Here is a 144,179-nt window from a genome sequence, read left to right on the forward strand (position 1 = left end):
AAAACAAAAGTCACGTGAAAAAGTCATGAAGTAAGAAAGGTGGTAGGTGACTTCAGTCTGGTGGGGGTGTTTGAAGTGTTCACCTTCAGGGGATCTCTGGCGGGCGGTGACATAGAACAATGCAAGAACATTTACTGATGACATTATACGGGTATAGGTTTTAGGTAGTGTTAGCATGAAGTGTTTCTCATCATAAGGGAAACGAGACCTGCATCTTGGTTTAAAGTTATTTTATTTAAATGATGCACCACCCGCCGGGCTTGTTCAGCGACTCAAATCGAGCACACCCACAGAGCAACAGGTGGACGCTGGATCTGGCAAAAATGCTAAACGTATAAAAACGCTTCACCTACAATGCTCATGTTGGATCCTCCAGATGTGACTTCCACATGTGCACAGGAACTTCCACTTTCAGTCAGGTGTGTGACGATTTTGTGCTGATCTGAAACTAATACTGGATAATAAAGCAGCAGAGCCTCATTCAGCTTTAAATGTTTGACAAGTTTGAGGAACACAGTGGCCCAAGAGAGCCTGAGTGCTCTGCTATTCTGCGACAGAGAGGCTAAGACTATTCAGTGATTTCAGAATGAATGAAACCATGAACAAATCACGGAGGACTTCGCCATGTATGAGACTCCAGCCTGGTGAGTAGGCCGACAACACACATGGATGTTACTCAAAAGCTGTTTTTGCTTTATTGTGTAGTTTTGTCGATATATATCTGTGTTATGTGTTGGCTGCCATTGTGAGGCTTTATTCTGCTGGGAAAGTGTCAGGTTGATGTTACTCAAATTTGTACTTATCCATTTGCTGTGTCTTTGGTTGATTGCTAGACATTTCTGTGTATTTTACTGCGTTTTTCACTTATTTTTGGTCAATTCCTTAAAACTGGAGATGCTTCTTGTTTTGTTCTAAGCATAGGCTGGAAATGTCCTTCGCACTTTTTATATTTGTGTGTGAACTGCTGTTGTTTTGCAGGCCCCTATCTACCAGTGGTTGAAAGTACTTAATCACATTGTTGAGTTACGTAGCCTACTTTACGTGTTTCCATTGAGTCATCCTTCTACTCTACTAAATTTAAAAGGGAAATAATGTATTATACTCCAGGACATTTATTTGAAAGCTTTTCAGATTAATATTTAGCTTTTTAAAAAATGATATACTTTAGACATATTGCATCTCTTAAGATAGGTCCAAGTGGAATAATTGCTTGAGGTGAAAAAAGGTAAAGTTATCAAATATGAATATTTACGTTAAAATATCTTTACAGTAATATACAGCTTAATCCAACAAAATAAAAGATAATGTCATTTATTGAAATTGAATGTGAGACTTTTACTTGTCATGGAGTATTTTGACATAATGTCCTCCTGGTACTTTTACTCAAGTACGGGATGTGAATACTCTTTCCACCACTGCTGTCTACAGTCTAACTGTATAGTCCCTACATTTTTTATTGCTCCATACTAAAAATGACCAACAGAGGGCGTCCCAGCCCAGCACTGCTCTGTAGTTGATATTCAGGTATAGGACACAGTGTTTCCTTCCTCCTGTCATTGCCGGATGGAGTTAAGTAAGTCCTCCATCACTCACACCAGTCCAGTGATATGGCGGCAGCATAGCAATCAGTCTGAGAGAAACAGAGACACACTTCAGGGTTCCACAAGGTCACCGAGTGGAGAGGCATGTTTGTCCCACTTCTTTGCTTCATCCAAGTTGCATTAAATATGATTCTGATGAGGCATGCCTTGATTGAATATCTAACTGGGTCTGTTTTATTTAGATGAAAATCTGATATCCAAAAGGCAATATTAATCTGATTGTCGCTATCAGAGATTTGAGATCATTGCAATTTGCCTGGAGTGCCTGCAATTTCTCACTCCGGCAGTGTTTCACAACAGTATAACTCTACCTTACCTTTCAAAATCCAACGTGGGCTGCATATTTATGTTTTTTTATTCAACCAGCTGCACTGAGTTCGATAGGAAAAACCAAAATATTACAAAGTATCTGCTGACAAAACAAGAGTTGCAGCCAGAAGTTTTGCAGTGATGGCACATGTATCTTTACACATGCTCAATATTTCCTCCAGCTGCGTCTATGCCTTGCACTGAAGATGAGCAATTATGGCTACTCTAGTGCGGATTTGTTTTTGGGAGATAATGAATCCAGCATGGCTTCGTTATCTTTTAAAAGACAAGTTATTCTAAATCAAAATTGTACTTTTTATGACACAAGATGAGTTATATTCATGTCAGCTGCATACATGGAGAGCTGCAGGCACTTACTGGAGTTTAGGCAATTAGAAAGCTCTTCCAGCCGATCTACAAGCCCCCGACACGGCTCCGGTCAGACCCTCTGGCCCTCACACCAGCCGCCTGACACCCGGCATGGGGGATCATTAGCTGTCTTTCTGTTGTCATTGCAAATGGCTGCTTGTACTCATGGTCTACTGGTTATTCATGTAGGCATGTGTGCTTTGTTAACTGTCTAAGTAACCAAATGTAACCAAAATGCAAATACTGTGACTGCATCCCATCTAGGGTAAAAGTGATAAGATACAAACGCATTTTAGATCATTGGGGTAAGTGGTTTGAGCCTTTCAGCCATGTAAACAGACGGTGTTACACTTCATCTCTCTCGCTTTACTCTGCATCTCCTTCACATATCTCTCTCTTTCCCTGCAACCTTTCTCACTCACACCTCTAATAGAGTCGTCTGCACAGACACATTTGAGAAGACATAAATACAGAGAGTGAGTGAATGAATCTGCATGAGGGTGGTAAAGCGGAATGAATCGTGAGAAAGTCATAAGACGGAATATGACCATGAGCAGGGCATCTCCCAGTATGATTCCCCAAGCAGTTTGTCTGATACTGTAGGAGTGTGGCGGCAAGGGAATGGGAATATTATGCTAATGGAGTGAGGATTGCAACAGCGGTGCTGACATAGAGGGATGATGGGATTTTAGGCCTCCTGGGGAGGGAAAGAGGGGGCTGCGGTGTTGGCTGTGTGTTTGAGGGTGGATTGGGCCCTGAACGCAGCAGAAAGTTTAACACCTTGTGGCGAGGGAAAAGGAAGAAGCACGTCACAGTAACTCCTCTCCTACCCTTCATGCTGTCAGAGCTGTCAGTCAGGCAATTGAAAGAAATGGCGAACAATGACACACTCTTTGTCTCCGCAAAGCAAAACCAGTGGTCCGGTTCAGAGGTGGGGTCTGCAGGAGTCGAAGAGAATGAGTTATGAGCGGGGAGGCGGAGAGGAGCAATGATTAAGTGATCGCAGGGAAAAATGGAACTTCTTTTAGGCTGGCCCACTGTGATGGAGTGGCAGCCATACTGGATGAGTCATCTCGGTCGAGTGCAATGATGGGCTCTTTTTCAAATAGTTGTCAAGTCACATTCTGTGATTAACAGCAGGCAGAGCAGAGGAGAGGAGCATCAGTTTAATTTATGCCACAGTGCTACATGACGTGGCTCCAGCTGATGAAGTTTCTGTCAAAATGATGCACGCTTGATCTGCTCAGAAAAAACAATATATTCATCATATCATTCTAAAATACACTTTGGGCTGGGCGATTAAGCAGATTGATAATTTATGATCTTTCAAAGGTATCATATCTTGATGAAAACCTAAATTGAGATATCAAGATACACAATTACGTGGTTTAAATTGATCAAAAACAAGCGCATATATTACTAAATTATCCAACTCATTCAACCTTATCTGATATAGGTATTAGTATGCATGCAGTTTAACATAACATAATTACAAAAACCAAACACCTGTTGTCTCAACTCTCAAAACATGAGCGATTGATTGTTTCTCATACATTTAAATAGATTCAAATCCTCCTGCAGGTTTTCATTATCTCCTTTCATAATAGTTGTCTCTGTTGAGATTTAAAGTGTGTCTGGTGGGCATTTAACAGCATTTAGTTGACAATAAAGTGAAATTAAATCATTTCTGTTCAAGTTCGGCCGAGTAAAACGCTAGTTTGCGTATTAGAGGAATTCTGGCATAGTTTTTGCTGACATTTCTTTATTAGACAGTGAGGCATTGTCACACATTCAAATACAGGTCTAAGTGACTCTCAATGAAATCCTCTCTTAGCTCACAGCCTCCACCAAATTTAAGTTGCTATTCAGTGGAAATGAATTTATATCCCTAGCCTTATGTCTGGTGTTAACATGCATCTCTTGTCTGGATTTTTGCTAAGGCACGATTAGGATGGATTACATCTTCTTCTCTCCTGCAATATGCATATGAATCGTTCACCTCCTGTTATAATGTTGCTCTACGATCCGCCTGCCACCTGTTTGGCCTCCATAATGTACTTTTGGGGTGATTTATCTGTGTCAACTTTTGCACAGGGAAGAGGAAACTGTTGATACACCCTGCAAGATTTTGTTTTTTTACTTCCTAAAGGGGTTCCAGCTCAGTGAATTACTTTAAAACAGAGCCTAACTAAAGATAACTTAATTGGAAAGTCATCACTTTAAGCATTTAGGTTGTCAAACTGTGGATGTCACAATTTGGAGCAAGAGCCTCCAGTCAAGCTCACAGCTAAGTAGAGGCCCAAGAGCTGCTTTATGGTCCCACACACATCTCTTTTGTTTCAGACAGCTCTTAGATGACGGAGCAGACGGAGCGTGTTGCTGCAGTGGAAGCAGAGTCGCAACTTGATTTGTGTCTAATCCTCCAGTGTGTCTGCAGTGTAGCGGCCATCACTCATTGCTAACTGTGTTAGCCATTAGTATCAATTAATCTCAACAAACGCAGTTGGCCATTACCCTCAATACATCACCACAGGATCTGCTAACTATATGCCGCACAGAACAGTCGCAGAGCCCCGCTGCTCTGTGGGAGAAGATGAGAGATACATGTGTCTGTCCCCATATGGCTAAGTGAGAGAAAGGGCGTTACAAGTGGAAACAGGAAAGCAGACAGGGACGCAAAGCAGGGCGAGAAGAGAGGAAAAGGTGACCCATAACTCACTGTGGCCCCCGCGGGCTGAGCAGCGTAGCCTCTGTCAACACAGTAAATATACTCTCAGTATTTGTCTTAATAGTTCATTAGTGCTGGGGAGAGATTTACGCAGGTAGCAAGGGTGAGGAGAGTGGATTAGAAACGAGGCATTTTGTTTTCCAAAATACATGTGCTGAAACACGTTTTTCTCCAACAAACATATTTTAAAGCACCGACAGTTGGCACCTTACCACATAAACTTAATTTCCATTAAGCCTCCACTCTCCCTCTCTTTCACTCTCTCGCTCTAGCATTTCCAAACTGCTTAAATTAGCCTCCTCATCATTCTGCTCTTTATAATCCTCCTTCCCTCCCCCTTTCTCCTCTGTTGTCACCAGGAGTAGAATAATCTATTGCTCTTTACATGGTGGGCTGTGCATTACCTAATATAGGAGATGTGTTGGGCAGTGAGACAGAAAAGAGAGAGAGAGATGGAGAGATTCAGAGAGAGGGAGATGTGTCACGACAGAGGTCTATATATCATCTGGGTGAGAGGCTCTGCAGCACTGCACTGAGTTGAAGTTGGGCCATGTGTGAAAGATGGTGGGCTATGCGTGGATAGTTCAACATTTCAGGAAATACCCTGTTCGCTTTCTTTCCAAGAGTGATATCAAAAGATTGATATCAACCCCAGACTGTTTGTTAAATATGGAGTTGAGTTATTGCCTATACTTGAGCCAAGGCAAATGCATTGCTGCAGAAAATAAAGATTTGACTTTGCCATACATGTACATAAATAGAATAGTAATCCTACCAATGTACATGTTATGTTGATTCTATATTGATGAGGGTGCTCTTCTCTTATTCCACATGTTATGTACTCTATATAATAGTACATTTAATCATTAGTGTACACAGTGTGTTGTACAACGAGCAGTGTGCAATTAGTTAGTTATTGGCAGTCTGTGCTTTTTCTGTCAGTATTCGTTATATTAGTTTGTATTTCCTTCAGCGTAATAACATGTGTCTCGGCTTAAAAACACAACCCTTTTTGGCCGACTTTAGTAAGTTTGTCCTTTTGTGTGCCATTCCTGGCTCTAGCGCTCGTTGCCAGATTTGGTGAACACAAGTTTCTGTCTCTGTAAAAGCATGATAATACCAAACCTGGCAACATGAGTGTGACCAAAAAACTTTGAGAGGCTGTGCAGTCGGGAAAACATCTGTGATTCGCCAAGAAATCGAACCAGAACATCATTTGTTCCTCAATTTATGTGTCTACAGTATTGTCTGTAAGGATGCTAAATAAAGTGCATTAAACACTTGCATTTGTCTGTTTTAAAAGGCAGTTAAGCGAGCTGCTCCCTTTTCATTTTATAACGCTAAGCCAGACTTCACACGCTCCAGCTTCTTAGTTAATGTATACATCTCAGAAAGCAAATAAGCATTTGACTCTCGCCTTAAATGTTTGAACTCCTAATAGTCATACTAATGAATATTTCATATTACACAGGGTCAAGTGAGTATGTCATGTGAAAACTGATGATGAGGAGAATAATCATTCAGCTCTGCAGTTTCCATCAGCCATACGGAGTGTTTCAGCGTCTTTCGGCTCATTGCTTTGGTTTTATGGGCCGCAACTTTACTGTTTGGTTCTCTCTCACCGCCCTCATCAATCCTATTTTCAGTCACAGCGAGATTAAGCCTCTGTACACTACTCTCCCAGCACCAAACAACTGGCACGCTTGAGGCTTTAACACAATTTATTATCTAAGAACCCAGTTATTTCCCTCAGTATTTAAAAGAGACCAAAACGGAGCTTAAAGTAGTCAAATATCAGACTTTAATCAATAACCAAACATCTGCCAACGTCACTGCGTCTCTGCTACATGTGTCAATAGGTCATGTTTGATGAAAAGATCCCCAATCAACTTTGTAAGATGATAATGTCTTTGTTTATTTGATCGTTTATTCTTTAGGCCCAAAGCGGCAATACAAAAAAATCAATACTACTTTGAAGACAGACTGTTAAGCTGACGGACAGATTCGTGCTCATTGAGGCTCTGACAGCAGCTGTGGCCGGTCTGTGCGAATTATCTGCCGTTTCCTGCCTTTCAGACACTTCTTAGAATGAGTGCTGACACATTGGCACGAATGCTGATCCGCTCTGGGATCGCCTCACAGGTGAATTTCATTATTTATTTCTCAGATTAGATTAACTATAATGGACGGGGGTCAATGACCCAAGAAGATCATTACTTATCCACTGACTCAGGCTCCGGCCTATACCTTGCTATTCCTCAATTACCAGCTGACAGACAGACGCGTTGGAAACCGGGTCATGCCAAAGCCCCTGCCTCCCCACGTATATTAGGCTAAATCTCCTTCCTCTCACCCCGCTACCCCTCTCTGGGACTCTCCAGGGAACGCTGGGGAGATTGAGTGCTCCATTGTTTCTGCTTATGCGGTTTAGCTGCCTGTCAAAGAGGCAGTTGGGAAGTGCTCTAGTCTTAACCACAGGCTTGTCTCTCACTGGTACTTTGTTTGTGTACTTGTGTGTACATGATACTGTAATAATGAGTGTGTAGCATACAGTATCTATACACATGGATCCTATACATTTGGATACATGCAGCTTTTGTGTAAAATTACTAATTTCATTGCCAATTTTCTTATCATCGCTTCCTCATGGTGCTTTTCTATTTGTTCGTCTCCCTCTGTTATCCTGCTTCTATGCTTAAAAACTTGCGTTCAGTGGTTGCTCCCCCCCCCCAACCCATTCCTTATGTAAGCTTAAACATACAATTGCATTTAAATGTATTTACCCCCTATCTGCCTTTGCTCCCTGACTGCCAACCCCGCGTTCCCCCTCTTAAATAAACCAATTTAATCATGGAGGCTTCTTCGCCCTTGTTCATTTGTGTGTGTTCCCTAGTTTGTGCCTAAAGTGACTGTGTGTGTGTGTTGGGGAGAGAGAGGGAGAGAACCCGACAGCCTTGTGTGTGTGTGTGTGTGTGTGTGGGTTCAGTGATGCCCAGCATACTCATCCAAAATCTGTGTGACCTTGCCAGTCAGCTAGTCAGTCAGGCATGGCGGGGCATCTAGTACACCTGCCCTCTTATGCTGTTTGTGTCGAGTGCGGGTGTGTGTGTGTGTGTGTGTGTGTGTGTGTGTGTGTGTGTGTGTGTGTGTGTGTGCGTACAGTATGTGCATTTTTGGATCAATTTTCCTTCTCCTTCCTGTCTTATTTGTCTAGCTCCAACTGTGAGAGGCAAACAAGCCTCCATTCTGTCCCACAAGATCAGCTGATTAGCATCTGATTGGGCCTTTAATCCTAATGACTTTTTCCATCACACGCTTTAAAATCAGGCTGGCTTTGTCAACCAGTTCCAGCCAATAACACATTACAGGCTTCAGGCCGGTCCCAGAGTGACAGTAATGTCACATTTTGAAAGCATTTGCATTTTGGAAAGTTGCCGCTTGAGATTGCAATAAAAACTGTGATACCCAGGTGGCACACATGGAAAAGTACAATGCTCTTTTTTTCCCCCATAGCAACTAACTTCAACATTTTTGGAAAAATTGATCAGGTGTGTTTTCCCTTAACAGTTTATAGTCGAAACAGTTTATGACTTTAATTGTTCTTAAAAACCGCCTCAGTAACCGGTTTTGGAGATGAGAAGAAGTGTTACCGCAAGAGGAGCCGCAAGTGCTGAGCAAACCTTCCCCACGCACGCACGCACGCACGCACGCACGCACGCACGCACGCACGCACGCACGCACGCACGCACGCACGCACGCACGCACACACACACACAGTTACCAGCTAGGCCTTCGGTGAAATAGGCCGAGCTCAAAGGCAAATACCTATAAAATTGCAAAGAGCTGCTATACTGTAATTTCAGGAGTAATTCAACCAAAGAAAATCCTGATCCAGCATCTCATCAATCACTTCTGTGCGAACAGCAGCACCTGTGTGTGTTTTGTTCACATTCTGTTCAGTTATGTTACCTTCCTGTCTCCTGTGGAGGAATATTGAGCTCAATTCATTTCTCTAAAGAAGCAATCTGGCTCCGGGCACTTCAGTGGAAAGACGAAACCGCGTCTCCATCATCTTAATATCAAAATGGGCCGAGTCCCTCCCTCTGCCCCTCATCTGCTCCGGCTGGCACACCCCTGGGCCATTTGTCAGGCAAACAGCGTCTCATATGAGAGTGGGGTTGACATCAGTCCCCCAGGAAAGACAGATGACACATCACTACACCTTTATATAATTGCTGAGGCTTGTCCATCAAACTACAGCAGAGGAAGAAGAACAAGTGTAAACCCAGCGGGTCAAAGCAGGAAGGAAGAAAGTATTGGTTCTGAGTCTTAATTGTCCTTCTTTCTGTGTTTTTGACTCAGTTGCCACCTTCCTTCCCCTCTTGTCTCTGTAATGGATTATTTAGACCAAGCACCACTAGTTCACTTTTGGCTCAAACCCCATTACATATAGAGGATGTGTTCTGGGATGAGAAATCAGAGCTTGTATTGATTCTTGTGCTGGAAAATGAACTCCTGAAATAATTTGCGTCAAAGTAAAACATCAGTGACTTGTAAACTGATCACCACTGATGTCTCTATCAATGAACATACTTGGATCCATGCTTTGGAGGCCCTGCACCAACTTGATTGCCTCCACTTGTTTTAGAGGTGTCAATGCACTTCTGTAAAAACGGTAGCTTCTCTTATACATTCAAAAGAGTTTTACTTCAAATTCCTGAAATTGATAATAAAGGGGCCTTATTATTCCCATTTTCAGGTTCCTCTTAGTATTGTGTGTCTCTTCTGTGACATGTCTCCATGCTTTAATGTTCAAAAAGCTCTTTATTTTTCCAATACTGCCCGCCCGCTCTGTTGTGATTTGTCAAGAGATGTCCCGCACCTTAGCCTATAACTAACGCACAATGTGTTGGAGCGCTAGCCAATAGAAGAGTGAGTGTAACATAGTGATGATACCAGGGGCGGACTGGCCATTGGGAATACCGGGAGTTTTTGGGCCCCCCCCCCCCCCCCAGTCCCAGTCCACCCCTGGATATTACTATGTCGCGGAAGTAAACAAAGGAGTCCAAACAAGGCATTTTAGGCAGGGGGGTGGGGGGGGTGGGAGAGATCTTTGGGATTGTTTGCCTTTGCAGACCATTTACATGCACAAAAAACCTATAAAACACACTACAGGGAAGGGGAAGACCCAAAACGGCATAAGACGGACCCTTTAATTATCAGTTGTATCATGTACATGCAAGTTTACTCTTTCTATCTAATGTGAATGAGATGCTGCTCATTTGGTAGAGTTCAAAGTTAGTTTCATTGTCTTGCAGAAAACTTTTTATTTCTATATATGGTGGAGGACCAAAAGCAACAAATGTGCAGACCTGAAGAATTTGATATAGGCTTTCCTGTCCCTGGTGTGCAGCTGGCATAATTTTTTAGGTTTTGTTGAAATTCCTTTTCCCTTCTTTTATCACCTCCCTGCCCTATGCATGCCCAGATAACTGTTGGAGGTGATTTAGTATCACGAGAGCTGGTGACGAGGAAAAGGAGACGGAGGGGGAGATGTCTGAAGGGGGAGTAATAGATGGACGGGCAGAGATCACCAGGGGCACGGGTGGGCCGCGGAACTGACACCGAATCGTCTGAATCAGGGTTTCTCAAGGACTTTTGTAATTCACAGTTTTATCTCTGCCTGGGGGATCGTGAGGAGACTGATGGAGGAAAGGTGGAGGGAGGAAGAGAAGGAAGGGGCTTTGTCTCGGGGAGCGGAAGAAATTGAGAGAACAAGTTGGTATTTTAGGAAGGGGGAGATGGATTGGTATCTGATACAGTGCAACTCCAATGACAAATGGCCTCTGTTGTTTTTCAGAAGCACAGAAAGCAGCCCGGGTGACGCTCGCTGCTCCTCTGTTATAAAAGTGTGTGGATAGGTGGCCTTTACTGACAATTAATGAGACTGGGGGGGATGTCCAACACAGGAGATTAATGTTGGATATTCAAGCTAGCTGTGGATAAATCAAGCCTCATGCTGTCAGTGTGAAGCTCATAAATTACAGCATTTCAGGGCAATACACGATTGAGTTAAAACACCTCAATTGTTTTACTTGGCAAACCTGTAACAAAAGCACTTGTTTAAGTGGCCGATGTGACCCATCATCATACTAATTCAATAGTGTTCTCTGTTTTAACTGTGCTGCAGCAAGTTTATTGATTGTAAAACAACAGAGCACTAATTGTCTCTTCAATTTGCAATGCATTTAAGTCTTGAGAGGATCGTGTCCTTATCAGCTCTGAACCAGGCACCAGGAAATGGCACTGCATTCTCACACAGAGGCACACTCCCATTGATGCATATACAAATATCCAGATTCGAGCGTGCACACATTTTCGCATACAAATGCCTAGATGGACACGCACGAGAAAACACATGTATACACACAGCTCTACCTGTGAGCTGACCATCCCCCAGAGGCCGTTTCATCTGTCCACTCTGGATGTGTGTGTGTGTTTGAATACCTCAAAGACTCAGCCGTGGCACGCCACTCCGCTCGCTCTGCAGCCCCTAAGCTGCGGGAGGCAGAAGAGAAAAGGATTTGCGAGTTCACCACTGGCTGCTGAAATGACTGCGATGCTTTGGCGACTTCTGCCTATGTGGGGTTTAAGTGGCTGAGAAACTCGAAGACAGTTTTTACCCCTCTGATTGAATCCACTGACTGATCTGTCTTTGGCAAACTTAATACACGTCTGTGAGATTTAATACCTCGGGGGCGAAAGAGGCTCTTGACTACTTCCTTTTCAGTGGGTTGTAATAAAAAAGTGTCATTGTGAGGGAAAATGCTCCTCACAGCTCTGCTGGGTGCAGTTTACACTATATTTGAATATCGGTGCATACAGCACAGCGAAACCAGAGTCTAATCACAAATGTTTAACACTATGTGTTTACGAGGCAAATGAGAAATAGCAGAGTTAATCATTTATGGTTTGCAGAAATTCTACATTACATTTCTTTCCTAAATCTATCCAAAGTGTCAGTTCCAGTAGTTTCCTTTTGCTTATCCTTAAGCCAGGACCGGCTTAGACTGATAAGAGCAGCTAGCCGAGGGTCATCAGCTGCTTAGCCTCCATAGGCCTGTGTGTGTGTGTGTCCATATATGGACGTGTGCATTCTTGCATTTCAGTATGATGCAGTATGAGCATGTTTGGTTGTGTGTGTGTGTGTGTGTGTGTGTGTGTCGATGTTCATTATATGCCAGCATATGCACAAGCATTGTGTGTTTTGCCAGCAGTGCTGATGTGCAGCGTATATATGCAGAGAGGTCGAGGATCTGCTTTATCTCGGCTCTCCGTTGCTGTATTAGAAATCCTTCCCTGACCACATTTAGGGGCCAATCCTATATGCCGCACCGGCGCTGAGATATGGTCATACAGCGAAATGTGATATTTTGGCTGATTTAAATATGCTGAAATGTACTGCTGTGTGCATTCCTCCATATTTCTGCAATTGTGATTTAAGACCCTGCTAAACCTCAACTTTAATTCTGTTTACTCTGTCCTTATTCAGTGTTATATTACTATAATCATTTCTCTGTTGTCTGTTCTGAGTTCTTATTCTCTGCTGTAATGTTTTTACTTCACTCTGCTCTTTTTCTGTATTTGATCTTCCTCAATGTTTCACAGCCTAACAATATTCAATCAGGAGGCAAACAGAAGTTTCTAGATGACATGAAAACTGAACTAATTAGTTAAAAAATATGTATAATAAGGGGTGCTGGCCAGCATGGCACTGTTGCAATCAGAAATGCATGCCTTTGATTTTTGGTCTTTTCTTTGCTTGGAGACACCAAATTGGATTAGAAGTGGGTGAAAAGCTAAGCATAAAAGTTAGGTAGAAAAGGGCAGAGACACAGTTGGTTGTCTTAATTCTGCACCAATAACATCATGTGAGGATGAATGTGTTTCTACCCTATCACAAACTCGGCACAATCAGCCATTAGTGCTGTTTGCAGCGATGGAGTGGCCTATTAACTGAAAGCGAAGCAAATGGCAGCACTCGGTCTCATTATCCCCTTTGTTTACGTTACATCTCACTTTTTGACGCCCAATATGTGCTTCAATATAATCCTTAAGTGATAATCATTAAGAGGTTTTTTTCTGACTTAATTCTTTACAAGCCTCATTCCCATTCCTGTGATTGATGTAAAGAAACAACTGTAAAAGGGAAAAAAGGATTAAAGGGCTGAGATGTTTACTAATCTGCACAACCAGCCTGTGACAGGGGCTTAAAGTGCTGTAGATGTGTCTTTGAAGAGGTACAGACGTACAGCTGTACTCTCCTCTGTTCTGCTTTACTGGGATCTGCTCCATTGCACTCCATTTTGCTTTCAATTCCTCTGGTCATTTTTGTAAAAAGAATCTTAAAGGGGCGCTCTTAAGCTCATTTTCAGGTTCATATTTTGTCCCTCTACTGTGACACGTCTCCATGCTTTAATGTTCAAAAAGCTCTTTATTTTTCTCATACTGCCTGTGCTGCAGCACCTCTTTTCACCCTCTGTCTGAAACCAGAGCCCAGTCTGTTCTGATTGGTTAGCTGGCCGGCTCTGTTGTGATTGGTCAACTACTAAGAGATGCCCCGCCTCTTAGCCAATCACGTACAATGTGTTGGAGCGCAACCAATAGAAGTGTGAGTGTTACATAGTGACGTCATTATATTAGCGAAGTAAACAAAGGAGTCCAATGGAGGCTTTCTGGCAGGTGTGTTGGAGAGAAACTCCCTCTGGAAGGAACTTTGGGATTTTAGCCTTTGCAGACCATTTACATCAGGGGTGTCAAACTCAAATACACAGTGGGCCAAAATTAAAAAAATGGGTACTAGTCGAGGCCCGGACTGGTTCAATGTTTATTGCAAAACGTATTGAAATGAACTTATTGAACATATTAAACCTGGGACGATTAAATTCCAGGTTTAAATGATTGCCTATAAAAACAACATTAAACATGAAATAATCAGTTGCATTCATTTCTTATGGCTCTATCTGCAGCTTCTCCTCAGTCATTTCTTATGATTACATTTTTCCACAGGCCAACAACAGCTTCAAAAAAACAATTTCCCTCAAAGAAAAAAACAAACATGCCCTGTTGTCGTGAGAAAGAAAGTGCAGAAGGAAACATGTAAACTCAGTGTGCTGCTCTGTGATGCTAGTTCAAGCCAGATACTTGGCATCTCATCTTGGGTGCAAGTTCATCAATGTTTGGGGTCAGGCTCTGAGCTGAGGAAACCCTCAGGATTGAGTGAAGGTGTGCGTGCAATATACCGGCGGGCCAGATCTAATAATTAGAAATTAAATTAAATCCACCAAGGGCCTGATTTGGCCCCCGGGCCTTGAGTTTGACACATGTGATTTGCATGCACGAAAACCAATAAAACACACTACAGGAAAAGGAAAACCCAAAAATTACAAGAGAAAAAGTACTTTTAGTTATACTGAAGACAACTTGGCTTCACATTGCAATTTCCTATTCTCTGTATACTGTATAAATAAGTATTTTAAAACCCGCCACAAGGCAGATCAGTGCAGCAAGATTAATAGTGATTCATGATGTTCAATGTATTGTAAATTGTTGGTTAATGTTACCTTTGGAAAAAGCCTTTCTATTTTCATGCAAAGCCGTAACTGCAGCTATATTTTCCGTACAGAAATAGTAGCATCAATCTTCTAATCCAACTGTCTGCAAGAAAGCCTTTAGTGATTTCAGAAGAACATTTAGTTCTGTTTGTACTTTGAGGAGTGGAGAGGAGAGTACTTCATAATCTAATGGAGAGAGTGGACTGCAGGAGGACGAGCGGCAGCCATGGCTGTAAGGACATTATATGGCTTTTAGATGATTTAGAGTTTGTCTTTTATGGTATTTCAGGACAATCGGATCTTGTGTAAAAATTGTTTACAGCGCAATCGTAAATGATCTTCTTTTTATTTTTTGATTATTTACTGTGCAAAATCATCCAAGATTCAAATGTCATTACTCTAGAAGGTTTCATATCCAAGGTGGTTTAAAGTTTGGTTTATATTCCATGTTTGCTGACTAAATCTTTCCTATACTGCAGGGGTGTCAAACTCAAATACACAGTGGGCCAAAATTTAAAAAATGGGTACTAGTCGAGGGCCGGACTGGTTCAATGTTTATTGCAAAACTTATTGAAATGAACTTATTGCACATATTAAACCTGGAACTAACAAAGCTTAAAGGTGGGGTAGGTCATTTTGGAGAAACCAGCTCGAGATCGCTAGAATTTGAAAAAATCTGCCACTTCCTTACAGAGCCCCTCCTCCAACACACACGAACGCGCACATGACCAATGAGGGCACGAGATAAGTTTGTGCACAGATGGAAGGCTGACAGGCAGGTAGGCCATCCAGTTACTTTAGCCGGGCCGGCTCAGATGATTGGTCGTGCTTTTTACAGTACTACGGCTTCCACAGATGAATTTTTTTAATGTATTTATTGTCAAAGCATTTAATATATTCATTGATATCGGGATGTTAAGAGCATTCCATGGAATATAACAAAAAGTGTTTCTGAAATAAATTACATACCCCACCTTTAAATGGTTGCCTATAAAAACATTAAACATTAAATAATCAGTTGCATTCATTTCTTATGGCTCTATCTGCAGCTTTTCCTCAGTCATTTCTTATGATTACATTTTTCCACAGGCCAACAACAGCTTCAAAAAAACAATTTCCCTCAAAGAAAAAAACAAACATGCCCTGTTGTCGCAAGAAAGAAAGTGCAGAAGGAAACATCCATGTAAACTCAGTGTGCTGCTCTGTGATGCTAGTTCAAGCCAGATACTTGGTATCTCACCTTGGGTGCAAGTTCATCAATGTTTGGGCTCAGGCTCTGAGCTGAGGAGATCACTCAGGATTGAGTGAAGGTGTGCGTGCAATATACCGGCGGGCTAGATCTAATAGTAATTAGAAATTATCCTGCAGGCCGAAATTAAATCCACCAAGGGCCTGATTTGGCCCCCGGGCCTTGAGTTTGACACATGTGCTCTAGAAGGTTTCATATCCAAGGTGATTTAAAGTTTGGTTTATATTCCATATTTGCTGACTAAATCTTTCCTATACGGCATGCTGTATTCGAACACTGGACATAAATCACATCTAGTGTCCTCGAACAAAGCATGGCAGCATTAAGCGATATGGCGCCAAGAGTATTATTACATATGAGGGTTTTAAAGTGAAATATATGCCTGTGGTTCATGAGCAAAGTCAAATAGGCTGTAACCATTTCTGAACTGCAGGAATTAATTGAATCGCTGCAAAATAGTTAAAGTAGACGTCAGCCAGATATCTACTTTATAGTCTTTACAGTTAGAGACATTTCTGTCTTTGATGTAAGAATTTCCTTGGTGAGAATTATTGATTCTCTTTAGCTCCAACTGTGAATCAGGTCCAGAATGGCGGGGGAGACTCATGAATAAAATACAAAGAACTTTTCAATGCATACAACTCAATCTCCTCATTGCTTTTATTATATAAACCGCTACATGTTTATCTCATGCCTCTCAATTCTGCACAGATGACAAACACATTTTCAAGCGAGTAGGATTTCCAAATTAGATTTACCAGGATTCAATCACGTTTCTCATTAAAAAACAACTTGCACCCATTGGGATCAGTATTTCCTGTCTGTTTTGACTGAGTGAGTTCACACAAGCAGATCAATAAAGGACTCTGTTTTGTATTTGAAACAAACACACACTCACACAGCAGGCCATTATTCTGTCCCTCAGTGTAATAGTAGAAATACATCATACACTTCCAACTGGCCTGGAAATTGATTATGGATTCATTGATCCCCTGTAGCATGCAATAGCGACAGTAATTATTATATGAGGAATATTATAACCACTGACAACACAATGTGGCATCTTTTTCCATGAGCTTGACCTTGACTTGCATGAAGACATGAGGTCACGGTTAAAATGAGCCATGCTATCGATCTCAGAAATAAGCATGATGTATTTCAGCCGGTTATGTTTGGAGAGTATTTACTATTTTTCCTCCTTTGGCATCAATATTCATTACTTGTCAGGTTAGAGCTTAATTATGAAAGCTTATAATTAATGCTTTGCTTGTTTGATGAATTGTTATCATTGTGCGCGGTGGCATCTCGTGCCGGCGGCGGCGACAACAGTTTACAGTCTCATTTCTCCTCCGAGCCCTCGGCTGTGTTGCACCCTGTGACCCGGTGCTCCTCGGCAGTTTCTGCCTGCACACTTCCAATCAATGATCCAAATGGTCCTTTACATAAGGAATGATGCAGCAGTGCCCGAAGGAGATGCATCATGAATTTATATTGTCATTGGACACTGATGTATCTTTGTTTTCCAAACTCCACATACACAGACATTCTTGGCATAACAGTCATTTCAGGCATGCAGAACACCAACCCTTTCATGCATGAATTATGAAAGCCTCACTCAGGATTTTTTTACCAAGTGTTTTTATTGCTCTTGGGGCATTAAAAACAAGATTTTAACTTTATTTATTTTTTATCTAGTTTTTTCAAATTTAGGAAAAAAATGTTTTATATGTCCACTCAGGTATGCGTTAAAGTCTAAACTGAAAACTTGTAAATTTGGAAAAAATGATAAATAAAGATGTGCAAACTTTAAATTACATTATAATAACTTAAGTATATATATTTAAGGCCCAAAAAGATATTGCAAATTAAGTATTTTCAAGAAGAACAGTAGCAGTATGAAGTTTAGTTGAAATATAGCCAGTGATGCATGACGTCCAGTGGACAGGCGAATAATCATGATTTCCTGCAAACATACAATCAATACTTTGACAATTTATGAATTATATGATTCCTTAGTTGTTACTTGATGTCACCAAATGTTTTATCGGCAGGTGACTTGGTCCATCTGGCTTTCTGTCGTTCATCTTGGTTTAGAGACATTTATCATGCACTTGCACTGACTTTCCACTGAGTAGCAGTGTATGGGATGATGCAATAGGGTCCTACTGTATGTAGTGGCTGATGGTGCAACTATGCAAAAAAAAAAACATGCATATACAAGAAAACACCTTTTGAATAGCTGTCCACTGTAGTGACCTCTATGCGTGAAAGGGTTAAATATGAACAAATCAGTCTTTCAGTTTAATACAGAAGTACAAAATATAAAAAATTGTCTTTAAATAAAATTGTATTTGTTGGATAATTACAAGATCCCATTCCTACTTACTTCCAGTAACGCGATGCAATTTGTAAAACTATGCAAATATACACCACAAATGTGCCAAAACGCATGCAAATGAAGAAACATCTTCAACAACTTGTCAAAACATGCGCAGCGTTTACTAAAATCGCAGCGTAAACAAAACAAATATAGAACACAAGAAGATCAAAACTCTATGGAAACAGGTATACCCAGGGCCGTCCCTCCCTACAGGCCGCTCATGCAGACTGCGTGGGGCCTCATATGTGGCGCAATTAGTGTGGCGCGGCACGGGTTCGCTGCTGCGAGGCTCCACTAGCACCTAGCACCCCCCCCCCCCCCCGTAGACGCTCGCACAACAGAGGGCCTCATCATATAACTTTGCGTGGGGCCTCATGTTGGCCAGGGACGGCCCTGGGTATACACTAAAACGTGATGCAGCTGGGAGGAGGGCTTGTTAACGTTTTTACGGGGTTTATAAAATTGGCAAACTGTCCCTGTTGGCAGTGAGTCTGTTTCATTGTAAGCGTTTTGTCCGTATATTTGAAAAAACGAGGCAAGCTACGTTAGCTGGCTAGCTTACAGCAGATCTGCAATCATTTTAGAAGGAACCATGTGATCACATTGTTAAAATAAGCCAATAAAACTTCCATTTCAGTAAATATTCCGGTGACAGTTGGCCAACTTTATAACCCCCGAACGTCATCAAGCGCCCCAGCTGTGTGCATCACTTTTTAGTGTCCCCGTTCCCGTTGTGTTTGGAGCTTTTTGCAGCGTTTTTTTTCTTTGCATTGTTTTGTATTTTCAGCGTTTCATGTATGCAGCACTTTTATTAAACATGCGCATATTTTGTGAGGTTGATTAATGTTTTTTCTAACTGCTGCACATGTGTCGGTGAAGATCTTTCTTCATTTGCATGTGTTTTGGGACATTTGTGTTTTTTTTAAATATATGGTTTTCTAACTGCAGCGCATTTCTCCTAATGGAAATGTTTTAGGCCTTTGTACTGTACGTGTTTGCGTGTGAGCCACCCTATTTCTCAAATTCTAGCATTTATTGTATTTTACCAAGGAGCAGGAGAAAGGCAGTACCAAGTTCACCTTTAATATCTGTTTATTTATCGCAATATGGTTATCAACAAAGTATTGTGCAGCCCTATTTTTAGTTATCTCCCAATATCCTGAAATCCCATATCTATTTACTCCTTTGTGTCTACATGTGCACAGTGATGAATGTTCCCAACAGGGAGCGTCGTTTAAGACTGTCCCAGGAGATTTCTGAACTTCTTTGGGTTTAATGGAAGCACTGATCTTCAAATGAACACTGACAGTTTGCTTTATTCCTCCGACCCAGTGAGTTATCAGTCCCCATCAGCTGCCCCCAGAGCACTGTGGGGTAGAGAGGTTTTATTGGATGTGTGTGCGTGTGGGAGTGTGTTTGTGTGTATGTGTTATTGACACTAGCAGAGGGACGGAAACACCCCCAGGTTAAAAGAGGATGTAGCATTCTGTGATTTTCATTTCTAGACCATATACCTCATAGGAGTACCTTAGAAACTCTCACATTCATTTACAAAGACCGCCACACACACACACACACACACACACACACACACACACGCGCACGCGCACAAACACATATGCACAGCCTCTCTCAAATCCGAGGATTAAAAGTCTTGTGTTTGGTCGCAAATGAAACGTGTATGCCTTCCTGCGTGTGTGTGTTAGTGTGTGTATATGATGAGAGAGGAGGAGAGGGAGACTTTTTTTTGGCAGTGTGCTGAGCAGAGAGAAGGTTCAAAGCTGTGGGTTTTTTTTTTTTTTTTTTTGCCATCTCCCTTCTTCAGCATGTGCACCACCAATGACCTCAATTAGCGCTGCGTCTGATAGACACACACACAGAGCATCCGTAGATCACACACACATGAACACACTGGGATATAGTGTAAAGAGAGAGGGGACGGCAGTGGTGATGGGATTAGTGGAAGCGAAGCGTTTGCTGCTCAAACATGTTTGTGCGCTTCTCTGTTTCATCATTGAAGGTACACTTTCACGTTCCCTGGTCTTCAGCCTATTGGCTCGAACCAGAAGGATTGTGACACAGAGTTAGAGAAAGAAAGGAGAATCACAGACCCTACCGAGAAGGAGAGGGGCGAGAAAGTGAGAAGAAGTTGGGTATGATCAAAGACAGGCTTTATAAAAAAAGAGAGGAGACAGAGGACAGAGCCCCAAAGTAGAAAAAAGCAAAGGGAGTTTCAGTTCAAAGAAACCAAAAACTGCACAGAAGAAGAAGATGGAGGAGAGAAGAGAGGGAACGGGAGCAAATGGGGAGATGAGTAAATGAAAGAAAAGGACACTGGATGAAAACCAGAAGCAAGAAATGGAAAATATGAAGGAGAAGCAGAAGATGAACAGGAAGTAGCGAGCTGTGCACAGATGTAGGTGGAGGAAGCCGGGGATCTGTCAAACGGCAGGCTCGCTGAGAAACAGTGCTCTGACCTTCACGAGACAAGCTGCTACCACCGGCAACAATTTATGCATGCTCTCACTTTGTATTATTGGCTTAGAACAGAAAGAGTGTATATGCGTGCACGGCCATGCATGCATGCGTGGCCGTATGTGTGTGACAGGAACTTAGCGTGTGAATGAACGCATTGGAAGGAGTGTGAGCGCCGTGTGGGCCCACGCTCCACAGCGTGAATAAGGTAAAGATTGAGGGTTTACCTCCATCACACAGATTCTCCGCCTGTCTCTCCTGTAGTTCTGCTCTCCGCCTCCCTCCCTCTCACCCTGCAGCCCCATCTCTCTCCGCTGGAACTCCATTAGACCTTGCTCTATGTTATCTTATCCTGGAAAAATAGCCAAACCGCCTGCGGTTCAGAGCAATTATTGTACACCGTATCTCAGGAGGTGTTACAAATTAAACATGGCTTGGGTCATGCACGTTTTAGCTTTGAGCAAGGCATACAAGCAAATGTTAATACATTAACATCTTCCTGTAGATCCCACGTAATAATAATAATAAGCATCTGATCCCAACGGCTGAGCACACTCCTCTCTTAGCAATTTATTTTGTCATTCAGGTTTGTAAGTACCTGAGGCGTAGAAAAAAGGAAAAGGTCATCCTGTACTGTTACAAAAACCCAATAATGATTCATCATGAACAAGGGATATTGTTAAATTCAAACTACATATTGCTGTGTGAGGTCGTGGTGGCCTCGGGACATTTCAGTTAGTAAGGAAATCATTTTCTCCTTACTTCAAAACCGTCAGTCATTAGAGAAATGATTTCATTTTTGTCCAAGATGTTGGTCTGAAGAATGAATATAGCTCTGAGTTAAAGGTGGGGTAGGTAAGTTTGAGAAACCGGCTCGAGATACACTTTTTGTTATATTCCATGGAATGCTCTTAACATCCCGATAGCAATGAATATCTGAAGTGCTTTGACAAAAAATCCATAAAAAAATGTCATCTGTGGAAGCCGTAGTACTGTAAAAAGCACGACCAATCATTTTAGCCGGCCCGGCTAAAGTAACTAGATGGCCTACCTGCCTGTCAGCCTTCCATCTGTGCACAAACTTATCTCGTGCCCTCATTGGTCATGTGCGCGTTTGTGTGTGTTGGAGGAGGGGCTCTGTAAGGAAGTAGCAGATTTCTTCCGGTTGTGTATTTTCAAATTCTTGCACACTCGAGCTGGTTTCTCCAAAATGACATACCCCACCTTTAATTGTGATATAAAAGCTGCCTTATTTTCCTCACAGTGGTCCGGACTTTGATTTTAACCCCCCGGGAATTACAATCAATTAAAAAACATCACGTGATTTCATATAAATAATTTTCTAGTAAGATTAAGGCTGACTTGTTAAGAAAAATATATATTTTTTACAGTAAGATCTCAAGTGAAACCATCGGTCTGATCCTCTAAGATAATTAGGAACTGAGCAGGCACAACTGATCATGTGATGTGAACACTTATCTCGTTCTGTGTATTAAACCCGCCACTATCTTCTTATTTTATGTCCCTAATTTGTGGTGTGAAATTATGAGAATTCTTTCTAGCTTATTCAGCTTATTCGCTGAATATTTCAATGAGTTTTGAGGTTTATGGACAGTGACTTTTACAGTTTAGCATTACATAACTGAATTAAATGCAGCCCATGGGGATGAATACAGATGAAGTGGGGGAGACATATTTGAGATGCTATCCGCACCACTGCTGTACTTACGGGGGGGAAATACTGTAACCAAAACAAATTGCTTCCTTGTAGCTATCTTGCAGTACTAATGCGGGATAGCTGCTCGATTTTCTACAATAGTCCCTACTGCAGGTTCATTTTCAGAGAAGTGAATAAATATCTGCTGTGCAGCTCAAAATGTCAGGGAAGTTAAATAAATGTACACCAAGGGAGGGGGAAACAAAGTTTGCAGACTCTGCTTTTTTTATTGTTTATTCCCTCTCTGGTATCTTTTCTGATCTGAACACGTGTGAGGGTATGAATCATGCTTCACTTCTTGCATGTATGTGTGTGTGTGTGTGTGTGTGTGTGTTATGCAGATTGCAGGAATCTCGCGCAGGCAATCTGTCCGCTTTAGAAGCGTCTGCATCTAAGAAGGCAGTCGTCCACCTGTTGTTCGAGCCAACAGTACAGAAGGCTTTCTAAGAGCGCCGAGCTAACGGGGAGAATTATCAGGAAAGCAGACTGATAGCTTCTGATGTCTGGCCGTGAAGACAGTCGGAGACTTGTTGCCCCTCCCCAACATGAGGCTGGAAAAGCTAGGACAACACTTTTGGCTTCTTTTAACTTCTCCTCAACCACATGGCACCACACACGGAGACACCTGCTGAGCTCACGTGATACCTGCAGACACTCAGCAAGTTTTAAGAATCACAACAACTACAGAATCACACACACACACACACACACACACACACACACACATACACATACACATACACATACACATACACATACACATACACATACACATACACATACACACACACACACACAAATACACATCACACACATGGACCAGAGGCTGTTTTCTGACGTGTGATTAACAATGACTCCTAAAACTTAAACTGGCCTGTGGTCACACACACACACACATACACACACACACACACACACACACACACACACACACACACACACACACACACACACACACGCACACACACACGCGCGCTCAGACACTCAGATCAGTTAAAGAGGTTTTCTGCCCTGTGGTTGTCCTTGGGCAATATCATCACAGAGAGAATCAATAGAGCCATCGCTCAGTGAATGGGAAGAAGAAGAGAGAACATATAGGGGGAGAGAGGGGGTTGTACAGAAAGATTAGGGGGAGAGGGAGAATAATAGATGTGGAAGGGAGGGAGGAAGAACTGGATCAAGGAAGGGGAAAGAAAAATCAAGAAAAGTGAGTAAAATAGTGAAATTGAAAGGGAGGGAGAGTGGGAGAGTGGGAGAGTGGGAGAGTATCACAGTGGGATAATAGGAGGAGTGGAGTGAGCAGCTGGCAACAGTGTTTGAGCCAGAGGAGTAGAAAAAGGAAGCTGAAGACAAAGTGACAAGGATGGATGAAGGAAGCGAGTGAAAGTAGAACAGATGGAGAACGAGGGAAGAAAACGGGGAGGGAGAGAAGGGATGAGTGAGTAAGCAGAGCATGTGAGGAAGTAGGAGCGGAGTGAAGAAGGGATGTAAGAGCAGAACATCAGACTATGATTCAGTGAAAATGAGGGAAGGGAGGAAGGGAGTGAGAAGGAGGGAAGAAATTATTGAGATAAAGGTGCACTTAGTGAGTCTGAGTGAATAAATGAAGAAGGGGAAATGAGGACGAGAGGGGATGAAGAAAAGAGAGCAATTTGTGGGCGCCAGTGATTAAGTAAGACGGAGTTACCAGCAATCTAGTTAGGTCAGATTCTTGCACATGAATGAAGCTTTATTATCTCTGAACTAATAAATGATGTAATTGCCCTTGGAGGTAAAAACACAGTGATCCACAAGATGAGGGCATTCACTGAGCAGAGGGCATTAAACATTCCTTGTGTAATACATAATTAAAAAATACTTTTATATTGGCAAAGGATCAAATACTGTGACGTGAAGTTGCTCGTAGAGAAAAACCCACATAGAATTACCCCTCAAACCTCCACAGAGCGTTTTGGTTTTATGACCCGCAGCTGTACTGTTTTGATCGCTCTCACCGCGCTCATCAACCCATTTCCAGCTGCACCAGAGGGAGGTGTTTACAGCACCAGAAGATGATCGGCCCACAAGCAAACGGCTGACAAACCAAGTTAGCAACGTGCCATGTGTGTTTCTCAGGAGGTGGCAAAGATATGAACAGAGTCAACATGTGAGTAGAAAGCAATATTTCACCGAGTTCTCTGTTTGAAAGTTTCACCTCTGTGTGTTTATGTCTCTGGTTCCTGGAGTACATCTGTACATCACTGCTGAAAGGTGAGAAGTTAAATCACTGGAGGGCAGAAAAAAAACAGGTTTTCAGAGGATGTTATAAATCCCTTCCTCTCAAAAATGTGTTTTTCTTATGTGTATGTCTCCTCAAAGATCTGACCTTCACTATTCAGCCTTCAGAGGTGTTTTCACATTCCTCTGCTAAAGGGGAGAAGTCCATGCACTTTCCCAAAATGTGAGATGAAAAACGTACCCCAGGCAAACTTAATTAGGTCAAAAACTCAAAACAGTCTAACACTGAGACATATTGACAGGGAAACATTCTTTGACACAACAACGACCAAGACACCTACAGGTCAAGAGAGATTGTGGACTTTCACCCTGCCATGTTTCTCATCGCTGAACATAGCAACAACAGCAGTTGGTAGTGCACACTTTTTTAATGAGAAAGAGTAGATTTTTCAGATATTCTTTTTACTCTTTATGTGGGAAACCCATTTTCAAAGTATTTATAAAAATGTGTCAGGAGGCATTTCACATTTTCATTTTCAGGGTCATATTTGTATTTTCTCCCTCTCCTGTGACATGTCTCCTTGCTTCAATGTTCAAAAAGCTCTTTATTTTTCTCATACTGCCTGTGCTGCAGCACCTCTTTCCCTCTGTCTGAAACCAGAGCCCAGTCTGCTCTGATTGGTTAGCTGGCCGGCTCTGTCGTGATTGGTCAACCGCTTAGAGATGTCCCGCCCCGTAGCCTATTAGGTACAATGTGTTGCACTAGCCAACTGAAGCGAAGAGTGTGACATAGTGATGTCACTATGTTACAGAAGTAAACAAAGGAGTCCAATGGAAGCGTTTCAGGCATAGGGGTGAGTGTGTGTGGGAGAAAACTTCATCTAGAGCAGGGGTCTCAAACTCAAGGCCCGGGGGCCAAATCCGGCCCGCGACTTCATTTCATGTGGCCCCGCAAGAGCTTGCAAAGAATATAATACGTTTATTATACGCTTACGTGCCACTTTACAGAAGCAGGTTGCCCATAAACTACATGTCCCAGAATGCATCTCGTTTTGTGACATGCTCACTGAAGAGACTTGCAATTATTTGCCCTAGACTTCTGCTTTCAGACGTAGTTAATTACTAAGTTATTATCCTATCCGATAATAATCCAATTCAGAGGCAATAATGTAATATAATACATTATTTTATATTTATAAAACGGACAAGCCAAATCAAGCAATCTGATTGGTTCTTAGCCGTGATATACTGAGCGTATACCACGGGTAGAATTGTAAGTTACTTTTCACAACAAGTCAGTATCCCTCCGCGTCTGAGAAAAACTGTATACAGTTGGGCTGAAAAGCAAACTGCCTGCAGTTTGCTTTTCAAACTGGAACAAGAAAGCAGCGGAGAAGTAACGGGGCAGAAACCCTCCTTTTTACGCAGCGGTCCAGACATAGACATCAAACGGCAAAAACATATTCAGTGTGCAGCTCCTTTGGCATTAGGGCAGGGATATTTAGATACTTTCCAAGGTTTGACATAATGAATTGTGCTACTTTTAAAGCAAGCAACGGGACGCTTCGCGTCGGGCCGAACCACGCCCCTTAACTGTGATATAATGGCCATATACCACGGCCTGTCGTGAGCTATTGCTTAAATATATTATATATTTATATAGTTACAACCGGCCCTTTGAGTGCAACCTTTATGCGAATGTGGCCCGCGATGAAATTGAGTTTGACACCCCTGATCTAGAGGGAACTACTCTTTTAGCACAAGAACCTAAGGGACAGTTTCATCCCACAGGCCATAAGACTGTTAAACACTTGAACTTTTGAAAGAACATCAACTTATATCAATATTCCAATTACTTGTATATAGACTATTCTGCACTATTTCTATTATATTCTATTTTATTTGTATTTACTTGCACTATTTTATCTGTTCTATTGTCTTGCACTGTTGGAGGAGCCTGTGACCTAAGATTTCCATTGTCATAACTACACTGTGTACAAATGACAATAAAAGCCTTGAATCTTGAATCTGAATCTTGATTATAACACACTACAGGTAAAGGGAAGACCCCCAAAGCAGAATAGGGCCTCTTTAAATGTCTCTTTTAGCCTAATACCTGTACCCTAATATGACTGAACAAAACCGTGGTCTGGAAAAAGGTTAAGAGGAGTAGCAGCTGGGAGTGGACAGAGTGGACAGAGTGGACAGAGTGGACAGAGTGGACAGAGTGGACAGAGTGGACAGAGTGGACGGCCCTCAGTGAAGGAGTAATTGCTCTGGAGGGTCCCCGGCCAGGAAGGCAGCTTGTCCATCTTCAACTTCATTAGCAAGTCCCATGTTAATGCAATGACAAATGGCCGACACGGGGAAAGAGGCTGATTAGATTGGAATAGATCATAGGAGAGACAGATTAGCTCATATTACCCTCATACTGGACCTCTTATTATTACCCAGCTGGCCTGTGCTCCTGCTCTGAGGTGAGCTTCAGCTGTCCACCCACCCCCTCCCCTCCTCCTCTTCCCCTCACTCGACACATTGCAAAGTGCTGTGAACGCTGGAGGACAGGCATATTGGCCTATATTAATGTAATCCCTGCACCTAGCACTGCCAGCTCAGCACTGTGCAGCGCTCCTACAACAATGGGAGTAATGGGCAGGGGCTCTCACGTATTATCACCGCTGCCTGTTAGCCAGGGAGACATTAACCTGTGGAACTCAACATGTACATCTTTTTAACCATGACAGTCTGCTGCAGCCTGTTTTTTTTTTTTCTTATCCCCAGCTCATCATAAAGTAACTGATCCAGGCATGTTTAACGTAGGCTGAAGCGTTACTGCTGGCCCAGGGGATTCTCTATCCAGGAGAGAAAGTATTAAGAACATTTATTTCTCTGCAGCTTAGAGAGTTGCAGTCGAAAAACAGTCGCTAGGTAGAGCTAATCATTTGACTCTGTTAGAAATGTAATTAAACCACATCCCTCAGGCATGAAATGAGAAAATAACCCACACACTTAGTGTACACATTTAAGATTGATAAAGGGAAATGTGCTCTGATCTTAAAGATACAATTGCTCCACTGAAACCGTCATAAAGCCTCATTTTAACTCGCACAATCAATCTACCAATGTTTTTTTATCAAAGGCTTTGATATGATGATGAAATGAAGAGCATAATAGTGAAATGAAGAAATTAAACTTCTTGAGAAATATGGGGCAAGTCAGACAAACTTTTTTTTTAAATGAAACTTGAGGAGTTTTACACCCTCAAAATAATTTAGAGCAGTGTTTTGATAACTTTTCCCGACTTCCATTCTTCATATTTTACAAATGCTGCATGAGGAACACACACTTGTACATCATTGTGGAATAAACTCTGAGGCTGTGCCGTATTTCCCCACAAATGAAACCATGGTGAGCGAGTTGGTAGGATCTCCTGCTGCTAGTCTTGTTACTTTAGTGCGTGTGCTTTTTTAAACAACATCATTTTCCCCGTAAACCTAATTTCTTACTCCAGTAAAGCAGCAGTGTGACTTAGCGTCGGTCCATGCACATTTTTTGTTTTCGTTAAGAGGATAAATACGTTGGAAGTGATTTGTAAGCTTTTCATCCATTCTGCCATCTGCTATCTCATGACATTTTGAAGGCTTTAATTACGTTTCAACGTCTTCCAGTTATGTGCTGTAAAAATAAGTTTTCCGTCAACCTGACACAATGACATACTTTAAAATGCATACATTTCTCTTCCAGATGTTTTCTTTCATTTAAGATAGTGAGCGTCATTTGAACATGTCTTGTCTCACACAGCAGCTTTTAAGGGTTACAGGATATTTCAATCAACACCTTAAAGAAGCGTTCATTTCTTTTTTTCTTTTACCAAATTTGAGACAGTTAGAAGGCTGTGCAAACACGCCATTGACAACACCTTATTAAGTTGTTATGGCAAACACTTTAGCAAACTATTGCCTGTCAAACAGACATGGAGCAAGTCCAATATTTGCTCTCTTTATAGCTCTGTTTTGGTGTCAGCCAACTCAACATGAGGGTCAAAACGGCTTCTTAGCTGAAATGCTACACTCTGCGAACTGTTTACTCGTTAAAAACCAACTCCAATAGCTAGTTGCTTGTTGTGTTATTGTTGTTTGTGTTGGGCATGTAGTGAACAGTTAATTTCTAAGAGTTTTTTTGTTGAAAACAGCTGCCGGGTGCAACTTGAAAGTAGGTTTTTGAAAGCAGTGAGCCTGAAGAATTGCAGCCTGTAGAAAGAAACGAAACAATAACCTTTCAGAAAAGAGGTGAAATGTAGAATCAAGGAAACTGCTGATTTGGGGGACAATTGAGTTTGTCCCTGTACTGTAGGTGACCCTTTTACCACTCAGTCATTTGGTCTCATTAATATTCAAACAAAAATGATAATGGCAGCTTCAAAATCACAACTGAAATGCCCTTTGATTATATGCAAAGTTACTATTGTGACAGCCGTCTTTCTCTTGTCATTGTTGCATTTGTGGGTGAGTAAACCATTCAGTTACTTTCATTTAAATCCCCAGCAGCAATGTCTTGATTAAATAAAACATTTATTTCTGAGCCAGGTTTTTCATAATGCAGTGGTGTGCAATTGTCAAAGACTGTTGTCGCCATGGGAATGTTCAGTAGGCAGTCAAATCGAGTTTGTGACAAAGTAAGGAAGAATACAATAAATGTCAACATCCTTGATGTCAGTTTTACGCCCCAAACAATCACTGTGTCAAATTACTGATGACACAAAACGTGTCTTAAACTTTGACAAGAAGCTTAGTTTTTTTATTAGTCCAGAATGACATACCGCTTTCTCTGCAGATTACACGGCTATTTTATTTTGGATTCATGGATCTGCATCTCAATCCGTTTGTCTGACCCACATAATTTGTTTCTTCTGTGAAAATGACAGAACAAACCACAACAAGCTGCTCAGTAGCAGACCGACTACAAACGGCATCTGTCTGTTTTCTGTCTTTTGTTAAACACCAGCGACAGGTGTTACAGTTCGTGCATTAGAGTCTGAGATAAAACCCAGAGAGAATCTGCTGATGTCAGGAGAAGACGTGCGTCTTTCATTGTTGCCAATAATTAGCCCAGCTTGTAATGAGTCTGAGGCTGATTCTGAACACAAAGCTACACTTAAAGACCAACTAAAGGGCATACAGGGGGAGACACACAGCAAAGGAGCTGCAGGCATGCCCAAACTTCCACCTTGGGAAAGTTTAAATGATTAAAAACCCCCTCACCATCCGGCTGCTCATTACGCGCCATGTCCTACTATTGGACCTCATCATTTTCTATAATTGCCCCCATTGGCCGGACTGCTATCCTATTTTGTCCCATTCTGCTGAGAGATTAAGGCATTCCTCTAGCGACCCTGACCTGTCCCAGGCCTTGTCGTGTGACTGACAGCCCATTAGCGGGCCATTGATTGGTTAAATCAAGGAATGTGTGAGCCAATCTAATTAGGGCTGAGTCCTTTCTCTCTGAATGTCACTTGAGACCCTCAGAGGAAACAAAACTGCAGGCAAATTAGGCCTTTTAATCCTCTGGATGGAGATTGTGTTTTTTTACGACAAGATCAGTGTAATTCACACGGCAGAGCTTACAAAACGAAAAAGTGTGTTTATGGACACAGTCGCAGAGAATGTTTTGCACTATAATATGTACATATTAATCAGTCATGTCTAGGCATGCAACTACGCAATTACTGTACATACTCCCTTGGGTTTTGACTGTATTTTCTGTGTTTCATGCACATACTGTATACGCACTGACACATTTCCAGAGGTCCTGATTAATGCTTCACCCCAGTCACCTTCACAACGCCACAATGTCTCTTAGGGAGGTGATTGAGCGTCCACACACACATTTGTATGCATATACGCTGACAGAAAAAACCTGTCCTATCCGTCTTTATCTCTTGCATACATAGACGCTCGGTTAGTGTGTTTGTCTCTGTTGAAGACGCACACTGGCACACTGAGGGGAACATGTGGGGATGTTGTTCTGGGAGCTGGTTTTGCCCACAGCATGTTTGGATACTATGTTGGCTAATCAGCGCAGCGCTCCACCACAGATGGTCCTTGACTGAATCTACTACTATCCCGCCATCAGTCATCTCTCCCTTCTTCGCTTTATTCATGAACAACAACAACCACCACGATGTATTCCTCCCAAAGCTTACCTTGACAGTCTGGGTGTTAATGGCTTTGTGAATTCAATCATGAAATCGGAACAACTTGTGTGGTCACAGGAGTACTCGAGGATTTTTCTTTTTACTCCAGGCTAAATGCTAATGAGATGTTGTTGATGATGCTTTTGTTATGAAAAATTGGTGCCAGTGTAGATGACAGTTATCAGACTGGTTTAGGGATGATGTGAAAACAGAGACACTGCTGTTTAACTGAAATATCTGTTTATTTCTGGTTTATATTTCTTAGTTTCCGCAGTGGTATTTATATGTGCTGCAGTTCTTTGTTTGGAGCTACTTTGTGTGTTTTTTTGCTTTGTGTCTAAGGGGTCCAAGGGCTTTTTAAGGACACCAACTTAACTCAATTTGCTGAGCAGCCACACTACTCCACTGCAAAACAAGTACTGATCAGAAAGCAAACAGTGTAACTACGTGTTGTACAATTCTCAACCAACATAACACATTCACACTCAATTTAAAAAATACATAATTACATTAATATAAATACTAAAATGCAACATCTTCTGAATATTTCATTGTCATAGTCAGTACTTTACAGCTTTTTGTGTGAAATAATTCACTACTTAAGAGCATTTCTTTGTTATGATCGTAAGAAGAGAGGTTTAGTGTGTCTCTTGGTTTAGCTGTGTTTTTAAAAGCTTTTCTATCCTGCCAGTGTAATGAGAACATCTAATTAAGTTCATTAATTTAAACCCGTGTTGCTGTTGCTCTACAGTAGACATCCTAAGCTCTCATTGAAGCTGTGGCATGAGCTGAATGTCAACATCAGCGTGCTAACAAGCTAAAAAGGACAACACTAACAGGCGGATGTTTGGCTGAACGATTACCGTTTCAGTGTTACCTGGCTAAAATATGCTAATTAGCATTTAACGAAACATACGGCTGATGTTAAAAGGGATATCATTCATTTTGCCAATATTTTATATATAAACAGTTGGTTAACTTACATTTTTGCATAATGTTGTTACTAGATGAAAATGTACATACTTTAAAGCAACAATTATATCTATACAACATTTTTTTGGAATACAATCCATCCAATAGTTAGTATAGTTGTGATATTTTGGACTATACCAAGTGGAACCAAGCGACCAATAGACATCAGATGTGAGTGTCTTTAAACAGCCTACTACAATCCACAATAATGAAAGATGGCACCACCGGAGTGCTACATGAGTAGTGGCTGGAAAACAAAAGAAAATCTTGGCAGAAAAATTGAACACACACACACACACACAAAAGCCCCTCACAATGCCTGCACTTTGCCATACACATGTACAGACACAGAACAAACACACACACACAAATCCTCGAACACACACACACACACACACACACACACACACACACACACACACACACACACACACTTACAGATGCAGGGTGCTGCTGTTGCTCCCAGATAAGTCTCTCTCCAAAGACCAGTGTCTTTGTACATCAGGGGGAGCAGAGGGTGAAAGGAACTGCTGGAATGAACTCATGTCGTTAATTTGTTTCAACTCCAAAGACACACGCCAACATCCAAATCTTCTCTACACTTGTGTACCTTCTCTAAAGAACATTCCCATCTTTGCTCTTTTATCTTCTCTCCTTCCCTCCTCTCTGTCCTTCTCTTCCCATCTCTCTGTGTTGCCTCTTGTTAGTGAGCATTGTGCTAAAAGGTGATATTAGTGCCTTCAGTGCTGTGCCAGGAATACTAACGCACAGCTCCCTGGCATTTCAACAGCCTCTGGTGTTACCTGGATTTGTACTGCCAGATTATTTAGGATTACATTTACACACACACACACACACACAGGCACACACACACAGGCACACACACACACATGCAGAGACACAGACTATTCCCCCATACAGAGGAGCGCTCAACCTTCCTCAAATTGGCAGTTGTTGTTGGCTCACCCCTCAGCTGAACCACTATGTTCTCCAGCAGTCTTCTGCGAGTGTAATTGCAGTTTCGGCTCAGGAATTAATCACTGATGTGGTTTAATGGTGTAGGATGTATGTTTTGGGGCGAAAAGCAAATGTGCTGTCTACCTCAAAGAGCCACAAAATGTGTTGGGTTAAAAAAGATCAAAGGAAGAAGGGATAAAGGTGAAAGCAGGACCAAATGGGTGGAGCTAGGGAGATAAAAGGAAATGGGAATGGACAATGAGAGGATGTGTGCAGATTTAAAATGCGAAGAGAGAGGGCAGGTATTGAGAGAAGTGGAACTAACTGAGGGCAGGAGGTGATGAGCGAGCAGGAGGAGGGATCTCACGCAGTGAAATGGAGACGTGGCCCCCGCTAGCAAAGATGAAGGGCTACTTTAATTGGGTTTCTGATGCCGGCTTAATCCTATTCTCCATATTAATCCCTTACATTGTACATAATCAAAACAAATACTCCCATGCGGGCGAAGCTGTTAAGAGGATACAGTAATACAGATAGTGTGTATGTGGGACACCTGTACACAACCTTTGGGGACAAACTAAGGACATGTCCCAGTCATCGCTCTCCCTCTGCAGAGATGGGGACTTTGCAATCACACGAGAGAATCTAAATTAGCATTCTGCTCCCGGAATATATTGTGCTGCTGCAATGTAATTGTGGAACTATTCCTGAGCACGGCTTCATATGCAACAAAGCAACAAGTGGGAACAAGTCACCTTGCACAAAAATAAAATTACATCTGGGTCTACTTTTTTTCAGTGCTGTTTTTTGCCTACTACCGAAAAACATCTATTCCCAATGCTCCCAGTGCTTCAATTCGTCATGCAGCCATTTAACAGCCTCTAGAGCTTTCAGTGTCTATACTTAACAATATCATTCATTTCACAGTTTATTTAAGCTTTATTCTTTGCCTGTTTTTGAGTAAAGTAATAACATACTTAGACTGGTACGTAGATTTTAGTTGAAGGGGCCCCAATTAAGAAGAATTGGGCCTCATTGCAACAGTATTTTTCTTGAATCTTTTCCTGAGAAAGTGTACCTCAGATACATTAGGTGTTCCTAAACCACACAGTGGTCTTATGAATCAGAATCAGAATACCTTTATTTGTCCCACAGAGGAGGAAATGTACATTTGTTACAGCAAGAAAAGAGCCAAAGATAGCTTAGCATTAATTAAGAAGCATGCATAAACTTATGAAAGATACAAGTAGACAATTGAGTGTGAATCCCATTGTCCTTAATAACAATTGCCCCCAGTTAATTTAATCAGCAAGTAAATGCACCTGTGGTTTTATAAGAGTGAATCCCATTGTCCTTATTAATTAAATGTGCCTATAAGTTGATCCTATTAGCAAGCAAATGCCCCCAATACGAATAAAAAGGCATGAGATTTCAGGGTCGTGTGCACAAACAGAAATTGAAAAGAAATGTGAGAGAATTGTCAGAAATGTCCAAACTAAAGTCTAAACAGGGTAAAGTCTAAGTGTATGTTGTGAAGGAAGTGAACACTAAACAAGCTTCATATTTAGCAGCATTAGTAGGACAATAAATAGCTTCATCAACCACTCATTATTGGATGGCATGGTTCCCAGTTTACATAATTGATGAAAATTGAAGTGTCATTGTAGTGTTTATTTATTCAAAAGACCATAATGCTCTGTAAAGTAATCCAAATGATTCTGAAAATGTACATCCTATAAAACACAACTGTAAAATTGAAGCTAATTAAATAACCCATTATTTTTGCTCGAACATGTCCGCGAGTATGCATTAGTGTGTTCTTGAGTGTGTGTGGTTTTGTTTCTAAGAGCAAATCCATAAAGTAAGAACATATTGGTAAATGTCAGAGTCATTGTTCAAACCGCATAAGTGGCTTTTAAGAAAAACACTTATTCTTAAGAAGTGTTAGTGAAGGATCTATTTTCTTGAAAATAAATATGAGTCTTCACAGTGCTATTATCCTTAAGCATACTCAGTGGTCGGGGTCCAATGAACCACAGAAAGGAGGCCTCTTGCTTCTGGGACTAATTATGAGTAAGGATGTCTATAGATTTTATAATTCACAAAGACACTCCTCATTGCTTTCATTGATTTCTCATTTAAAGAGTAAAATAAACAGTTTTTGAGAAAAGGCAGAGTTAATGTTGTGGTATAAGGCACCAAACAACATGACACAATCACGTAAATATTTCAATTTGATCACCAAATATACGTTTTTAAGAGCGGTATATATTGATAAAGTTCAATTTATTCTTCACTACTTTATTTTGAGATTTGTATTTAGGTTTTCCTGTAAGAAACATTCTAGTAGCATTATCACAATAAGAGTTGATTTCTTGTCTTTTTCAAGTAATGTTTATATCCTTATTGTTTTGCTTACTGCCATGTGCGTTATGTTATTTAAAGTGGACCTATCATGCTATATTTGAATAATATAGTGTAGGACCATACCTATATAAGGCATATTTATACTTTTTTTTTTTCAAAATACCAAACAGATCATGCATTTTAGCCATGCCTCATTTTGCTCAATTTGACAATTTATAGCTCTGTTTTTGCAAGGGCAGATTCTGTGAGAACAGCACCACCTACAGGCCTGGCATATGTACTACAGCGTCTCCAGCGCTTTCGAATGGCAATGCCGTGTCTGTCTCCTCCTGATTGGTGGAGTTGGCCCAATAGCCGTAGCGCCACCGTCCTGACGTCAGGACAGTGTTCAAATCTGGATCAGTTTTTATCAGATCCGTTGCAGCCCCTTTTTTTAGAGATTTGGGTATGGAGGAAAATAGAGAGGGTTGTGTTTTCTGACACTTGGTGAGTTCCCTGGAACACCGGGGACACATATTCATGTATAAAAGATGTACAAAAGTGCATTTTGCATGATAGGTCCCCTTTAAGCGCTTTAGTTTGATGTATCGCACTTAAAGTGACAATATATTCAGCTTAACAAATACTGTAATCATCCCTTTTACAACATTACAGCAAACTAACAAATCTGAGCTCTTTTTTAAATCAACGTGACATCAAATAACACGGTAGATGTATATAATAACGTAAAGTGACGCCAAGTATGATACAAAGTAGGAAGAGAACTATAGTAGCATTAGATTATGGGTAATAACTGGTGTTAGTGGATAACATTTGACATCTTGATCATAGAAAATAGCCTTTTTAGCCTGGCACATTCAGCCACTTTAACATGATTTGCAAGGCACATGCAATGAACTCGACTTGACCCAATAATCATCCCATTTTGCAACATGGATACAGAGAGGAATAGCTTTGGAAGCACTTAGATTGCACTTGTACATGCCCAGCTTCAACAGGTACCTGAGGGAGAGTGTGTAAGGAGCCATGCAAGTTTAATGTTTCTGGTTTCTGCAGCAGAACAAAGCCCACGGTGTTGGGTTTCATCTTTTCTCTATGTGGAGCAAGTGGAGCATGAGGAGAAGGTAGTGATAGGGAAGGTAGGTAAACACTTTGTGCCCAACTGGATCAGATTTGTTGGGAAACCGCAGCGGCATCACACGGGTCACCCAGCAGGCTGTGAAATGACTTGTTGATCCTCAGCCTGTGTGTTAGTGTGTGTGTGTGTGTGTGTGTGGAAGATAGAGGCAGTGGTACCTTTTATCTGCAGGTCAGAGAAACCTTTTCAAGTCAGACTCCATTCTGAAATGGCCCTGCAGCTTCGCCGAGGAGAGTGATGAAGTAGAAGCACAGCAGGGGAAGGAAAACATAAAGAGAAAGACGATTTGAAGGATCAGTGGAGTCTGAAAAACAAGGAATTATCAGAAAAAGAGAATGCGAGGGCCCCCAGGAGCCACACGCCACTGCCCAGATCTCTGCTGGACATGAAGATTTACTCAATGTTCTGCTCTGACGATGACAAATTAGATCAGAGGAAAGAGAAGTGAGTGCAGAATGAATGAAGAGTGCTGTCCCTTGCATGAAGGCAAATTTAGAAGATTTCATTTATAGCATTGTGCTGAAAAGATGTGGTTACACAACGGATAATGTTCTACTTGGACGGCAAGAAGGAAGAGGGGATCAATCTCAGAGGAAAATTGAGATTTCAGCAAGCTATTAGCTTTGTGTTGGCCAACCTGGCAGGGACATCGTGATCTGCAAAGGTGCTTAAAGTGTTCTATTACCTCACATAACAAACGACCAGCAGTTTTAACATCATCCAATTATCTCTTCTTTTTCTGGAAAATAATATTTTTGAAACTGATTAATTAACTTATTATGCTCTAAATGTGTGTGTTATAGAAAACCTGTTATTGGGTATAGTGTAAGGGATGAGTGAAATGATATAGAGATATGGCTAAGAGATACTCTCCACTGAAATGCAGAAAAACTCAAGTCAACTCTGAACCAAAGGGAGCAAACTCATTTCGATATTGGATTGTCTATCTCACAAAAAATGGGATTGGTTGTAGTTTAACTTCTGAATGAACACATTACGGGCGAATTCTCCCTGGGACCTGAATAAAGCGGAAGGAAATGTTACCCGACGAATTTTCATTAAAATTCAACAAGAGGCATGCTCCGTGAGAGGTTAGATTATTGGCCGGCAGGCGCAAGAACACGCACGCACGAACACGCACGCACGAACACGCACGCACGTACACACACACACACACACACACACACACACACACACACACACACACACACACACACACACACACCCTCTCTCACAGCTGGTGTGCCTTCCTCCAGACTGACAGAAGCGGGGCGACCGCTCTAAGCTGTGCGCGCTCATTTCTCCTCTCTCCACCAGCGCGCCTTTTACTGTTGACATAAAAAACTTTGAAGAGGTGAGAGTCGAAACGTCAAAACGCCGACAAATCACCGTCGACAGCGCGCATCAAGAAATAAAAAAAGGGGGCAACGAAAAATACCCAGCAAGTCCGAGGAAAGCGGTGGAGCCGGGAGAAAGAGGGAGCTATGCCATCTCCCGCCGAGCAGAGCCCAGTCCTCCTGTGTTGTGTGTCGGAGCTGCAGCATGGTGTCTCTCTCTGGACTCTGGACCTACTGCCTCGCCCCCGGGAGACTTCCTCTCCTTGTCCTCTCCGCCAGACCGCTCCTGCTGCTTCTTTTATTCACGGTCTCTTCCTCCCCGGAGTCCTGCTTCCCGCACCCGCAGACGTGTCACATCCTCGCCCGGATCGGACACACCGTGCGCCTCGGTGCGCTCTTGCCCACCCGGCAGCCGGCACGGATACAAAACGCGCTCAACCGCGCCCTGGCTAGCCTCCGGCACCAGGGTGGAGGGGCAGACTCCTCCACGACACCCTCCCAGACACCCCCTCTGCTGCCCTACAACCTGAGCCTGGAGGTGGTGGCTCGCACGCCCGCGGGAGGCGACCCGGAGTCGCTGTCCCGCAGCGCCTGCCAGGACTTGGTGGTCAGGGGGGTGTCCGCCGTGCTCGCCTTCCCCCGCTCCAGAGAGGAGCTGATCCAGGTGGAGTTCCTCTCCTCTTTCCTGGAGATCCCTTTCATATCCATCCTGGAGGACACAGAGCCGCTTGTGACTAAGGTATGGATGGATGGTGTGTGTTGCTGGCTGTGCTGCACCTGTAGCAGTCATTTTTTAAAGGAACATAAAACATAATAACAGAAGGTTATTTGGGTTTTTATCATTGTTTTCTTGCGTTCTGCTCTCTAATAAGCACCAACCTCTGGCCAAACATATTTTCCTTTGGACTTTTATCAGAGGAACCTTTGCCGACTCACTGCCTTGTGGCGAGGATTTTGGTGGCTGAGCTGGTCTCACCAGCTCGATTTTAAGTCAGGCTGAAGGCAAGGGAATAGCGTAAAGAAAGATAATTGGGACAGGGATAATACGATCCATTATTCTTGAGATTCATTTTAATAATACAATTAGCAATAATACAAATACAATAAGGACCATTAAAGGACCATTTAGTGTCTCAGACTAAGTGGAGCCGCTAAATGTCTTCTCCCAGTAAAGTCTGATGTGCAGATTGATCTCAGCTGAGCTCCCTGCTGGTGGACCTGCAGGCCCTTCACATGCATCTTTAATATCTGATAGCTCTGCTTTAGTATTGGACTGCCCTCCAGCCCTCCAGCAGCAGAGGTTTAAACTGAAATGCTTTTTTTTTTTTAAAGCTCTCATCTTGTGTATATGTGTGGGTTAACAGACTCCATATGAGCAAGAGTGTGTATTTGTGCATGTGCCTGCATGTGAGTGTGTGCATGTTTGATTGAAGACGGCTGTGTTGTGGCACCTCTCTGAGTGAATCATTCAAACAGCTGAGAGACTGATAGATGGATGCTGGGGTGAGGGGCCCGCTGCTGGTGCTATTTGTGCATGGTCACATGTATTTTTTTTGGCTTGTTGCTCGATGTGAGAACATTTGTAAGAAAGCAATAAGTGTGTGTGTGTTAGTATTTCCAGCGGCAGTCGAGCTGCTTGCCAGTCAGTCAATCCAACTCCAGTCATATCCGCCTCTATCCAACTGAGCAGCCAACTGCATCCCCCTGACACACACACACACACACACACACACACACACACACACACACACACACACACACACACACACACACACACACACACACACACACACACACACACACACACACACACACACACACACACACACACACACACACACACACACACACACACACACACACACACACACACACACACACACACACACACACACACACACACACACACACACACACACACACACACACACACACACACACACACACACACATTTACAAAGTGCCAACCACCACACACACATATTTACAAAGTGCCAACCACCACACACACATATTTACAAAGTGCCAACCACCACACACACATAAGGACAAATAAAGAGGACTTCAACTTTACTTTCACACAGGTAGCTAAGACTGAACACACACTCAGGGACACACCTGCCAGAGACATTGATTTCTTCTCCACCTTTTTTCTCACACACACACACACACTTTCACCAACACATAGGCAGGGAGGAGAGAGAAGGAGAGAGGAACGATCCATAGTTTAAGTCTGAAATCTCTGTCCTGTCGCGTCTCTTTGTCAACAATATATTGCTTATTCGATTTCAATAAAGCTTGCATGAATGAGAAGTCACACCACTTGACGAATGTGTCGGCAAAGCAAGGAGATAAGCAACAGAGAGCAGAAGGAAAGGGAGATGAGGGGAGGAAGGGGTGGGCAGGGAAGGAAGAGAGGGCTTCTTCTCTTTCTTTTTTCCCTCTGCCTTTCAGTTCTTCAAAACTGTGCCAAGCAGTCAGTGGGCAAAAGAGAAACAACCGTCACTCTCTTCCTCTGTGTCTCTCTGTTTCAGTAATCATTTCAAGCAGATGTTGTGTTTTGAATGTTTGTTGTTTATGCTACAGAAATGTTCTTCAGCCTAATATTAAATTCATGATGTTTCTTTTCTGTGTCAGGCTAGTCCTCCGTGCTTCATAGAAGGTGACGTGTTCAGGTGTGAGGCAGCAGCAACATCTGTTTGTTTGTAAGCCGTAGAGGGAAAGCAGGGCAGCTGCGATGAGGAGTAGCAGACGAATAAAATACTAGGGACAGAAACTCAGGATTAAAACATGTAAAACTCAGTATAATGTGTAAGAAAAAAGTGCAGGAAGGTCAGCCTTTCAGAACCTTAATAATGAAAGGAGTAAGCAACTTAAATTGACACTTTCATGAACTAAAACTCAAGTAGGATTCCTTTCTGTTCTTGTAACTGTGTATGTGGTTGCTTGGGTAAACCGTTTAATACTGAAACTGTTACTTGGTTAATAAATGTATCTAGTCTAATCGTCCTATAATAAGCAAAACATTGTATTTTCCCATTGTGTGATAGTTAAAGATTTGCACCACTTTCCCATTTAGATATAATTGTTATTGTTAGATATTTCCAATTTAAAGACCTCCCCAAGTGAGGGGCGTTTTTCAGCATTTACTAACATTTGAGTCCTGCAGCCTTCAAACCATATGATTTTCAGTACATTGCCAGTGAAGGCAATGCATTTCCATTTCTCACACTCCAGGGTGCATGTCAATAGACGGAGAGCCATGGAAGACATCGACTAAAAGGAGGCTGGTAGGGGGTGGGACATGTTCCTAACAAACTGAGAGGGCAGAGACGAGTGGGCTGGGTCAACAGGAAAGCAAATTGTTACCCTGTATACAAACCGGAAAATGTATCTGTGCTGATAGCGAAACACACAACCAGAAGATATCATTCTAATTAAAAATGCTATTTACATTTGAGCATCAGTTGGGGAGGAGCACTCCTCACAGGGGGAAGGAGGGCTGGAGAAACGCAGAGACAAAACAAACACTCCTGCCAAAAATGTGCCGGATCCGTCACAGATTGATCCAAATAAAGGCGGTCTTTTTGTTCGTCTCTGGAGAGTATTCCTCCCTGGAGTGTCTGGAATTGTGGAGATATTTCTGCAGGGTGTTGGGAACTGAGCCCATGTTTTTTCAGGTAAATGTTTCCCCCCTCTAGACATCAGAGAGAGGTAGATACACAGAGAGGAAGAGAAACACCTGCAGCAGGAGGCTACCTTCTAACTTTATAATGTATCGTACACCACGAAGAAATAAAAGGGGACTTGTTGAGTGTGATTATATTGGAGGTTGTTCAAGGTCAAAGAACGTGGCGACGAGTCTTTCAAGAATTAATTAGTCGTTGGCTCTGGGTTATTTTTCTTTACTGTCAGCTAATTTCTCCCTTATTTCACGATTCATCAGAAGACAAAAACAAAGAAATTAGCTCAGAGCAGCCTCGATCAGTGGGGGCGTCTTACAGCGAGTGTGACATCCCGGAGGTTGTGATGATAGATGTTTCCCAGACTGCCTTTCAGTTCCCCCCCAAAAAAACCCCACTGCTTCATAAAGGGTTGCGATTATGACGAGTGAATTCATTTTAGTTATCGCATTCCTGCTTTGCAATACTGGGGACATTTTGGGACACTAAAGGACGCAGACGGACGGAAGGACAGGAAGGCAGACGGAGACAGAGGTTGGTTGTCCGTCTGCGCCCCGCTGCTGAGTCAGAAGGAGCTGTGGGACTTGGTGATGCAAGGAAGTGCTTATTCCTCCCAACCTACTTAAGCTAATTAGAACCAGTGTGTGACCCCTAACTGTAAATCTCTCCTGTTCATCTGTAGCAGGGAGGATGGGGAATGGGAGAAGGGAAAGGGGGACAGGCGGAAGGAGGGGGAAGGAAAAAGTAAATGGCTTTCTAACTCCCATCAGGGCCATTATGGACATTTGGGCAGGTGATTAGTTCATCAGTGTCTTCTCATGGAACATGGATAAGGAATTCAATTGAGGGTATTTGATGTTTAATTAAAAAAATAATCACAAATAACCTTTCGTAACCCCCAAAAAAGAATGATATGGGTTTAAACATTTGTATTCTGCTAGTATGATGTAGGATGTGCTTGTGGAGTCATTATGGAATGAAATAAATGGTTTGCCTGCCGACTTAATTGAAAAAGACGTGTATGAAATCTCCGCACATTTCCAATGCCTGTTTCAATTGGGTCTAACCAAACAATTTTCGATTCGCTGATAGTATCACAGAAAATGATATTGTGGATCATGATTTCTATTTTCGGAAATGTATTAGCAGGGAGGCCTGAAGAAAATGGTTTTGCTGATTCCTGAATGTGATTGGGTGCGAGGGGTGGTATGCTGTGAATTCATTATTTGTCATTTCTCCACAGTGGAGGCTTTGTTCCTGCAGCTCACTCACTGACATTTTACTCCCAGACCCTCATTTTGTCTGCAAATGTATCCATAAAGCATAATGCACGGGACTGTATTTCAAAGAGTATGATTCTTAAATACCATGCATATATATTTCTATAGAGCTTTCCTTCATGTTTTTCAGAGTCTAGTTCTTACCTGATTTGGCTTTTAACCAGACCTTGATCATATACAATACAAAGGCATATGTGTTTACATCCTATTGGCACCTTGCACTTGTTACTCTCTATTTGATGTGAAACTATTTAGTTTATTTCTCAAGTCCCTCTGAATCATGGCATTAGCTGAATGACTAAACTGCAGATGTCATTGTCATCAACCTTTTCCCCTAAAATCAAATCACCACTTAAATACGTGCATGTGTTGTGTTAGTCACGATTCTTTCAGTGTTTCTGATGCGGAGTAACCTTTATCGTTCTACTTCCCCCTCTGCAATCTATCCATCCTGCATTCTTTTATTATTAAGTCACTTCTTTTTATTTTTAATGACATACCTCATTCTGCTTTGTAAAATGAAGATTAGTACAGTAAAAAACCCAATTTGCGACTTTGAATGAAATTACATTTTAATCCAGGGACCCTGCTGAATAAGACGCATTGTGGCTCTGAGCTAGCCCTGCTCTCCGAAGACACGCACACTGAACACGTTCACACACACACACATGCACACACGCACGCACGCACGCACGCACACACACACACACACACACACACACACACACACACACACACACCCATACCCATCTACGAATGTATGCAGAGAAGCACATGCACAAGCCACACCAATCTATACCTGCATGTATGTCTCTCTCTCTCTCTCTCTCTCTCTCTCTCTCTCACACACACACACACACACACACACACACACACACACACACACTTGAAATGATGCAATTATCGAATCGCAAAGCCTGCAATCTTTTTTTTTTATTTCTTTTTTTTTCTCTTTCTTCTTCTTGTGTGTCAGTCATCCACACCAATCAGAAGTGCTGTGCTCCACATGTAGCAGCCATTGTTAACCAATCAGAAGTGGCCCATGATAGAAGGTGATAAACATTTTGATCCAATCACCTGCCAAGTATTTTTGAAAGTGCCTGCCCTTTCCAAATGGCTTCCAATGGAGCTTTCCTAGATGGTTTGGTGAAACAAAGCATCTGAGTCAGGTTAGTAATGCTCCATCACATGTTCTACATCTATTACAGGGTGAATCTTAAACTGAAGCTTGACTTTAAAGCAACCCAACGGAAGTTTCATGTAAGTTTAGTTCTTTCACTCGTAGCTCGGGCTGCGGGGGTGCTAGAGACGGGAGCGCGTTGATACGACCTTCCTAGCCGGAGATATGGCCACATTTTACAAAAAACTTCCTTTAGGTCGCCTAAAAATAAATATCGCAAATCGAATCGCAATCGCAATATCTGTCAGAAAAATCGCAATTAGATTATTTCCCTAAATCGTGCAGCCCTAACACACACACACACACACATACACACACACACTCACTCTGTGTGGACTGTGTGCTCACTAAAGGTTATTAAGCCTAATGAGGCTTTACGAGGCTCTGCTGCCTTTAGTGTTTCCTTTGAGATGATGAGGGGATTTGTGCCCCGACCACAGTGGGATAAGACTGAAAAGAGAGGGACAAAACTTTCTGCCAAGCCGGAGCCTCAGGCAAACTGACAGTTTGAGACAAGCCGGCCACTTAATGCAAACAGCTCAGAGCGCTTTCTTTATTAGTATTTTGATGACAGTTCAGCACTGTCTTGACTGAGCCAGATGAATTGAGCAGAGCAGAATCAGCGTGGTGTGTATTACCAAAAGAACTGTGGGCTTCTTTGAGCTGCTCAGTATGGTATTTGAGTTTCTGTTCTAATGTTTGGCTTGTGTTGTTGCCTCTGGTGAAGCAAATGTTTCCAGCAGCTCAACACCAGTATAATATTTCTCTATACTTAAAAAATAAAGCATCCCAGCACTGGTTTGAGGCAGAATGTAATGTGCACGTACTGTATAGGGGAGAGAGGGAGACGTGGTTGTCATTATAGAGAGTTAATGGAGGGATTGAGAGAGGTATGTAGAGATCAGGGAATGAGGGAATGAGGGATCAAGGAAGAAAGAAGGAATCAGTTCGTAGGGAATGCTAAAAGAAGGGATCAGGAAGGAACGGGGGAATAAGAGAAGGAAGAAGAGATTTAGGAAACATGGGAGTATTCCAACAGTATCGAGAAAGGACGGAAAGATATCTGACACAGAATGTGGGAAAATGGATAGAGAAGGAAAGGAGGAATTGTATACAGTTATAGGGAACGATGGGAGAAGATCTTGGAAATAAGAAAGTAAGACATATGGGGAAATAGAGAAGGAGCAATGAAGCAAGGATGAATTGGAGTTATGAATCGGGCGTGGAAGAAGTAAAAATGGGATAGATTGAAGGCTGTGGGAATGGGAGAAGGGATGATGGAAGATGGTAGGATGTGATGGTTGAGGGATGACGGGCAGCCGGGGCCTTGTGCTTGGCTTCCCACTGGGGAGTCTGACGGAGGCAGTTTTATCTAAACTTTGCCAGTTCATTAGAGGATTAGCGAGTGATAACTTCCTGCTATCTGTGATTGGAAAAAACACCTACCTGCACACAGCCATACTGATAAGTGAATGCACACACACATACAGTACATTCTTTGTGATACTTGCACACACTGCACCTAATATAAGACTATAAGCAAACTTATTTCAAACATACTGATGAAAAGACCCATTTTGTCTTTGGAATACTTTTAAAAAGACACTATTACAGAAACTACTGCTATTGACTGGGCAGTAGTTGTGTGTGTATATGTGTGGAAATGTGTGTAATTGTGGTACTTTAGGTAGGAACTGAGGCATAACACCAGAAATCTAGGCCAGGTGGGCGTTAGTGATAAGGGCAGGCTTGGAGACAACACACATACAGGGCCCTATAGAAGCTCCCACAGGTCACAGGTGAAAGACGGGCAGACGGAGAGGCAGACAGGAGGCGAGACAGGTGGGAGAAGGTGAGAGAGATACGTGCTGATGTGAGATTAAACAGATGCTGACAGATGGCTAAGAGACACGGTTGAATGAGTGCCAAGGCGACAGGTTTGCCAAAGACCCGCGGGTGACGTCAAGAAAGTGGGGAAAACAACAAGAAAGGGGTAAGGCAAAGTAAAAAGTAGCAAAGGATAAAGAGTAAGCAAGATAAAGCACTTGGAGGGAAACAGAATGACTGAGAGAGCGATTCAGAAAAGTTTAAAATAGGAAGATTAAACTGAGAGAGACAGCATAGTAAAGTGTGCAAGCTAGTAAGAGATAAAAGAAGTGAAATTGGACCAGGAAGTGACAAAGAAAATTTGACGGAGCGAGAAGCCGTCAAGAGATGAAGCCATTTGAGAGGCGAGCGATGCGCAGACAGGAGGATTGAAAGATGGTAAACCCCAAGGTAACTTCTGTGTTACTTCTGGGATATTTATGTTGGGAGTTGGCAAGAAAACAGGGATGATTTAGAGCCATCTGGATGGGCTTCAACACCACCTGCCCACAGAGGAAAGGCTGTAGGGAGACACCAGTGTACCGGTGGCACTCACACACCAACGCACACCGATACATCGTTTACATGAGGTACATGTGTAGAAATGCAGCCATTTTCACACATTTGGCTCGATGCCAGCTCGTTGGATGTGAAATTAAATAATCACCATGCTGTTTGTTCTGGCTTTTACGACAATGTAATGATTTAAACACACAGGGCAGGCCACCAGGGAGTTTTTATACCCAAAGCAAGAAGCAGAGAATTGAAGTAAAAAAGGCTCCAGCGACAAACAAATTCTTTGCCTGTGTCCATGGGTCACCGATTTCCTAAAAGATTACTTTGCTCAAAGTTAAACTTTTTTGCGCAAGCATAAAATATTATTATAGGTCTACTCGAGCTATTATAGTACTCCATTAAAAGAAAGGGCTGGCTTTGCTTGGAGACACGCTGCCACCTTCTGCGGCGTGCTGCTGACTGATGGCCGTCCACAGATCATTTATACTGCGGGGGTTTCGGAGTCTGACACTGTAGACCCCCTGCAGACAAACACCCTCTGTCTAATGACATGTAAGAAAGTATAGTAATGGAGAATAGTGTGTATTAATGGTTTTTCACTCTAAATCAATATTTTTCGCCTTACTTTGAATTGGTAGATATTTTGTACGGCAGTTCCAACAGTAGATGTAAACTGTGAGTATAATGATGCGATGGGGTCTTAGTAGTTTCTGTTCGCAATACCTATAGAGACACTGAAACCATTTTACTGGATTACTTTGACAAATAAGAAAATATGATGATTATACAGAGTATCTTTTTTGCTATGATTCCTAGATTTCTGGACCTTAATTTGTAATGCACCAAAAATAATCTTCGCTACCTGCTTTCTCCCTCAACTGAAACCCTTGTGAACAAATATAAATTCACAAGGCACAATGCAGGAACACAAACTTATCCTGTAACTGCCATAAACTACATGGATATATTGCTGTGGACACAATCACACACACACACACACACACACACGGACCAAAACACTTAGAAATTCACACCTACACACACTCAGATATGACACCCACAGCTCTGTTTCCTCACCGCACATAGCATGTGCGACACCGTACAGGCAGATTGTATCCTGCAGCATCCATCATAAACACAAGCAGTTGTCATTTTGTTGGGAAGTCTTGTTTCTCTTCCATATTTCTCTCCCTCTTTCTCCCACTCTATCTCTCTTTCTGAATTGACCTCTGTGTTCGAGCTGCCTCCATAAAGCAGAGCAGAGCGGAACAACGGATAAATCCTGAGTGATATCCCAGGCTGAGTGCAGGGGAAACAAGACGACGTGATATTCATATGCATAACATCTAACGCACACACACTATTTATGGGCTGGAAGGAGAATTGGGGACATGGTTCCACTGATGGAGAGTCACGACGAGACACAGGGAGTAAGATTTAAAGAAGGGAAATGATTGAAGGCAATGGATGGGTGAATCGGTCAAGGCGACACAAAATGAAAGCTCACGGTTATGGTGACACAGACAAAAAAGAAGAGACAAACAAATAAAGGGTAAAGAAGTTTGATAGAGCGGAGAGAAACAGGATGTGATCAATTTCCCCTTCTCATTGCCCTTCATACAAAGGACAGACTGTCCTGCAGATAGCGCTAAAGCAGCTTCCCGACGCACTTATCTGGTGCCAAGTCACGCAAGAGAGCGGAGCAATATTTCACTATAATTCAGGTTAGCCTGCATATATCTCGCATCCATCCCCCATTTACTCTGCTTTATTATAAGGAGAAACCAAGAACGCTGCGAAATTACGATTATTTATAACACTTTTGGAGATTTATTCAACGACCGAGATCTGGACTATTTGGAAAGAAGATGACATCTGTGACGAATGGCATGAAACAGAAACAAATTACTTTTTTCTCAGGAGAGTATAATGCATTTACGGCTGATAGAAAACCAGTCCGTGCTGTATTGAACAACTTAACTTTGTAGTTGCGCTCTTGGGTTATTGATGCAATAATGGATGAAAAACATGAGTGTTGTGTTCCTGGTGTAAAGCAGAATCAATAAGTTCTGAACTACCTGAAGCGAGAATAACAGATTTTTTTAATTAAGGAAAGGGACAGGCATATAATTTTAAAAGGTAAAATGACTGGGTTGCAATGTTTATTTGTCAGTGTACGAGCAGTTGAGTGCACTAACACGAGGGTTTGTCAGGTTGATGTCAGGGTGTGTTTCCTCTGTTTATTTTTCCAGTCATGACACACTGGCAGAGTGGACAGGCTCTGAAGCGTTGAGGTGGAATGGTTTGGTTGAAAAGTCCCCTCCAGCAGCAGATATATTTGTCATGCTGCCCGCTGCCGGACTGCCGAGAGAGAGTTGTCAGGTATAAAATTGAACTATAGAAGAGATCTCTCAATTTTGGTCGAGATGCGGCAGAAGAATGTCCTTAATTGAATTTCTTATGTAACATGGTTTCCATACAGCATGTGATAATGTAACAGCATTAGAAACCATAGAAACAGCTGCACTCTTAGTCTCACCCAGGTGGCTTTCTTCACCCAGCTGTCTAAAGCTATAAAAAGTATTCAGCACAGAGTCTAAAACCTTTTTTGCTGTCCTTTCAATGTAAAGTTTAAAACTGAAGTTATTCAGCCTTTAAAAACTGCACTTTGCACTTGCTTGATGTAGATAAATGTCATGTAGAAGGGAATAGAATTTAGACCTCTGTCTGTGAGCAAAAGGCTCACTGGCAAGTCATGCTGGAATACAGTTGTCTATCAGTAAATATAAATCAAATGCATGCTTGAAGGTGAAAAAAATACAAAATCTAAGTGAAAAAGTATTAATGTTATATAACATATCAGAAATGTATTACACAGGGAAAAACTTGCTTAAAGGGGACCAATCATGCAAAATGCACTTTTGTACGTCTTTTATACATGAATATGTGTCCCCGGTGTTCCAGGGAACTCACCAAGTGTCAGAAAACACAACCCTCTCTATTTTCCTCCATACCCAAATCTCTAAAAAAGGGGCTGCAACGGATCTGATAAAAACTGATCCAGATTTGAACACTGTCCTGACGTCAGGACGGTGGCGCTACGGCTATTGGGCCAACTCCACCAATCAGGAGGAGACAGCCACGGCCATTGCCGTTCGAAAGCGCTGGAGACGCTGTAGTACATATGCCAGGCCAGTAGATGGTGCTGACCTCACTGAATCTGCCCTTGCAAATCCAGAGCTAAAAAATGTCAAATTGAGCAAAATGAGGCATGGCTAAAATGCATGATCTGTTTGGTATTTAAAAAAAAAAAAAGTATAAATATGCCTTATATAGGTATGGTCCTACACTATATTATTCAAATATAGCATGATAGGTCCACTTTAAATGTTGGAAAACAATCCCCAATTTCTTTAGCTGGCAATAGAAAATAGGATATGCTTTGATGGATTACTTGTTTAACATTAATTTGTGCTTTTATTTTTGTTAAATGTTCTGCTCCAACTGATTTAATAGACAGGCTTTACATGTTCGTAAACTGGGAGCCTATGGACTGCCTCTTAGCCGGCCACTGGTGTGCATGATCATCCAGTTATGGTGCCATTTATTTTTTGGTTTGTTTGTTTTTTGGCATAAACAAAGCTGAGCTTATGACTCAGCAAACAATCATTGTTTTGGACATTCCTATGGCGGTCACTCACTCACAGACTTTGTTTAATAGTGCTAATTTTCAAAATAGCAGCGTATTACAGTTGCAGGATTCATTGGCAGGCCTGTCAGCTGTGGTTATTAAAGGATGCCTGATAGACTAGGACGTGCCCAGAGGCTCCATTCCAGTTCTCTGTCAATTCTTTGTCAGTTTCAATCAGACGATGATGACTGGAGCAGAGCTGGGCTACATGTCCAATGCCAAGGCTTTCCCAGCAGCAATGCAGCTCTGCCAATGTTACTGTTTGTGGGCATGTGTGTCTTTTGTTATAATGTTGGATGTGAAAGAATGCTTTGTGGGGGAACTGTGTGTGTGTGTTTGAAAGTGTTCCAGTCATGTCTTCAATGGGTTATCTAGTTGGTGAAATACTTTGATTTATCAAGCAATGAGTGTCACCCATTGGGGATCACATCTGGAAGGACTTTAGTTCTAGCTGCATTCATTTATATTGGGCCACCAGAGCATTACAAAACCCAAATCACAATGTTCTTATGTTAAAAAGTTGTTATGGTAGATGTTCTTCCAAGCTGCTACCTATTTACACATTGAGCAACATCAGCATTCAGATCTCTTATTGGTCACCTGACGAAAGTAGGTCAACATTTCTTTTGTTTTAATGTATTTTCATCTCCTCCATCTTCTGAGACACATGTGTTGTTCTTAGGATACATGATTCTCTCATCATCAACACCAGATATTTGCTGAGTTGTCGATCCTCTGTTTGTTGCTGGACAAGTAGGGCTGAGCTGGTTCACCAGACTTTCTTTTTTAAAAGCTATCGACTTTATAAACTATGGCCTTGAAATCCAAAACAAGAGATTCCCAAACCTTTCCTGGTCCAGTTGTGCATGAACAAACGGCATGCTTTCCCTGTGAGTGAACTAAACACTGGTTCACCATAAGGAGAGCCGGTCGGATGTAATTCCGTGCTGGCACTTAAAGGATGAGATATTGATCGCAACACACACAACTTATTCTCCTGCTCTTCGTAAATCACTTTGTGATTGACAGGTCCCGGACCTGTCCGTCCCATTGACTGTAGATTTCATCAGCCTACCTTCATCCATTCAGGCAACCAGTGGGTTAACCCTGCTTTCAAATCAGCATCAGCTGCTTCTGTGAGAGCATTTATTAACAGTGGGTATTTTCCGAAGCCTAATAATATCGCCGGTTGTCTTTCTATAGCATGCCTGAGATTGCACAAGCTTAAGTGATTAGTTTTGCAGTGGCACAAATCGCTTGGAGGTAGATTGTCAGCAAAGAGTGCAGAAGGTCCTCGGGAGGAAAGCATTCAGTCCTCTAGCTATTTAATTATGGGGGCGGCGGACCCCTGGGTGCACGGCTTCATTCTCCCACTACGGTGGCTCGCTAACAAACTCTGTTGAGTGCCTTTGATTGATCTGAAGCCATTTGAGGTGGCCGTGAAAAGACAAAGGCAGTGACAGAAGGAGGGAAGAGGAAAGGAGGGGGGAGAGAAGTGGGCAGGGAGGCTGGTAGAGGCGGGAGGGATGGAGGGACGAGAGATGGAAGGAAAGAGAAGGGGACGGAGAGCTGCAGGGAGGGAAGCGTGAAGGCAGGGAGAGGGAATGAGGGATGAAGGGAAGCAAGGCGTGGATGAATGGCTGGAGGGAGGGGTGGGGGGGGAGGCTGGCTCTTTCCTGCACACACAGCTACTCACCCTGGAGGAGCACTGAGCCGAACGCACATAGACAAACAAACATTTACACACAAAAACACACTTGGTTAAAATGTTTTTAGAGCTTCCACATGGGAGTAGAGATGTGGATGTATTTGCATAAGTGGGGATTATACTCTGAGCCAGTGGACAGTAGCGATGGCTAAAGTAGATAAGATAAAGCTTTCATTATCCCCCCCCCACCCTGTTACCACACACAACCTCTCCATTTACTGCTTACTCTCTTTTTTTCGCTCGGGACAGAAACAGTCTCTCTTCCTCAGTCTCCTCCTCCTCGGTCTCCCTGCAAACACTCTTCCTGTATATTTGTTGTGCAGCTAACATCCAACTTCCCTCCTTATCTGCCTTACTTAACTCCCAGCGTGAGAACTTTTTCAATTACCCCTGCCTCTTCCTCTGTGGGTTAGGGACGAAGGCACTGTTTTGGCAGGATAAAGCGTCCGCAGAGGAAAGAGAGGGAGAAAAAGAGAAGGATGGAGGCAGGAAGGAAGGAGGGAGGGAAGGAGAAGTTGAGGGAGAGATTCCGCAGTGACTCCGTTCCAACAAGTCATCTTTCATTTTTACGACTTCAATCAAGTGTCCTTGAAACCTAAATACACTCATCATGCATCCTTATCCTGGCGGGAAGGCTGGGATACCTTGACGTATAATACCTGCTTCCCATTGTGTGCACACATTTTAATGGCTGCCACTCTAATGCTGTCATTTTTTAGCAAACACTGTCCTGTCCCGGCTCTGTCTTGGCATAAATACAAAACATTTCCTTTTCTCGGCCATTGTCTCTCGCTGGGCAGTCCCTCTCCCTCTCTCCTGTATCCCCTCCCACACCTTTTATTCTTCACCTCAACCTGTCTCCTTTCTTCCACCTTCACACACAGTCTCTATATTCCCTTTGGCAGGAGACCACTGCAGTCTGTCACACACGGAGCAATATGGTGCCGATTGGAATCACTAACTGTGTGTGTGTGTGTGTGTGTGTGTGTGTGTGTGTGTGTGTGTGTGTGTGTGTGTGTGGTGTGTGTGTGGGTGTGTGTGTGTGTGTGTGTGTGTGTGTGTGTGTGTGTGTGTGTGTGTGGTGTGTGTGTGTGTGTGTGTGTGTGTGGTGTGTGTGTGTGTGTGTGTGTGTGTGTGTGTGTGTGTGTGTGTGTGCTGTGTGTGTGTGTGTGGTGTGTGTGTGTGTGTGTGTGTGTGTGTGTGTGTGTGTGTGTGTGAACTTGCTATGGATGTACTGTAACCTTGCCCAGAGATCTCTGGCTTCAGAAAGTCAGCTGTCGCCTCTGTGTTTGTTCCAGGACAGTTACAGAGTTATAGGAGTACTGTATGTCATTCCATCTGTGTAACTCACTGGGATGCACTCTGTCTGTTGGTGGGTGTCAGAGAGTGCCCAGTGCAGGACTGCCTCCTGCTCCCATTTTTATAACTTGTCCCATTTCCATATTTATTTTTCTCATTAAGACTTGTCTTCCCCTCTCTCTGTTTCTCCATTTCTCTCCTGTTCCTGTCCATTTCCTCATTTGTTTTTCTTCCTATTTTCCCCCTTCTTCTCCCTCTTCTCCCCCTCTGCTCCTTGGTCTATCAATCTCCCCTTCTCTCCATTTTTGTTTCTCTCCCCCTTATCGCTTTTATTCCCTTCTATTTTCCTCCTACTCATTTTCCACCTGCATGGGATTGCTGTTCAGAGCCAGCGAGCGCGGCGCTTGTAATACCCTGACCAGAGTTATTTAGCCGCGTTATGACAGGTAGGGAAATGAAATCACCACTTGGCTGTGTGCGTGTTTTTCTTTTCGTTCCCCTTTACTGTTTCTCCTTCCCATTTATGAGACCCTGCTGCAGGGCTATTTTTAGTCGGCTGCCACCTTCTCAGTGGCTTGTGAAACCCAGCCGCCAGACGTTCACTTATGCAGAAATGTTTTATCATGATTGCAGGATTGATGAATGATATTATCTGCAGTTGTGCTTGGCATAAAAACAACACTTTCCTCCCTGTTTTCTCTCTCCGTCTTTCCCTGTCCTGCAAGGATGGTTTGTTATATTTTCTCACTACTTTGATGAACGGTTCAAAACTTCAGTAAATCTGAGCAGACCTCCAGCCTGCTGTAGGCTGATGATGAATTGTTCATGATCGACACTCTGGTTCATGATCGATACTCTGGGTCGTTCACTCACAATGTGTTTAAGCCATGGTTGCAGCTTGGCTCTACTGTATGGGATAAAGTCTGTATATCTGCACATATACGTTGGCCTAGGTTGGAGGATCTCAACAATTATTGGACAGATTGCCATGACATTCTTTACTGTCACATGTTACCCAGATGAATACAAATGGCATTGGTGATACCTGTACAACTATTGGATGGTTCGCCATGACATTTGATACAAACAGTAGGACATACTTAGCAAACAGATACTTAAATCATGGCATTTTAAATGTGAGACTAACTAGGGCTGTACAAATTGTAAAAAATAACAAATTGGGATGAGTCTTGACTGATCAACTGTAATTTATGATTCACAATATTGGAGGGATTGATCATTATTGAATACTTTGTAAAAAAATATATTCAATTATCCTGTTTTTTTCAAGAGAAACTGTATCAAACACATATGCTTTGTTAGGCATGGAGAATATGATTGGTTGTCAAGGATACCTCTGCAGCTCCATAACGCTTCATTCAAAATGTGTTTTGACACATTAATATTATTTTATTTCAACAAACACTTTGCTCCCTGTGATTTGAAAATTGCACCTGTCCAAAATGCAATTTGGTGACCTTTAGATGAATTTTGCTGTCCTAACATATTGCACAAAACGAATAATATATTATTTTGCTCAAAGAATAATGAGCTCTGTGTCTGTGGTCTGTTGTTCTACAGTACCTATAACCAGGGGTGCACACAACTTTCTCAGTGAGGTACTCAGATGTGTACCTGGAGTCAGTGTTTGGTACTCCAACTTCTGGCTCCCCTCAAAGTTCCCATGAAGCCCTCTGTATCGCGAATGTCAACGGGGGGGGGGGGTGGTAGTGGAGTACAGAGCTTCGCGAATGTCAACGGGGGGGAGGGGGGGTGGGAGTGGGAGTGGGAGTATGGGCTCAGAACAGTCTCATAATACACACATGCACACAGAAGGATTCACACTTGTATTTCATGATCCGCAAAAGGATTCACACTTGTGTTTTTCAATGCACACACAAATGTGTTCCGTTTCATATTCATGTAAATAAAATCCAAATACAGAAAAAAGTTTTACATATGTATTTTTGATCCTCACATATTTGTTTTCCGTTTAAAACCGCTGCACCTACAAACACAAACCGCTTTCTGTGCATGGATCGCTGTGCATTTGTGTGTGGGTTTTTTGAGACTCCCCTGACGGTCACCCGATTCGTACTTGTAATTTTTTCTATCTATAGCCAATCAGATGTCTCCTCAATTCTAAGCCAATCACATGAGCGCGCCCCCACGAGGGTAGATTTCTTGCGTTCATGACGTAGCGCTTCATGTACGCATTTTGCGCTGTCCGGAGCTGACAGGTCCATGGAGCCTGCCTGCAGGCGCTAATCTCAGGACACCTCCACTCTCAGTACATTGCCACTTTCCGAGCAGGAAATGCACGCAAATACAAGCCTTTATATTATTAAGGTACAGTGCCACTTTCCGAACCATTAATGAATGCTTGTGTACACAAAAACGGCAGGCAAAACTGTTTTAAATGTGTGTTTCCTGTATGGCGAATACAGCTGCTTTATTTATGTCTGTATGAAGTTGTTGTGAGTGTGGAGGGAGCAGCTACAGGTTAGCTTAGCCTAATCGATCAGTGCACTACGAAGCCAGTGCTAGACAGTGAACTGTCAACAGGGGGAGCCCCGCCGGTCATTATCGGCCGATATTCACTCTTAATAGTTTGATCGGTGCTCTCTATAAAGGCAGATCAGGAGAGCTGGATCTGATCGATATGGACATAAACGCGAGTGAAGTTTTAGCGAGCTGCATGAGAAACTGACGGGCTGTCAGGAGAGAGGGAGGGAGAGAGGAAAAGAGATGATCCTTACTCCCGTGTTATTATCCGGTCATAGTCCGGTAATTACCTAACGGAAACGCTGCTACACAATTCTTATTATTATTATTATTGAAACATGACCGGTAAGTTTCAAATTTGTCCGGTAAAATTCAATTCTGTACGCGGAAACCCTGCTCCGGACTACGCAAAATGCGTATATGAAGTGACATGAACGCAAGAAATCTACCCTCGTGGGGGCGCGCTCATGTGATTGGCTTAGAATTGAGGAGACATCTGATTGGCTATAGATAGAAAAAATTACAAGTACGAATCGGGTGACCGTCAGGGGAGTCTCAAAAAACCCACACACGAATGCACAGCGATCCATGCACAGAAAGCGGTTTGTGTTTGCAGGTTCAGGGGATTTAAACGGAAAACAAATATGTGAGGATCAAAAATACATATGTAAAACTTTTTTCTGTATTTGGATTTTATTTACATGTATATGAAACGGAACACATTTGTGTGTGCATTGAAAAACACAAGTGTGGATCATGAAATACAAGTGTGAATCCTTCTGTGTGCATGAGTGTATTATGAGACTGTTCTGAGCACATATGGGAGTGGAGTACAGAGCTTCGCGACCACAGACCGTGTGAACATTGTGATCAGCTGTTTTAGCGCAGTGCTGCTGTACAGACCGACGTTAACAGCAGCCCTGTCTGTGCACACGGAGACCGACTCAGTCGTCCGGTGATCTAACCGCCTTCTGGAAAAGCTTCACAAGTACGTCGGTACGTCGGTTGTGACACAAGTGACGGTACGCATTTCAGATTGTTGCCGCGCATGCGTACCTGCGTACCAGTTATGTGCACCCCTGCCTATAACCATCAAACAAAGCTCCTGATTGTATCATACTCAAAGATTTAACTATAAGATTTAAATGAGGACACTGTTGACGTTTGGCCGTTTTTATCCATAAATATGTGTCTGAAATGGCTTCAGATAAGCCAGAAGCGGGGCTTTAGTGGGTGCAGCCAAAGGCCATTTGACTCTCATGCTTTCCACCCTCTGATATTTTATCCTCATCTGTGGCTTCATGCACACAGTTTGTAGAAAATGTTAAACTATTGTCCCTTTAACTCTCCCATGACTCCATGTTTTGTTACTTCCCCAAACAGAAAATGAACCAGTGGTGCCAGGTTTCTCGTATTTCATTCAAACATTTCACACTCTCTGAAAGGATCCCCATATAAGTCCTGCTACCATAAAACTCCAATGTGGATCGATTTGCTCATGCTTCCGTGAGAAAGTGGGGGTAGTAGTAGCCTAAAGGTTGGAGAAGCAGGGGGTGATGTCATGGTTGCTGCTGGGAAAATATGGAAGGAGTACAGTATGAGATGCTTTTTAGGAAAAGGATGGAGGAAGGGTGTGAAAGTTCCTCATGAGAAGTATGGTGAATATGACAAAGCTTGTTCACGGTTAGTTGATATTCACTGGAAAAAAATCTAGTTTCAAAGAAAGAAACTTTTCTGAAATGGCTCTTTCCGGGGACAAAAATACTTTTTCTAGGATTCAGAAAAAGCAGGTACTACTTGAGAGCACACTATTTCCATCTGCATGTTTTTTGCTTAGCTCAGGGGCCCAGCTCGGGTGACAGATCAGTCCCAAGGAAAGGACACGCTGGCTGGCTGATGTTCAAAAATGGAAGACGTGTGATGTTCTGATCCGTAAATGTCATTTTATCTTTTGGCTATCTTTCAAGAAATCATTCACTTGGTATCTCTCTTAAGGGTGTAGTTTCCCCCACACACATTCCCTTTTACTCTCCCTCCCTCCCTCGTCTGTCAGATGCCTAATCTGATATTAAACATGCTCCCAAATGCTACACTACCCTTCAAAGATCCCTTTTACCCGTGAGACACATGTACACCTGCCAATGACATTCCCCTCTCTCAGTCTCTCTTAACTATGGGGACACACCTGCGGGAGACATTGATTTCTTCTCCATCTTTTTCCACACACACCGACCTGCCATTGCCACAAAGCACCTTCCCTTTGAGCAGCCGCCCTACAAATGTCAAGCAGGGGGTGAAGGAAGCGGAAGGAGGTTTGTCTGGGGTTGTTGGGGATTGAGTGAGAGACGCATACATCAGACTCGAGGAGGATTTTACTTTTGCGTGAAATCACGTTATCAGACCGGCACAGGGCATGCCAGCCGGGGAGAAGGAAGCAGGGGGAGGAGGGGCTGAGAGACAGGAGGGGGAAAGGAAATGTTCTAGACACTGTGGGCTTTCATTGCATGGCTCCGAAATATAACACATATTGAGAAGCAGAGAATTTATATTGATGAATTATTACTAGAGGCTCACATTCTTTGCCAAGGAGTGTTTTTAAGTGGTTCATTTGGATGTGGATGTGGACCGGCCAACAGGATTGGGTGTCAATTTCATGGTTACTTTGTCTTGTACACCAACCTAAGCTTCAAAGAAATGTCTTAGATAGAAAAAGGAGCGTATAATCGCCGACATAATATGCGCTCACACATGCTCACGCATACTATACACAGTGTTGGCATAATCTCCCCTGCCTGGCATTTGGATTCTCACTCTGAAGCGCTCTCACTTTTATTGTATATGCATCATATTAGACACAGCATTTTAGTGCTCACATGCATGGGAATCAGAGACTTGTTTTAAAAAGGAAGTAGCACACGGACTCAAAACCTGCACACAAACACGTCCTGATATTTATTATGTTGTTATTTTTCATCTGTGGCTAATATTAATGATTCATTCTGTCTGTTTGCCCACAAGTTTCATCCCAGGAGATTAATATGAAATGTATCTGTCCCACTTCCTCCCCGGCATGCTCACTCACGCCCTGCTGTACCTGACACCGAGCAAGAAGCCTATTTGCTATGCAGGGGAACCTCCGACAAGCCGTAGACCTAAAGTTGAGTTAATGAAACATTAGGCATTAATCAAAATCAGATCGTTAATCTCGACAAGATTATGTCTTATATTTTGTAAATGATGTGTTCCTCCTCTAGCATACTGAGTGGAAGAGGGACGCACACTGGGGCACAAGCTGACTGACGTATACACACACAGTGAAGACAATTTACATAGCGCCATATGTGTGTGTATGTGTGTGTGGGCTGACAAACTATCTCTCATTGCTCTTTGATGCCCTTTACATGTTTCAATCAACATCAATCAACGCTCAGAATTGCAGCACTTCATTTTAATTGAGACTGAAATGCAGCTGCAGAGAGAGAGAGAGAGAAGAGAGGGAAGATTTGACAGATCAGTGAATATTGCTTTCATTCAGTTAGAACATAATGGGGTCAAATGTCACCGTACACCACAGCAACTTCGCCGACCAATGCACACACACACACACACAACCAGAAGTACACACAAATCATACTGGCTGACATCTGCTCCGTCCTAATTGAGGTATCGCACATTGCCGAGGTGTTTGCCAACTGAGGAAATTAAGTTTGGCTCCGAAAAGTCCCGCTACTTAGGAAGATCTGACGCATGCAATCTCTTTTATTAATCTAAATTGGAGGTGACTTTGTAGAGTGTTTAAAACTCTGAGATGGCATTTACAGAAAGATTATTGCTTTTTCTTTATTCCCTTTTCTTTTCCTGCTCTTTTGCTTTGAGCCGCAGAACTGTAGCTACTGTATCGCTGGGTTTTCCAGAAGAGGCACGAGGTCTCTGGCTCCGAGGCAAGTCTGGGTTTTATCTCCGGCTGACTTTGTTTCTGGATATGTCTGTTGCATATTAGAGTGCACGCCCGTACAGAAGCACATACGTTCCTACATAGTGTTGATGCCCCTTTTATACACTAACACAAACAATAAAGACCTTTGTTTTGTCCAGTGGGGGAAGAAGTACTCTGATCTTATACAAAGTAATCATACCGCATTGTAGAAATACTCTGTTACACCGCCTGCATTCAAAATGTTACTTAAAGGGGACCTATCATGCAAAATGCACTTTTGTACGTCTTTTATACATGAATATGTGTCCCCGGTGTTCCAGGGAACTCACCAAGTGTCAGAAAACACAACCCTCTCTCTTTTCCTCCATACCCAAATCTCTAAAAAAGGGGCTGCAACGGATCTGATAAAAACTGATCCAGATTTGAACACTGTCCTGACGTCAGGACGGTGGCGCTACGGCTATTCGGCCAACTCCACCAATCAGGAGGAGACAGCCACGGCCATTGCCGTTTGAAAGCGCTGGAGACGCTGTAGTACATATGCCAGGCCTGTAGGTGGTGCTGTTCTCACAGAATCAGCCCTTGCAAAAACAGAGCTTAAACAGTGCAAATTGAGCGAAATGAGGCATGGCTAAAATGCATGATCTGTTTGGTATTTTGAAAAAGAAAAAGTATAAATATGCCTTATATAGGTATGGTCCTACACTATATTATTCAAATATAGCATGATAGGTCCACTTTAAGTAAAAGTACCAAAGTATTAGCATCCCAAAATCTCAGTGACCATTTTGTGAATAATATGTATATCAATTGTTTATAATTAGCGATCCACAATAGTAGATTATAATGTATTAGTTGATTTATGTTTGGTTATAATAATTCAAACCTGCAAAAGTAACTAGTAACGAATGTTGTCAAATAAATGAAATGAGTAAAAAGTACAATACTTGCTGACAAATTTGAGTGGAATAGAAGTATAAAGAATCATACAAATGTAAATACTCAAGTAAAGTATGTGTACCTCAAAATGAACTTAATAACAATACTTAAAGTGGACCTATCATGCTATATTTGAATAATATATTGTAGGGCCATACCTATACAAAACATGTCTGCAAAGTTTTTTTTTCAAAATACCAAACAGATCATGCATTTTAGCCATGCCTCATTTCGCTCTATGTGCTCTTTTCCAGCCCTGTTTTTGCAAGAGCTGATTCTGTGAGAAGTCTTCTTTGCTGCTTTTGTGGCAGACTACAGCGCCACTTACAGGCCTGGCATATGTACTACAGCATCTCCAGCGCTTTCGAGCGGCAATGGCCGTGGCCGTGGCCCAACCCCCCATTCCCCTGATAGGTGGAGAGTTGCCCATATAGGCGGAGCTCCTTGTTTCTGACGTCAGAGATATTTCAAATCTGTATCAGTCTGTATCAGCTCCGTTGCAGCCCCGTTTTTAGAGATTTGGGTATGGAGGAAAAGAGAGAGGGTTGTGTTTTCTGACACTTGGTGAGTTCCCTGACTCACCGGGGACACATATTCATGTATAAAGGACGTACAAAAGTGCATTTTGCATGATAGGTCCCCTTTAAGTAAATGTACTTAACCACTGATGTTGTCATACATGCATGGTAACCCAGGGATATTGCTTTCCACACACTATCATACCCATGTGTACATTCATCATGAGCACCAGAGAAGTTGCCATCTAATCCCTGTATCCAGCAGACAGTAGTTCCTTCACTCTAAGTGGGCCACCCTTGCGCCTTTGTTGATGATAACATCAAGTTATTTTCCACGGCTATGAGCTACTCCAATTATACCCCCTGGCTAGAAGCACTAATGGCAGATAAGTGATTAGGACCTAGTGCAGAGATTTGCCCCATTTATTTGATGCCGCAATTAATACTGAATGCAGAGGTAACAGAGAGCCAGATTAGTGACTTATTTCTCCTGCAGTCCAAAGGAAGGAAGCCAAATAACCAACAATGGTGTAGTGATTACATCAGCACGTAAATGGGGGGGTCTTAAAGTCCTGTTGGCTTATAATCATGTAGATTCTGCCAAAACATCTCTGTGTTTTTAACTCTGCATCCAACACAATGCAGCCTTACATCTTACCTCTGTACAACGAAAGGAAACTGAGCGCTCACTGTGCAAAAACTGTACACAAAATGTGCTTACTGGCTAAATCCTCCAGGGTGTCTGAATGCCCAAGGTAACTGTTTTCAATATTACTTTGTGGCAATTTCCCTAATGGCAAATTTGCATTACTAATAACATTTAAATAAAAACTAATAAAGGTCATAAAGCGGCTCCCACATTTTTATCAGTCTTTAGGTCCTCTTTCTTTAAAGGGCTCTTTGTGGAAATCTAGATGTAATACCTTCATTAATTAACTTGATATTTTGCCTACATGGTGGATATTTCTCAATTAATTATAGTTTATTCACTTTATTACCTGAACAGACTGACAGCACAGGGTTCCATTAGTATTAGGAGAAGTTATTGGTTTATGAGGCTTAAGGAGAAGTGTAATGAAGCTAGTGTGTGTAGTCTACCATATTACTCCTTGGTCTGTGCCTTCAACTGTTACAAATCAGTGTTGCAAGGTTAAACATTTTTTTACTAAACACAGAGGCAACACTAAAAAAAACATCGTAAAAAGTAGTCATTGAAATCCATATACAGTAGTCAGATTACATGTCACTTGTTAGACGCTTTTATCCAAAGCAACTTACATACTCAATACTGTGGACAATCCCCACAGGAGCAATTTGGGGTGAAGTGTCTTGCCCAGGGACACAACGACATGCTGACTGCAGTGGGGTTTGAACCTGTGACCCCCTGATCCGAACACCAACGCACAACCCACTGCACCACACGCCTCAGATATAGCAGGTGCAAACACCCACAGATGATTTCTCCAGCTTTTTTAAAATGAGTTTAAAATCTGTGATGGGTATCAAACTGGTCAGCTTAAGTTCCTGCTGAAGTGTGTTCCAGGTCGAGGGGGCAGAGTATGATATGGCTTTTTTCCCAAGCTCCGTGCGTACTGAGGGGACGGACAGAGTGATGTCATTTTGAGATCGTAGGCTATAGCTGTACTGTTTGTGTGATATGTAAGTGGATATGTAGAGGGGCAGCAGTCCAAGCATAGCGGTACAGATGAGTTTGTACCAGTGCAGTGATCTGCGCATTGATAGTGATGTCCAGTTGACTAAAGAGTACAGCGTGCAGTGGTGTGTGAGGGGGTTACAGTTGGTTATGAACCTCAGAGCCCCATGGTAGACAGCGTCCAGCAGTAAAATAACAAGTAGGTTAAGATTAGTGATACATTGTGGTATTGGTTTGAATACTATTTTGTTAAATAAACCCTGTGAACTCTACACCTGTCAGCCTTACAAGAAACAACCCTGGGGTCTTTCTTGGAAAATGATAGTCACATTTAGACACAAATAGATGCAAAAATATTATTATGTATTTATTTCAACAAGCCCCATCCATACAAATACATTCATCTCAGAAAAGAGATGAATTAGGCCAGATTTGAGCCAATAGCTTATTTCCATCTGCACTCCAGGTAGGTGCATAACAATCAACAAACACTAAACACTTTGCATAATCTCTATCACACAAACAATTATAACAAATGATTTAAGTACAGGTCAATAAAATAATACATATAAATAAAATATATTATTACAATACAGTTAAAATGGAAAAACTCAGATTACAGTGTAATTAATGTTGGCATGACTGGTTGCTTAAAGGTGGGGTAGGTAATTTTGGAGAAACCAGCTCGAGTGCGCTAGAATTTGAAAATACACAGCCGGAGAAAATCTGCCACTTCCTTACAGAGCCCCTCCTCCAACACACACGAACGCGCACATGACCAATGAGGGCACGAGATAAGTTTTTGCACAGATGGAAGGCTGACAGGCAGGTAGGCCATCCAGTTATTTTAGCCGGGCCGGCTCAGATGATTGGTCGTGCTTTTTACAGTATTACGGCTTCCACTGATGACATTTTTTAATGGATTTTTTGTCAAAGCACTTAAGATATTCATTGCTATCGGGATGTTAAGAGCATTCCATGGAATATAACAAAAAGTGTATCTCGAGCCGGTTTCTCAAACTTACCTACCCCACCTTTAATATAATTTGTTTTGCACCATAAGAGAATGAGTTAAAGTCAGTACAGGTTTTAAGTTCAACTGGAAGAGTATTCCAGTGTTTGATGGCCGTAAATGAAAATGCAGATTGTGCAAAAGACAGTGCGCCTCAGAGGGACGGTTATATCTGCATTTAGTGCAGATCTTGAGTTTCTGCAACTCTGCTCACGGCGAAGCTGAAAGAAGCTCCTTGTGTTGTAGCATTGTAAATGATCCTGAATACCAATCGAACTCTTGAAAGCAGCAATGAGGGTATGCTTTAGGATCTACCTTGTGTCCTTGTGTTGGTGTCAAAACACCAAGATGGTGATCGCTAAAAACCCCAACTACAGAATTCAAAGAAACAAAGTCCACAAACCAGTGGATGAATCACAAGGATGTTTGTTTTTAAACAGTCTTACAAAGAGAGGGTTAAAAAGACTGCAGAAAATAAGTAAAGGCATAACCTTTGTGATGCCTCTACAGCCACAGGGAACCTTTAAAGGTTTAGAGAATTAGATGTCAGGATCCCAAAATAGCTACATGGTTAGATCTGGGGAAGAATTATGATCATGGTAGAAAGAAACCAACATTGACTGTATGTAGGAAAATAGGAGTCGACAGTGATCTCCTGTCCTGTCAGACTGATGTTTTGTTGACCCATCTAACCACCCTGACCTCCTCCCTCTGCAGAGGTCTTGTCACTTGAACGTAAACATATTTCGCTACGGTGCATTTGCTGAAACAAGTGATGCTGTCATTTCCTTTGGACGAGTGTCTCAGCCATGTGTTGTTTCCCTCTGGATTAAAAATAGGCACACGGCTCATTTTTTCTGACCATGACAAATGCATCAGCGACCAAAGTGCCAATAAACAGGGTTGGATGTAATAACAGATGAGAATTGAAGCAGCAGGATTGACGTTTTCCTCCAGGCAGGCAGCTTTATGTGTATGTTTGTTTCATTCTGGTGTTATTAATAGAAATAAAACAATGGTACCTTTGTGAAAACGCATATACGTGCCTCCTTAAGGTTGCTTAAAGGTTACATCTGAAGGGAGAGGTTGCGGCATAACATTATACCTCTGTATTGAGGGATGAATCATCAACATGACTAATGGCATATTTACAAGGAGTAAAGGGCTCAGGGGCTATGCTAAGTGCAGAGTTCCTGTAATATAACTCCCGCTTTTGTAAATCTGTATCATCTCCCCCAGGGTATGTTCAGTACACTACTTTAGTCCTGAAAAAATATCCTTGTTTATGTGATTGGTTCCTTGAGTGAGCACAACGACAGCGTATTATCCCGTTGAACTCATCAGATACATTCACCATTCATGCATTTAGATGGAGCTCAAATCTGGTGGTACTTACTGGAAAAAACTGCAAATGAAGAAGGGATTCACTGCTTTCCTCTTGATAGGTAGGACGATAAATGCACGTTAAACTGTTTCTGAAATGTTGTTCTTTGGTTATCCGATAGTATCTGAAACCACTGGGGCCCGCGGCAAGCGATTTTATTACTGCATCAGAAAGTTTGTTTCTTAACAACATCACCATGTTTACAAATTGCATCAGGCATGCAGGTGAGCCTTATTCTGTAGTGGTGTGACCCTGAGATCAACAACAGCCAAGAGTGATCTGTCTTCCCTCTGTTCGGGTGAATAATCAAGCAACCTGCAAACAGAAATCTTGTTTACTTTTACCCATAGGAAGTGAAAGGACACATTATTTTGATCCTGAGAGACTTTTTCTTCATTGTGAAATCTGCATTTGACAGCTGCACGGCCGTTGTTTGTGTTTTGTAGTTTAGGCTCTGATGAAAAGCATAGTGAGAGGCATGCATAATCATAATGTAGCAGCTTATGGGACAAACAGCTGGCTGCCAAGGTCATTGATTTGAATCCCACAACATGTTGGTGTGAAAGAATAAGAATCAATGCACACTTTCCTTAAACATCCCCGGTACTGTCCTTGAGAGTAGCACTTACTCCTGTCAAGGTTAAAAGGATGGGGTGTGCAGCTCTCTGACTGCTCTCTGACTACTAAAGTGTCAACCAGTCCGTGCTGTAAAAGAACATGCATGCTCAGCAAATCATCCCAGGAGAAAATAAGGTTTAAATATAGACATTACAATGGTTGATGTTGCGAAAAATGTCTACATTTATCTTGAATTACTGTAGTGCTGCAGCAGCCACTGCAAGAGTGAAGATTATTAATTAGAATAACATTAGCACAGTTCACTGGCAGTCTGAGCTAATGACAGGCACAGATGCACAGGGTGTTTGAGGCCATGTGTCGATGTGTCTGGATGGGGAAGTAGAGGAGAGTCCAGTCTTGAAGAGAGATTATGTTTTAATACAACCTGGATCAATAGGTTTTAGGTTCTCAGGTTGGAGAGTATCTCCCTGGATACACATTGTGTGACAGTTTACCTCTACAGTGAGGAATTGGTATCACTTTTTAGTGCTCTCACTTTAGGTTTTACTACAAAATAATATGGTTACACCGTTGGTTTGGGCAGAAACTTTGTGTGTTCCCAGATCTTAACAATAACTTTGGGGAGTACAATTGTATAACTTTAAGAACAAGACCCAGTTTGTTCTAAACTTTGATTGTTTGTGCTCTCTGTTGTATCTCAGTGCATCTGTGCTGCCTGTTTCTATTGGCATCTGAATCCATGTCCTTGTCCCTGCTTTTCTAATATATCTCATGTCCTTAAGAATGACTTTCTCTGAAACGTTTTCTCACGCCTTTTCCCCCAAAACCTAAGTTGACACTGAGAACAAATCAGTAATCTTAAAGTGATTCTCCTGAGGGTGGGTGGGGTACAGGGGACTGGGTTGGTACGGCAGCAGAACACCGCAAGGACATTTTGCTGCAGGATTGAATTTTCTGTAAAAATGCTAAATATGAATCTAGTAAACAAAACAATTTGCTAAAAGGTATTCAGATGACTCATGCTTCTAATAATAATTATCTCAAATGTGCCTCGCATTGATTCCTGGTATCATTTTGAGAGTAAGCGTCATCACTTTTAGATGAGTTGATACTCCACTTGAACGCTCCATTTCTATATATTCTGCTCATTTCCTCACCAGCAGCAGGAGGAGGCCAAACAACATGTTCATCTGTGCCCCAAATCAACTCACCCCAAATGGCCCCGCAATCGACTGGAACTCACAGTCACATTAGAGAGGCACTTCTGGCATGAACAGGGTGCCGTTTGTCATACAAATGACCCCAGATTCAAATAGAGTCTAATAGTCTTTTTGTTCACTTCTTCTGTGTCCGTCGCTTTTGCTCCCACATTTTTTCCCTTGTCTCTAATTAGCCCCTTTTATGCCCGATCTTGCACTTGAAACCGTTCACACTTTTCTGTGCAGTTTCATCTTATCGCCCTCTTCACGTCTGGCCCTCCATCTCTCCGTCATCTCCCTTTTATAGAGACGGATGGAAGGGGATATCAGGGAGTCTGGGTGAAGAGCTCAGCTGATAGGCTAAATCAAGGCAGGTCATTTACTCACCGCCAACCCATCCATCCTTAAACCTGCACGTACCCACTCTTACACCCACACACCCTCCACCCAACACTCTCTCCTTGCACAAACACACTACCCCTAAATGACTTCCATCCCTCTCGAAGTATTATTTCACTCCTGGGAAGTCGGGTCTGAGATTCAGTATTCAGTGCGACCGGCGCAAAGGGATATTTTCCATTAACAAGTTGTTCGGTCACACATATGAGCAGACGCGCTCACCAAAACAAACGCACACACACTTTTAGGAAACATCACACATACTCAAACACACACCTGGTGCCAAAAGCTCTAGACACCTCATTACGGGCATGGCGTGTTTTCACTGTTTGGGTGTTGTGAATAAATGTCCCCCCCCTGAAGTTCTTTCTGTTTGCCGCTATGCTCCCCGTGGACTGACTGTTAATGACATCACGCCGCTCTGCATCTGTACTTGGGGAACTATTGGTACCATTCCCATGGTAACTAAATAATATTGCCATCTCATCGGTCCAGCTGCCTGCTGGTCGAATTACAACCCAGCAAGAGGCCATTTTCCACCCTGACAGCCTCTGTGCCAGCCCTGGAACACCATAAACAGCTTATTTTACCCCCAACATGATGCCATGATTACTGCAATGCTTGACGCCAGCTCCAGCAGGTCAGCAAGTCGGCGAGAGAGGAAGATAAAACTGGGTTGTGCAGGAAGGGAGGGAGAGCTATGATGCTGAAAATCGTTGTGGTAGAAACTCAGCGGCAAGTGTGGTACAAAAGAACCGGCGGGCTGAGGCTCCATTGTGCTGAGGCTCCATCGTGCGGTATTTGGTATTGACAGATGTGCGGCGTAATCAGAATAGGGCATGCATGTTCTACTGTAGAGTGGATGGATGAGTCGGGAGAGAAAATGCGATTACACCGACAATCATAACTCAGATTAGCCTTCCACTGTACCTCTCTCCACTGTTTAACACGGGAATCAATCACCATCACATTCAGTACCCCGCCTCATATCACACACAGGGCCACACGAAAGGGACACATATTATTCTCCCCGGCAGAGAAAACAACATTGTCTATAGAGCAAGGACAACAATCGCTCTCTTTAATAAATAACAGCAGCTATTATGATCATAAATAATGAGAGGGCCATAGGCTGTTTGTAGGGGGAGGATGATACATGAATCCATTCAGCATATTTCTGCTGTGGGCCTGTATCCCTGTAACTGAGGGGATCAAAGGATCTCCTGACAAAAGAGGCGCCGATGCAGCATGCTGAGATGACAGCCTTCACCGATGCTAGCCGTGCACTCAGCACTAACATTGGCTGACTAGAGACCTGACTAACCAGTCCAGAACAGCACATTCAGTCCCCCCGCTGTTTCCTCTATCAGATTATTATTGATGACATCAGGATACTCTCGGGCCGTAGAGGCTCATTAAATCACAAGTCATCTGATAATGAAAGTGAACACTCTGCACTAGATTACTTCATTTACTTTACTCTACAGAATAGCGGGGAAGCATTTGCAGGCTTTGATATGCATTGTATTAATTCCCCATGCTTTGCCTTTTCATTTAACTGTGTGACTTGAAATTGTGTAGCAAAAAAAAAGTTCTTCATGGTTATTTTACAAAGCCCAAAGCACTTGGCTGGTTTGCGTATGTGATCAGTCAGTCTGGAAATGTGTGTTGTAATATTGAGTGTATTTGTGTGTGTGTGTGCAGTAGTTATCTGGTACTCTCAGTTCTCCAGTAGCCTGCAGTGCTCCAGGCAGGAGAATGGTCTTGATCATTCAAATTAATTTGAAGCCACACTGAGAACAATATTCCATCAAATGGTTTGTAAATCACAGGCACTCACATTTACACACTCACACACGGCACATACAATTCCTCTTGAAGACACTCTAACACTCATGGACAGACAAACACTTTGTATTCACATACACAAATGCACACACACATCCACTTCGTTATGGTTGGTTTGACACCGATGTACAAAATGCGTGAATCCCATTTTCTCCCAGCCTTTTCTCCCATTTGGAATGATCCCTATAAACTCGGAGCCCGGAGGAAAAGAGGAGACATGGCCTGTGAAGTGTTTCATGGCTTTCCCCACCATAGCTCAAGACTACAGTGGTGTTTTTACGATGTAACTTTTAACCCCCCCAAACTCCCAACTCACCACTCCACCAGAGAAACTAACAAGGTCCTTACGTATAATGGACTCGACACACATATACGTCCAAGAGTTCCCACATTGTCAAAGCAACGAGCCAATGTAATTCTTTGTGCTCTTTACATTTTTCGCCCGCTGTTTCATCACGCTCCCCCATGGGCTACAATCTCCCGCATGATATTCTGCTCGATCATTGTATAGAGATGGTGGGCGGAATTTGATCGAGTCAAGGTATTTGCATATGTAATTTACCAGTTACAATCAAAGAGACACGGCTCCATCTCCATCATCTGTTAACTGTGAAACGAGATTTAGCCACTTTTTCAATCTGCGGCCAGTCCTGTGGTGGCGGCTAATAGTGTGTATCGTACTGCTTATCACTCTGTTTCTGTGTTCCAACAGGCTGGTGTGCTTAGATAACCATAGTCATTTGCTGTGTTAAGTGGCTGATTGCTTCTCAGTTGGTTTCTCCGTGCAACTGCGAGTGTGTGGCATACTTTCATGCACGTGTAAGCACGTAAATGTCATTTTCTGCCGCTGCCCTTGTGTTTCTTGCAGTTTGGTGTGTCTGTGTGTGTGTGTTTGTTCGCCCTATGTGTGTTCGCCCGCCCTATGTGTGTTCGCCCTATGCTGCTCATGTGTTTAACAGAAGCAGCCTCTTTCCCCCCACAAAGCTTAGCTCCAGTCCCCGGCAGCATGGCTGAGTAAGATTAAAGTCACCCACATTACACTTAGCGCCAGGAGACGTAAGTAAATTAGGAGAAAATTAAACAATGCTATTTGCATACAATTACGCAACAGCACGGCAAACAGCTTTGTTAGCCACAGCATGGTCAGCGAAAGTATTACTTATTTAACTCTGCAAACAAATCTGGCTGGCCTTATTCACTTACGTCTGTTTATTTGATCTGCGAGAGAAAGTCCGAAAAAATTACACACGTTCAACAGTTTCTTTATTTATTATGAATGGGCAAATCCGAGCGTGCGATGCTAGTTGTTTAACTGCTTTGACAGAAGGCTAAATAAAATTGCTTAGGTTGGATATAAATGATTTCCTTTGTGTACATGTGCCCACATCTGCTTTGACATTTTAGTCTCACTTGTTACGATATAGGCTCAGTGCTCATCAAGGGTGTTTGAAATATAAGACTAACCCCCCGCTGAGAGAATCTTTCGCATGCTTCCTCGAGCGGCGGCAAACTGCCATCACCGCCTCGCCCTGCTCTCGGCTGCATTCAGATGCAAACCATCACCTTTTGCGTCCTTTCACAAATACGGATATTAAACCACGTATCAATTCCTTTCCCATCTTTCATCTCAAACATATATTCACACACCTATCTCCCTCCGTCTGTCTCTCTTCTTATCTCTGCATTCATCCTCCTGACACCCAGCCAACTCACCTGGTGAAATATTAATGTGTGCAGTGAAGTGTTCTTGTTTGGAGTGCTGCCCTGGCCGTGGGCTTTGTTTCTGGACAGAATGGGGATCTAAGCAGCCATTCAGAGGCCCAGGCAGAGGTCTACATGGCTGCATGTAAAAGCGAGGAGGACTTAAAAACATGCCCTCCCTGTCTCCACTGCGCCTTGCACAATACAAACAATTCATGATGCAATGATAAGCCTGACCGGGGCTACAGCGAGCTTTCTCTATAAGTCAAGCTGCAGCGAGTAAGAGAGATCCATAGCCAGAACCTGTGGAGGACCGACTCGCTTTTTCAGAGCTTCAGCTTACATCTTTAGATTCCCTTAACCACTAAAACACACACACACACACTCATGTCCCCCATCTTTGTTTTCTGCTCTGTCTTGCTTCTAATAAGCTCTCAGAGTACAGGTGCTATTGTTTCTTCCGTGCCCTCTCCTTTGTACAGGGGGATCTTTTTTTTTCTTTTGGCATTGTGCACTTGCTTGCACACCCAAGTGTTGATGCTTTTCTTTTGGAGGCCTAAATAAGAAATGAGCTTAGTAACTGCGAGCTGCTCCCTCCTGTTCTGATTCAACACACTCCTGTCGGATTGCTTACTCCACATTGCCCACGGATCCCCCTGGGTTTATGCTCGAGTATTCACACCATGTGTTTGTACTGTATTTGTGCGTACTTGCACTGGTGCCTTCTGCATGTGCGTCTGTCTGCTGTCTGTGCGTATGAGTTTCAGTGCATGTATTTGCACACATGCAATTCATTTGAAGGCGTGAAAGTCTTTGGGCCAGCGCATCAAACAGCACTCCGGATTTGTTTAGCAGAGGCAGAGGTTCAGTTCAAGGCTTCTAATTTGCAGATGTGTGAGAAGGGCTATGGATTTTATATTTCATACCTGAATAATGCTGACATCCCTTCTAGCGGTGCCTATCTTGCATTCCTAGTTCAGAGCCTTTATAATCTCATGCATGCGGAGGGAGCTTTTACCTGAGAAGAGAAAAAAAGATAAGGGCATACAGACAAAAGTACACAAACGCATACACACAGTGGAGGTCCTTACGGGTTCAAAATGTGTCACTGCTTAGAGAAAACAGCTACTACATTCCTAACCCAGCCTGAAAAAGACCTGTGTAAAAGATCAGGCTGGGTCTGGATTGACCTGAGCAGCAGAGCTGGATTTAAACAGCACCATGTCTGACAGGATCAAGTCTGTTGTCTGTCAAGCTAGTCCCTGAACACTGTAAAAGAAAAATCATAGAAATACTTCTGTGTTTCAGGGAAAAACTGCCAATAGTTTGAAAACTTTCCAGTTCAAGACGGTACAGCCACCTTTTATCTTGTCTAGACTGTGACATCATGAAAAAACATCCAGCTTGCATTCCTCTAGAGAGCAAAACTCAAATAAGGTTCCCGAAGGTCTGCTGGAAAACAAAATTACATTTTAAATTAAAATAACGGATAACTGCAGCAGCTAACTTGACCCCGACCCAAGGCAAAAGCACACACATTCTTGCAGACATCCTCAGCGGACTTGAAAATCCATCATAAGCATTCTCGCAAGTACTGCATACAAACATACACAAATACATTGCACACATATACGTTTTATCCAGCATGTCACAGGGATAACCACTGATGCTGCCGGCTTATTTTTAAGACATGCTGGATTAAGCTGGAGTGATGAGTGGCAGGGATTTCATTGTTCTTACTTCATACTTCAAGATGCTTCTATACTGTACATGTAGGGATTTGTCATTGTTTCATTATAGATCATACAGCCTGTTTTGAGAACGAGTGGCAGACGTTTCTTTATTTGTTTTCATAAAGAACAGTGTGTGTATGTGTGTAAAAGGAAAGAGCATTGACTATGGGATCATATAGAGGCTGACTAGTTTGTGGCTTGTTAGGCCGCTTAGACGTTATTTTAAATTGGCATCAAAGGCTAGCTGAAAAAGTGGCCTACTCAGCAGCGAGCCAAAAAGAAATGTGGTCAAAAACATGCTTTTCAAATGTCTTGTTTGTGATTTGTCTAAAATGTACCAACCTAGAGATTGTCGGCTTAAGCATGCGTTCTGACTGAAAACAGCATTGTGTTAAATTCAGATACAATGGGGCTGCCTTGATGGGAGTGAGTTGCCAAAATTGCAAGTGAGACAATGAAATAAAATCCAGATCCAGTTTGGGTGACAGATGAATGTGTTGGAAGGATTATCAGATGCCTACGCAAATCACCCGTTTATGACTGACAGAAATTGAAAGAATTTTGGAAAAGTATCACTGCGGCAATCAGCAGAAAAGTTAGAAAAAATTCAACTGACATCTACATTTTTTGCTAATGCTCTTTGCATTTGTATTCCTGCTCCATCAATAACTTGGCCACAATGAAATGTATGAGGTAGTTTACTATTCTTTATTCAGTTCTGTTTTCACTTCTCAACACAACACACACAGGCAAACGAGCGTAGGATCTCTTAGTCCAACGACAAAAATGCACATGACTTCAAAGGGGTTTGTATTTGTATTTAGTGTCTCTCCTGTGACGTGTCTCCATGCTTTAAAGCTCCCATGTCATGCTTTTCCGGTTATTACCCGTCCCCTTGTGTGTTATGAAGGTTTTTATGCATGTAAACGGTGTGCAGAGTCAAAACCCTCAAAGTACACCCTGTAGCGAGTAAAACTCTAACACAGAAAATACCTCCCCAAAAGGCCTCGTTGGAGATACGTCACTGCCCATTTGATTCTTCCGGGTACCGCATGATGTCATGCGGTACCCGGAACGAAATGGACCAATCCCGAAGAGCTATGGCCACACCAGCAGCGGCGTGTTCCTCCTCCAGAGGTTCGAAGAACCGGCATTTCACAGACGAAAGCTTCCAAAACATTGCCCAGTTTGAGGCCGGATATGCACAGCTTGTTTGGACCGTTTGGAGCAGGGGAAGATCTGGGTATACAACCTGTAAGTTTGCGTTGTTATTTGTGTATTTATCAAACAAGACTGTTTAAATGTGTAAACTGTGTTGGACTGCTAAGCCATTGACACAGTGCTAACTGTGCTAACTAAGTTGCTAGCGTTTCCATATATCAACTCTAATATCAGCAGATGGCCTTGCATACATGTATCTCATAGCAGGAGAATGTCTGCATTCACACACACGGAATACTCATACAGTATACTGTACTGTGATTTACCGTACATTGTGACCGTACATATACTGCATGTAGCTAATGAGGCTAGCTGTATGCTAGCGCAAAACAATGTATTCATGCAAGTTACATTGTATGGTAGCAGAATACCCGTATACGATTGCAATTATAAACACGTTATTGCTAGCCTAATATGAACCACTAGCTTTTGTTCATAGTAGTTTTATTACACTGCATTATAGTTGCCTTTCCTCCAAGCTAACGTTCATATCGTGTTAGCTACCAAGGTAAACAAAGCTAGGTTAGCATATTAGCAGGCAAGCTGTTCATTACACAACTACTACTAACGAATCTAAAACAACTAAGTTTCTCTAATATTTTGTGATTTGCATTTGATTTCGTCCAGCCAGATCCTGGCGGACAATCCATGACGTGCTAAAAGGCACTTCTACTACTACTGAGGCCTCGTGCTAAAAGGCACCGCACCGACTGTGCGCAGGCAAGATGCAAGGAGGAGGAATGGATGATATACCGTGTATATATGTATATTTATGTTCATTTTGTACATTTCTAAAAATAAAGTTTAATGGAAATACTTAGTAGGCCTATCCTTTCTTCCCTGAATTCATATATAGCAAACCATGATTTGATTTCTCATCAAACAGTAGTAGTTTATAACGGGTAAAAATAACTTACTCTTTGTTATGAGCGGCTCGTAGGCCACAAAGACAAGGAGACATACACGAGTTTACAAAACCACGGCACATTTATTGTGATAAATGCAGAGATAGGTGGTTGAGAGGATCGCAGAGTTAGTCTTCCTGCAGCCGCTTTGGAGAGAGACTGGGGCCGTAGTGTCCGGAGGTGTCCGTGATCGTGCTAATTAGCCTCTTCAGCTCCACCCCATCGTAAGACAAAGGCCCTGGGGCCGTCACACTCTTCTATAACAACAGTTAAAAATATATATGTATATAAAATATACGGCTGTGCCGACGCCATGATAAGACTGATGTTACGCTGAGAGCAGCCGGGAAAAGCACTGTTAGACATGGGCGCAGCCTCTCTGGTGGTTGACTAATCAGAACGAGTGGCCGAGCTGACCAATCGGAGCACACTAGGCTCACAGGGAGGGGGGGGCAAGAGCTCCAACGAGTCGTTTAGTGGAGAAAGTGAATACTGCTGAATACACATGCTTGACAGAGATGCTGTATGCGAAACCAATGTGAGTTTGGAAAATTGCACAGTATAAATCTATTTTAGTATACCTCAACAATGTAATTATGATCAGTGGAAATGGCCATGACATGGGCCCTTTAATGTTCAAAAAGCTATTTCTCTTACTGCCTGTGCTGCAGCACCTCTTTTCACCCTCTGTCTGAAACCAGAGCCCAGTCTGCTCTGATTGGTTAGCTGGCCGGATCTGTTGTGATTGGTCAACCGCTTAGAGATGTCCCGCCCCTTAGCCTACCACAAACAATATGTGTGAGTGTTACATAGTGATTTTCATTTCATTTCAAGCCTTTATTTACCCAGGTGAATCCCTTTTTTAAGGGAGACCTGCTCAAGTAGGTTCCACATGAAACATCAAAACATAAAACAACAGAACAACAAAAAGGACATCATACAGCATCATTACAGGGATTACAATTTACAATAACTATCCACATGAACAGGTACCAACAGCATCCGATTGAGTAGCATCCAACCGAGCTTTAAAATCATTTAGTGGCACAAGATTGCTCAGTTTCCATTTAATTTGCAGACTAGTCCAAGACAGTGGAGCTGCGCATCTAAAAGCTATTGTCCCTAAGACAGTCCTTCAGTTGGCACATTTAATAAAACCACAGCATGCGATCTCAGGCAGTAGCCACTTACAATTCGCCGTGAGATCAGGGAGCACATGTAGGATGGAAGTTTCCCTAACATGGCTTTGTATATAAAAAGTGATGTCACAGGCATTGGAGGAGTTTGTGAGATGTTACCCTTTGCAGACCATTTACATGCGCAACAGCCTATATGACACACTACAGGAAAGGGAAAACCCCAAAAAGCACAATAGGGCCCCTTTAATCCTAATTGGAGTCATATGCTAACATAGGTTGAAACATATTCCATATAATTCCAATGCACAGAACTATTGGTTTGTGTTAACTCGTAAACTTTCTAGCTACAATTCATACTTTATGCTATTTTTCATTATTATTAATGCACATTCCCCGGACAAGACTTTTTACATCGCATTTGCACTTACAGTATAAGCACAGCAGAAAATGCTCTAATATATCACGAGAATTAATTGTGCCAAAACCTTAAAATGCAGCCAAGAAGGGACTGCAAGGGACGGCAATAACTATCTCATTTTTTTATGTGCTTCAAAAAAAAAAGTCCACTCTGGTGCTGGTCACGGTGGATTGCCCACAGAGACTCTGAATATACCATACCTCCTCTAGTCCTTCCCATCCTATGTTCTAGAACTCCCGCATTTAAGGAAAGCCTCACATCCCTTCATCTCTTCAAAATCACATCACAGCTCCCACCTTTATTCACTTTAATTTGCTTTCTCTTCTCCCAGCGGCAAATACAACTTCTGTTATTCTCAGGTTAGCTCTTATTATTATTCTCACGTCCCCACTCTTGAAGTAATTCTACCGTTGCTCATTGTGAGTCTCCCTGGATAAGAGCGCCGGCTAAATGCCTCAAATGTAAATGAAATTGTAAAAGAATCTCTCTAAAAGTCAAGCAAGTGAGCAGTCATTGTCAGTGCAACAGAAATAATAAAATAGCGCCGGTTTGAAACAGCTGACACAGCTGTGGGATGTACAGATGATCATTATTACAATTAATTTGACAATGATATAATGTAATAATCCATCTCTGATTCTCTAACAAGCTGCATTCACTCTGAGCATGATTTACAGATTTTTATACAAGATGGTGCACAAAATGACTCATTTGGGTGTTTTTTTCAATCTTAAATGTATACTGTCTTCAGCAATATAACATCGCCATTCATTAATATGTGGCCAAGCGTTAATATTAAAGGCATAGAAGGATCTTGCCCAGAGCAACTTAGAATAGAGTCGTGGCTGAACCTGTCTCTGCGGTCCTGCCTGACTCTCATCATACTACTTCCCTGATGGCTCCCACAGGATTGTTGACATCCTCCTGGATTCATCTTCTTCTTATAGACACATGCATTCCCAAACATTTGGTCTACCTATGTTGTAAATGCATTATCTTTTCAATTTACACACGGCATCTATTGCACGTCTGTCCGTCCTGGGAGAGGGATCCCTCCTCTGTTGCTCTCCCTGAGGTTTCTCCCATTTTCCCCTTTAAACTCTGGGTTTCTTTGGAAGTGTTTCCTTGTACGATGTGAGGGTCTAAGGACAGAGGGTGTCGTATTGTCATACTGATATTCTGTACAAACTGTGAAGTCCACTGAGACAAATGTAGCATTTGTGATATTGGGCTATATAAATAAACATTGATTGATTGATTGAGAATAAGAGTATGCTAGTTCCTCCAGCTTTGTCAAAAATAAGCATGATCACTCCTGACAGTGATATGGTGAATAACACTCGCACCTGTAGCTGCCACCTCGTTGGTATCTCTATCCCTCTCTGCCACCTGCTACCATCTCATAAACAACCCTCTCCCCCACCCCGTTACCTCCCTGGCCCCCCCGTCGAGTTCAAACGAAGAGGCCTTTTTTCATTTGTCCCCTCACCCACATCCACCCTCTCTCGGGAAGATAAATACACACTGCATTAATTCAGCCGTGTCTTTGCAGACTTCAGTCAAATATTTTCTCTTTTTTTACTCTCTTTAGGGACTCAAGGACTTTCAGCAGAGGGTCCCTCTGTTTACTTTGTACTCCTGGGTGGGATATTTCCATTTGAATGAACGCGTACGGGTTGGGCTTAGATATCTCATCTTCAGACGCACGTGTGTATTCCTGAAGTTTCTCTACCTGCATGGATCTTTTAACAGCAGATGCGCAGACTTAATTAAGCATTGTATGTGCATGCATCTGCATATGTTATGATGCTAAACATGTGTATGTGCCGGAGGGTATTTATGAGCGTAGTGTGTAATGCATACCTATCATCTCAGTTCAATGAGGTAGTGCAAGTATTAGGTCTCTAAACGTTGGAGTCTATATAAAAGCAGACCCCCCCCTCAACCTTGCCTGGAGCACTGATGGGATGAAAAATGGATAGAGGTCCCAAAGGAAGGGGGGGGGGGAAAGGTCCATCTGTGAGCTGCATTCAAGGACAACAGTGTTATTCATTTTGGAACAGCATGAAACAAGCCAGTGTTTTCAGTGGGGTTTTGGAAATGCGAGCTTCTGGATGAACTGTGGCTGCCACTGTTGTCTTGCCAAGCCAACTGTGATGTTGCAGATTAGATGCGAATCATTGACTCCTTGTTGGTATCCGCGCGGCTCTTCTCATTCAGAGTGAGAGATAATGAACAAATGTGACTGATTGTTTTTGATCAGTGTCGCGGTGAATTACTGCAGCAACAGGGATTGTTTTGCAGTACTCATAAAAGCTGCGTTTAATGTCATTTTATGTGATTCAGCCCGGAGGTGTTGGGGTTTGGTTATACCTATTAATCTCTGTTTTGTTCTTGTTTTCTCTTCTTCACGTCTTCTGTTTTCTCCTCCATCATTTTACTTCTACGTTTACCCCCTTTACTCTTCCCTTATCTGTCTTTATTTGTACTCCTTCTAAACGTTCTCCTTTCTTTCCTCTCTTATAGAACCAGTTCAACCTGATGATGTCAGCCCGTGTCCCTCCGTCCACCCTGGGCAGTCTGCTGCTGGCGGTCCTGCAGGGCAGAGACGGGGACCGGGACAGAGGGGGCCGGGGGGACAGCGGCTTGGGAGGAGCTGCAGTGGTCTGCCCCGGATGGGAGGAGGGGGGTGAAGGGTTGCTGTCTCACCTGCAGAAGCACAGCGGTTCTAACTGGCATTTGTGGGACATCATCAACCTGACCCTCATCTCTGGGGGTGGGGACAGAAGGGTGGAGAGCGGGGAGGAGAAGAAGGAAGATCAGAGGGAAGAGGAGGCTTTTAAGATCCTATCTGGCCGCTTCTTGCGCTCCCCCTCCCCTATCTCCTCCGTCCTCCTCCTGGGATCTGACCCCGAGTGTCTCTCCTCCGTCCTGCGGGCTGCTCAGCGTCTCGCTCCATCACTACCAGCGCTGCAGTGGATCATGGGATATCCCTTGTCTCCGGATTCGCTCCACACTCTGGGAGGTCCCCTTGGACTACTAGCCTACGGGGAGGTGGGCCGCAAGCCAATCAGCTTCTACATCAGGGATGCTTTGCAGTTGATTGGACGTGCGGTCACTGCGGCAACCATGGTGAAGCCGGACCTGGCGCTGATTCAGAACACGGTGAATTGTTACGACAAAAACCGGCATGAGCTCCCCTCTTCAGGACAATATCTGGCCAGGTAAATGCACATTCTATCAAATCAAATCAAGTTTTATTTATAAAGCACATTTAAAAGTGATTTTTGGTCGAGCCAAAGTGCTGTACATGTAATAAAAACACATTACTACAATAAAAATACAACAGAAATATAAAAAACTAAAACACAGGGAATAGTCAGGTGTCATGCTCCGCTCTGACTAGAAGGCCAGAGAGATCTATGTACTCATTCATGGTCAGTCCACCCGCATTACAGGAAAACAGATGTTCTCCCTAACCTCTGGCGGTATCTTCCTATGCAGATCATTTTTGTGCAACTCCAATTAAAAAGTGCAATTAAATCAAATTTTGCCATGAAAAAATCAGCATATGTTACGAACCCTGTAGGCGTATGAATGCTGGTAATGGTAGCATCACTCTGCTGATTTATTGCTAATCGTTCGGTGTGCTGATGAAAGTAAAAGTTACAGAGCGACAGGCTTTCTGCTCATTACCAGAATACCAAAGCTACAGAGAAGGAGAAAAAGTTAGGGGAGAAACAAAGAAAAAGGCTGCAGGTGACACTAAATCTTTAAACAAAGAAAACAAAATATGCTTCCTAAGCTATCATATTACCACCGACTCACAACAGCTGACTGAAAGAAACGTAATAAAAGCCTATCTGGCAGCATTTGTCGAAAGGAAACACACTCTAGCATCTACACAGAACAAGTAGACAGTCAAATGAAATACGTTTGTTGCCGCCATAATGAAAAACTGAACTAGTGCTTCAAACCAGTTAACCTTATACACGTACCGAACGACTGAGTTATCTTCTACAGAGACTTTGAGGAGGTCGGCTCAGTTTAAATCACAGCCTCCCCCCGGGCGCTTTCAAGAAGCAGCTTTTATCAGCTTGGGCGGTAGATCAGAAAGAGCCGAAGGACCAGCTAAAGACGAGAGAGACTGGGGCGTAAATACTGGCAAGAGGTCCAGAGGCGTTAACCGTGGGGGGGGATATCTACTGTGGAGAAGGTGACATGTTAACTACACTGTTGAGAGACAGAACATAATGGGCAGAGGTGGGAAGTAGTGGAGTACAAATACTTCGTTACTGTACTTAAGTAAATTGTTCTGTATCAGTACTTTACTCCACTACTTATTTTTCTGACGACTTTTTTCTTTGACTTCTTACATTTTGAACACAAATACCTGTACTTTCTACTTGTTACATTTTCAAAACCGGTTCGTTACTTTAGTTTGAATGTGTGTTTGGTGGCGTGATCATTATTATTTAGAGTCATTGCGTGCCTATTGATTTGAACACGATCCGTGTATCCATCATTTCCTGGTCTTCTCTAAAGAAGAGGGACCAATGAAAACGTTGTCATGTTGCCGTTGTTCAGCATGGAAACATTCATTAGCTAACAATGACATTATTGTTCTATTAATATAAAGGGAGGTCAGGTACTCTTTAAAACAGCTGCTAGTTATGGGTACTTTTTACTTAAGTACATTTCAAAGCCCTCTTTACTTTTACTTGAGTAAAGAAGTTTAGTCAGTACTTCTACTTTTACCAGAGTATTTTTAAACACGATTATCTGTACTTCTACATGTGTTTACTTTTGCCATCTCTGTATATGGGTATATATGAGCATAAATAAGAAAGTTAAATTGTATTTATTTTTCTGGCGTGAGTGTTCGCCCTACATTAGTGTTCTTCATTTTCTTCTGTCCTGACTGACATAAGAGCCTTTGCTCAGTGCAATTTATGACTTAAGCACTCCCTATGTTACTACATGACTATGCACATTACTCTTGTCATGATTCGAATCACACAGTGAGGTACTAAGTGCTGAGGTTACAGGTCTTCGTACTCACTCTGAGAGTTTGACAGTCTGGTCACTTGCCATTATTCTGGCTGGACCCGTGAAGGAGAGACAGCTCAGGTTAGCTAGACTCCTTTGAATTATGTAGGATGTGTCTGTGAAATATTAACCTCCACCCATCTACAATGGAGGTAACTACTCAAAATGTATTAGTGTTGTCCCTGTATAATCAACAGTCCTTACTTCCCCACTTTTAGTATGTACATTTGCTTTTATAAAACCTACATTTTAAATGTAGTAACTGTGTACTTAAGATAAAGAGGGCCCTTCAATGCTTTATGATGTCTTCCCTTTTCTGTAGTGTGTGACGAATCACAACAGAGCCGGCCAGCTAACCAATCAGAGCAGACTGGGCTCTGGTTTCAGACAGAGGGTGAAAAGAGGTGCTGCAGCACAGGCAGTATAAGAAAAATAAAGAGCTTTTTGAACATTGAAGCATGGAGACATGTCCCAGTAGAGGCACAAAATATAAATCTGACGAGCAAAATAGGCCCCCTTAAAACAGACCAATATTAGGTTTGTGGCACTTCTCTAAAGATCAGGAGGGATGTCAGCTTCAGAGTAGTACCCTGCAGCAGGGAGAGATTTGTGGATGTTAGAAAAAACGTATTCCTCTTCCAAAAAGGAAATACATAGCTTTAAGCCACATAGAATTGGTAGTGGCCTGATCGGGATTGGACCACAATTACTCTCTATAACCCCTGCAGAAAATAGGCCAAACAGTTTTTCTGTAATACCTCCTGGTCACGTAAAAATGCTTAGCTATTTCCAAAAGTGTACACAGTTAAACCACCGAATGATAGATGGAAGACAAAACTACAATTAAATTCATCGAGTCACAACACTACATTTTCTTTAAGCTCGTTAGCTTCCTGACTGACACTGGCATTTGTGTGAGGAGCTGCATGCTCGGGATGCTGCCCTTGTCTGTCCTCTGCTCCACGGGGGTGGCTGTTTCTGAATAGCGCTGTCATCCTCGTTGTGGGGAGGAGGTCTTTATGGCATACAGATCCAAAGAGTGGCACCAGGGAGTTTTGTGTGTTCCTCTTCGCTGTTGCTGCTACTTCAATTCCTGCAGCTTTTAAAAGGGTTCTGTCAAGGTGTGTTTTGTGATAACGCTTACACACGCGCAGTAAAAAATCACATTGAAATACCTATTAAACCATAAATATTGTCACTTAAAACAGAAAATACGTAATCCTGACATGTGTGCGCAGTAAAAAGGGGGGAAAAAACCCACTTGCATACATTACAACCCCTCCATGTGGCTGATATTGAGTGCAGCACAGAAGCCAAATGCCATAGACTCACTCCGGAGTCGAGTATATCTCCTCTGCAGGTTGACATTGATAAAACAGAATGTATCCGACTTTTGTGGTCATGTGGATCCGGTAAGAGAAGGATTTGTGGCATGAGCTGGGCCCACAGCAAATATTGAACACACACAGTGTCTGCCAGCTGAGAGTGATCATCAACACCACCCACATAATCACAAGCTGGGTTCTCACAGCCTTTCCTCGGTCTGCAGTTAACTTGAGCTCTGGGATGCCAAGACAATTTGGCATGGAGGGCTAGAGGCGGAAATAAGTGGAATGTGGTTACAAAGCAATATTATCGGACATTTATTATCCAAGTTTACACATCTTGAATAGCTTTAATGTGATTAAATTGCCCAATTTTGGCCATGCTAGCAAAGCACAGCCTAATGGATAGCAATGTCTGATCAGTTGGTGTAGATAAAAACATTTTAAAAGCTCTTGGATGGATTGTTTTTTAATTGGAAGGACATTAACGGTCCCTAGAGGTTGAAGCTTACTATTTGGTAATCCGCTGACTTTTCCTGTCGCGCATTAACCTTAGGATGACCTTTAAAATGTGTAGGTAAAATGTCTTGATAGCTATTGACAGAATTGCCATGAAATTTGATATTCAAGAGCAACACTGGGTGAATGGTATTAAGATTATTTTATCCCTTGACTTTCAATGTACTGGCATCATCTGACAAAAAAAAATGTTATCAAAAGAATTGGTTTTGACCAAATAAATTCTAATTGAATTTAATGATCTTCATTGAAGTGCATCTTTATAGTTGGGGCTAATCAGAAAATGTTTGCACGCTAATTTACTAATCCAAGAGATTATCCAAGGTGAATATATTATACCTGCTAAATATCAGTATCTAACATTGTCTCTAACATTGAGCGTTTAAGAATGCCGATGTTAGCAAAAACATTACTACGCCTTAAGGCCGCTACACACCCACTGAGACCAAAGAACGCGTACCGAAGGCGTCCCGACTTTTACGTCAGCTACGCCGCCCGCCTAAGAACACACCGCAAATACTTCAGTCGACGAGTGGCAATAACTGTCCTTACCAGCAGGCAGCGGTAGTGTGAACAGCCAATCAGAGTGATTGCTTGGGCCGACTTTCTCTGACCTGCATGTTGAATCGGCCCGCGGGAGGCATCGGGAGGTGTGAAAAGGTGCCGTAAAGAGACGACGGTGTGGGACACACCAACCTGAGTAGGGCGCTGTGAATGCCCGACTGCCTCTGACGGCCTCTGACTCCCAAAATCGGGTTGGTGTGTAGCCAGCTTAAGTACGGCCTTACAGAGCAGTAAGTGTGGCTATACAATAAAGAACACAAAAAGTAATGCTTTTAAATTCACTCAAACTTCCTCAGGACACCAGGGAAAGTCCCTATCTTTCTGTTGTGGGCCAATTAGTACGACCCACAGAATAGACCATTTATTAAAGAGTCCTCCCCAATTTAGTGACCTTTGTTTCTGGCCTGTGAAAGACTGATAAAAAGGTCGTTCTATCGCATTATTCATACGGGTCCAGTTAGAGTCCACTCCCTCCAGTGTACTGCCCGATCCTTATCCCAACACTGCAACAGCCTGACATGCTTTTGCTCAGGAGAGCTCTGACAAAGGAAGTAAGAGACTTCCACAAGGAAAAGGCAATTAACAGCTCAATGCCGTAGGGATGGAGCGATGAAGGCAGGGAGGGAAAGAGGATGTCTGGAGATATAAGGATGAGAGGAAGGTGTGAGCGCGAGCAAAAGCTGCACAATGGTGCTGATTCAAAGCAGTGGACATATGGGATCGAGCCACAGCAAAAATATGAGAAACTATCCACTTTTGATGTAGTTCTTCCGAATGTCCAGAATACAAACATCCCTAGGGGCTTAAAAATACATTACAGAGAAAGTAGTCAAAGACAAACAGATGGATGAAAGACAAGGGAAGTAGGAAACAGCAAACGGAAAATAGCAATAAAGTCAAAGAAAAGGAAAAAGAAACTTGTGTGGGAAAGGATGTGAGGGAGGAGACGATGGTTGGAAATGGACGGGGGATAGTTTATTATCAGAGTGAGATCTGTCAGTCAGTGCCATCTCACTCGACACATCTGCCAGCGCTGATTCCATCTCCCTCGAAGAGATTAAAAGCATTGAAACAAGCAAGCTTCCTATCATCCCCGGCAGACAGAGTAAACTTTCCTCCACAGTGAAGGAGATGTAGTGATACGGGAGTGAGACACATGCCGGGGACTCTCATCGTTTACCGGCCACTCTGTTGACATTTACTTCCTGAGTGTGTGTGAGTCGGGGCCAGGTGTTGGTGAGAGGAAACCATCCCTCTCTGACACCACTTGGCTGACTTATCAGACCGCTTCATTCTTTAAATGCAGCCTCTGGCCCGATGCACCACAACAAAACCCCGTGACTAACAGGCGGCGCTTCATGAAAGTGTGCCGTACTTTTCACACCCCTGCTCTGATGTCTGTATTATCTAGCACTCCTATCTCAAACTCTTATCTCCGGGCACGAATCCAAAAATGTGACAAATTGCAAGAGAAGGGGGCTTGGCACTTCTCTGCTCACATAAGAGATGTAAAGTGAAGGCTATGGTTAATTTTTTTGTGGCCAGCCGCAGCCATTACGGTCTAGTATATGAGTCTGGAGTGGGTTGGCTTGATGAATCTGCTGTCTATGGGATATGATGATTCAGCCGCGCTATTACCATGAGTGATTTCAGCTCAAGGCAAGGCTAGCACTTCCGCTTTATGGTCACAGAGACAGAGGGAGCTGCTGATGAGGAAACATAAGTTAGCGTGCAAACGGGATGACTTTCAAATCAGAGGCATTTTTTAATCAGCTCTTTAGAATTATGGTGCATTGGATGGGTTTGTAAATTGATACTGTGCTGTTGAAGTCAATCACAATGTGAAGAAAAAGGGTAATGATCAAAAGCATGAGTAGAATACTCAAAATTGTACATACTTGTACATGTTTTAAATTCCCTGTTTGGTGCAGGCATGCTTTAGTCCAGCCTATGCTTGGAGGTGAAGTTAATGATCCTCATGATCGATGAAGTCTTTTTATTTTCCCTCACATATCCCATATTTGATGCGAAAAGTTCCCCTGCTCAATACGCCTCATCAATTCAACATATAACTTGGGCATGAAAGAGGGAGAAAAAGTAAAGGGCGAATAAAACAAAGAGAAAAAGGGAAATCTATTTTGCTGCTCGGAGAAAGGGCTACGGCTTTTCTATTAACAGGAAGGAAAACTTGCCATTTTTTTCCGTGACCCAGACATACACACATAATCAACAGTCCGTGCACGGATCAACTCCCGTACAGAATGCAGTGATCCCTGCATACTTTAACATTTAAACATCTGATACACAATGACCTCCTGACAATCCCCTACTAATCAAGACATGATCAAACAGTACTTGAAGGGATTCACGTCGAGACGACATCGCCTGGAGATGTCCATATGATCAAATGCTAAGACGTAAGCTAACAATCCCAGCACGGTTCAAGAGGCCAGGGCAGCTTTATGTGCGAACGGGAATTGCTCTTACTAATTTATTCCGCTGTAGAGGTCCAATGTGGGGCCACCGGGCGAGTGAGACGAATGGCAATGACTGCCTGTATGGACTGGCAGATAGGAGCGGACCCTCACTGCACTACATTAACTTTTAATTATGACTTTCTGTGAGACGCAATTACCCATCTGAGACCAGGCGAAAGCTCCATAACCAGATCATGATCCATCTGTAACATCATTTGTAACATTTCCCCAGCCTCTCCCCCAGATGTTTGTGTTTATTTTTCCGCCCTGCTAGTTAAGTGTTGTCAGTGATAGAGGAAGATCCTTTACTTGAGTAAAAGTAGAAATACTATGGTTTTTAAATACTTTCCATTACACGTAAAAGTCCTTATTCATATAGAAGTACAGAATTATTATCAGCAAAATGATCTTGAAGTCTCAAAAGTAAAAGTACTCAATGCAGAATGGCTGTATTCACAGTATTATACATGTAGTATAGTGTTGTAATGTCAACAGGGATCCAGTTTTAGATACTTTTTTAAAATATTGGGTACATTAGTAGTACATTACATCACAGATTCATATCACATCAGCATGGGTTTTGTATGTAAAAAGTAGCTAACGCCTATGAAGGTTAAATTAATGTTGTGGAGTTAAAAGTCAAATATGTGCCTCCGAAATTCAGTGGAGTAGAAGTATGTAGCATTAAATGGAAATACGTAGGTAAGTAACATTCCACCACTGAGCATTGTGTACGACTGCAGTCTGTATTTCTTAGTAAAACAACAAAGATCTTTGTTGTCTCCTGCTTAGTGTCTGGTTTTTCTCTCTGTCCCTTGAGGTTTCTCTCCAACACTTCCTTCACCGGGGCCACGGGTTTCATCCAGGTGGATCCTGGCCTCTCCAGGGTCCTCTCTTCGCAGCTGTTCCACGTGTGGAGCCTGAAGAGGGGCGCGCTCGGTCAGCCGGCCTGGGTGACAGTAGGCCAGTGGACCCGGGGCAGACTGGAGCTGGAAGGGGGGATTCTGGGACTGGTGGGAGGGTTCGGGAGCAGCCAGGGCCAAGGCCTCGGAGCCGGGGTGAGGGGAGGGGACGGCCAGGGGGACAGTAGCGCTGGGGGTCGCTGGAGGCCGGGAGATTCGGTCGCGGGTCACCGTCTGAGGGTGGTGACGCTGGTGGAACACCCGTTTGTCTTCACGCGGGAGGTGGACGAGGACGGCTTGTGTCCAGCGGGTCAGCTCTGTCTGGACCCCAGAACCAACCGGTCCGACCTTATCCAGAACCTCTTCACCCAGCTGCACAACCCCAACGCCACCATCACAGACTGGGAGGGAGCAGGTGAGTTTTGCTGTGCCATTTATCCTTAAAATACCTTAGTGTTGAAGTATGCTGAAACCTCCTGTAATACCTGTCCAAAACATATTTCAACTTGAGGTATGAGGCATCAGTTATAATTTATGAAAACCTGAATCTTCTCTAATGTAAACTGTTAGATCTCTCTGCTTAGATCTCATTGATACATCGCTGTGAAATTCTGTACTGCTCCTACTTAAGATTGAAGTGGATTTTTTAAAGAAAAATCAATAAGGGATCATGGCTGGTCAGTCCGGCTCAAAAATATACTAGGTGCAATGTCAAAGCTCAGCTCTGCCACTACTGCTTAATTTCTAGGATTAAAGGCATTTTATAAATAAGTGATGAACACCATCGTGTCAAAGAAATACAAGGTTCTATATCTCTGAGTATTGGCAGTGCAAACAGGCAGTCTACCGTATAGCAGTAAAGTATAAGGCATTTTTTACTTTCTTTGACTTTAATCGGCAAATGGAAGTTGGCTAATAAAAGTTGTATTGAGGATGACATAGGAATTCACAAAATGACAGACCTCTGTGCCAAGTTTCAAGAGTAATTGGCAAACTGCTGAATTTTGATTGTCTGAGTTTGCAAAAAAGGTTTGCCAGAAAAATTTAAATGGCATAAAGTTTAAATATATTTATATTTATATTTTACAGCCTCTCTATCTTGCCAACTCTTTTTTTTATATATATATATATACGTAGTTCAAAGGTTGTTGTACATTCTGTACATCTTCTCCTAGCCCAGTTTAAGAGTGATTTAGTGTGCTGCTGGTGTAAATAAAAGTGTCTTTTTTTTTAAAACAATTTTTACATGAGCGATAATCAACAATCAGCAGTAATTCTCAAATACTGTTCTTAAGTACAATTTTAAGGTACTTGTACTTTAACTGAGTATTTTATGTACTCTTCTATATTTGAGAAGACAATATTGTGCTTTTGAATCCACTACATTAATTTGACCACTTGGTTACTTTCAGATTATTGCCTAATACTGAATATATATCATGTAATAAATAAACATTGACACATAATTATAGGTTAACATATTCAGCAGCAGTGTATACATTAATTACTATTAGCTCCACATTTACCAGCTGTGATGAGACTGATAATGCATCTATTATTATAATCCAGTCATTTCATTTCTATTATTCTGAAATGGTACTTTTGGTACTTCAGTATATTTTGATGCCAGTACTTCTTTGCTTTAACTGAATTATGATGTATACTTGTAACTGAGTATTTTTTACAGATTAGTATTCCTACTCTACTTAAAATATGAGTACTTCTTCCACCTCTAAATAGACATATCAGATTATTATCGTGTCTTTTCTGTCAGACCTACCGGAGGACCTGAGGAAGTGCTGCTACGGATACTGCATCGACCTGTTGGAGAAACTGGCAGAGGACATGGGTTTCACCTTTGACCTTTATATTGTGGGAGACGGGAAGTACGGAGCAGTGGGAGGGGCGGGGCGCTGGACGGGGCTGGTCGGGGACCTGCTGGGGGGAACAGCAGACATGGCGGTCAGCTCCTTCTCCATCAACTCAGCCAGGAGCCGAGTCATCGACTTCACATCGCCCTTCTACTCCACCAGCCTGGGCATTCTGGTACAGTCACTTGAAGTCATAATTAGTTTGTTGCTTTTTCATTTTGAAAGGCTCTATTACGTTTTTTGGGGATTTCCTTTTCAGGTAGTGTGTTATATAGAACTTTGTGCATGTAAATGGTCTACAAAGGCTAAAATTCCCAAAGTGTATCTCCCACACAATCCCCCCTCCTGCCTGAAACACCTCGATTGGACCCCTTTGTTTACTCCCGTAACATAGTGAAATCACCATATCACTATCGCGCTTCTATTGGCTAGCGCTCCAACACATTGTACGTTATAGGCTAAGGGGCGAGACACCCTCTAAGTAGTTGACCAATCAGGGCAGATGTTCTCTGGTTTCAGACAGAGGGTGAAAAGAGGTGCTGCAGCACAGGCAGTATGAGAAAAATAAAGAGCTTTTTGAACATTAAAGCATGGAAACACGTCACAGTCGAGGCACAAAAAACAAAAATACACCTGAAAATCAGCATACTAGGGCCCCTTTAATGATTGTAGAAGACATGGGCTTTATCCTTAAAACATACTGCATTGTAAGTCAGTGGCAGCGCGGCAGTCTTCCTATTACTTTGATTTGTCAATATATCTCTCTCTCTGGCTGACAAATTCTGTATGATTGGACGATGTGGTCTCTAAGTGCTTAATTTCCCCCTAATGCCCGGCTCACACAGTCTTCTGGGGAGGAACACGGGATCATTAGTTTTGAATAATTAGGTTGTTACAGTTTCGGTGGACAATTATGAAAGTTCCAAATGAAAGGCACTTTTAAGAGTGTCTAATGAGTCTGAGAGGGATTTTGAGAAGCCGTCTTGGCAGAATCCTCCAACATGCTGCAGTTATTCTTTGATTTGTTAACATCTCCCTCTGTGGCTGACAAACTGCAATGCATAATATGATCTGAGAATACGAAATGATGAATAGCCCAAAGTTAAAACAATGTATGCACTTGTTTTTCAAACTTAAGTATGCCTACGAGTGTTTAAGAAGAGTTTACTGACAAGATACTGCAAATTGAAGGTTGAATTATAATCGAAATTTAGCACAAAATACAATCCATGTCACTTTTGAAGTTAAAAAGCCGGTTCTTTTTTCTTTTTGACCCTCCAGGTTCGCAGCCGGGACTCTGCAGCCCCCATCGGAGCCTTCATGTGGCCCCTCCACTGGTCCATGTGGGTGGGTATTTTTGTCACGCTGCACCTCACCGCGCTCTTCCTCACCTTGTACGAGTGGAACAGCCCCTTCGGCATGACGCCACATGGCAGGAACAGGCTGCGAGTCTTCTCCTACTCCTCAGCCCTCAATCTCTGCTACGCCATTCTGTTCGGACGTACCGTCGCCACCAAGGTACAGTAGCTTTCCTTTGTCTGATAAATAGGCATTATGGGAATAGAAACTGCAGGGAAAGGAGTGGACACAAACAGTGAGTGGAAAGAGGAAGTGATAGGGGAAGACGATAGAAATGGCCAGGGAGGGGAAAAGATTGATAGGGGAGGGGTTAAGAAGGTAGGCAGTGATGAAGTGGAGAGGTGCAGGGAGGATAATGCACATACAGAGAGGCAGAGGGGAAAGGGTAAGTGGGCCGACAAAGATTGAAGGAGTTATGGCAGGGATGATGGGGATGGATGAAGGTGAGAAATGCGTGAGCGAGTAGAGGTTAACTCCCCAAAGTAGTCAGACAGAAAGTTGAAAATAAGAAGGCAGGGGGAAGAGGGCCAACGAGAAGAGGAAAGGTGAGAGTGCAAATTGGGAAATGGGCTTCAAAAAGAAAACATTAAGGATGTGGACAGAGAATTGTAAGACAGGGTTGAAAGGGTAAGTGGGCACGCAGGGAGAAGCTTCAGAATGAGGGTGACATGGAGGTGGGCGGACAGAGGATGATGTACTGTAAGGGAGAGGGCATTGGGTTGGCATGATAGAGAGCCAGGCTGAATTCGAGAGAAATGTGAGAGAAAAAGTGATCGACGAAGACAAATGGAACTCGAGTTAGGCAAATCTGTCAATTTAAAAAATGTAGCAAGATGAAAAACGATGTATTGCCTTTTAAAGATTAAAAAAAAACTGTACTTTCTTGCCATTTGTTTAGCATGAATACGTAAGGAGATTAAATGTACCCTTGCGGTAACAGCAATCTTCAGAAACCTGTCATGTTTGACTGATGGTGTCGCACCGCCGCACACAGCCGACCACCAAAACTGTCCTCTGCATTCTTTGTTTTATAAACAGCCATATACAGTGCCAAAATATCCACCATTATGATAACTTATACTTGCTGTCTAAATGTTCATGCAGTGCATTCTGATAAATATCTCAAACATCATTTGCTTAAATTATTCCCGTCTGTCCCGGCTCCACTAAGTAAGGATGCACACCATTATAAAAATGTATTTCATCACACGTTGTCCCTAAAGACGCAGTGCATATGACTTGAAACAGAAGCCAAGTTATTAGGGAGACCTTCCCGTAATTGAAAGGTCACAGGTTTGATCCTGGCAAACTGGCAATGTGTCAATTAACAGGTTATGCCTATTAGTAGGAGTGTGACCTGTTTGAATGCCCTTGAGCAGCACTCTGAACCTGGGACACAGCCAAAGAGTCATGTTTATTTAAGAGGGGAGGGCAAGTAAATCATTTGCTAGACTGCTCACAATAACGTATTTCCCAGGAGACACCTGTAGTGTTCAAAGTCAAAGCAAACAAATCAAATGGAAAACTATTTTGGTCTAACAAAAGGCACACAATCAACAGCGATGAATGGAGTGCTTCTCTTAAAATGTAGCAGTCGTACGCATGTTGTCCAACCACTAGCTTACTTCCTATTGTACCGTCACAGACAAAGGGAAGACAGATATTAAATATATGCAAATTTTGACAGAACAGTAGCGAGAAACAAAAAAGTCTGGAGCGTGACTGACTGCATGCACAGAGTATTAACTGGGTGTTTATGGCAGGGCTAATCATGATGAGTGGCATCAGGTTGCCCAACTCTCACACACCTGTCTACACTCCTACAATTAGACACACAGACACATAAGAGGGAGGGGGAGGGGCTGTTGGCTAGGTGGAAATAGAGGTAGAAATTGAGGTCGTGACACAAGGCCATGGAGCATATCATTATTTATAATTGATTTATTTGAACGGTTTAAGACTCACAGTGTTTGCTCATTGTTTGGAAGCTGGTCCTGGATACTAGGCGGATGAAGCAGCTTCGTCTTGTTAAACATTACAGAAACCTTGAACTGTGTTAGCAGACATTGTTCTATTTGCCAAACACTTGAGGTAGTGTTGGTCCTTGAAATTTGGTTTCTTTAAACGTTAAGATAAAACACTTAAACTGTGTGGAAATATTAATACATATGTAAGCTAAGCTGCAAACCCTGATTTTGCAAGAATGGATTAACAGTCTGATCTTAGCTTTTTCTTTTTCTTTTTTAAACAGCTTTAGTCTCAATATTTGAAGGAGCAGTGTGTAGGATTTAGTGACCTTGCCTCACCCGTCCCTTTCCAAGCTTGTCAGAAAAACATGTTGGCATTTGGGTAACATAAAAGCCTTTTTTAGAGCCAATGTTTGGTGTGTCCATTCTGGGCTACACTGCTCTGCAGCATAGCTCTGTGAAAACCTGCTGCCTATGTAGATATGAAAGGCGAATTCTATGCTAAAAGAACACAATGACTATTATTTTCAAGTAATAATACACACGTGAACACACAGTTATGAATGTTACATTCACATTTTCCAATGAAGCCCCCCAATAACCCTACATACTGGTCCTTTAAGGATGATATCATGTACAGAATATAGTCAGCAAGTAAGACCCCTTTCAAACTCATCTGGGGTTGTTGATTCAGCATGCATAATTACAAATTACAAGCCCTAAATTAGAAGCCTGTTTTTGTCTAGCCTGATCAAGTACTGTAGCGGGGGGGAAAAAAAGGAATCTTCAATTTCCCTTGGTACACAATAATGTGGTACAACAATGTCACTGAAGACGTTTAGCATATCGTGAATGCCATCCTCCCTTTCTCGCCTTTCAAATCACCGACTAATTATACAGAAAGTTGAAAACATACCCAACACCCTCGTCATAATGGGTTACAACCTTGTTTGTATAATTAATGTCTCATTAATTCCGTACCTTTGAAACACTAGAAATTCATCTCTTTTCCTCAGTTAAGTGGATTTTAATTGGTGGAATAAATAAATGATCACACTGTTCAGGTAGATCCTTTCCCCCAGGCAGGCAATTTCATGGAAAGATATTTCTGATGTGCCTCAAAAACAGTCACACTTGCATTAGATCCTGTTTTGATTAACTTGATAACTCTTATTTGGGTTCAATTTGGAGGGGAACGAGAATGAGAGGGGGGGGGGGGGGGGGGGGGTTTAGAGCCTCGGGGGGTTCTCCATTTATAAAGGCATCTTTTCCCACACAGTTGTATTTGTAATCAATTGAACCTCTCTTATCTCAGTTTTCTACATGTTGTTTCCTGTCAGTCTGTTTCATTTCTGTCTTGGCATTTTGACATGTTCTGTGTTACACCTTGGTATTTTTAGATGAATTTGTCATCAAGATCTGCTAATTTTTCTCTTCTCTGATCTGTGAAATGATTATAATAATTTGTTAAAAACCAAATCACCTAGTTTCGGCTCATCATTACCATCACTTCAGTCCCATGCTTTTATCCCATGGCAATACTGATGATGAGGTAAAATGTTGTATAATGTTTTTATAATTGTTATGCTCTGAGGTTTGTATTTTGCTTTTGTTTGCTTTGTACAGCCCTTTGAGGCATTCCTTGTGATTTTGGGTTATAATACATTTTGATTTGATTTTGATTTGAACACAAACATTAGATTGTCTCTTGGCATGCTTCTCCACTCTGCAGACTCCTAAATGCTGGACGGGGCGCTTCCTGATGAACCTTTGGGCCATCTTCTGTTTGCTGGTGCTGTCCAGCTACACCGCTAACCTAGCCGCGGTCATGGTCGGGGAGAAGACCTTCGAGCAGGTGTCAGGAATTCATGACGACAAGGTCAGACTGCAAACAAGGACGCAAAACTTGCAACTGCATGCATGTCAGCACCCCCCACACACACACACACACACACACAGACCCCCAGCTACACGAACAACACACAAGCTAATCTCACACAAGGACGGTCTAATGAGTATGAGTGGAATTATTTGTGGAGGATTATCACTTTCCGTATCCCTAAACCCTGTAGGGAGTTCAGGGTTGTTATATGAGCTCCATATCCTTTCCCCTTTTCTGTTTTTATCACAATCTTCACCTTTTGTCCGTCCATGTCTTCCTGTTTCATTTCCTCAGCTGCACCATCCGTCCATGGGCTTCCGTTTTGGGACGGTGAGGGAGAGCAGCGCTGAGGATTACATGAAGAAGAGCTTTCCGGAGATGCACGACTACATGAGACGCTTCAACCAGCCCACCACCCCCGAAGGAGTACACATGCTGAAGTAAGACACAAACGTATACATGAACTCTGAAAAATAAATAAAATGTAATCCCAAAACAAATCCAGTCACGATTACATCTGTTTTCTGTGGTTGTCTCTGCACTTACTTTCAGGCGCACCCTGCATAACAATTGTGTTCCTGACAACAAGAACAAACAGGGCAGATTTACAGACAAGACTCCATTTAAATACGGAACAGAAAATCCTCCATTATATTAAAAAGGACATAGTCTTTTCCTTTATTATCCTAGTGAATACAATGCTAACATGATGTCAACTGGAGGTCATCCATAGACAGTGAATAAGGAACACCTTGGATTCGTGCATGTGATCTGCATCAATATTTTTACATCCTTCAATCAGATTTTGATCGGATATTTCAATCAAAACTTCTACAAGCACATGCTGATCAAATGTGAGTGTACTAAATCAAAAATGATACCCGACAACATCATCAGTTCAAATTTCTGGGTGCTCTTATTTCCAGGTCAGGAAGCCTGTCTATATGGACATACTGACATTTCTATCTAACATCAATGCAATGTCTCTCAACAGCTCAGTGTAATTTGTGTTGCAGAGTTGTTTTTCCCCTTTGATATTTTTCCACCTGCAGTGATGTTGTGTCAAACCCATCGGTTGATGATTTCTTATTATAGAGAACACGCTGTTTGCTTTTGCATCTGACTGAGATAGCATCACAAGTCATCACTTTGTGAGCTGCATGTGTTAACACCCTGCATTAGTAAGAGCTTTTTCTCATCCATAGACACTACCCAATGTTTTCAGTGAGATGAAAGCCAATGAATAAAATAAATTACATTTTAAAATGTCCTCCCAATTGAAGGGTAAACATTTTTGTTTATTCAAAGTGTTGAATGTAGAGATGAGGGCCAGGGACAAAATGAATGGATGGAACGCGTGTCGAATGGGGATTGTGAGAAGATGAAAGTATTAGACGAGGCAAGTTTAATTATATAACACAATTATTCACAAAAGCAGTAAAGTGTTTTAACAAAATGCATTAAACATTGAATTCCAAACTAAACACACATTTAAGGGATTGGAAACATTTCAAAAGATAAAAACAGACAAATAAATAGAAGGTTGTTCAGTATTTCTAGTTAGGGTTTATCAAAAGCAGTGGAGAAAATAAAAAGTATTAACCCTGCATGTTTCAAAGGTAATTCAAGTTGGGTCAATACTTAAAGTGGACCTATCATGCTATATTTGAATAATATAGTGTAGGACCATACCTATATAAGGCATATTTATACTTTTTTTTTTTCAAAATACCAAACAGATCATGCATTTTAGCCATGCCTCATTTTGCTCAATTTGAAAAATGTTAGCTCTGGGCAGATTCAGTGAGAACAGCACCACCTACAGGCCTGGCATATGTACTACCGCGTCTCCAGCGCTTTCGAACGGCAATGGCCGTGACTGTCTCCTCCTGATTGGTGGAGTTGGCCCAATAGCCGTAGCGCCACCGTCCTGACGTCAGGACAGTGTTCAAATCTGGATCAGTTTTTATCAGATCCGTTGCAGCCCCTTTTTTAGAGATTTGGGTATGGAGGAAAATAGAGAGGGTTGTGTTTTCTGACACTTGGTGAGTTCCCTGGAACACCGGGGACACATATTCATGTATAAAAGACGTACAAAAGTGCATTTTGCATGATAGGTCCCCTTTAAGTTTAACTGTAGTTTGTTATATAGGTTTTTGTGCATGTAAATGCGGCAAAGGCTAAAATCCCAAAGTTCCCTCCCTAGTGCTCCAACACATTGTACGTGATAGGCTTAGGGGCGGGACATCTCTAAGCGGTTGCCCAATCACAACAGAGCCGGCCAGCTAACTAATCAGAGCAGACTGGGCTCTGGTTTCAGACAGAGGGTGAAAAGAGGTGCTGCAGCACAGGCAGTATGAGAAAAATAAAGAGCTTTTTGAACATTAAAGCATGGAGACATGTCACAGAATACAAAATACAAATATGGACCTGAAAATGAGCACTCTGTCCTTTCTAACCACTTCATTTGAGTTAGGTCACATGCACAGTATTCCTGTTGTGGGTTTAATGAAAGTCTTATCTTGGTTCTGATTATTTTTTCGCAAATGATGTTTACAGTACTTGGAATTTATTACAAGACAACCGCGCTCACAGATAAAGTCTTCTTATTTATTGTGGGCATAAAAATCATGTTTCAACCTGGAAGTGTCCTTAATAAAAACTGAATGTCCCAGACGGGAACAATATTACAAGAGACAGACGATGCAGATAAATGATTAAAAATACGGATTAATTGAATCAACCTTGTACATAATACAGAAAATGATCTAAATACATTGATATTAAAGGTAGGGTAGGTAAGTTTGAGAAACCGGCTCGAGATACACTTTTTGTTATATTCCATGGAATGCTCTTAACATCCCGATAGCAATGAATATCTTAAGTGCTTTGACAAAAAATCCATAAAAAAATGTCATCTGTGGAAGCCGTAGTACTGTAAAAAGCACGACCAATCATTTTAGCCGGCCCGGCTAAAGTAACTGGATGGCCTACCTGCCTGTCAGCCTTCCATCTGTGCACAAACTTATCTCGTGCCCTCATTGGTCATGTGCGCGTTCGTGTGTGTTGGAGGAGGGGCTCTGTAAGGAAGTGGCACATTTTCTCCGGTTGTGTATTTTCAAATTCTAGCGATCTCGAGCCGGATTCTCAAACTTACCTACCCTACCTTTAAGTCTGACATTTATTGAGGAATAACAGTAATGCAATTATTCCATGCTTAAAACTGTCTGAAATGGACTAATGAGTGCTCTGTGTCTAGGAAGTGCTCAAGGTTTCCAGTTAATGCATACATCTCTGAAAAAGGATGTAATAATGGGGACTAATAGCATGTACCTGGGGAAAAAATATTCAGTTTCAAAGATTAATCTATTTACTTTGAGCCCTCTATTATTATTATTAGTGCATTTTGAAAAGTTTCAAGCTTTAACTAATTGTATTACTTTTTGCCCCTCAAGGTCATATGTAATAAAGTTTTATTTTCGGTATTACATAATATAATTTATATATCTGTTAGGTAAAGCTCTTGCCATGTGGGTCCAGTGTTGTGCATTCAGTTGTATATATTACTCCTCAGCCTGTGACATTAGACTGTTGTTTCAGACTAACGCAGTCACACCTCCTTCATTAGGAGAGGCTGTGTCTGGGCGGTTCATTCACGGATGGGTCCTTTTCTGCAATTATATTTCTCTCCTGATGGTTGTCTGAACCTAACCTCTGTATATAACTTGCTGTTCTGCAGGTCTATCATCGCTGAAGATGGCCTCTAGCTGAGACGTGTTTTTTGTTGCCCACCATAAATTAGAAGATTTGTATCTGTGTTTGCAGTTTTTTGTATCCTTGTCACTACTGTTCGCCATATATTTAGGAATTGGAGCTGTGTGCGCTGCTGCTTGTCAGAACTTTGAACATGCAACCTAATATTTCAGCTCCCTGTATACTCAAAACTTATATCATTCATGTTTCTGATTGTAATGGAAGACATGTGTATGAGTAACCTCAGGATCTGATGACTAACCCACTTTGATGTCTGGCTGCCTGAACTCTAATGCCTCTAATGCTTTTCTCTTCATGTGATCACCAGTAATGGAAGAAAAGAGCGGCAACAAAATGTCTCTTGCACATATTCAGGCTACTCCAAAAGCTCAATTATATGGTACTCGTGTTCATGTTATTGATGCAGCATCTCATGGATTCATCTATACTCCAGTGGTTTTTGCAGAGAGGGATGAGCAGCACATATAGAACCTGATAGTTAAAGAAATGCAATATTTTTTTAGAACTTTTCTGTCTTTTTCATTAAACTGAAATTAAAAGATCATGTTTTTATACGCTCTTTTTAGATAACTTTAATAACTAGCTTTAATAACTTCAATTACACACACATGGGTCATATGAACTGGTATATAGAAAAGTAACTAACAATGGAGGAGTATTTGAATTCTTAACTACTTACTGCAACATCAAAACTAAAAAAACTTCAGTGCTTGCATATGTTATATTATTAAAGTGGACCTATCATGCTATATTTGAATAATATAGTGTAGGACCATACCTATATAAGGCATATTTATACTTTTAACAGATCATGCATTTTAGCCATGCCTCATTTTGCTCAATTTGAATTTTTTTAGCTCTGTTTTAGCAAGGGCTGATTCTGTGAGAACAGCACCATCTACTGGCCTGGCATATGTACTACATCGTCTCCAGCGCTTTCGAACGGCAATGGCCGTGCCTGTCTCCTCCTGATTGGTGGAGTTGGCCCAATAGCCGTAGCGCCACCGTCCTGACGTCAGGACAGTGTTCAAATCTGGATCAGTTTTTATCAGATCCGTTGCAGCCCCTTTTTTAGAGATTTGGGTATGGAGGAAAATAGAGAGGGTTGTGTTTTCTGACACTTGGTGAGTTCCCTGGAACACCGGGGACACATATTCATGTATAAAAGACGTACAAAAGTGCATTTTGCATGATAGGTCCCCTTTAACTTACTTTTAATTATGTATTTGTGTAAGGAACATTTTAAATGTAATAATAAATAACATGTTACCACTGTAATTCAGACATGCTAACAGAAATGTGTATTATCCTGGTTTAGCCTTTGTTCCGACACACACAGATATTCTGTACCACACACAGAAACACACACTCACAGCTATAACCACATTCGCCTCTCAGACACAATGCAGCGCCACAGAGCACCCGCAGAGATGCTGAGATACTGCATGTGCTGACTATGTGATACAAGTAGGAAGATATAAAAGCGCTTGTTCAGAGAAAGAGGATGAGTACAGGGAAGATGAAGGCGGCGTTTGTTTGCGTGCGAGGCAAAGCAGGAGTGGAGAAAAGTCACAGCAGTGCAGAGGGCCCGAGTGAGAGAATGAAATACTGTGTTGGCAGAACTACCGACCCCAATACCGAGCTCAAGCCTTAGAGGAGAAATATCTCAAAAGCCTGGAGAGACAAAATGCCACACATACAGCTACACACACATGTATAGTCTCAGAGGAAGAAATGCAATAATATCAGCGGTGAAAAGTAACTAAGAACATTTACTCAAGTACTGTATTTAATAACAGTTTGATGGAATTGTTCTTTGCTTGAGTATTTCAATGTTTTGCTACAGTACTTTGTACTTCTACCCCACTGCAATTCAGAGGTAAATAGTGTCCTTTTACTCCACTTCATTTATTGAATGCCTTTAGTTACTTTGGATTAATGATATGAAATAGGACTTTAGTTCCACCTGAAGTAAATCCACAAGCTACCCTGCAGTATACAAAGTCATTAAAACTAGCTGCCCCTTTACCAGCTTTGATAACACTTTGATGATAATTATAAAACATATCATATATATTATCCTGAAATTGACCAATCTGCAGAATGAGCACTTTTACTTTTGTTAATTAAAGTATATTTTGATGGTTATACTTTTGTATTTTAATTGCAGGACTTTCACTTGTATCTGAGTTCTTCTTCCAGCACTGAATAATATACCTACACACTGCCTAGACCTACAGTCTAACCTGCACACTTTCATGCCTGTATTCTACCTGTTCATGCTCACACACACACACACACACACACACACACACACACAGACATACCACTTTTATCCCTAGGCCTTCCCACCCTCTTTTATCCCAGATGAAGTATTTCCTCTCTTTTCCTTCAACCTCGGATTTGACAGGCCTAGACAGAGAAAAACAGACGTTTCTGCTTTGCCAGCACAGACTTTGTAAAAGTCAACCTTTTTGTTTAGCAGTAAACGTCCTGAATAACAACGAGTCTCGGGTAATTTGATCAGCCTTCTCTATTTTCTCCATTAAGCTGTCTATGTGCGGTTGTGCATTATTTTCCCAATTCATGCATTAACGCCTGTTTATCCGTCTGCCGGTTGAATTTGGTGTATGGGTGTGCTCAAATATCTTCATGTAATTTGTACATATTGGGCTGTCTGGGGAGTGTGTGTCAGGAAATGTGTATCTTTTTCTATTATAACAATTCGTTTGGGTGTAGGTATATCATTAAAATCCAGCGTGTTGTGCTCCATAGCCTGAAACTTATCTCCCGTCAGCGGCAGAGGCTGCACACAGAGGAACGGTCTAGAATTAAGAGTCAATTAGGGTCAATTGGATCGATATAGCGGAGTAGGAAAGTCTTCAGCAGTGTGTATAATGCTTATCAGTCCGCAGCAGAGCCTGTTGGTTTAGGGAATGATGTATGTGTTTACTCAGTGTTTTAGAATGCAGTTAATCTCATCCTGTGTTTAAATGACAAAAAAGGGATGACAGGAACGAAAACAAGAATCCTTCATGGCTTTAGGGTGTGTGAGAAAGTTTGGGATCTGATTCAAAGGTCCCTAAAGGTTTTAGTTGAGTTGTCTTCAATTAATGCTTTTCTCTTAAATCTGTGTGTGTGTTTGTGGTGAAGGACAGATCCTCCTGCCCTGGATGCCTTCATCATGGACAAAGCCCTTTTGGATTTTGAGGTCTCTATCGACGCTGAGTGCAAACTACTAACAGTGGGGAAGCCTTTCGCCATTGAAGGTAAGCATGAATACTTGTTTGTATTTCTTGCGAGGACATTGCATTGACTTGAAGGCATTACCTAGTAACATTAAAATAGTAACTAAATCTTACTAAGTCTTTTTTCATGTCTGTGTTTTTATTAACAGTTATTCTCTTCCTATTTGTGAAGCACTTTGTAACACATGCCATACAAATCAAGTTACACTTACCAAAACCACTAAATGTCTGACCCCAAACAAGAAGCTTAACCTAATAAAAGTTGAATTCTTCACCCTCAAATCTAGTCTTAAAATCCTAAAATAAATTGACCTTGTGGGGACCTACTTTTTGTCTCGAGTTGGCAAGTGAGTCCCCACAATGTGACTCACACAGAAATACACACAAACCAAAAGTGATTCACACACATCTGCGTACACACTTACAGCGTCAATGCTGTACCTGTATGGCAACCTGCGCTCTTGTTCATGCAACACAGAAACATGCTCAAGTATATTCGATATTCACCTCAAAGCATGCACATCTACACACACATACACTATAAAGAAATATATAGTATGCACATACTCACACACACATTCAGTAAGGAGATCAAATACTGTTGTTGGCTACCTGACTGACAGAATAACACAGTGATTCACTGTATGAACTTTTAACGCTGCAGGGTTAAAGTATTCAACCATCTATTATTAACAACAGCGTCCAGTCAGAAGACTTTGGACTCAACCCATACAGGTCAAATTAACTGCAGCAGAATCATGAAGTGTAAAGATGGATCCACTGCCAGGCAAAAGTCATCTAATGATCCACAAAGGGAGTTAGAATAATGAAATATGAGATCTACATTGCTTAACAAAGGAGTGAGCTTATGTGTGTAAGAGAACGGCAGGTTGTATTCTGTGTGTGTGCTGGTACTATTGTAAAAGAAAATAGTTTTCAGTGGGAGGGCAAAGTCATTGCTCATTCTTCCATCAGAAAAATATGAGCCATGGCAGGCAGGGACAAAATGAAAGCCATCAATTGAAGTCCAGAAGCTTGCAGAAAAACTTTTTACACTGCGGTTACATGTTTTCATGTTTAACAAAGATATCCTTCCTTCTGCACATAATCTTTTTTTCTACACCTACAGTATAACTTTTAGATGTTTACTACCCACACTACTTTTTACATGTTTGTTAGATGCTTTTATCCAAAGCGACTTACTGTGGACAATCACCACAGGAGCAATTTGGGGTGAAGTGTCTTGCCCAGGGACACAACAACATGCTGGCTGCAGTGAGGTTTGAACCTGTGCTCCCCTGATCCGAACACCAACGCACAACCCACTGCGCCACACGCCTATTTGAAAACAAGTTTATATTCATACATTAATAATAGCCTACCCTGTTGAAGAATGTTTTTAATATTACCATAATATATATGCAGCATGTAGTGGAACATGCTGACCTAAATGTTTTGACTTCAGTTACAATATCTTGCAAGCAGTGACATGAAATCCTATAAAACCTAATGGGAAAACATAACTGCATCTTGCATCGCTGCAGCATTGCTTTGTTGGTCAATACGCCTGTAACTCAATAACGTCTTATTTCATTCTGTTTTGAGATGGGATATTGTGTTTACAAGACTAATTGCAATTGTGCTCAATAGCTAATGACAAATAACGAGTAATAAATCATGTTTTTTTTTCAAACTAATTAATTGCTTGGCAGAACCACAATAGTTGTATGAACATTATAATGACTATAGCTGCAGTAATGACGGTTGTAGAAGAGCAGTTTCCCTCGTGGATATGTGTGTGCTATATGCTGCATATGAGCATTTATTTTTCAGAACAAGAGCAAATTGGATCATTTTTTTAAATAAAGGCTGCTGACTACCTGTCAAATGAAATTATGTCTTAGCCCCAATAAAAGTCCGGTGCTCCCTTTCATTGAGGTAAATAAAGGCTCCAGCCATTACAGTGACTTTTATTGTATATATTATTACATGTCATATGCACATACACACATTCTGAAGGTGACCTTGGTGAAAGGTTTCCGCTGGCAGAACACATTTATTGCATGTACCAAGCGTTTAACCTCTAACCCAAACTCAGACTAGTCACTTCAATGTTTCTTCAGGTATAGAATTAGTCTGTGCCTGGCGCTGATGCATGTGTGTGTATGTATATTTGTTTCGGTTCAGCCTTTCCCTTTCATCCTCTGAGACAAACAGAGAGACAGTAAACATATACTTGTAAGAGTGCCACATAGGACCGAACACTTACTTTGATACCATTTCTCTGTCAATCAAAGCATAGCCTCCGAAAGACCCCACTCCCTCGTTCCCTGCTCACTATACTACTCTTGTTCACTGGAGATTGTCTACTACTTTCTTCACTGCATACGAGAAAATGAGCAAAGAGACATCATCGTACTGTAGCGTTACTCGTGATTTTTCAGCTGAGAAAACAGGTCTCATTGGTATGTACACAGGGTCAGTTTGTTGAATACTGGATTCAGTGTCCACAAGAAGAGGCAGTCGAAAACTCCAAGCTGCCTCGGGTAGCTATTCAACCCCACAGCACGCGTGAGGAAGAATGAGATGGGAATGAATAACTCAATAAGTCTGAACGGTTGAGGAAGAAAGAGCAGGAAATGAGCCAGACAGGAAATGTGAGAGAGGAAATATACAGAAGGAGGAGGAGAGGATATAGGGGAAGACAGAACACGAGATGGGAAAAGTAAGAGGAAGAACAACAAAGGTAAGGGGGTGTGAGCGAGGTGGGAGTTGAGCACAAGAAGGAGATAGAGGGCTTTCATTTGCCCACTGCCAGTTTGCGCCTTTCTGCACAGCGAGTGATAAAAGAGGCAGCCAACAGAGTCTCCTAATCAAGACAAACCTTCACCCCAAGCAGATGGAGTGAGGGAGGGGGGAGGAGAGGACAGAGAGAGCGAGAGAAAGGATGGAGGAGGAAAAAGAGTGTTATTTGCTCCATGTGAGGATGCGGGGCAGGATTTATAGAGTGGTTTGTGGTGGCGAGATACAAGGAGCCGGAGGAATTGGGACTGTGGACACGCTGCAGGCGAGGGGCTGCCGCCGAAATCTTCGGGCTACTTAAGGGGGGAGAGATGCGGGGCGCCGTGGCTGTGCGTCTGTTTTCACTGAGTGCTGTTGGGAGATGTTTACGACAGCCGAGACACACCCCATTAATAATATTGCCATCGAACATGCAGCCACTCGCTGTTTGTGTGTGTGTGTGTGTGTGTGTGTGTGTGTGTGTGTGTGTGTGTGTGTGTGTGTGTGTGTGTGTGTGTGTGTGTGTGTGTGTGTGTGTGTGTGTGTGTGTGTGTGTGTGTGTGTGTGTGTGTGTGTGTGTGTGTGTGTGTGTGTGTGTGTGTGTGTGTGTGTGTGTGTGTGTGTGTGTGTGTTCCTGTGGGCATAAGTGTTCTACACACAAGCTCAGTGAAGCAGGACAGAGCGCGTCTGAAGATCAAAACGAAGCTGGCAGAAGAGTTTGTTGTGGGGGAGAGGCCGTTGTTGGTCAGGCAGCTCACGTCTGGCAGGAGTGACATCAGGACGCCCTGTGTGTGTGTGTGTGTGGGGGGGGGGGGTGGGGGTGGGTGGGTGGCTGGGTGTGTGTGTGTGACTTTAATAAGCAATTGCTCATTAGAGCAATTTTTCTAATGATCTCTTACCAAACAACATTTACTCATTTTAATTCTCAATCAATATCTTTGGTTTAAACTGACATCTAGCTGTTGTTTGACTACAGTATATCCTTGCCCCTGATATATAACACTGCTCTATAACTCATATATTCATCACAGCTTTAAAGGGGCCCTTTTTTGCTTTTTGTAGTGTGTTATAGGTTTTGTGAATTGAAATGGTCCGCAGAGTCTAAAATCCCAAAGTTCACGCCAGTTTCTCTCCCACACACTCGATTGATGAGTTTAATATGTCCTCTCCAACATTTGACTTTTAATAAGTGGGTAATTATGAAATAACCTTTTAGAATTACGTCCCAAAACATTGAAGAAAGCAATAGCAGTATTACAACTTATAACATATTACATTATAACATAATAGTTTAAGCTCAGATAATAAGTTATTTGCTCAGAAACCACCTGTGATGTGTGTTTCAAAATGAAGCAGTGCATTTGTTACAAGTCTTTGTAAAGTGTTTTTGAATTAAACTTGCACAGATGTGTGGCTGTGAGCGAGGGAGTTGGTGTGTGGGGGGGTTGTAGTGACAGCTGTGGGACTTGTGATGGAAAATGTGTATGCCTGGGGGAAAGAATCAAAAACAAATGACAAGTAGCTGCCCACTTCAAGTTCACTATTTGACTGAGTGCTCTAAAGAAATGCGGACAGAGATAGGCTGATGACAGAAAAGTGCTGTCTGTCTGCGAGACGTACTGAGACAAAGCAATGGACTCAGGAGATAAAGAGAAGAATGGAGTGTGGCAGAAATTGAACGAAATTGAAGGGATGACAGAGATAGGGGGGAGGACTAGCAGGAGAAGAGACTAGCGGCAACGGTGGGAGAGAAATGACCTCGGACAGGGAGAGGAGAAGGAAGAGAGGAAGAATAATGAGTAGAAAAGGGTAGTCAAAGGAGGGTGAGAGCAGAGGGAGGGAGGCTTAGACGCTCTTTGTCATGTAGGAAGCAGAGTGTGACAGTTACGTGAACCTTTGCTATTCTCTGTTTTGGTCCGCAACCCCCATCAGGTCACACACCTTGAGAGCCAACACACACATAAACTCACTCACAAACAGCTGCCAAGAACGTGACAATCATACACACACATCAAAGCGCTGTTGGCATGACACTGTCTTTCACTGCAGCACAGATGAAATGAGAAAAAACAACCCCAGGAGGTCTTGTATAGCAATACATCTCTGAGAGGGTTCTTTGATTTTCAGCTAAGGGACATATTTCTCTGGTTTTGTACCTGTAGCTACGTGGGATGTAATGCAAAACACATGCAGTTTAATCTGGGAGGGGAAGACAACATCGAGGTTTCAAGTTGCAATGACACATGAGGGTGCCACTATTGAAAATGAAAGCAATGAATACCAGTGGGAAAAGTATACTTAAATCTGCAGCTTAATTAAAAATATTGTAGTTATATAATGTTATTGCTCTATGTTTTATTGCTTTGTCTGGTGTCATTAGTTCTCCTACTAGCAGTGTTTACTTTTAACAAAAGGGAAATAAGGAAGTTTAACGCAGTAGCAATCAAATGTTGGGTGAAACTATTTCTACAAATCAAGCACGATTAATACTTAATGTTCTATAATAATGATTTGCATTACTGATTGCGCAATTAAAATATCTTTGAAGCTATTATATCCATGTCAGTGACAGCGGCAGTTTTAAACTCTAATTGCACATCATATTTAATTGCGTGTAAACATCAGCATGCAGAGTTATCAATAACAGCAGCTGTCCATTTTTCAAATGGTAGACGTTTGAATTATCTCAAGGTTCAGTGGAAGAGGCCATATTATGCTTTTTGGAGTTTTCCTTTGCCTGAAGTTTGTTATATAGGTTTGTGTGCATGTAAATGGTCTGCAAAGGCTAAAATCCCAAAGCTCCTTACAGAGGGAGTTTCTCCTCCACACACTCTCCCTCCCTGCCAGAAACCCCTCCTCTGGACTTACTTTTATAACATAGTGGCATTACTATATAACACTCACCCTTCTATTGGCTAGTACTCCAACAAATTGTACGTGATAGACAAAGGGGCGGGACATCTCTAAGCGGTTGACCAATCACAACAGAGCCGGCCAGCTAACCAATCAGAGCAGACTGGGCTCTGGTTTCAGACAGAGGGTGAAAAGAGCTGCTGCAAAATAAAGAGCTTTTTGAACATTAAAGCATGGAGACATGTCCCAGTAGAGACACTACATACTGATATGAACCTGAAAATGGGCATAACAATTCAAAGCTAACTGTTGCAATAATACAATGAGAGGCTCGCTTCCTTTTTATATCTCAGAAACTTACCAATTTCCAATGTGCAGAAAATAATAACACTGTATGCCACTATTATGCTTTACACAACGTTGACTCAGTGTAGGATTACTGTCCATCACTAGCAGAATCTAGGTGCTTTTGTAGAAAAAGCCTTTTATACGAATGGATTTTGGAATCGATTCACAGTCTTTGAAGATAAGAAACTCGATTCTCACGTGCATTTATTTTTCTCCACCCACCCTTAAGCAATGGTAAAATATTTTCCTCAGATATTGGATAACAGAAAGCCTCAACACATTTGTAGATGTGAACCATGCTTCCTATTAATAAACATGAATTTCACTACTTAAAAAGGTGTTTTTAAATTAAGGTAACACAACCTGCCTGAAATCACCAGTGAAATTCAACAACAACACATTAACAGTATTTTCAAAGGAACACCATCGACAGAGGAACAAGAATAAAGTCCAAAAATCTTTCATTTTAAAAGGTTTCCCTGCAAATGGAGTGAAACTAATCTTTGTTTGGCCTTTGTACAAAACTGAGTCTTGTTTCTGTAACTGCAGGCGATGTGTGTGTAGTGAGCGTGGAGTGAATGCTATGAGTCACGCACTACGATTAGCGACTGATGCTATTTTATTATTATTTGATGTGTTTTTTTTACAAAACAACCTTTTTAACTGGAGAAGGGTGGTATTCCCTCTTTACACGTTCAGATTTTTAAGTATGTCATAATACTGCCAGTAAAATTAATTAATGAAATGTCTATTATACGCTGATGGCTGCATAGAGTATCATATTCCTCTTAATACTTTCCAGGGATGCTTCAGGGAACACTGGCTGAAAACTCAAATGGAAATTCAACCATGTAACAAATTAAAAAATAACCATGCACGCAGGAAATAAAAAAAATTAATTTTGAAGATGACAAAGCAATGGGGGATTGTGTACAGGTGAGTAAAGAGTAATTTAAGGCAATCGAACACATTTCACTTAAATTGACATTAATGATATTTCTTCCTAAATCTTGAGTCTTATAACACATGATGGTGCAGGACCAACTCCTCCCACATAGTGTTTTCATTTTCACAGAAGTAATTTATATTACACTAATAAATCACCACAAGGTGACCACAGCCATGGGAGTGCATATCCAAAGGGAACAGCCTGTAAGGAGCACAGACAGGTAGGGTGTGAGCGTATCTGTGTCTGATCCACTGAAGAGAGAAAGGGTTGAGTGGAACTTGATCCCACTACAACCTCAGAGACTACTCCATGTCAGCCCAACAATCTGACGGGTGTGAAGTGTCGGAAATGGAAAAGAGTATCGGGCATGACAATTTGTCATTTTTATCTTGTGAAGTGTTTCCATAATGTAGGACAACTCCAGTCTGGGTGTAGGATGCTTCACAAGGCTCCAGTCGAAAAGCGTGTCGTTTGACATCGTGTACAGCATGCTCCGTGATACTCAGATGTCCACATTGATCCCAGAAGTCTATCGCTAGCCTAGGCATGCACTAATCCATCTTTTTCCATCGTGATACCAATTCCAATACCCCAACTCAAGGTACCGATAAGATACTAGTGCTCTCTTTTTAACAGCTTTAAAGATTTGTAAACCTCACTGCTTGAAACTCTTTGCACCATTTCTTTATGTGAGGTTACATGAGGCCAGGGATGGCTTTGGCACTGAAAACTGATGTGACAGCCTGCTGTGATTAAATGTAACTGATAGCGGAAACACTGAATTTTTTATAATGACACTGACAAAGAAACTGTATTAATATGGACGGGTCACATCTGGCCATTATCCGATCCACTTAGTAAGGACAATATTGGCGTGATACCAATCGGGCATCAACTTAGCAAGTCTTGTCTCATAAAAGACAGCAGGCTGATATTTGTCCTCTACGCAGGGGACACCTCCGACGATCAGTGGGTTTGTGCTTTGTTTCACCACACAAACACTAAACCAGGGAAAAGCCCGGGGCAATGTAGTTGCACTGCATATGGACCGGGAGAAAAACAGTTGATCTTGATTCCCTCTGAAGCCTGAGCCCTATACATTTCCCTTTTCCAGAGGGCATCAGCCCTTTGGCTAACCTCACCTGGCTGTGGTTAGTTATGCACGTTAGACAGTTTTTTCGTGTCTCTTCCTCAGGCATGTTCTTCAGATTCTGTTATATCTAGCATACTGTATGTATTTACACCTGTGTGTGTGTGTCTCCTATTTTAGGTTACGGTATCGGCCTGCCGCAGGGCTCTCCTCTAACCCGTAATGTGTCAGAGTTTGTGAGTCGCTACAAGTCTGACGGCTTCATGGACATGCTACATGACAAATGGTATAAGGTGGTCCCCTGCGGGAAGCGAGTCTTTGCCGTCACTGAGGTAAGTCATTGGTGGGAGAGTGTGCTCATGTGTACGTGTGTGGTGTGTAAAGCAAAGCCTTGTGCTGCTGTACTCCTATAAATGAGTTTCCCTTTGGGACACAGACTGGATTGCCTGCCAGCTAAGCACATATACACTGAGACCTGTTCACATACACACACGGACAAATATGTATCACATAAACCCAGGCCTATTTACTGACCTTAACCTGAGTTACAGTCACCTGCTGTCGGAGTGTCGATACCCATTTGAGTGCTGCGACAGGGAACTCGTCGTTCTTGCCCTCCCTTTTTAAAGAACTGGGGATCTGTAAAAAGAGCCTACTATCTTTATCTCTTGTTTGTAAATGAATAAGCTATTCAACTCCCTCTGGCCATGTCTTTTAAATCCCACTTCAAAGTTGAGTCATATCATCGCAACAAACGCAGTTACACAGTCATAGGTTTCTCCGGTGAAATGAAAACCTTAACTTCACCCTGCATCAGGAACCTATTACTTTTCATCCCATTTGAAGCCCAGGGAGTGAACTGCTCTCGAACAATGTAGGCATTAGTGCGATCTTGCCCTCTGGATTGGGAGCAAAAGGAGGTCAGTATTGTCGCTGATGAATTTGTCGAGTCAGCAAAGGGCTAATTGCCATCGGAGGCAATGCAGAAATGAGTCGGGTGAAGGGAACATTATTAGAGAGTATTGGAAAAGCTCACCATTGTCTCTTCCACTTCCTCCAGGCACATATAAATCCTCTTGAGAGATAGACACAATGTCAAGGGGAATGTGGGCGACCCAAATGGGAACAAACTTCTCGTGAATGAACCATCATCTCTTTTTACCGTCTCCCTCTTTACTGCTGTTCCTTTCTATTACCCTCAGTTTTGCTTCCCCCTCAGCTCGATATGCTTTTCTGTTCTCCACGTCCATTTCTTTCCAAACATGTCTTTTACGCTGCTGCCCTCTCCACTTTGTGTTAGTTCTTATGGGCGTACACAGACAAACTAGATGCACAACAGCAGAATATCAATTGCATATTCACAAAAAGTGGCCTCAATGGTAATTATGTAAATACAAATCATCAATCTCTGTATTTTCCTCTGCGTCGGCTTAAGTCTTTACTAATCTGCGTTACTCTCCAAACCTCCCTCCCTCTCCCCGCCCTCAGACTCTACAGATGGGGATCCAGCATTTTTCCGGTCTGTTCGTGCTGCTGTGTATGGGGGTGGTCGGAGCCCTGCTGACCTTGGCAGGTGAACACACCTTCTATCACCTGGTCATCCCTCACCTCCGACGCACACACACTCTGCAGTACTGGCTGCACACCAGCCAGGTGAGTACAGACATCATGTTTGGACACATGCACACACACTCACATGGTCTCTCATGCACAAACATACACACACACGCACACGCACACACACACGCACACGCACACGCACACGCACACGCACACGCACACGCACACGCACACACACCAATATACAGCTGTCCCCTAGTTAAGGCTTATTTAACAGGTAACCTACGCCCTCTACTGTTTAAAACTCATAACAGGAACAAGAACAGGACTATTATTTTATTTAAAACTGAATGCAATCATGTTTTAAACGACAATGTAACGATGATTTCTCATAAATATTAATAACTTGAAGCTAAATGTATTTCTCATTGTATACTTTGTTAATTAGCTAATTTGTTTTTTAATTGTGCTGCATAAAGTTACTTGGACAATTCTTGAATTAATATGTTAATTAAGTAAAAAGTTATTAAACTGTTCTCACTGGCAGTGCTGTATTCTTTTTTTATTCTATTCTAAGGCGAATCTTTTATAAACATCTTACACGGATCATTTAATGTACGTTTTCATTCCAATGCTCATCTATTATCACTTTTTACTCTTTGGAAATATGGTTATTTAAAATGGATTTAAATATCATAATAGAGGATTTAAAGAAAATGAAGATAATAAAAGACATACTTGGAAGATTTATTTTTGCATTAGGGCCTCTAGAGAACTGGTGTCTCTAATACGAGTCGTCATATTATACGACGTACATCACAGGAACCAGAAATTGGGGATTTAAAGGTCATATTGAGTTGTTTAAGAAAGTCTAGCCATTTCCCAAATGAGGTGCCTGTAGCAATATATTTGAGGGAGCAATGGATGTCAACACGGCTCCCATTTGTTGACTTCATCCTTCTGAAAGGGCAACCACTCCCAGGCAGCCGTTAGCATTCATCACCAAGCTCCGTTATCTGAGAGGAGGACGTCTGAGTTAGTCCCTCAAGATAATCCCTACCTAGAGTGAGAGTCTCCCTTTCCCTCAGATATCTCCAGAGGTATATCAGAAAGACTTCAACTCATGTGGCTTAGCTTAAAATGGCTTTGGAGTGATTTGTTTCAGTCTAACCAAAGCACTTTGGAACCAAAATGGGCTTTAGCAACTGACACATTAAAGGTGAGGTAGGTAAGTTTGAGAAACCGGCTCGAGATACACTTTTAGTTATATTCCATGGAATGCTCTTAACATCCCGATAGCAATGAATATCTTAAGTGCTTTGACAAAAAATCCATAAAAACAATTCATCTGTGGAAGCCGTAGCGCTGTAAAAAGCACGACCAATCATTTTAGCCGGCTAAAATAACTGGATGGCCTACCTGCCTGTCAGCCTTCCATCTGTGCACAAACTTATCTCGTGCCCTCATTGGTCATGTGCGCGTTCGTGTGTGTTGGAGGAGGGGCTCTGTAAGGAAGTGGCAGATTTTTTCCGGCTGTGTATTTTCAAATTCTAGCGATCTCGAGCTGGTTTCTCCAAAATTACCTACCCCACCTTTAATCTAATAAAATACTGTCTCTCTGAATATACAATAGTTTAGTTAAATCATTCAGAGGAACACCACAGCATGATTTGTAGGCCCTATTGTGCTTTTTGGGCTTTTCCCTTTCCTGTAGTTGTATAGGTTTGTGTGCATGTAAATGGTCTGCGTTCCCTTTACGCAGCGTCCACACGGCAGCGTGCGTTGAAGCTTGCCGGCGGGCGTGTCTGAAACTCGACCAACAACCAATCGCATGAATCTCCCGCCCCGGACACACAAGCACGCGGTTTGATTGGCTAGAGCTTGTACTGGCATATGATTTGATTGGCTGACGCTTCCGTCGAAGCTTCAAAAGTTGAACATTGCTCAACTTTTGAAGCGAGCAACGCGAGCAAAGCGAAGCGACACTCCCACAATGCAGTTCGGCAAAGCTTGACGTCACCCCATTCAAAGTGAATGGGCAGAAGCGTTGAAGCTTCAACGCACGCCGCCGTGTGGACGGGCTGTTAGAGGGAGTTTCTCTTACACACACTTAGGAAGTCTGAGAAAAATAAAGACCTTTTTGAACATTAAAGCATGTTAATGTCACAGTGGAGGCACAAAATACAAACCTAAAAATGAACATAATATGTCCTCTTTAAATAATAGCTGTCACTGATGTTTTGTACTTATTAGACTAATGGATGTTAGCAGCTCTAAGTAATCATCTTTCCTGCTCTACTTCACAGCTGATGAAGTGATTCACATTATAATCGCTGGTTCTCTTTTCTTCTTTACTTCCAGAAAATTCACAGAGCCCTCCACACCACGTATGAGGATGTTGGGAAGGAGCTGACGGACCTTGACCAAAAGTAAATGACGTCATCTGCCTCTACTCACTTCATTGTCACCGTTCATTTGAAACTGCTAGAATAAGCCAGTTCAGATGCATGCAGAGATATTATATTTAAACAAGATACACGATTCATGTCTAGCGAGAAATAGCTTCTTTCAAGAAAAAGTCCTATTTTGACATTTTGAGAAACACACTTTCTGCTTTTTTCCTGATAGTAAGATGATAAATAACTTTCATGTCTGTGCAGGAAATATGAAGCTACAGCCAGCAACTGTCTAGCTAAGCAAAAATACTGGAAAACAGCTAGCCTGGCTCCGTCAGAGATACAATCTGCATACCAGCACCTCTCTACTTAACACGTTATATCTTGTTTTTGTTCTAAGCTGCTGACAGCTTAATATTTACCGGACAGACTGTTATCAATCTTCTTATCAAACGCTCTGCAAGAAAGCGGATAAGCATATTTGTTAAATGTCAAACTGTTTATTTAAAACAAGTCCATTTGTATGATTTCTTCGCTTTTTTAACTTAATAACAGACAAAATAATTTGTTAAAATTAGGATATCTTGCACTGACAGCCTCATGTTAGATATAAAACATGACTTATTTGTTTATATTTAACCCAGAGCAATTCTAATCTAAAACAAGTGATATTAATAGGTATGAGTCGGATAGCCCTGCTTAATGTGCATGTTATAAAACAGTATATATTGTGTGTTTGCATTCAGTTATAGGAAAATGTTTACTGCTGTACAGTATATCTCACTGGATATATGCCCTTTGCTGTGATCTTCCTCTCTTTCACTAGCCCCTCCTCTTGTATCTCAGAGAACTGCACCCTCCACAGGAAACACCATCAGCCTTCTCCCCCATCTCCTCCCACATCCCTCCCTGCTTCCACTACAGCTGGAGACACCTGCAACTCCTCTCCATCCCATGAGCCCAAGGAGAAACGCGTGCACTTTGACCTGGAAACCCTGCACAGCTACCGCCTGCACACACACACCGCCTCAGTGCGCGGCCGGCCCGGGATGGTGGGCCGTCCTGGACTCGGTTTAGGAGGGTGGGGGATGGGGGGTTTTACCACCCCTCCGCAGATTAGCCTCCAAGCCAACGGAGGCCCTGTCTCCTCCCTGGCTTCCACGGGCTTGGTGCTCTCTCCTCTGGGGAACAGGGCCGCTCAGACGAGCCTGTGGGAGGGGGAGCTCCAGGACCTGCAAGGGAAGATCGAGACGTTTCGCACCCAGCTGAGAGACGCCCTGGCCAGGAGGGCAGAGATCCAGAGCAGCCTGGAGAGAGAGAGGAGCGGACTCGTACGCAGGGATACCAGCCTGGAGAGGGAGAGGCAGAGGATACAGACTATAAACACAGACAGAAGTAGCTCCACTCAGCCCAAACTCCCAGAGAGAGACAGGACCAGCCAACTGCAAACCCTCAATAATCAACTGACAGGGAGGGCTAACCAATCAGGCGCTCCTGGGACTCAGCCAAGCAGCCAATTAAACACAGTGAACAGTTTGGACAGAGGGAGAGCCAACCAGATACGCACTGTTAATACTTTGACCGGAGAAAGGACTGTCCATTCGCGCACTTCCACCAGTTTGGAGCGGAGTAGAGTCAACCAACCAGGTGCTGTAAACATTACTGTCCAATCACGGAACACTTCTAGCCTGGACAGACAGATGGTGAACCTATCACGCACTCTGAACGCTTTGGAGAGGACAAAAGCCAACCAATCAGGTGTGAGCAGTGGGACTTGATCGTCTTTCTGATGCTGCTGGTGTGTAGGATTTCAAAGGGAGTCGTGCAGCTGGTATTTGCATAGCCGTGGGAAGATGGCTTTTGTTGGAATGGGTTAAGTTTACGGGATGCTTGCTAAAAAATTACAGTATATGTTGACTCACCATTACTTACTGCAACCCTAATATTTTCACACTCGCTTATAATTACAACTAAACAACTCTATAACTGCAATTGCTTTTCAAATGTCTACATTGTCCATGAAATCATAAAAAGGCAATGCAATCTTGTTGAATGAAAGCCAATATAAATACGGGACAATATCAGTGTATTTAAAGGTAAACCATGACTGTATGGGTAATCTAACAATGCTAAAGTGTGCTTGTGGAGACCGGTTGAAACCATTAATCACTGTTATCTGGAAACCAGAACTTAATTACAAATATGATCCATTGTCCTGGCTAAAGAGGCCTAAGCACAAGAATAATCTAAATTATGTGAAAAAAACAGCAAACAAAACAATTTGAAAAAGCGCATTTAACATCCGTTTTTACAGAGGGCTAATAGCAGGAGATATACATGCAAAAAATGTATGTATTTAAAGTCATTCAAGTAATAATTTCCCAGTAAATGTGAATAATAAAGGGATAAAACTGTGAAGAAAGAGTGGTACAGCCCCGAAGTGTTGTACCTAAATACCCCATGACGTAAACAAATCCTTCTTGATACCTTGTGAGTATTGTCCCGCCATCAACACTACAAGACACTACAAGACAAGATATTTTTATAGCTAAAACCCACTCTCGTAAAATGTGTAAAAACTAAAAAGGTTTTTTGCTTTTGGAAGAGAGGCTTTGAGATGGTAATTTTCCCCTGTGATTTGATGGTCTTTCATAAAGAGAATACCAAGGTAGGAAAATGCACATTAAAGGAAAACCTGTTTGTTATACTGTCTGTAGTGAAATGGATTTGTGCCATTTAGACTTAAATACATACCTCAAACCCATTTCATGGCTGCTGCATTAACTAAATCAAGGTGCAATGTCAGTTAAATGGTGTGGTCGATGTTGTTACCTTGTGTCGTTATGGGCAGCCTGTGAAAACAGTACTATCATTTGTTCTGTGGCTCCCAAACCCCTGATTGCAGAATTAAACTTTCTAAACACTTGATATAAAAAGGCGTAAGTTAAGGTGGGTTTCCTAACAAGGGGATGCTATTTGAACATTTAGAGATCAGTGTTTACTACAGACTAAATGTCAGGACATTTATGACTCCCCGAACTCTATGAAGGTGGAATACCAAATCCCTGCAGTACCACTTTAATGTGAAACTCGGCCCTTTTTTGGGTTTATTTTAGGTGGAAACACAGATGACCCCCCCCCCCCCCCCCCCTTATTACTTGTTGGACTACATTAACATTTAATGTGTCCATCAGTCGCTGCAGCAACATGAGTCAGAGTTGGCTGTCAGTGTTCGAAAACTCTTTCCATTTTCTAAAGTGCTGAAGCTGGCATCATTTCAAAGACAGTGGTTCTTTATATCTGCTTCAGACTCTTAGTAATAATCTAACAACCCAACATTGTTTTACATTGAGGCAGTTAAAACTAAAGAATTATATCTCAGAGTATTTATTTATCTGAACCTTTAAAGGTCCCATGTCATGGCCATTTCTACTGATCATAATTCCATTGTTGAGTTCTACTAAAATAGATTTATATTGTGCAATTTTCCAAAATCTCATTGGTTTCTCATACAGCATCTCTGTATAGTATGTGTATTCACTCTCTGTCCTACACGGCTTGTTGGAGCTCCTGCCCCCCCCCCCCCCCCCCCCCCCCCCCCCCCCCCCCCCCCCCCCCCCCCCCCCCTATGAGCCCAGTGGCCGTCTGCGAGACAGCGAGACACAGCGAAACCCAGCCCGAACACCCGCAGCCTGGCTGGGAGTTTGTGTGTGTGCTCACACACCGACTCACAGCCTCGCCGCGTCCCACCGTCTCAGGGAGGAGAAATCGGCGGAGCTGCAGCTGAGTAAAGATTGAGTGTGTGTGTGTGTGAGGAAGTCCGCGGATTGGTCCATTTTGACCAATCCACGGAGGGGTCGTCGTTACGTCACTTGGTTCCCGGAAGAAAAAAATTGAAAAAGAAAATCTCCAACGAGGCGTTCTGGGGCAGCATAGACACGTATCTTCTGTGTTAGAGTTTTACTCGCTACAGGGTGTACTTTGAGGGTTTGTGACTTTGCAGACCGTTTACATGCATACAAACCTTCACACCACACAAGGGGTGGGTAATAACCGGAAAAGCATGACATGGGACCTTTAAATTGTCCAAACAAATCCCCAGACAGCTCAAAACAGTTGTGTATCTGCATCAAATGTCACCCATTTGAAATGAATTTGTTCACCATATACATCATGAGTCGTTGACTGTATTGCGCATGAATTAACACTGATAACAAATAACTAGCTCCTGCACATCTGAATGAGCTCCTGTGAGTGTTTTTAGTGTTTTCTATCATTACTAATCATTAAAAACATGTACAATTTAAAACAGTTTACACTCAGATAAAGCATAATCATTTTGTTTACTACTTGTAATAGGTGTCATGCCAATGATAAAGAGAGAAGGCTCTTTAGATGTTGACTATATTGGACTCTTACGCAGTTATTCAGCCAACCACCAGAGGGAGCTGCATCCCTGCTTCCCACGGCTATGGACAATGGAGAGTTTATAGATTGAGGTTTATTCCAACAAAACCACTTAAATAAATATGAAAGATTGATGGTGTGGTTTATGCTGTTCTCATGCAACGGCAGAGGACCTGGGGAAATAAGGCCTTTGTGAAACCACTCCAGCACTATACAATGTGATGTCTGCTAATAATATTGTGATCCTTAATCTTGTGCGGGGACACTTTAAACAGGTGTTGGGAATTTCACTGGCCCACTGGTGTGAGGCAGAGATATTACTAAAAAAGATAACTTTTACGATGGTACTGATGTACATTTAGACGTTTCAAACTTTGCTGTGGTGTGAAGTGGTTGTGTTCACATGCCATGGTGTCTATGAGGAAAACAATATATATTTTAGGTCTTTATTGAGAAAGAGCTTGTGGTACTGGATATTTAAACAAATACTTTAAAATCTACCCCTTGTAAAAATTGTATCTGCATATTATTGAATTTTATCATAAAGATCATTCACATGTTTTGAAATAAAACATTTATATACTTATTTTCTTGTATAATCTCATATTTCTTAGTGTGAACTGCAAAGAAGCTGTCCTCAAGCTACACTTTGACTTCCTTGGATTATTTAAGGGTAATACTCTGTGAGCACACTGTCCAAATCATTGTGGTACATGTAGCCCTTGTCTCGCCCATTTAAAGCCATGAATTCACTCATTTCATTGCATATTTGTATGGTCATCTCATCAAATGTTGTTTTAATGATTTCTTTGAGATAGAAATCCATCCCATATTGTCAAGGCCACTTCATACGTGAGTACAAAATCAGACATTTACCACAAATTACTCTGTGATAACAGCCAAGTGTACCGATGGGAAATGTGTTAAATGCATATTTAACTGCAGCTGAGCCGAATGTGCAAGATCACGGCTATTTCAAACACTCAGTTCCCCATGAGTGTTGAAACAGAGCATCTGCCCCACTAGCTATTATACTGGATGAGCTTTAATTGGTAACAGGTGTTAGGGGCGCATACTTCAGATATTTCAGTAAATGGAAACCTCGCCATTCGGCTAAGATTTTTTTTTTTTTTTTAAAGAAAGTAAATGGGTTTTAATTAATTGTCTAATGCGAAGTCAACTGAGAAAACCCAAACAGAGCAGGAATGGCTTTTAAGTGTCTCAACCACTGCCGTCAGAGTATTGAAAATAAGTGGATTTTTGTATCTTTGGATATAGCCCACAACACCTGTTACCTCTGAACAAGTATTGCTCATATACAAATGTGTGTCTGCTCTGATTAGCACTGGTAAGAATCACAAGGGCCTTGACCGATCTGCATTTTTTGGGGGGGGGGGGGGCACTGCTGTTGTACAGTACTACATCTGCTATCACAAGGGTTTTACAAAAAAGCAGCTTGCACCTTTATAGTATATACAGTCTATGCTTCACCGTACCACTTGGGTCCCCAGCTGAAAAACAGAGTCTTGTTTACAAGCTCTGGCACCTGTATAATGCATCTTCAAAGGGGGGAAGTCTGTGCTCCACGCTAATGCTTGAAGGAGCAATGTGTTGCATGATAAAGCTGTAGCATTACCTTGAGAAGATGTAGCAGCTCAGAAACTAAGTCAACTACAAAGAACTGCAAATATCTCTTGCAATTTTTGCTCAAAAACTATAAACATTTTGACACAATAGGACTGTACAGTTTAATGCTGCTGCACAATGCAATACCATTCAGAATGCATGAGCTGTATCTGTCTTTGATTAGTTAATCTACACCCACTAGCAAAGTGTTACCGTGGAGAGCTTTTGAGAGCAATTGATTTGTGACTTGTGGCTGATTATGGTGTTTATCTTGTCAGGAAATGGATATACTATACTTTAGTCACATTTTTAATTGGGAAATCCTTTATATATCCTATAATCTGTATTAGAAACAATTACAGTCAATGTCAAATGTGGGATTTCAGCAGAGTAGTAAGGTTTGAATGTGTTCTTGGTTCATTTAGGCACAGATCCAGAGACGTCACTTTGAAATGTCTTTGTTTCTGAGGCCACTTGGGAGGAGGTGTAAGCACTGCTACTCCACCTGAGGGTATAATGGTGTTGTTTAACTTATCATGTAATGGCAGCTTTCAACCACAAAGAGGCACTTAAACCTAACATGAGTGTAGGGTGTGGAGTGAACATACCTGCAGAGAATCACATTAGGGATATTTCACTGTGTGTGAAGGATTTCCAATCCCTGTATCTAACAGATAGCTGTGTGTGTGTGTGTGTGTGTGTGTGTGTGTGTGTGTGTGTGTGTGTGTGTGTGTGTGTGTGTGGTGTGTGTGTGTGTGTGTGTGTGTGTGTGTGTGTGTGTGTGTGTGTGTGTGTGTGTGTGTGTGTGTGTGTGTGTGTGTGTGTGTGTGTGTGTGTGTGTGTGTGTGTGTGTGTGTGTGTGTGTGTGTGTGTGTGTGTGTGTGTGGTGTGTGTGTGTGTGGTGTGTGGCCCTCTGTATATATGTTAGTCAGTCACACTTCAGTCACCCCATGTAGCAGTGGCCTAGATAACATGGCAGAGTAAATCACCGTTTCACATTTCATCTGTATTGATCTTATATATTCTTGCGTTTCATATCACAGTGGAATGTTTTCTTAACCATATATTCATTGTAACATTAATACTCCTTTAAGATACCATTTACTATCTAACACTGAAAATTGAGAGCTTAAATGAAATGTGACACTTTGTGAGGGAGAGGAAAAATTGATACTGCAGAAAATAATTCTTCAATACAGATGAGAGCTAACAGTGTGTGGGTTGTTTGAAGAGGATTAGTGAGAGATAGGTGTAGCATGCAGATGATTTAGTGCTGGTGCATTGACTAGACTGTATAAAGTGAAGATAATCGCACAGTTATGGATCCGATCGATCACATGTTCTCTGCACTGCACATGGCTGGATTCTCCTTGTTGTAATAAAATAAACAATGGACTCTTTGTCAGCTGACGGGGTGCACACAATGGGTTGTTAAAAAAAAATCAATCAGAATCCAATTTCAGAATCGTGTGGGATAGGTGGACGAGTGTGTGGACGTGCAGAGATGCTTTCATGCAACACATGTGTGAGGTGTGTGCCTCAGCCTGTTAGTCTGCATTAGCTAAATGTGTGCAGTATGTGTGAACCTGCATGAATGCCTACCTGCATTAGCCATGCAAACATGCACATGTGTGTTTGGTTGTCTGCCTGTGGTTTTGCACATATTTGAGATGGTCGTCCTTTAGCTCAGACTAGTAATTGGGTCACATGTGTGAATAGCAGTCGACAAGAATTCTAATCAAACTTAAGAATCCCCAATGCGCATCCCTCTGGCAATCAATTATCATCCAACTAGTGCTGATAATGCACTAATTCTGAATTAAAGAAAATACAATGGTGGCGATTTCTCCATCTCAGAGGTACTGTGACCAAATCCACCATGTTGAGAGGCGTGTGAGTAGTACTCTGTGGGAAGCAGAGGACAGTGTTCATCCACCTCCACCTCACATGTCTATCTCTCTCCCTCTCTATAACGCTTTGTCTAGTAGGTAAATAGGAGCCAGACCCTGTGAGTGATGAGTTTATTAGCTCCTGCCAGCTGTGACCAACCCTTGGATGTTGAAGTGGTGGCGGTGTGTGTGTGTGAGATGCTGTCGGGGTGGGGGCCCTGGGTAGGGAATGAGAAGGGGAGTGAAGAGACGAGGGAGTACCCCATGAGAACCAGAGAAACTCCCTGGCAACCGGAGACTGGATCAACACTAAATGGGGCGCCCCCCATTCATCTAGCAGTGAGCAGCGACACAGAGCCAAATGACAGAGATTGAGGGAGAGGCGGAGGGAGAGTGAGGGTGGGGGTGTAGGTGCTTCTGTCTGAAAATCTATGAATGAGTGTAAAACCCTTGCAGGCTGGTCAGCAGGCTACTTCCTCCTGCTCTGCACACTCTAAAATGTGCATACACTGTAAATAAAACAATGTGTCAACAATGATTGGCATAAGAGATTATTTAGGGATGGAGACAAACACGTGGGTATTAAATAGATTTTTAAGTTCAGTTTTAAGCCCCATTAAGAACTGATAAGTGTGGGAGCAGAGGATATAGATCTCCAACAGAGAACACCTTCAGCAACCACAAAAGTGCACGTGTAAAAACAAATGGCGGTTCTAGACCGATTTTCTGGTCAGTTATTGAATGAGAGGGACACATGTATTGGATAAGGGAGACAAAGACAGTGTTCAAGATTTAAACGTGGAGTAAGTAAAGTCATAGCATGTCAATGACTTAGTTAGAATTGTATTTGGTTACTTACTTAACCATTAACCTAAATGCAGTTTGGGATAATAAATACATTATTTATGCAGCCACACACAGTTTTTATTGTATCTCTTAATATTTATTGGTGTTTGTTTTAGTAACAGAACTTGTTTCAGTAACTTAGTTTCTATTTGTTTAATTACATTACTGAAAAACATAACACATTTCTGTTCACTTTGGCCCAGGTTACAACACAGCAGTGGCTGCATCACAATGTGCATTATCATAGAGTTATTCTTTTGGAGGGGGGACCAAACACAGTGTTACAGTGGCACATGGCACATGAAGCTCTCTCTTTGATGCTAATTGTCGCATTGTCATTCACGATGAGTCAGTGGAGCGCAGAGGTGTGTGTGAATGTGATTCACAATTTGGATGTGGTGCTATTGAACGCGTGTCCACCACCAGCTCCTCGTGGGGAATCCAGATGCAGCACAGTGGCCAGACGCCTGCCCGCCACACCCTTTTAGAGTCAACAAAGGCGGGGACATGGGAGCCAGCATGCATTAAATGACAAAGAAGTTGAGGGTCAAACAAACGAATCTGATGGCATTTAGTGAACCAAGAGGCGTATCTGATGTGTGCGCCTAATATTATAATTACAATGAAATTGGCTCCTGCTTGTAGATGGCAGGTTATCTTCAACACCGCCCCCTCGCTTTTACGCACACATGCGCAGGCTGCGTTTGCTCCACACACACACATTCCCAAATCTAGCCCTTTGTCTCGGTCGCTGCACGGCGGTAGCCCCGAAACAGGAATTCAGCAGGGAAAGGAGGAGAGAAGGATATGTATGGTCCAGACTGTCTCCTCCCCCCACCATAAGCGCACACACACACACCACACTCTCTCCTCCCCCTGTACCCCCCCCCCCTCCTCCTCCTTAGCCCTACTCGCCCCCATGCCTTTGTGTGTGTATGTGTGCGCTGTGAAGCTGACTGCGTACCCGAAAACCGTGTGATGGATGCCTTGCGAAGACCTTTTTTGTGAATTTCAATTTGATCTTTTTTTAATACTGTGTGGGGAATGAGACAACTTGCAGGTGCGAGTAAAGAGGAGAAACCGGGTGGACGCACGTGAATCCCTCACTTATTCAAAGCCAGGAAATAGACAGGAGGAACCAGCAAGTCTCGCAAATTGGACTTTCCACCATCAGCAACCCTCCTCTCCTCTCCTCTCCTCTCCTCTCCTCTCCTCTCCTCTCCTCTCCTCTCCTCTCCTCTCCTGCATCCCTCCTGCTCTGTAGGTCTCCCCACTTACTTCCATCCAACCTAATTTCTCCCAGCCTCATTTAGTCATCCCAGAATAGACTCTCACCGGAGCGCTCTCTAAATATTAGTGGAGGCTTTTTTGGATTTCGGTGTGACTTGGGAGTCGCTGGAGATGGATTAAAGGGACGGTGCACCGCAAAACTGGAGCAGCACGCAAGACCACGCCGGGGGGGAAGGGGGCGACGGGACTCGGTGAATTCACGCAGCCCCCGGGACAGAGGTGAGTGCTCCGGCTGTCCAGCAGCTCTCTCTCCCCGCATGCATCCTCCAGAAACCCGCCGCTACTCCTGGTACGAGCTGAGAGGCGAGCAGGGGGAATCAGCACATGGTTTTCACGTTCATTATTGATGATCTCATACGCAACCTGCCGATCTCTGCCTGTGGTGGAGGAACAGCAATGTTATCAGTAGCTTATATGGCATTGTGTTCCTTTATGGTGTCTCCTTTTGATATATCTACTCAAAATGTAACATTTAGCCTATAGTATGCTATTCATATCAAATACATCTTCAGAAAAACATGCATTCCCTCCAGGAAATGAGTACATCTTAATCACTTTTTAATACATCTTAGTGAATGTATATTAGTAGGACTGATAGCAGCCTAAAACATGTTCTTCTAGGTGTTGTGTTAACCCTCCTCCACATGGAGCATATGGCCCTTATGTCTCTCTGGCTCTTTGGGGCCCTGCAGTGGACATGGCTGTGCAGCTGGCACTGCAACTTTCTTGATGGATGAGTGGGCTACACGGTGAATGGAAAATTGATTATGTGTTGCACTTTATGTTCACCTCATTAATTCGTTTTTAAGGTTCATGTTTACTAGCCATGGGTCATCATAAAAACAGCAGCTCTACACTGTGTATTCTTATGTTAGTGGTCAGTGAATGGCCTGCTGGGAGACTAACATTTCAGTGCCATTTTAAACTACTACAATTCTATACAGAAATCTCCTATGGCAGATCTATGTGGAATAAACCAAAACATTTTCTTATGGAAAGTGCTTTTTTGTTTGAACTATAAAGACAACATTCTGAATTCACACTAATGTGATGAAAATGGGACTGTTATGTGTCTTGACTGAATAAAAAGTTCACAATCACCCACTCTATTTAAAATGCCACTATATCATACAATGCCAAGGCTGTAACTTCAAAATTGATTAATCTGCCAATTTGAGTCAATTATTTAACTATTCGGTTGTTTTTAAACCCCATGATGTCAAGTCATTATCACATAACACAGAGAAAAGCAATACATTTTCACATCTAACCTACCGGTAATTCTAGGCAGCCTTATTTCTGGTATATGTGCTTAAAGGTGGGGTAGGTAAGTTTGAGAAACCGGCTCGAGATACACTTTTTGTTATATTCCATGGAATGCTCTTAACATCCCGATAGCAATGAGCTTTGACAAAAAATCCATAAAAAAATGTCATCTGTGGAAGCCGTAATACTGTAAAAAGCATGACCAATCATTTTAGCCGGCCCGGCTAAAATAACTGAATGGCCTACCTCAGCCTTCCATCTGTGCACAAACTTATCCCGTGCCCTCATTGGTCATGTGCGCATTCGTGTGTGTTGGAGGAGGGGCTCTATAAGGAAGTAGCAGATTTCTTCCGGCTGTGTATTTTCAAATTCTAGCGCACTCAAGCTGTTTCTCCAAAATTACCTACCCCACCTTTAAATAAAGTCTCTAATCATCAATATTGGAGATTCTGGACAACAATCTCCAATAAAAATGAAAACAATTTTTTTAAATAATAATATGAATCCTTTCATTAGACTTCCAGACACTGTGAGAATATAATGTTAAGTGAAATAGAAATGATGGTTCACCTTAACCACACACTTGATATTGCTTTTTCCTTAATAATCGCACCTGTCTGTATATTATAGCATACTAATACGCTTTAGATATAAGCCATACACACTACACCATATCACGATAATCTATAGTCAGTGATGACAACACTTGTGTGATAAAGAAAACAATCATTTCACTAACTTGTACTGTGGAATACATACCATATGCACTTCCAGTCCAGACTATTGTCTCTAATCCATTTTGAAATGTCCCCTCTGTGGGACTAATAAAGGGATTCTGATTCTGATTCTCTAACACCCCCCACCCTGACAGACTGACAGGCTGTTTCTGTCGACCGGAGGCAACACAACCCACCTCATCCACATGCAAACACTGCCATGATGTTTGCAAGCACACAGCATACACATTTTGCACTCGCACACACTTATGCTGTGCCCCAGAGGACAAATGCTGGTGTGGTAGATAAACAGGAGGCGCATTCTTGGTAGTCTAGTGTTTGTGTGTGTGTGTTGGGGTGAGGTTTAAGTGCTGACTGGAGTAGGTCACTGAGACCAAGCAGGCAAGCAGCTATGAGAGTGAGACCCATGGCAGAGCGTCTTTCTAAGCTGCTTTCAGACACGCTGGAATCCATCCATCCCAATATCCTCCACGTCTCTGATCCTCACCCCACAGCAACCCCCTTCTCCCCCGTTACCAGCACTACCCATACACTGGAGCTACACTCATTCTAAAAAAAAAATGTATTTAGGTCTTTGATCTCCGCTTATCTTGTTCCCAGTTTTCTCCTATTCTCCTTTCCTTTCCTCTCCTCTCCTCTGCTATGCTCTCCTCTCCTCTTCTCTCCTTTCCTCTCTTCTTCATTTCTGGCGGTCATGGAAATTACAACGTGGAAGTCTTTGATTCTGTGTGCCTCACACCGCCTCAGGGTCAGGCCCTCTTATCTTGGAGAGAACGAGAGAAACAGAAACCTAGAAAAGAGGATGGAGATGAAGAGAACAGGGAGAGGTAGAGAGAGGTGTTGAGACTAAGGACAGATGGCATGAGAAGGGAAGCTGTGGAAAGGTTGAAAAAGCAGAGGCAGGAATTTGATATATAAACAGATATACCATTTCAAGACAAAACAGTGAAGAGAAAGGAAGTGCCAGTGAGAGAAAAATAAGCAAAGCTAAGCAAACACTGAGCAATAAAATGTGAAGATGGAAGAGGGTGGAAAGAGTATTTTTAGATTGAAGCATCAGATCAGCTTATGTTATGCTCATATTCAATCTGCCTTGTCCATTTGTCTGCCATAAAAAGGGAAATCTCAAAAAGAAAAGTGATTTAAGCAATAATGGAAGACAACATCTCCACTGAGACCCGTCTCAACAGTGTAGACTCAGCACAATGTGTAGCATGTTTCATTGTGGTTTAGAAAGTGACTCACCGCCGAGGTATGTTCATCATAGTGATGAGTATAGATTTAGTTAAAAAGTCAATATTGCCTAAAAATAAATATCAGCACATGAGTAGACTTAGGTAAATATAGGTAACTACATAATACAGAGACAGAAGAAGAGGAGTCTAGAGGAAGGTGTTGGTAAAATGAAGAAAGACTGGCAGGAAAGAGGGAAGGTGATTGAGAAAGTGATAAGTAAAATGGGTGGTGGAAGATTGAGTGAGAAGGAGGACAGATGCAGAGATATCAGTCTGGGCAGAAAGGAGAGAAATAGGGAGCTGTAGGAAAGGCTCTGAATATTTAACTCTGTTTAGTTTTCCATTCGGGCCCTTGGCTCTCACGTCTCTCAGAGGCCTTCTGATCGCCTTAAGGTTACTGATGGTAGGAGATGTCGGCATGTCTAAGAGCTTGTGAGGAAGATTCATTTAGTTTGTAGAAACCATTTGGAAGTTAAAAGCCTCCTTTTGAATGATTTTCTCTGTAGATTTTCAGTGTCTTTTGACCGTGTGCGTGTGTGTGTGTGTGTGTGTGTGTGTGTGTGTGTGTGTGTGTGTGTGTGTGTGTGTGTGTGTGTGTGTGTGTGTGTGTGTGTGTGTGTGTGTGTGTGTGTGTGTGTGTGTGTGTGTGTGTGTGTGTGTGTGCTAATAAGGCACCTCATTACCGAACAACAACACTGTAACAAAATACTCAGAATACATTAGTCAAAACAAGTGGTCACATTCTTTAAACAAATGCATTGTAATTTGTCTATTTCTAAGCATTTCCAACAGCCTTTGGCACCTTTCTAAACCTCCTTCATCAGATACGTCCAGGCCTGACAGAAGTTAGGATGTTCTTTTGATGCTTTCAGAAATATTGAAAGTACTCTAAAGCCTTCTCTTGGCAATCTGTTGTCCCAACAGGCTGTGACTGGTCCCACCCCAAGATGACATCCCCCAAAAACAAAGCCAAGAAGAAACCACCCAAAGACAGCATGACGCTGCTGCCATGCTTTTATTTTGTAGAGGTATGTGTTGATAGATTGATTATTCTCCCTTTTTATAATACGTCTATGCTATGACACACTATATAGATGAATCACTCTTTCTGCTGCATGGAGTCGTTCTATGGTGCCTATTTATGGTGATTGCATCTATATGCATCTGACCTCTACTGAAAGCAGAGTTTGATGTTTTTTAACAAGCAAATATCATAGTGTCATCACTTTTTCCTCATCCCTTGTGTGTGTTTGAAGGTGAGTGTTAGTTGTCGTGGTAAGAGCTGAGATAAAACACTGGATGAATCACCCCCTTTTTCAGGCAAATATTACATGCCAGTCACTCTCTGCTTTGTCCTTGCACTTGTGTGCTTTTGTCCAGCTCCCCATCGTCCTATCCTCCTTGGTGTCCCTGTACTTCCTGGAGCTGACAGATGTGTTGTCCCCGCCGATGGTTGGCTTCCGTTGCCACGACCGTGACCTCTCCATGCCCTACGTGGAGACGGGCGATGAGCTCATCCCGCTGCTGATGCTACTCAGTTTGGCCTTCGCTGGACCTGCAGCATCTGTAAGTCCATCAGGCACACACACACACGCACACACGCACACGCACGCACACACACACACACACACGCATCTACACACACACACACTATCACACACGCACACACACACAGATACACACACGCACACACACACGCATTGATTGATAGTTGTTTGCTAAAAAGGGAGTTCCCTGCTTAATGAACTGGATTTTTTAAGAAATACTGACATTTTGGGGCAAGTGTTTTTTCCTTGTTACCCAAAAATGGTATCTCTGACATGTCTTCTCATGCAGTTTAAGGCTCTATTATGGTGATGTTAGACTAGTTGGGTACAATCAATTACCAAATTAGCTTTAAATGCTCTTAGATTTCCTCAAAGATGGATCACTGATCTAATGGTTTTTAAATGATTATTTGTGTCTTTCCTAATGGCGTTATTTCCGAGAAATAGGATTACATCAAACCAATCATATTCCCATTTTTAAAACCAATGAACTTTCCATTTTAATGCACACAGACACAGCATGCTAGAAACAAGACCAGAAAGTTAGTTTAGAAAATGACATCACTTAAAAGCAGGAAGACTCAACGCTTACGTTACGATAAAACACTGTCCAAAATCTAACATGATAGCTTGGATCACGATATTGATCACAATATATCGTCTAGTCCTAATGAATAGCCATAGGCAAAAAATGCCCCAGAGCGACAACACAGTATAGTTCCAGCTCATAATTGACACTAAGAATGCCTATTTTCTTAATGAGCTTCTTCTTGATCCTACAGAGATGAACACAAATTGAGCTTAAAGAATAATAATCCTTTTAGCTCATTTTTGGTTTCCACCAACTCCATAGAGAAATATCTTCAAGCTTCAAGGGTTGTATTGTCATATGCACAGTATAGCTACAGTGTACATTAGTTACGGCCATTTTTTTCTTTAGCTGGCTTTGTGTAACTATTTTAACAACTATCACTGACATTGTAATATGTTGCTTTGCAGGCAGCGTTTATTTGGATTATCAGATTTTCTCACTGCTAGAAAACGGACTAATAAAAGCAGAATTTTCAGTCTGTACTAGGGCTGTGCAATTAATCGTCTTTTAATCGCAATTACGATTTTGGCCTGCCACAATTACAAAAACAAAATAATCGAAAAAAACGATTATTTTGCTTTGCTAGGTTGTGACAGTGCACTGCAACATATTTGATCTAATTTATTTTATAGTCTAATTTATTTATCATATTTATATATGTTTAGTAGCTTGTTGAAGTGCGCTCCAAAATATTTGTTGATCTTTTTTATTGGTATTTATTATTTTGATATTATTTATTTAAATGTAAATATAAATGTATCATTTATTTTATTTATTGGTTTTTCAGTTGAATTATACGTTCAGGGTAATCAACAGTTAAACAGATACTGTTCAAATTATTATTTTAATTTGTTTTAAAGTTCAATAAATTGACGTTTTCAAAGTCAATGAATAATCGTATTTAATAATCGTGATATCAATTATTGACCAAAATAATCGTGATTATGATTTTTGCCATAATCGCACAGCCCTAGTCTGTACCACCAAAAGCTGAAAATCTTGTAGAGTAATAACTCCCTGCTGGTTTTTTTCACATTTGATCCAATGTTCATGTAAACATGTTGTTAAGTGAAGCCTTATAAGAGCAAAAAACTCCCGTATTGGTGCGGGAAGGATTCATTTTGTCTCAGATATTCAGTGATCTAAAGTGTCTCGGGGTTTGGTTGTGAGTTCTTCACACACAGAAGCACATAAACATATATCACGCAAATATGCAAAGGTAAAGCTTCTCCAACACTCGCTAAGCTAATTCAATCTCCCCTCAGAAATGCCGAATCAATGGCCTCATTGATAAATACACACCTGACATGCCAATACACACCATCAAACACACCCCAGGCCCCCCCAATCAATACACACACACTGACACACACACTGCTAATCCATCAGCAGCATAGAAACGAGCAGAGCTCTCCAACACTCATCTATCACTCAGATTGGAAGTGATCACTATTCGATAGCACCTCGCCTCCATTCTCCCTCCACAGCTCTCTCTCACAGTAGATCACAATCACACAAATGGACTTTTGACATTAATAGCACTTTTACCCGTTTTCCTATTTGATTCTTTCCTCTTTTGTCTCATTATTTTTTGTTATTTTTTATATTTTTCTCTCTGTGCCTACAACAGAAATGTACTTTTCCCCCACTTTTTAACTTCTTTTCCCTTTCCTTTCTGTTTGTAGATAATGATGGGGGAGGGCCTAACGTACTGTCTGCAGTCCAAACTGAAGACATGTCCCAAGTCGGAGAGCAGCATCAACGCTGGAGGCTGCAGCTTCAACTCCTTCCTACGCAGAACCGTGCGCTTTGTCGGTACGTCCAACTCCTAGCAATCCTTTTAGGAGCTTTTGGGGGGATACATAATAATAATAATACATTTATTTTGGGGGGCGCCTTTCATAACACCCAAGGACACCTTACAGGGCATAGGGGCAATATAGGGAACAATTAAAACAGTGGATTTAGTGAAATATCAGCCGGGGTAAGACAAGACAAACAACAGGAAATGGACTATAGAAGGACACAAAAGGACACAGGGTACAGTTTATAAAGAAAATGCCAGTTGCCACATGGTTGTTGGTATGGACGTTGTTGTGCAGTTTGCCTAAGGGGCCACTTTTTAAAGGGTCTCATTAACCGCATGGTTTGTCAAAAAAATATGTTTTCCCCCATAGAAGCATCGGATTCTGTTGGTAATGAAGATGCATATATTACGCATTTGAATTACATGATCCAAAACAAGCACCTCATTGAAGTGCTTGCTAATGCGGTGTATTTAATTCAATCAGTTACTAAGTGTGACAGTATTTATTTCTTTTTCTTTTTCAGTTTAACTTTTGTGTTTACCTTATGGTCAAAGACAAATGTAAGGGTAACGTTTTTTTGCTCAGGGAAACTTTGACATATGGTGGTTGCTAGACATGGTTTGCCACAAAGCATATTCTGCACATGCTATCTAAATCACATAATTCAACACAAGCACTGAAGTGAAGCATTTGTCGAATGATACAGAGGACTAATACTTCAAAGTAAGTCAAGAGGGAACTTGTCTCCATGTGTAGTTTACATCTGCTCCTTTAGGCTTACAAAACAGTCAACACTGTACTGAACAACCTGCTGAGGGTAGTTAGAGAATAAATGCTGTTGTTTTTAAGGTGGATATCAGTTTTGGCTCTGATAAACTCTTCCATTTAACGGGCTGAGCCCCCACCTTGATTCCACTTTTTAGAATAAGGAAAAAAGCTAATTACATGCATTAAATGAAGGGTGACTTGAAAGGAAATGGGCATGATAGAATGCTCCACGGGAAGTATACCTTTAGGCAGACTTTGAGCTTTGAAGTGAAAAGAGTAATTAATTCACCTTGCTTAATTTCCCTGTCTGCGGAAAAGCTTCTCAACGTTACAAACTGAAGGCTTGTGGTGTCACTTCAGGTGGTTGGAGCAAATTTCGAGTCGTTTTTCCAGCAGGTGTTCATAAGTGAACCGCTCATAGTGAAGAATTCTCAAAGGGCTTTTTTTGTTCATCTACCAAGGCTACCATCTCTATCTCCGTCTCCCTCAGGTGTTCATGTGTTCGGTCTCCTGGCAACAGCCCTGGTGACAGATGTCATCCAGTTAGCGACCGGTTACCACTCCCCTTTCTTCCTCACCGTCTGCCAGCCCAATTACACGGCTCCAGGAGTGTCATGTGACAATAATGCCTACATCACACGGGACATATGCTTGGGGAAGGATCAGTATGCCATCATGTCAGCTAGGTAAGACACACAGATACATGTAGACGTCTTAAAAACAGCATCCATGGACACGTGGAAAGTGTCAACCTGCCTGAATAAGAAATCTGCTTCCTGGATACAACTGAAAATAAAACATATAAGGCACTCAGATATTCAGTGCATTCATTACAGGATTATAGTTTTTAAGCTTCTACAGCAATATTAGTTCCCTTTGTTTGCAAGTTGATGCACAAAAGTATATAAAAAATATCTTGTAGGTTAATGCCTTCTGTTGAGGTTCTGCTTATACAGTACATATATATGATTTATCAGAAAATGCTACAAACCACATTTAGTTTCACTCATGAAAGAACAATACTGTATATTTCTACACATCACCATCTTGCAGGGGTGAGTGTGCAAACTAAGACTAAGAGTCATTCAACTAATTTAGATTTGAAAAGGATTACAAAAGATTTAAAAAAAGCGTAGGGGTAAAATGTTTGTAACATTTTTATAGTAGAACAATATTTGCTTACGAAGGATATTCTACTTGGTAAAGTTAAGTGTTTTTTTGCAACTGTACAAAACCTTTATAATGCGCTTATTCTTCCCAGCAGTAAAATCTCACTATCAGGTGCTGCGGCTAATCGACCGTATTGTCAAATGAACCGACAGAGGTCAGACAAACACGCTTCAGCAGCTACTTTAGGTTTAGACGGGCATAATAACTGCAAACAGACAGAAATGATTTCAGTTAAATAGCTGCTAAAGATGATATCCTAGTATAAACACACATACTTGTGAGAACCCATATTTACGTAATGCTTTCCAAATGTCATATCCTTAAAGGAATAGTTATGGATAATTATGATGGATTATTCACTTTCTGACAGAGAATCTAACTCTCAGCAAGAAAGCAAAACTTCAACAAATGTCAACTAAATTCCTAATCCCAACAATTAGCATACACAAAGGTTTAACCCTGAACAAGTGGGAGAAGGTAAACAGAGGATAAGCACACTCATAAAACATAACAGTGCCTTGGTAATGCAAATTAAATCAGATTCACGATTCAGTTTTCTAAACTCTAAATTAGCGACTTTGACCTCAACTAATTTACTCTCCCCTAATGTTCCCACTAAAGCCTATAGTTTTAAGTTTATGTTGATTAATGCTCAGATCCAGGGATACAGGTTTAATGTCAACATCACAAACAGCTTTTTCAGGTTTATTCATGAGTCAATAAACACACAAAATCCACTCAGCTTTTTTATATGAGGCATAAATCTCTCTTTGTCTTTCGGCCTTCACTCTTTCACGCCTAACTCTGCCCCTTTTTTCCCTCAGGAAAACATTTCCATCCCAGCATGCAACGCTCTCTGGCTTCGCTGCTGTCTATATCTCCGTAAGCACCTCTGTGTTTGTGTACCTTGAGTTTGGTGTAATTGCATCATTAACTTTGAGCTTGCATGTGTTTGTGACTGTGTATGTGCGGTTAATCAGAGGTGTCTCTCTTATGAACATTAATACACTCTAACCTTGAAGTAGTTAAAGGGACAGTTCACCTTAAAACGAGACATTTATATTTGTCCTCTTACCTGTAGTGCTTATTATCATCTAGATTGTTTTAGTGTGAGTTGCCGTGTGTTGGAGATATCTGGAATAGAGAAGTCTCTCCCCTATGAGTAGGTGACGCTTCCTTCTGCACAGTGATATGGTTTGCAAGTGTAGTAAGATATAAAAATAGTAAATAGAACTGCTCACAACAGGGTCTGTGGATTATCTTGAGTAATCGCTTCATGATTTCTGCAAATAGTCATTACTTTAGAGTTTTGTATTCATTTTTGACCACACTCAGAGTGCCATCTCGTTCCATTAAATCCAAGAGAAAGCAATTATCTCTATCGCTGATATCTAAAACACTCAGCAACTCTCACTCTGAAAATATTTATTGTTCCATTTAGGAGCTGGATTGTTGTTAGTTTTGATATGATTTTGGTAAGACAAATGCTCGGTGATACAGAAGTATCACCTCTGCACTACATTTATTTGTTGAATGTTGTTTTGATTAGAAAATCTCCATGACTTTTGCAGTCAACAGTTTATCCGTTAAATTATCTGTTTTCACGATAACTACTTATTTTTAATGAATGTTGCTGCTGGCAAAATAAGACGAGTTCCTGCATCACAGAGGATTCTAGCTGGAAAAACATCACTGTCACTTCATACATAAATCACAAATGTATTATGTTGTTTACTCACTGAGAGATTTCCGGATTTCAGACTACAGTACCCTCAGGCTAAAAACCATCCAAATCATACATTAAAAAAAGAATATGAACTGACTTTTAAGGTCAAATTTCCGCTTTTACATCCGAGCTCATATTGGTAGTGGCATTGTGCCATTCTGTAGTCCGGTGCTGACAACAGCAGTATGTGAACTGTACAGCAGAGTAGCACTGTCATTTCCCCCCCCCCCCCCCACACACACACACGCACACGCACACGCACACACACGCGCCACTAACAAAGGCTATTCAAGCTACTGGCCATATCTCTGCTGCCTCACTGAGCCCAGAGTGTGCTCATTAAAGCCTACCAGACCGATTTCTGATGAGAGGGAATAGGTAGGAGAGGAAGAGATGGAAAGCAGCTGTTTTGGTTGCTATTGTTGCATCATGTTGTCTCTGTAGACGCTGTTAATAGTCTGTTAACTCGGATGATTTTTCTTTGGTGTTATTCTACACTTCCCATTACATTAGAACATGTATTTATTGTATTAAGTATCAAAAACTTCACAATCGAGTGAAATGTTTCCAGTAGTTTCCATAGCCTACCTTCTCTTCACACATTTGGTTGTTTATTTTTGTATTTGCTGGAACCTGACAGTAAAAGCAGATGGCTTGATAAAGTGGACACATTTTATTGCATTGGAAGTCACTGAAATGTCAACCTTCTGGCAGATTCTTGCATCTGGAAAAGTTGGATTTTAAAGCTCACTACTAGATGGACAAGCTTGTTAAAATGGATATTTTTGCCAAGCCTGCTTCTCTGTCACATCAGCTGTCAGCTACTTTATGTAATCGAAATATGGTGTGCATGCAGAGAATTTCAATGTAAATCTATGAATATATTCTGTCTCCCTTCCCGTTCCCCTCCTGCTTATACTTCCCCACTCTGCTGTGCTGTCAAAGAATATTCATCGTAATGACCTAGTTTACCCCAGCTAGTTTAAAATGCCTCTAACAATCCATACATTATTCAAATAATTTTCAAGGACCACAAACAATAAGAGAAAGGTTGTTTGATTTTTTTCTTGTATATAATGTCACTTCAAGAGCATTTTTAAACAAGTGCAGTTGCATTTGAAAGAAGTGAAATTGTGTCACCCAGTTATATGAATAACATTAAAGGTGGGGTAGGTAAGTTTGAGAAACCGGCTCGAGATACACTTTTTGTTATATTCCATGGAATGCTCTTAACATCCCGATAGCAATGAATATCTTAAGTGCTTTGACAAAAAATCCATAAAAAAATGTCATCTGTGGAAGCCGTAGTACTGTAAAAAGCACGACCAATCATCTGAGCCGGGCCGGCTAAAATAACTGGATGGCCTACCTGCCTGCCAGCCTTCCATCTGTGCACAAACTTATCTCGTGCCCTCATTGGTCATGTGCACGTTCGTGTGTGTTGGAGGAGGGGCTCTGTAAGGAAGTGGCAGATTTTTCCGGTTGTGTATTTTCAAATTCTAGCGATCTCGAGCTGGTTTCTCCAAAATTACCTACCCCACCTTTAAGTGAAATGTATTTAATTTTTTGCTCAGAAAGCAAGGACCCAGTTATCTTAGCTTGGTTTAAAGAGTGAAAGCACTGGAAAACAGAAAGAGCCAAGCTAGCTGTTTCCCCTGCTTCCACACGACATGCTAATGCTAAGCTTAGCTAAGCTAACCGGCTGTTAGCTGTAGCCTTTTATTTAAAACATAAAAGTGGTATTAATCATCCCAATTAACTTTGAGCAAGTGTATTTCCCAACATTTCAAATTGTTCTTTTAATAATAAAGTATAAAATAAAAATGTATTTTAATCCTGTAAACTGTAAATCAGTCTACCGCTGAGTTCAAGTTTTACTGCAGTGTGTTGTTATGCCTTTTAATGACATCTCCAGCTCTGTCTCCATGCATTTGGCTGGAATATTAATGTGTGCCTTTTCTCTCTGCAGATGTATTTAAATGCCAGCATCAACACCACGACCAAGTTGCTGAAGCCGTTGCTGGTGTTTGCTTTCTGCATGGCGGCGGGCCTCGCCGGGCTGACACAGATCACTCAGCACCGCAGTCACCCCATAGACGTCTACGTGGGATACCTCATAGGAGCCGGTGTAGGAGTCTACCTGGTAAGTGAAAATATGTATCAAACTAAAACCTGTGGGAAAATACTTAAATACCTGATTTAATTTCAAGATACCTACCTTTTATGCTACTTTAACTTGTTCGGAGACACTTTACAAGTGCGACTGTTTTGTAATGTCTTTCCTATTTCAGGGTTTAGTTTGTGAAATGAGTGCCAGCTTTTGTTTGAAGTATTTAGGGGTGTCATTTGTCCCCATGGAGAAGTTAACACGGCATGCAGCAAGGTGATAATGACCAAATACACATAAATAGATTTTTTGGTTTCTAATTAAGTGCTTTTGTCATTTTTGCATTGACTGAATTGTCACGTTGTATTATTATAACACTATCACAGTATTTGCTAACAAATTATTATTTTAACAACCTCTCCATGTGGCTTCAGCACTTCAGCAGGTTTTTTTTAGACAGGATCTATTTATAGCCTTTTTCTATTACGGAGGGAAGGGAGAGAGAAAGAATAATCCGATAAGAATTCTCTGGAACAATTTCACACTTCATTTTAAGAAAACTTGTCGTCTCCATTCTCCATGCTTCCCTCCTCCTCTCACTCTCTGTCTTTCTCGTCTTTTACATTTTAAGAGGGAGAGCGTTTCCTCCTTTCATTAAAGGATAAATCTTAAGAGGGGGAAGCAAATGAATCATGTTGAACTCAGACTAGACAACAGAAAGAAGGAGAAATGCCTATTCATGCATTTGCTCCCCACTAATAGCAATATAAAACAATTTCCCTCCAAAAGATTAAAGAAAGCACATTTTCACGGTCCAGTCTTTATCTAACATGCTTGGCATTTCTATCTCCTCTTTCCCAATCCCCCCACCACCCTGTATCCGTGTCTCAGGCTGTGTTCGCAGTGGGAAACTTCAAAGCATCAGAGGAAGATGCTCCCTCTCTACAGAGACTGACCCCAGCTCAGCAGAAGGACGGCCTGAGGGTGCTGACCCAGCGGAGTCATGACTCGCTGTACAGGAAGACCCCCAGGGTGTCTGAGAGCAGAGAGGAGCTTGGGGCGGGGCTAGGGTCTGGAGCTCGCAGTAAGGTGAGGAGGGAGAAGGCGTCGTTGGCTTCCCTCAAACGAGCGAGTGCTGATGTGGAGCTCCTGGCAACCCGGGGTCCAATGGGCAAGGAAACCATGGTTACATTCAGTAACACCTTGCCCCGCGTCGCAAACGGCAACAGCCCCATCTCACCCTCAGACGAGCTGCCCACCACGCAGCGTCACATGACCTTCAGCGTGCCCTATGACTCCCAGAGGTCTCGGCAACTGGTGACAGAGTGGAGGCAGCGGTCGGTGGAGCTCCGCAGCCAGAGTTCAAGAGACGAGGAGGAAGGGATGGACAGGAGGGACGGGGGAGATGAGGGGGAGGAGGACCAGGAGATGCCCTCCTCTCTTTATCCCACAGTGCAAGCCAACAAGGGCATCGCCACACCAACTGGAGCCAGGATGGTGGTGTCACCCCCACTCGTTCACATCCCTGAAGAGGCCAGCCGGCCGCCGCCTGTCTCTCCGAAGAGTGCTAAGACCCGTGCCAAGTGGCTGTCACTCCAAGATGGAGGCGGGGGGAAAGAGCCGGGGGTCGGGCCGATCGCAGTGTCGACCCCCCGTGTGCCGCACACCCAGCCCAACCAGCCGCCCAGCCAGCCGAGAGTCACTCAGGTGAGGAAGAAATTGGAAAATGAATGCCTGCAAATCATATAATTATATTCTTTAGAGAAGTAATTTCTCCTTCTTTGATTTCTACTGGCATGCAGCCAGTTCTTACAAATATAGTCCAGACAGGAAGATTTAATGGCTGCCAAACGCTGCGTGTGCAACACACCTAAGGATTTATTTTGATGGTCAAATCAAAACACGCGTGGAGCCAATTTCACTGATTAGTTTCCGATATAAAATACTCTCGCTGGGAATCAAACACTTATTATTATTATATATATTATAGTTGGAGTTAAATCTCAATAAAACGTCTGTTAGGGATACTGAATGTGTTGCTATAACCTTTTTCATAATTACTGCAATGAAAGCTCCTGAACATAATCGTTCAGCTGTTTTGAAAAATACAAAATGCTTCTCTTGAAAGCAAGGAAACCTCATCACTTACTTTGGAACCAGAAATTGACAATGCAAAAGTGAGGTCAATTTTCCAGATGATCTTTTTTCCTTTCAGGTTCATGTTATTTATTTGTACCTGTAGGTAGATTTGGTTTGCAGATAAAAGAAAAGGGTTCCATTATGACACATACATCCAGGGGCGCCATAAGAGGGTGAAAAGTTAGGGCGATTCTAAGGGCCCGTGACTCACAGGGGCCCAAACTATTTTAGAACATTAAGAAAAAAATGTTTAAGTAACCAATGTGATTTTCATGGGGCCCAAAATCCCTGGCGGCGCCCCTGCATACATCACATCTAAAATCATTTGAAAACCACTAGTACAAACATGAGCAACCCAGAAAGTTAATAAATAAATATGCATCGCTTTCTTAGCATCTGTGACATTGACTCAGCTTGATTATTTATTATATGGCTGCTGGAACAAAGCTGTTTTTAAAACGCTTTGGGACAAGTGGTTCTACATTCTCAATACATGTTTTCCTGTCCTCCAGGTGATAGCCATGTCCAAGCAGCAGGGTCATGGGGTCACTTCGTCCACTAAGACGTCAGAAGGCGGCTCCTCCTCCGGCGGTGGCTCTAACTGCTCTGAGTCGCCCTATTACCGGATCCCGTCTGATCGCGACAGCTGCACGGGGAGCAACCCGGGGAGCATAGCCGGCAGCGGGAGCATCGTCACCATCGACGCTCACGCCCCTCACCACCCGGTGGTGCGCGTGTCGGCCGCTAACGGCAAGCCGTGGGAGTGGAGGAACACCATCAGCGGAAACATGATGTCCGCCGACACGGCAGCGGACAAACACCGCCTGGCGCTGCAGCGGCAGGACAATGTCAGTCAGTACCGGGACTACCGGACTCTGCCGGTGAAAAAGGAATCGCACTGCTCCTCCTCCTCACCCAGCGCCGAGGGAGGACCCGATCTGCCTCCCCCACCCCTCCCCACCTCCACCTCTCCTCTGCCTCCCCCTCTTCACATGCTGTCGTCCCCTCTACCACCACCACCTCCCCACTCGTCTTCTTCCCCTTTGCCTCCGCCTCCTCACCCAAGCTCCTCTCCTCATCTTCCTCACCCTGCCTCCTCTCACATGCCTCCTCACCTTTCCTCTCAGCTGCCCCCACCACCCCTCCCATCATCTTCTCCCATTCCCCCCCATCCTCACTCATCTACCTCTCAAATGCCCCCACCTCCTCACCCATCCTCCTTTCAAATGCCCCTACCGCCGCATCCATCCTCTTCCCCTTTGCCACCTCCACATCATCTATCCTCTTCCCCTTTGCCCCCTCCACATCATCTATCCTCTTCCCCTTTGCCCCCTCCACCTCACTCCTCGTCCTCCATGCCTCCACCTCCCCACCCATCCTGCTCCAGCATGCTTCCCCCTCCTCCCCATCCAGACTTACTGATGGACGGCCACAACCAGTCGCTGTCCCGCACCTCCACCCTCCCTCGCCGGCCCTCCGCCCGTAGCCAAGCCGAGCAGGAGCACTACTACAAGGCCATGCAGAACGAGAGGATGTTATAGTGAAGACGGCTTTGTCCATATGTATGTACTTCAGAGGACTCCGCTGAAAGAGACAGTGAAACAAAGTAGGATGTGGCAGGAGAATAGTGACTTGTGAAAAATGACAGAAGGGTTTAGAGACTCGTGAAAACGCTGGAAATGAAGGGGCAGCAGGGGTGGAGGACCATAGGGAGGTCTGGCAGCTCACACATGCCCAGCAGGGGATCTGGTTTTCTCTCCTGCTCACACACACTGCCCACAGCGCCGGCTCAACGGCTCTGACTGGGAAAAGAACAGACGAGAGCAGTGGAGTCAAAGAGAGCCGGGTGAAGAATTAAAAACCCCCGCTTCACCTACATCCTCCGTTTGGAAGAGGCTGCAGCTGAGAGAGAGATATCACAATAAACGGTTTGGGATTTGCTAAATTGAGTTTCCCTTGAGAGGCGGGATAAGACTCAGAAAACAAAACAACTACAGGCTATACTAGCTCTCCTAAAAGTAGTGCAGCTGTTTGCCAGCCAATACACACAGATAATTTGCCGTTGTAAGAAAAACTTGAAATAAAAGCTATGAAATAAGAAAAGACGGTAAGTGCAACCACAGATTCAAGAGTATTAGCAACAACCCACAGAAGCATGAGTCTTTTTTCCCCCCTCTGATTACACAAAGCAAATGGGGAAATGTATGTTAGACACCATGCAAATCTGTCAGTAGTATCCACCAGAGAGATCCGGCTTAGGAAGTGTTACTTCTGGTCGGGGTGTGAGATGGAGGAGGAGGGGTGGGCATAAGGAGGATCACGCACAGTTGGACACCCCTATACAGACGTCACTGACTGGATTACTGTTGTAAACATGAGAGGCGTTGGAATGGAAAGGGAATTGTTCCCAAATCGAAGGAGGTGGGCAGCCAGTCTGTCTCTGCTGTGTGCGAAACCTGCCACGGAGCCTGAAGCAGCCTGAAGCAGCACTAAGGAGATTAACGGTTGTTTATCAAACCATGCTAGCACACTCTTCCCTCCATAGGCCCTTTGCATTTGCTCCTCTGGCAAAACACAATGGTGACGGCGGGACTGTTAATGGGAAGCCAGGAGTGCAGACCGCCATCACCACCGACATGCACAGGTGCCGGTTGGATGCAACGTAGTGGCTAGCAGTCTCTGTTTACACATGTTTACATTTCAAAGATTGTGGCACTACTTTCTAAACATGCATACTTTACAAGGGGTTTCAAATATGTTGTTTTATTAATGATGTTTTATTTATGTTTTAAACATCGGTAATAAGAAATGTTTCCTTTTTAGGAGCAACTTCAGGGTTGAAAAACATCTTTCATTGGGGTGCAAATGTGTTTTATGTAGCTTTTTCTTTTAGGAAAAGCTCTGCAGGAAGACTAAATAATGTTTACAATATTTACAGCTCCAGACTTCATCTATTATTTATACCCACTTATCCTTTGCAGGGTCACTTGAGATCGTCACCCTTATTTAAGTATGCCTTATTAGAAAGTGTTACCATTTTGTAAGTAGGTCTTTTTTATGATCAAATAAATTCCCTTTTTTAATTAAAGTGACAGAACCTTCCAAAACCTTCAAAGTAAGCTCCACTTTCTCTTCGGCTTTGGATTTGCATTGCAAAGTCCTCAGTCGCCAATAAAGTTTGAATGGTCGGACAAACTACAGATGAACTACTTGGGCTGATGAGGTCTATGCAATGCAGTCAAAAGGTCCAGAACAAGAGAGTAGGTGCTAAAAACTGCTGTTTCATACAGTATGTCCTGAATGAGCTTACCAATTAAAGGTTTACGTCTAGATTTTTTACAAATTTGGATCAAACGATTAATAATTAACCATGGAATAATGAAATGATTAACCTATAATAAAAAATAATCAGTAGTTGCAGCCCTAAGAAACTTCAAATCTACAAGTCGGGAGGAAGTGTGTGCTCTTTCTGCTCGCCCCTGCCTCTTATGTGTATTTATACTACGGTGTAAGTCATTATTTGGTACCTATCATTTTATACATTGCCGTTTTTTCTAAATACAAAAAGAGATTCCTTTCAATGAAGTGCTTTATTTTAGAGTGTAGCTTACAGACTCAAAAGACATGGAAGACTTTTACCACGTCATCAGAAGGATACTGATTTTGTAAAGTTGTGCTAGGATGGGAAAGTTAAATGGAAGTTGTACTCTGTAGTGGAGCTCCTCTGAGGGGGAGCTGGTAGATAATGTTGCTCGTTGGTTTGTGCTGCATGTGTGTGTACGAGCGTGTTTTTTAAAACTATGCTTCAAGTCTGTGCTGTCGCCTTTGACGGACAGACATGCTGTATTTACAGTGCTGGTGATTATCGTACTACTTTCCCCCATTTTGCCTGTAAAAATACTTGATATTACCTAATGTTATTAATCTTATTAATTATTCTGCAGTCCTTTTTTATGGGCTAATGTTTTCTATCTGTGGTGATGTGTAACATTAATAACCCATTTGAATAATAAAACAAAGACTTCTTAACTGAGGTTTCATCTTGTGTTACTTGAGGGTCACTGCCGGAGCAGCTTGCAGCTCTAATGAAAAGGATATGTTTCATTGATTCTTGGGTTATGAGTACTTTCATGCTCATTCATACTGTACACTCAAACATTGACACACACACTCGCATGAGCACACACAGCCAGACAGATACAGCACATTTGCAACATTTGCTCCTTTCGTGTGGGCGAGTGTCAGGTTTCCATAATGAATACTGCTGAAATACTGGTCAGTCCCAAATGACCTGCAGGGATACTGTGTGTGTGTGTGTGTGTGTGTGTGTGTGTGTGTGTGTGTGTGTGTGTGTGTGTGTGTGGTGTGTGTGTGTGTGTGTGTGTGTGTGTGTGTGTGTGTGTGTGTGTGTGTGTGTGTGGGTGGGTGTGTGTGGGTGTGGGTGGGTGGGTTTGTGTGTGTGGGTGGGTGGGTTTGTGTGTGTGGGTGGGTGGGTTTGTGTGTGTGTGTGGGTGGGTGTGGGTGGGTGGGTTTGTGTGTGGGGTGTGTGTGTGTGTGTGGGTGGGTGGGTGGGTGTGGGTGGGTTGGTTTGTGGGTGGGTGTGTGTGTGTGGGTGGGTGGGTTGGGTGTGTGGGTGTGTGTGGGTGTGGGTGGGTGGGTGGGTTTGTGTGTGTGTGTGTGGGTGGGTGGGTGGGTTTGTTGTGTGTGGGTGTGGGTGGGTGGGTGGGTTTGTGTGTGTGTGTGTGGGTGGGTGGGTGTGGGTGTGGGTGTGTACATTTTGAATTTTTTGAATTTTTGTACTCATTTATTGGGAGTATGTATTCATTTTCATGATAATAACGATAATATTTATTATAGTGAGGTATTATCAATAAGATGGATTTGTGTTTGAGCATGTGCACTAATTGTGTTTTTTGTTACATTTCAAATAATTATTATTTAAAATTCTGCCAGTTCATTTTTTCTGATATAAACTATAGCATGATTCACATGCTTTAGGCCCGGGTGTATGATTATCAGATAGGAGGTAGGGTTTGTATGTATGTGTATAAAAGTAGTATGTGGTCCAGATGTATTCAGGTTATGTGTCCATTCAGATATGTGTCAGATTTGTGCATTTGTATTTCTGTATTCTTGTTTGTTTCGGCGTGTTTGCATGTGTGTGTGTGTCCGGGGCTTTGGAGCATTGAGCTGTGTGATGAGGCCGTACAGGCAGCGGGGGTGCAGATGGTGTACTGATGCCTGAGGACAGTCAGCCTGTCCATGACTCACACTCAGCAAGGCAGCATCTCTCTGTCTTCCTCTCGCTCTGTCTCTCTTTTACTCTCTCCCTTTTGGTGGCCCAGAAAGCACAACAAGTGAGTATTCGTGTGTGACTGCAGGAGGAAACAGAAAATATGGACTGAGCTGATTTTAGGCATGATTCTATTTGTTCTGCCGTGTGTGTGTGTGTGTGCGTGTGTGTGTGCGGTGAGAGTGGCTGTCCAGGGGAAGCTGCTGACACTCTTTTCAGGACTGATTTACCACTGCAGAACAGCACAAAAGCCTTTTGTCCACAGATTCACGTTTATCTTTGTCGCTCTGTCACTGTCATTCTATCTACTGTCATCTAATCCAGCTCCTCTTGAACCTTTTTCACATCGAGGATTTTGAGCTTTTATCCTGATTTTCCTCCATCTTTGAGTTTCTCGAATAACGGATTAGGCTTTTAAACGGTGGCAGGGATCTTTTTACTGTCACTCCGATCAATATAGGCTGTAATTGTTCTAACATTTCAGATATGGAACCCTTTTTAACATGGAAAGATTGTCCTCCTGGATATACTGTACAGGGATTGACTATATTGACATTAGATCTCAGCGTCTAAAGGCTTATTTCAGATAAGGACCCACGGTTGAGGAAAATCTGTTTAACCAATTCTAAAAAAATCTAAAAGTGATGGTGTCATATTCCTATGGTGTAACGCTTGTTAAAAGTTTCATCCTGGGACCAAGTATAAATGACACTTAGTCCCACAAGGGCTTATTAAACCACATTAGAAATCCTGTCATTTGTCGACCAGCCAGACACAGACATGGTAGCGAGCTCTTTCGGATCCCAAAAGATAACCAGCCTTAATGTGCCAGTCAGCCGTCTGCCGGCACAGCTGGGAGCTCAGTCTGACATTTCTCTGAGG

The 144,179-nt window shown here is 42.3% G+C and overlaps 2 protein-coding genes across 3 annotated transcripts; both read left to right on the plus strand.

Annotated features, from left to right (window-relative positions):
• The first annotated feature begins 37,610 nt into the window (after positions 1-37,610).
• grin3ba (glutamate receptor, ionotropic, N-methyl-D-aspartate 3Ba) lies at positions 37,611-115,965 on the plus strand. Of its 2 annotated transcripts, none has more exons than XM_034144365.1 (12): positions 37,611-38,362; positions 78,464-79,161; positions 86,692-87,188; positions 88,548-88,819; positions 89,926-90,162; positions 93,703-93,849; positions 94,147-94,292; positions 100,780-100,895; positions 109,076-109,227; positions 110,384-110,548; positions 112,817-112,884; positions 113,678-115,965. In XM_034144365.1, the coding sequence occupies exons 1-12, from the start codon at positions 37,829-37,831 to the stop codon at positions 114,627-114,629; spliced, it is 3,984 nt and encodes a 1,327-aa protein (XP_034000256.1). In that variant the 5' UTR covers positions 37,611-37,828; the 3' UTR covers positions 114,630-115,965. The 2 variants fall into 2 exon arrangements, with proteins under 2 accessions (XP_034000256.1, XP_034000259.1); XM_034144368.1 differs by having other exon boundaries at positions 113,698-113,918.
• A 7,084-nt stretch (positions 115,966-123,049) lies between these two features.
• On the plus strand, positions 123,050-142,018 carry plppr3a (phospholipid phosphatase related 3a). Its single transcript, XM_034144374.1, has 9 exons — positions 123,050-123,128; positions 127,072-127,175; positions 127,528-127,713; positions 129,972-130,101; positions 131,353-131,548; positions 132,857-132,914; positions 135,728-135,901; positions 136,757-137,572; positions 138,517-142,018. The coding sequence occupies exons 2-9, from the start codon at positions 127,095-127,097 to the stop codon at positions 139,543-139,545; spliced, it is 2,670 nt and encodes an 889-aa protein (XP_034000265.1). The 5' UTR covers positions 123,050-123,128; positions 127,072-127,094; the 3' UTR covers positions 139,546-142,018.
• Positions 142,019-144,179: the final 2,161 nt, after the last annotated feature.

Source organism: Trematomus bernacchii, unplaced genomic scaffold, assembly GCF_902827165.1.
Source record: "Trematomus bernacchii unplaced genomic scaffold, fTreBer1.1, whole genome shotgun sequence".
NCBI lineage: Eukaryota > Metazoa > Chordata > Actinopteri > Perciformes > Nototheniidae > Trematomus > Trematomus bernacchii.

What these genes read in the sequence shown, in the direction of transcription:
- grin3ba (XM_034144365.1), top strand. Translation starts at nt 37,829, where the DNA reads ATGGTGTCTCTCTCTGGACTCTGGACCTACTGCCTCGCCCCCGGGAGA. An exon ending in CAGGAATTCATGACGACAAG is followed by an intron (nt 93,850 to 94,146) that starts GTCAGACTGCAA and finishes TCATTTCCTCAG; the next exon opens with CTGCACCATCCGTCCATGGG. An exon ending in CTGACGGACCTTGACCAAAA is followed by an intron (nt 112,885 to 113,677) that starts GTAAATGACGTC and finishes CTCTTTCACTAG; the next exon opens with CCCCTCCTCTTGTATCTCAG.
- plppr3a (XM_034144374.1), top strand. Translation starts at nt 127,095, where the DNA reads ATGACATCCCCCAAAAACAAAGCCAAGAAGAAACCACCCAAAGACAGC. An exon ending in CATGCTTTTATTTTGTAGAG is followed by an intron (nt 127,176 to 127,527) that starts GTATGTGTTGAT and finishes GCTTTTGTCCAG; the next exon opens with CTCCCCATCGTCCTATCCTC. An exon ending in CAGAACCGTGCGCTTTGTCG is followed by an intron (nt 130,102 to 131,352) that starts GTACGTCCAACT and finishes CGTCTCCCTCAG; the next exon opens with GTGTTCATGTGTTCGGTCTC.